General features: G+C 38.8%; 6 protein-coding genes across 9 annotated transcripts; 4 read left to right on the top strand and 2 right to left on the bottom strand.

Annotated features, from left to right (window-relative positions):
- Positions 1 to 23,296: 23,296 nt before the first annotated feature.
- Positions 23,297 to 64,831, top strand: LOC146333012 (chromodomain Y-like protein 2). 2 transcript variants are annotated; one of them, XM_084718257.1, is made up of 7 exons: positions 23,297 to 23,654; positions 41,335 to 41,938; positions 49,619 to 49,836; positions 61,053 to 61,225; positions 61,324 to 61,534; positions 61,681 to 61,824; positions 62,958 to 64,831. In XM_084718257.1, exons 1-7 carry the CDS (start codon positions 23,631 to 23,633, stop codon positions 63,114 to 63,116), a joined length of 1,533 nt encoding a protein of 510 aa, XP_084574383.1. In that variant the 5' UTR covers positions 23,297 to 23,630; the 3' UTR covers positions 63,117 to 64,831. The 2 variants fall into 2 exon arrangements, with proteins under 2 accessions (XP_084574383.1, XP_084574384.1); XM_084718258.1 differs by lacking the exon at positions 23,297 to 23,654 and adding an exon at positions 23,708 to 24,028.
- A 3,727-nt stretch (positions 64,832 to 68,558) lies between these two features.
- On the bottom strand, positions 68,559 to 71,087 carry cmc2 (C-x(9)-C motif containing 2). 3 transcript variants are annotated; one of them, XM_084718259.1, is made up of 5 exons: positions 70,777 to 71,087; positions 70,403 to 70,475; positions 69,505 to 69,575; positions 69,342 to 69,413; positions 68,559 to 69,234 (listed from the first exon to the last, which is right to left on the bottom strand). In XM_084718259.1, the coding sequence occupies exons 2-5, from the start codon at positions 70,437 to 70,439 to the stop codon at positions 69,151 to 69,153; spliced, it is 264 nt and encodes an 87-aa protein (XP_084574385.1). In that variant the 5' UTR covers positions 70,440 to 70,475; positions 70,777 to 71,087; the 3' UTR covers positions 68,559 to 69,150. The 3 variants fall into 3 exon arrangements, with proteins under 3 accessions (XP_084574385.1, XP_084574386.1, XP_084574391.1); XM_084718260.1 differs by lacking the exon at positions 70,403 to 70,475 and having other exon boundaries at positions 69,505 to 69,621; positions 70,777 to 71,086; XM_084718265.1 differs by lacking the exon at positions 70,777 to 71,087 and having other exon boundaries at positions 69,505 to 69,621; positions 70,378 to 70,481.
- A 1,031-nt stretch (positions 71,088 to 72,118) lies between these two features.
- Positions 72,119 to 77,445, top strand: cenpn (centromere protein N). Its single transcript, XM_084718256.1, has 10 exons — positions 72,119 to 72,429; positions 72,814 to 72,859; positions 72,993 to 73,052; positions 73,694 to 73,767; positions 73,878 to 74,051; positions 74,172 to 74,273; positions 75,311 to 75,365; positions 75,509 to 75,618; positions 76,566 to 76,689; positions 77,028 to 77,445. Exons 1-10 carry the CDS (start codon positions 72,259 to 72,261, stop codon positions 77,147 to 77,149), a joined length of 1,038 nt encoding a protein of 345 aa, XP_084574382.1. The 5' UTR covers positions 72,119 to 72,258; the 3' UTR covers positions 77,150 to 77,445.
- Positions 77,446 to 78,907: 1,462 nt separating this feature from the next.
- On the top strand, positions 78,908 to 88,297 carry atmin (ATM interactor). Its single transcript, XM_084718253.1, has 4 exons — positions 78,908 to 79,515; positions 82,817 to 82,942; positions 84,056 to 84,255; positions 84,346 to 88,297. The coding sequence occupies exons 1-4, from the start codon at positions 79,228 to 79,230 to the stop codon at positions 86,129 to 86,131; spliced, it is 2,400 nt and encodes a 799-aa protein (XP_084574379.1). The 5' UTR covers positions 78,908 to 79,227; the 3' UTR covers positions 86,132 to 88,297.
- A 184-nt stretch (positions 88,298 to 88,481) lies between these two features.
- c1h16orf46 (chromosome 1 C16orf46 homolog) lies at positions 88,482 to 92,056 on the bottom strand. The gene is made up of 3 exons (XM_084718254.1): positions 91,758 to 92,056; positions 91,426 to 91,642; positions 88,482 to 90,388 (listed from the first exon to the last, which is right to left on the bottom strand). Exons 2-3 carry the CDS (start codon positions 91,618 to 91,620, stop codon positions 89,507 to 89,509), a joined length of 1,077 nt encoding a protein of 358 aa, XP_084574380.1. The 5' UTR covers positions 91,621 to 91,642; positions 91,758 to 92,056; the 3' UTR covers positions 88,482 to 89,506.
- Positions 92,057 to 92,763: 707 nt separating this feature from the next.
- LOC146333007 (protein phosphatase 1 regulatory subunit 3E) lies at positions 92,764 to 95,345 on the top strand. Its single transcript, XM_084724471.1, has one exon. The coding sequence runs from the start codon at positions 93,586 to 93,588 to the stop codon at positions 94,513 to 94,515; it is 930 nt and encodes a 309-aa protein (XP_084580597.1). The 5' UTR covers positions 92,764 to 93,585; the 3' UTR covers positions 94,516 to 95,345.
- Positions 95,346 to 144,179: the final 48,834 nt, after the last annotated feature.

The following is a 144,179-nucleotide window of genomic DNA, read 5'->3' as shown; positions in this document are numbered from 1 at the left end:
TGATCATTTACTAGGTTATAGTGGAACAAAATGTACTTGTGAAAACTGTCTGACGTCCACAGCGGCAGCAGGAGGTGGTTCATCCGGCTTAACACAGACGTGATATAACCCTGTTAATCTATCATTAAGGTTCTTAATTATCTTCTCATGCTAATCCAACATGGTGCAACCTATTGAGGTTTCACTATTCGTGGAAAGGTGACTCGTCAGGGAATTTCCTTATGACTCACCATTGTACATACAAGGCTAACTTTGTATACAAGTGACAAGCACAAATCTGTTTCCTTTTCCATACTTACAGTAACACTGTGAGAACAACCAGACCATCTTTCAGCTATAACACAACTGGGAGACTCATGGGTTCACTGTAGAGTAAGACAATGTTGCCATCTAGTGAGTAACACAGCTAAAATCCTTCATGACCCATTAGCTCCTACTGTGACAGGACCATTTCCCCTGCTAGAAATAGTTTTGACCACCTAACCTTTAGTTAAACTGATATTCCAACATGTATTTAATGCATTTTATTTTTTAAATAACTGGCTTTAATGCTTTGTTTCAAATTGAATGGCATAAAGTGCCCAACAGGGCTTTCCACAAGGAGTGCAAAAGCCAGCCAGTGAGGGAAAAGTAGCCAGGAAGGTTTGTCCAGGGACATGCCCCCCTGACATATTACAACTATTCAATCATATATACACTGATTTTAATTAACGCATATTTACTGGATTTACATACCCAATTATAAACATGAAGTGAATTACTGTAACAGAGAATTTTGTGTGTTTCAGCCTTCACAGTCCCTAAATAGCTATTATGGGCAGCAAGCAGATATGATTTAAGAATGAACATTCACTTTGAACACCATGAATAAAATATAGGATGTGGAAAAACACACTTGATTTCATATATTACTGCAGGAAGTTCTATTACATCACATTTTACTTTTAAAATATGATCTGTTAGTTTGCACAATCTGTCATTTTAAACTATAAAATTACAGCGTGAGGCTGACGCATAACCTATATTTTACTTGTATGACATATAGGGCTGTTACACTGACAACACTGCCCGTTTTAGTGAGTGTGTGCAATTAGAGCTGGGCAAGATATAGATATTATAAGGATACTGTGGTATGATAGATATTGTTTTAGAGTTTGGACGTTATATTGTGATATCATATAAGTGTTTTCTTTTACTGGTTTTACAGTAAAATGATGTTATTTTCTGAACTTTGCAGAGTGTTGTAGCTATTCTGTTATTTGCCCTTAACCATGTAGTCATTAAAACCACCAAAAATCAGTAATATTTTGTTAAAATAGATGTTTCTAAAATGTTTTTGCAATGTTGATATTTAGGTATTTGATCAGATATATTATTATTTGATTTTGTCCATATCACTCAGCCGTTCTGTCAGCTTTTTACTATTATATACAATGTTGTGGATTAATATCACTGCTACATTAATGTACATGTGTAGCACTTTATTGCTGTAGATGTTTAATGTTGAGCTAATTTAAGCATGGTCTCTCTCTCTCTCTCACACACACACACACACACACACACACACACACACACACACACACACACACACAGACAGAGGATGTCAGGGCAGGACTGACACAGACCAGCACATTTCTACTCACATTGTTTTGAAGTGGAGGTTCACAGCTGTAAAATGTACACACACAGCAAACTGTGTTATGTTAATCAAACCTATATTACTGGAAACAAAAATGAATATAATGGCCTAATAAAGCAGCTGGCTGGACCTACATAAGTAGTAGGTTGTTTGGCCATCAGTCAGCACCTATGGAACGCTCTGATACCAAGTATGTGAAACAAATTTCTGGCAGACAGTAGTCTATTCCTCAGTGAAATGCCAGGTTAATTCAACTGAATTTCTTTTTTATCTTGCTGAGTGATACTGCATTGGGTGAAATGGCCCTGCCAATTGCATCACCTGCGAAACTGCAAGTTAAACGCCGCAAATGTGACAGTTATCACCTATCCATCTGAACTGTGTCAATTACACTGAAAAGGATACTGGATAATGCTGTGGACTAGAATTATGTCTAATGTTAATTAGACCAAATTTAGCATTTAAGAAAATTATTAACAGCTCAGGTAGTGGTAAAATGTTTTGACAAGCATATTAGAGCAATATTAATCAGTTGCCCTACTGCCATGTTGTTCTTTCTTACAGCTTCAGAAAATTCAGATTTCTCTCCCCAGTAACAGCAGCAACAATAAACTTTTTTATGTGCTTACAACTAAAGAAGTCATTGTAATGTTTCCACCATAGCTTAAATTTTATCTGTGCCACTCAACCCATCAATATTTCATGGTAAATTGAGTTTATGATAGCAAATTAGCCCGCACAGTAGTGTTCAGTGATAATATTTAAACCAAGCATTGGTACATTTTTCAAGCTCAATCAAAGGACCAGGCTTATTTCATTCAATTTGAACAGCATAGAGGCTTACCATATGTTTATCCCAGCATATTTTTATATCTATATAAGGGCTCTCCTGCCAGAATATTTTTCACAGTGGTGTCAAGGGCAGACTAGATCAGCTGAATGCATATTATACACTTTACATTTATATATAAAAGTGTCCTTGGTAAGTTCTATACTGTTCAAAAGCAGCATAGTTTGAACACACTTTATCATAGGCAATTATTTTTACAAACACCACTATTAACTAGGGCTGCACGATATTGAAAAAAACTGACATTAAGATTTTTTTTAACCCTGCGATATATATTGCGATATGAAAAAATACAGGAATTTTCACCAGATGACTTGAATAGCACTTTATGTTATGCTGCACTGCTGCCATCTTGTGGACAATTAACCTGCACTGATATTGCGACTCACTCCATATGCAGGGGCGTGGTCTGCTTTGGCAAACTGATTAAGAACGATTGGGATTGGTGGATCGCTGTGCGCAGTGTGTGTCAGGTACCCTTGAAATTAGATGAGAACACGTTTAGTTCATTTGCCTTCTACATTGCAGGACCTGCAATGTGACTATTGCGCACACGTACACTGCGATGATGATGCTCAAATGATATATTGTGCAGCTCTACTATTAAAACTGTTACACTCAGTAGACAGATGCAATACAGGCAGGACCTCAACATTTACAGTGATAGCAACAGGTGTACTGTATACTTTAAAGAAGTCATCCTATATGTACTCTAGAAATACATGTTAATCAGGGTAGCGTCGGACATGCAGACGAATTGATCAAGCCATAATACTGTGTAGCAGGCTTCATTAACATATCTTCAGCAACAATTTACAGGAAAAGGCATTTTATTAGGGAATCATTGGTGCAGCATTTTTTAAATGTTTCTCAAACAGCAAATTATAGTCTGAAATATCTGTGATGTACCCTACAAAAATAACTGTTGCGTTACTATTATAATTGCATAAGTTAATAAAAGCTTATCTAAAAAGATCTTTCATTTTATAGGATGTAAATGGAATATAGATATCATGCATTTTGTGGTCAAATTAAGAGCTGTTTGGGTTTGAGCTTAGCTTTCCACTCCTATACGGATGTGATGCAGTTGTAGCAGCAACAGGAGAACATGGAAGAGAATTATCACCAAAGTTAACACAAGAAAGTTCATGCTCATATTAAGAAATAAGAAACGACTTCAAGACATTCTATACAGAATCATCAAAACAGACATGAACAAGTGCCAATAAATGCAAAATTGGGAAAATTCCTTGTTAATTCAGCCCTGTCCGTGGTGCTGATTTTGTCATTAGATGGTATACAGCGGCAGGTTTAATGCAACAAAAATACTACAGCAGTATCCAAGAAATAAGGTACGATATGTTTAAACTGTCTTCCTAATTTGACCTACAGCAACACACATCTTTTTCAGTAATCCAGCTAACCTTTGCAAGCATCACAAGCTATAAAATTATGAAAGTAACTGACATTTCACATTTACTCATCTTGAAGTTTCAACAGTTTTGAGAGACACAACAGAGAACAGTGACAGTGAACCATACAGTAACTGAGACCATAATAGTGTTGTGTTGTTTGTGAACGTTTTGGTCAAAAGAACCGATCTTCAGAGATCTTCACCAAGCATGTCTCACTCTGCCAAAAGGTCACCAAGTGTATCACACACACTGTGAAGACCTGAGTGGTTCACAGTCACTGTGTCGCTGCAGCCTGTCCGTCTCCCTCTCCCTCCCTGTTGTATCCTGAAGTCTTTAGAGGAAAGTGTTCCCTGAAATTTTATTTAATAATTAAGTGTTGCAAAAATATAGCTGCTGTACATAACAGGGAAGGACAATATAGGAGATTACTCACACATGCAGGCACGCACATACACACACAACATATAATCACGTGAACGGAACGTGTGTATATCGCTTCACATTTGTTCACAACATGTGACAGAATGGGTGGCATGAGTCCGACACCGTCTCAGATCATTTCACACTGTACGTACATTGATTTGTTCACTGCACAGTGAAGTGGAGCTCAGAGCAGCTCCAGCCTGCAAGTAAGTATCCTTAAAATATACATGCTGTATATAACAGGGTAAGAATGAGCTTTCCGTTTGCAAACAATATCTGTAAATTCCCTAAATCGGTGGCTGAGACCGAGACCAGGGGCTAATCCATCACAAATGGCTTTCAGTACCCTCGTCAGCAAGCTGATGAACTGAACAATCGGCCATGTGCCAGTTCAGTGTGTGGGGCTGCACAGCAGCACACTGGTCAGGTAGTGAACAACTCGGTGAACAAATCTTTACAACAAAAATGATTCTAGTGATTCAGGATACTGAAAAGAACTGTTTTTTCTCACCTCTACACCATAAAACAAGGGCAACTGTGTGTTATGGCATTCAAACCAAACATATAGATTTAAATCTGACATGATTTCTAGTACATAATGTTCTTGTTCTTGTACATAAACAATGTAAAGTAAAATAATAAAATATTTAAAACTAGATTTTTGACACAAGTTCATAATGTAGAGCCCAGCCTGTAATCTTTTCAGAGGATATTGTGCATTGAGCATGCTTATTCACAAACAAATTCACAATTACTGACAATCAAATTACAAATGACAAATGACGCAGTGAACCAGAAGCTCCTCTGCCCCCTGATAGTCTGAGGCCCTGTGTGGTCCAGTTTTAATAGTTTGCCATCTCTGTCTGGAGAGGATGTTTTGTGTACTCTGTAGGGATGTGTTGTTGAGGGGTGTTTTTTTCTGCATCAGCAGCAGAGATAAGTGTGACTGGGTCTTGCACCAAGGAATACATGATATGAAATATATTATTCATAAATACCAGTATTTCTTTTAAGTTAATTATACACTTAGTTTTTGCTGAGCTGCAGCTTTACCAGACATCCACAGACACTTGCATATACAAAACACTACCCCTGCCTGTTTTAAGGGGTGATTAAAGTTTTAATGGTAATGTGGCTCTGACAGCCATTTAATTCATTTGTTTCTCTTTCATGAGTTAATCTAATTTTCAGATTCAGATTCAATTATCCTTTACACTCTTTTCCAAAGTATATTAGCATTAACTTAGAAATCAAAGCTCTTTGATGCCTGAATCTGTGGTTTCAGCTAAATAGAGCATCAAGCAAAAGAAAGAGAAAAAGAAATTAGCTAAATGTACAATGCACTACTAAGCAATTACACAGATTCATTCAGTCGCAGTCACTTGAAGATCTCTGTAAATAAATGTGCAATGAAAATATCACTCAAAAGTCAGTATTTCAAAAATCTGCACTCACAACTTAATCAAGGTTGTAAAAATGACAAACCAATCCACACGCTTTCAGACAACACACAATTTTTCAAAGTCAGCAGCTGATTTCATAAGATGTAAGACTATTAACCAGTTGATTAATAGTCTAATTCAAATTAGCCCTCTGGATTTACAGTTCTAATGCTACATACTGTAACTATGGAAAATAAAAACAGTATCCACACAACTGTGATATCTACAATCAACTATAGTTTATCCCTGAAAGACCACTATACAATAAGAGCTTTACCATACAAATCAGCAGCAAGAATAAGGATAATTAAACTTTGCAAAACCGGAAGGCAATGTAAGCATAATCTGTTTTCACAAAAAAAACAGCTGTACAATGGTGAAGAACATGCACACATGAGTAAAACACAAACTGCAGCTGGTAGCCAATGTTAAATTCATCATGCTTTCTAAGCAAAAACCCACATATATCAGATGTCTAGTAGAAATGCAGAAATAAATATGGCAATTTTAGATTCCTGCATTGTAACACGCGGACAAAGCACAATCCAAACACCATTATGTGTCACTACAATATAAATAAAATGTCAATTTTTATCATCAGCAACAGGTGAACATCAGAGGAGACACAGCAACTCCATCTGGCACCAGTGAATCGCACACAATACGCCATATCTGTTGGAGAATAACAAACATGCGACTCTCTCCATCCAACTCCTTCAGTGTGCCACATCTATCTGGCACTTTCAACTGCACATTTAATTATTTCACCGGTTTGCAAAAGCACCGAGAGCCAAAACCGTTGCAATACTCACGTCAAACCAGCAACAAATATTAAAAGCCAGCAGTCTTACCTTACACCAGGTGTGTGGGGGTCTTCTTCCTTGCTCTGTCCGTGCAGCCTCATCCACCACCATGAAAATTCACTTCTTCAAACTTCTTGTCCAAACTTTAAAGGTCCACTCACGTGACTGTACTTGTGCTACTTGTTATCGAGCCGGTTGAACGTGCCAGTTGATTCCTTTGGGCCGCTGTTGCTAGCATGGCTTCCGTTAGCAAGCATCGTTGTTAGCTCCAGAAATGCAGTTTTGAGCCAACTTTAGTCCAACTGCAACGCTGTTTTCATCCTCCAAGTTGTCCTCAACATTTGTGTTTGTTTGTTTTTTTACATCCTTCTCAGAGTTATTGTTGCGTCTTTCTGTTTCTTCATATTGCTGTGTCAACTATGTCCAGAGGGGATGTGTCAACGTTTTCCTCCTGTCTCTAGTTGCTTGCGCCATCCGAACCTCATTCCACAGGAACTGTTTGTCTCCGTTATGACGTCACCCATGGCAGCGAAAAAGAACGTGTCGTGCCCATAATTAAAAATAAATAAATAAACACATTTAGACATATCATAAAAGTTAGGGACATCAGTAATGGCAACCGTCCATGTGCTGCAATTATGTATGGTGCACACATAAATGCTATTACCTGTGCCACTCCAGGGTATGATATGTTAAAATGTCTGCCATGAGGGTCTATTAAAAAGACAATAGAAAAACAAAATTACACCAGACTTTGTGTAATGTGCCGATTTTTTAAACTAAAATATTTAGGTCAATTATAGGTAGAAACAGAGGGGTTTGTCAGAGCTGTTCATAAACACGGCAAAAACATACTAGAACGTCAAATCCTGACGTTTGGGGTTGCTGCCAAGTGTCCCGAATGAGGCAAAATAATGAGAAAATAAAGAAAGGTGGAGGGCAGGGTCTCTGCAGATTCAGCTGCCACCATACACCTCTAATCAGCCATAAGTGAAATGATTGAAAGTGATAATGTTTACATGAGTCTATACAATATTTTTTAGGAAAATATTGCATATGCCATTAAAGAACTTGTATTTTTGAGGCATTTTATGCCTTTATTAGTGCCATGGACATTCAATTTTTCAAAAATCCACCAGCGCCACCATCCACAGAGAGCTGTACATCAGCAGCAGCAGGAGTTGCCAGTTAACCACAGACATATGATATTTCAGGTGAAACTGCAGGTGTAACACTTAATATAACACATAATCAGAGTCAATGCGCCCTATATGCACATTATGCAAGTTGCGCAGGGATCTTTGTTGGCATAGTTATAGGAGCTGTGGGATCTTTTACTGGTTTTCTGCTGGGCTGGTGCCTGAAGTCCCGCTCCTCCAGAGACTCATCTGAATCCAGTGGTGGCCGATATTCAAACATGCCAATGGAACTTTTGAGCAGTAACCGTCATCAACACACCAATGGGGGCCCATGTTCTCAAGACAAGTCTGGAGTGTAAAGATGTCCGTGATGACAAACCTGGGTGGCAAGCTGGAAGACCACTCAACAAGGGAGAAAGCATACAGAATTAGATTGTTTGACTTTTAATCACAGCTTCTATTCATCATCCACTCTGTCACTGAAGTAGTAAGCACCTTTTTATTTATGTCACCATGACGGTAATTCGCACAGCACAAATTATGATATTGATTTTAAATTTGAAGTGATCCCTGGCTGCTTCAAGTGTGTTTCTTTGCTCTCACCTGAGATGCATCTCTTTTAGTGTAGATTTCATATCTGTGATTGTTGTGGTAGCATACTGCCACACAGACCATTTCACATTGTGTTCTTATGGATCTGGCCTGATTTACCATACTTTAATTCTCATTTGATCCACATTTTAAATACATATCTTTTGCATGTTTCTTTAAAGGAGCAGTACGTAGTCATTGCACTGCAAAAATGAGTACAGCAGTCCAAATAGTTGGAGCCATAGAGTGTAAGCCTGTTTAATATAAATACTATAAATTAATAACTGTAGAACTGTACTGTGATGATTACTGTAATAATAATACAGTACTGTGGTACTGTGATTAGATTTACAGTAAGCATACTGTAAAATGTATTACAGCAACTCAAGAGCTAATTGCTGCCAGCAAGTTACGATACAATACGATACGATACGATACGATACGATATGATACTTTATTGTCCCTGTAGGGAAATTTGTTTCTGACTCACATTCCTCAATGCTGCTATATTAACTGAAAAAGCTGAGTTCTCCTGCTCATGGAGCTGTGCAGCAGTGCCTACATGTATCAAGATGCATTGCAAGCAAGCTTCTGACTCCCACACCCATGTTGTCATGTATCACCACCCTAGCCTATAGGCATTACTTTGTTGGAAAAAACACAGTGTTAGGTGACAAAAATACTGGCTACCTAGAGGTGAAGATTAGAAATCCAAGCTGAAACAGCCTGTAGTTCTTCATTAACACCAACTATATCACTGTGACAACACTGGATGCAACAAGAATAACAGATTTTGCAGCATTAGAACACTTTCTCTGTCAGTATAATACACAGTAAGGAAATGATTGCTTTAATTGACTACATTTACCATCAATACTGACTGAATAATCACATGAAAAGTACTGAGGTTGTCCTTCAAATGAAGGAGTAGTTAGTCTTCCTGATCTTTTGATTCAATGTAAAAATAAAATAAAATAAAATAAAATAAAACAGCACATTGTGGAAAACTCTTAACATCAGATATTTTAAAGCATTTTTTACAATCAGAGCTTTAAAATTCATGCATTAATTCCTTGCAATGAGATTGACCAGTTAAAGAAGGGATCTGTAATATGTTTACTGTAATAACTCATAATGTGACCATGATATGTCATCAGAGATCAAGAAAACATATGAAGTTGAAAGTCTTGCTTCTTTGACATCAACACTACAGCCGCGGTGTCCCCCTTTGAAATTTCTGTTCTGGGCTGGAATAACTGTTTGGTTTGCCTGTTTCACATTAATCAGTGTTCAAATTAATGCTGAATGTTCTCTGAATGAGTTAGTGTCTGTTTATGAGGCAACTCCAATAAATATGCACTGTATTTCTCATTTTAAATGCTTGCTGTCAGTGATACATATTTTACCTTTGAACAATATTTAATGAACTTTTAGCCTTCTGAGGATGACTTGTTTGTAATGTATGAACATGTTCAGATGTGGTTTAGTGGTATTTAGGAGATTCCGGGGGTGGTTATAGCTACTCAAAATTCAAAATATGAACTGATCAGTGATATTTTTTTTCTGTATACTATTACAACATAATACTGTAAACTAAAAAGCTGTAATGGGCTCGCTGATCGGTCCTTGTTTTATTCAGTTTGCAAATTCAAAGACTGCTCCTTCAGGTCCTTTGTTGTTGTTGTTGTTGTTGTTGTTGTTGTTGTTGTTGTTGTTGTTGTTGTTGTTGTTGTTGTTCTTGTTGTTGTTGCTGCTGCTGCACTACATTCTCCTCTGCTGCCCTTCATTAGCTCATCAGCAGGTGAGATGTAGAATTGGGTGCAACAAGGACATACATGGCAGGTAAATGATGGTGGGGGTTCGGATGGCTGTGCCTTTGACTGCTGCTCCTCCTATTTATCTGAGAGAGATGTCACCTTCACCCAGGGTAGCTAGCTGCAGCCATACTGCTAGGTCTGACTGAGGTCAATGCAGTTCAACTGATTTTAACTTTGTCCAGGCTGCTCCTGCTGTGGCTCCAGATGATCAGACTGACTAAATGAAGTAGCATGTATTAACCGTTCTTTTTGTTTCTGCGGTTTGCTGGTGTACTTTAGTTACATTTTAACACCGTGTAGTGATTTTTCAGCTAAGATTTAGTGCATAAATCCCCACAACAACCCTATAATCTAGTGCCTTCAAGTGGCTTTGTGTTGTGTCCACAAACAGTGTTTTAACTCAGACTACATTACTGGGCTATACTGCTGTGGCCACAGTCAGGTCATATGATGCACTGGCACCTGGACAGACTTGTTTTCCATAAGCATCCATTACAAAAAAGAACCACAGTAAAACTTGAAAAAAGCCTGAATGAAATATTCACACCATTATTCATACCATGCCATACATTAGCTATACTCGCTCATCCTTTGAAGGGCTGCATTGGGGCTGGAGTGGATCCCAGCTGAAATTTGGCAATAGGTAGGGTATAGCCTGGACAGGTGGCCAGTCAATCACAGGGTTGACACACAGGGAGAGTTCACATCACCCTTGCTAATCCTGTTGAACTGAATCCTTGTTGGGTATGTTTGGGTTCATGTGAACGCAGGACTTGAACTGTGGTCTGGACCAGACAAACGCTCTCTGATCTCTGGTGAACTCTGGAGTGTTAATTTCTGGTGTGAATAGCATTTGAACCAATCCAGAAAAATGTTTTGTCTTCCTATTTGGTGACTGGTAAAGTGATAGCACATTTTCTAACAAAATGTAGACTGACAGGGGACATAGCTGGACTCATGATGAAGTAAGAAATGCCTGCATTATTGAATTATTCAGAACCCAGTGCCTTTGGACCAGTCTTTCAACATTTTTTATCTGGATCAGAATTATCCAGATTTTGACATCCCTTTTTTACTATCTTGAGATCAAACTGACTCCCGATACCACAAGATCAGGATTGCAGAATTTAGATTTTCAGTTGTTGGATCGGCCTCCATCTCTTGGTCAAAGTAACATTTCGTTAACTCAGACGTGAAAATGTCGGGTAGTGCCCTAATGAAATGTCTTGCTTGATAAAAAAACACAACAAAACAAAACTGTAACATAACTATATACTATTGCTTTTTATTGATCAAAAGACCTTCAGTAAAATAATGGTTCACTAGAGTGTCTTTTATTGATTGTTCAGCTGTTCCAGCTGTTTGCAGTGTATGTAATGTATATATACACCAAATCTGTATCTTGTTTTTGTACGATCAGGATCAAATATCCTGGTCTTGAAATACACAGTTTTCAGGATCAGGATCATTCAGCATTAAAAAGTTTTGAGATACTGACCCCTGGAGGCTCACTTGATGCAGCATTCGCCCCATATGCTGGGACTGTGGTGCCTCTGTGGTGGTCGTGGGTTCGACTCCTGCCAACAGCCAATTTGTCATATGTCGTTCCACCACTCACTCTCCCCTTTTCCTGTTGAGTCTTCAGCTGTCCTGTGGATTGAAGAAATAAAGTCCAACACCAACATGAACTGAATCTGACAGTGCTCCATGATGTATGATATCCAGGTAGCAATGGGGCTGTAGAAATTGGGCTGCTGACTGGATGACCAATAACTGACTATTTCACCATATGATTTGTGTTTACAGTTTCTGGACCATTTGAGTTTTGCCTTTGTGAATGCAAACCAACCAGTCGGAAAAGTGAAACAATCATCCTTGCATTGGTTTGATTCAGGAATTGGACAATCATTTCTGCTCACATTCACACGTACAGCAAATTTAGAGCTGCCAATTAAAACTGCATGTCTTTGGACCATGGGGGGAAACCAGAGAACCTGGAGAAAACACACACTGTACTCTCTCTGGTTTGAACCTACAACCTTCTTGCTGCAAGGCAACAAGGCTGACCATTACACCACAGTGCCACCCTCATTTATAAATAATTCTGAATCATTGTAACTATTTGATTATGCAATTAAAGGCCAAACCATAGCTGCAAGAACATGTTTACAGTAGGGAGAATGAAGGTGCTGCACCCTCAAGTGCATGTTGTAAGCATACAGTGTGAGAGCTTGCATACTAAGAGAGTAAATGAAAGAGCTTCCTATCAAACACTTGATCATCATCAATCATTATCATTGTCCTTGGACTTCTTACAGTCATACTTACCACTGTCACTGCAACAGTCAACCTATCAATCTTTGCATTACTGTAGTTTACAATAACAGTAGCCGAGTAGATTTGTCACTCCAGATTCAAAGTGGTTTTTAACTCAAGGGGTCCAAAGCCTTTTAACTTTTACAAGGGAAACTGCATCATCAAGTATAATTTGGTCCTCATTACATTGGATTTATTCAATGTATTAAAATAACACATACAACTACAGACCATACTAAAACATCATTTGCCATTGTGACATGATCAGCAAGGTAATCTGATAATACTGAGCAGGCTTGATGAGGACAGGACTTGCTTAAGTCATGATTACGGCACTTGGGAAGAGCCCAAGAGGATCCACAATACTGTCATGATGCATCTTGAGAAAATGAGAACTGAACTAAGAAGCCCTACATTATGCAACACACAACCATTCAAATAAGAGGTCTGCCCAAACAGATTTTATTCTACTGCTTTTATTCTATTTTGTAACTGTACTATCTTTGTCATTGCAGCGTGTACTTGATATTTGTTTTTTTATGTTTGTAAAGCACTTCGTAAGCTGTCAGGCCTGCTGCCAAACTAGATTGTGATAGGGTTAGACAATTAATTATTAATAAAGGTGTAAAAGCAGTGGGTGGAGTAAAAGGTTGCTTTCTCTAAGTTGTACTGTAACTTTAGGCCTGTATATGAAGAGTGAAACACTTCTTTTTTGTCACTGACTATTTACAACTTTTTAGCATCTATATTTAAATTTGATAAATTTACTCCCATGACCCACAAACCTCATGGTATGTTTCTTGCTAGTATAAAGTAGTTGAGGAGGTTTGGTTTGTTGGTCTAATGCAGCAGCATGCAGCTGGTGACAACATGTTGGTGGCTAATGCTGTTAGACACGTATATGCTTTGTTGGTCGCTAAAGTGAGGTAGTTGAAGAGGATAGTTTAGCTTGGTGGCTAAGGCAGCATGCTGTTAAAGGTCCATTTTATTGTCACATATACAATTATGCATTATAGTACAATATACAGTGAGATTAGTAAGACAGGTCATAATTCAGGGATGGATTCTCACAGGAGATGATGCTACTTCTTGGCCTCGACTAGTGGAGCTAGATAAGCAGGGATGACAGCAGGCCATGACACTCAAATGAAACTGCTTACACAAGCTAGTGTGGCCAGACACAGTAGTTTAACCTAAACAGATGCAAAGTATATACTGAGTCAGGTAAACCTGCTCTCTGCTCGGGTCCATTTAGGATTTAAAGACAGCTTAAAGGTAAGTTAGGTTAGGGCTAGAGAATGCTGTTGCCTGTTAGAGGCTTGTTTGCCTGTGGGCAAAGCCTGATACACACTGCAGGGTGTACTGATAGGTCAAAACATTACTGCTTCCATGAGATTCTCACCCAAGTTTTGGTATATTTTCTTTGTACTGGTAACAATGGTGACAAAATCTGGTTTTGAAAAGGGTGAAACACAGGAATGCAAGTTTCTTGTCAAGTTTTAATTTAGCGTTAATATACTTTGCAGTCAAAGGGTAACCTCAGGAATTTTTCTAATCTGAATTCAAATGTGAAGTTTATATTCACACCTAATTAGACATTGCGTCAAAAATGCCAATCCTCCCATTCATTTTTATGCTGTGTGTTTAGGCTGCAGTGGTAGTGATGGTAGGGAATGCAGGGAGAAAAAAAACACAGCAGCCCTGCAGCGAGAAGTTGAAACAGAATCAACCGTTGTGATGCTGCGGTGGCCAATCATGTAAGTCAGCGATCACACCGATCAAATAGCTCCATAGTCAGAATGAAATGTCCCTGCAACTGGGCGCTATTCAAGCTGAGTTCATTGACCAAATAATGATACTTTCCCAGATATGTCTTTGCTCGTTTTATTTTGTGTATCCAGCTTTGATGCAAGAAGTTTCATTTGGAGGGTATAGAAAAATAGAGAGAGCAGCAGTGGTCTAGCAAACTAGAGAGTGAATGAAGAGGTTGGTTGTGAGAAAGCCAGTGAATCAGAGAAATAAAAGGTTTCATACACGCCCACAGCCCCTGTACACCACTTTACAACCTTATATTAATCACTAGATTTGATATGAATGCAGCCTAATTAACAGAATTGTTGTCATGTTGACAGAAGAAAAGGCATTTAATTGGCTGCTGATCAATGATTCACATAAACTCAGCTTTTGTCATCTAAGTGTTGCTTATGGATTGACTGGAAACTGTGTCTGCTAGGATGATTGATAGATTAAACATTCAGTTTGGTTTTGACTGACACCAGTCTGAAAGCACTGTAACATAGCAAGATATTTTCTCTCCTATATGCATCACTCTTGGGGATAAACCTAATTTTTCAAAAAGCGAATGAAGATGGTTTTAGTAATTACTACATGACTAAGACAGTCATGCCTTAAACAATATTATACGGTAATTGTTCATGAGAAGTGAAGTATGTTTAAGCTTCCAGTGCAGGGTATGCAATTTCATCCAGGAGAGACTTCATTCTGAGTGTACCCCATACATTTAATTGACAAGGTGAGAAATGTGGAAAGTCTTTAGACCCCATTAGACCAAACAGAAATTAATGTCAAGGGGAGACCAACTAAAATAAAACAGAAAAAAATAAAAAGGTCTGGCGACCAAATGAAAATACCATGTCTATGAATCACAAAGTCTAAGAGTGATGCATGATTACGACCAAACTGTCTATCTGTCAGTCTCTTAGACCATGGTATTTGAATGTGCAACATAATAAAAGTATATACAATAAACAAAAGTGACATCAATAAAGGTCAAAGGTCCAGTGACCAAATAGAAGGTTGAAGAAAAAACCAGGAGCAGCTTTTGCATGAGATATAGAAGTCGCAATAAGAAAGATGGAACTGGTTCAGCTCATGTTTCTGGGTGGAAGTGTGCAGTATATATATACCATACCACTGTCACTGTAATTGGTCTCATGTGATTGTGGGGTGGTGATGGTAAAATCAACATTACATGCAAATAGCTAAGTGGACACGCCCAAGAATGAGTTTTAGGTAACTGGACAGTTTGCACAGTAAACATTTCTTGGACTACCTGGAGAGAATGGTCTGCGATCTGGGAGGTAAACCACAGGAGTCCAGATGTTCTCCTCGCCAGCCATGGTGGAAAGACAATTTGAGAAGAGTGAACATGTGAAAGACAAACAGCTCTAGCAGTTTGAAGCACTACAGAGACACAGAGCTTGTGATATGATGCACTGAGGAGGTTTGTTTCTTATGATGTAAGCTCTAAAGAAGTGAGGTATGCAGTGACAAGTAGTGTAATGTACAAGACGCTGGTCACTGCTGAAAAAAATACACTCAGGGCAAGTTGATTCAGTCTCACAGTTATTCAAAATTAAATTAAAGTTTTTAGCTGTTGTGTCATTCCTATTCTACTATCCATACAGTGTACTAACCCTAATCCTATGGTCCATGTGCTCTGTCATAGTGTCAAAGAAATACTCTGCAGCCCTGTGTTTCTGAAAAGAAAAGGAATAATTGATTAAATACAAAATATAATTCATTATTTAAAAAGTTTTATTTTTGAAATTTACAATACTCAAGAGAGATCATAATTTTGAGTGAGTCGAACTTACAAAGATTTAGTCATAGTTACTATGGCTTGGTACTTGACCATAAACAATTAGCAACTGATACTGTCATTTTTCTTGAGAGGACAATCTGCTGCATGAGCAAGCAGCACTGAGACACACATTATTCCACATCTAAAATAACCCCAAAATTGGCTTGTGTTTTATGAGGAGGTAAGTGCATTCAATAGGCCTCAGGGATACAAACTTCATATTTTAGTGAGAAACACTGAATGCGAACAAAACTCTATTTACAAGAAAACCCCACAGGGTGGCCTTGAATTTACCAAAGTAATTTACAGAATTTTGAGAGGCTCATCCAATAATGAACCAAATAACCTCATGATTAAAAATTTCTGAGCCAAAATGTGAAGTGCTTTATGAATAGCCATGGGATAACACCGGTTGCACCAAAAATTAATCACTTATTCCTTTGCCTTTTACTAATTTTTCACCAATTTTAATTGAAATCTGTTGAGGACTTTTGAAATATCCTGCTGAACAGACCAACAAGCAAACAAACGGGCATGGAAATATAACCACCTTGGTGGACATAATAAAAAAGTTGCTCAAGGTGAATTTTCAGCGAGTAAAATTAATTGAATGAACTAGGGAAGGACATTCAGTAAAGAGCAGATCTGTGAATAACATTTCTTATTGTATTGTAAGTTTTCAGTTTTCTTTAAGATGCACATAATAGTATAATGGTATTGTGACCAAACATCCTGGATTTACTTAACTGTAGGGACATAAACAGGATGATAAGTCCAAAGTTCACCATTTAAACATTGTTATTTATTTAGAAAATTACAAACACCCAGTCAGCTTTACAATAATGTTGTATCATTAGAAATCTACATTTTTGGGGAAACTCATAAAAGCTGAAATTTAAATTATTTACTTGATGTTGTTTGATTTGATTTATTTTATTTATTTCAAACATTAAAAAAAATGAAATATCTTGTAGAAAAAAACATACAAAACAGAGACAAAACAATAAATAATGAACAAACTTACAATGAGAAACATAAATTAATATTTTATGTCTGAAAAGGATTAGGAAGAAGCAAAATCTAATCCTACCCCTACTCTCACACTATAATAATCCATCACTAATCAAACTATTTCATACATACACTCTCCTCTCCATCGATCAACCCCACATTTACAATACTGCACTTCTTTATACTTTATAGCCAATATTACCCCATGTATAAAACAAATACGATAATGCAAGATGAAAAAACAAAAAAACAAACAAAAAAAAAACCCCAACAGTATCAACCTCTTTTTAAACTGTCTCATATCTTTCCTTTGTCTTTTTCTATCTGTTTATTTTTCATTTTCAAAACAGCATGAGTTTGGTTTTGTTCAAATTTAATAATTTGTTTGACTCATTTTTGATGTGACCACCTCCAAAAGCTGCTGTAAATTGTCCCCAGAGCAGAAAATATTCATGTCATCCACACATAATACAAATTTCAGTATTTTCAATATTTTGAATATGTCAGTAATGTACAAAACAAACAGTCTGAACCTAAAACTGATCCCTGTGGGACGTGATGTCCAAGCATGAAGATTTATGTTCACCAAACTGCACAAACTGTTGACAGTTACGTATATAGCTATTCAACCAGTTCAACACTATCCCTCTGATGCCATACCTTTCCAGATTAACAAGTCATAATCAATGGTTTCACGTTTCACAAAATGGTCTCATTACAATATAATGGCTACTATAGATACTAACATCATTACAGCCAATACAATTGATCTCATTGAATCCAAAAGAGTCTCAGCTTCTAATACATTTTAGGGACCCTGATATGCAAGAATATACACAAACACCTTGCTTTATAATAGCTGAAAGTGACTTTTATGACACTTATATTGCACGCAAAAATGTCATGGGTGTAGCATAAAGTAGGCAAAGGGTAGGTAAAGGGGAGACTCATGGAAAACACTTTGATTCAGATATCTTGAGGTGAGAGATCATGGGACTCCTTTGAAAATGGCCATGCTGAGTTTTTCCTTCACCAAAAATTTTGCCAAGCTTTGGTGCTATGTGGCTGCTACCAGTGGATCATCTAGTTTTGTATGATACCAGTATCTTAACTCTAGCTTTAAAACTGAGCTCACTACGGCCTATGAAATATGGACAGATTTAACTCTCACACATGCATATGCTCTTGGCTGGTAGAGATAAGGAACGTTGATGATACGTCAAAAGTAAAACTGAAAGCTGGAAGCAACAAATACGCCTCTTTCTTTAACTGTCATGTCATATTACATCTAAGGTTATTAAAAGCTAAATCCTTCTTGTCCCTTTAATACTGTACTATCACTGAAGAGGTCAGTTGTGAATGAAAAATGGCAGACAAGTCACAATCCCACCTGTCACAACAAAAAGTAGCAACAGAGGAAATAACACATCTGTGACTATAGGAAAAGAAAGCATTCATTTCCCCTTTTTCACAGATGTACCTGCACTGCTTGAAATATGATGCAGTGCTGCCGACAACAGACACAGGTGTCAGTCAGACACACATACTGTATAGATTGTGATCCAATATTTTATTTTTCCCAGTGAAGAAAGTCTGTAACGGACTGTCTCCTGTTCTACAGCTAACTGAAATTTATCCAGACAACACTTCCTGTTTTGCCATTTCCTCATCCTTCCCGTATATTGACAGCTTAAGCTGATTTTCATTTACGAAACAGGACAAAGGTGCTGTATACCCGTTCATTAAAGCACAACAGCATGGTTCTAAATTGCCTGAAACTGGATGATCTCAACTTCTGCAACTGGTTAAAAACATTTTTGAGTAACTTGTCAGTGTGGCTCTGCTATGGAAAGTCCTGTGATCTTTTTTCCTCCCATTCAAACACATCCAATCCACACTTTAATGTAATACAAGTCTATGGTCATTTTCAAAGAAAGACTTTATGTAGTGTACTGTAACAGATGCCTCACTGGCCACAATAAGTGATGTCACAGGATCCTTTTTACAGTGACGTTCACGCATGTTAACTTTGGACCTTGATTACCATAATGCATTCCCTATCCTCTTGCCTCTAACCCAAACCTTAACCATCTCAACTAAACACCTAACGCCAACTTTTTCTCTAATGTGACACCCAGCTAAGCTCTAAAATGCATACAGGTGAACTTCAACAATGAAGCCAACAGTCAGTGTGGGTCAAAAGGCCATAACAGGCTATTTTATTACAACAAAGGGTAACTAACTTAACGAAGGTTAAAAAGTAGACTACCTCGCTGCAGAGAGGGTGGCACACAAATATGCTCTAAATGCAGAAACCAATAAATAATTAAATACCAAAACTACAAAACAAAATAAACCCAAAAGAAAAACACTCAAAACAATACCAGTGCCACAGCAAACCTTAAAATGATAACACCACAAATCAACAGGTGAACCCCCGCTGCACCAGCAGCTCCTCTGACCATAGGCCAACACCAACTGCAGCACCAAAGCCAAAAAAATCTAAAACTTTAGATTAGCAATATACTCAAACTATTAAAACTCAAGAAACAAAATCCAAATAAGCAATATAAAATATGTTGTAAATGGCAACAGAGCATGTTAAATCTCAGTCTACACACATGCAAACGGTGCTTGATAGTAAAGAGACATTCAAATACTTTGCCACTGCCACTATTCTTAGCAGACCTACCTTTTTACAAAGATTCCATATTTACATAATACATACAAATAGATTACCTCAGGGTGCATTTGCACCCCTGCATTACCCTGACAAACAAATAATCTTGAACAAAACAGTTTGTTTGGCTTACCAAGCAGGCATGTGCACAGGAGTGATCTGTGCTTCGTGGGCCTCTTTAACAACTCAGGTGCTCTCCTCCTGATTGGCCAATTGTACCTGAATCCTAGTACACCCCTGCTACATTAAGTTGCACCTAAACCTGCCCCAACCTTGCCCTAAACCAGTGAGTGCTTTAATGGATGAGGTGAACTCTGTGATGGGATTGATATGTGAATATCAATATGTAAATAGGATAGGAAAATAGGTAAATGATAGGTAAATGATGAGAAATTATTTCATAATGCACACTCAGAAATGTTTTTGCAAATGTGAGCTTTTGATAATAATTTACATTGTGAGCTCCATCATGATATTCAGAGAAAGTGGGCAATTATTTCCACCATCACAGACAAGGTCACTCAATTCTTGTTGGTAATGTTAATATATTCTAAAGCGTGTTGTGAGGTTCAGCAACTCCAACAACTTACTTAGGCCCATAAAATGAACCTTGAACCTCAAACATTTTTGAAAATGAAAATTGAGCTAACAACGGCTATTATGCTAAAAGCCATTCTGTGCAGTATTTCAAATCCCTCCAACAAGAACAATTCACATTCATATTAAATTAAGGGCAAAATAAGGTGACAATTTACAGCTCTGCTGTTGATATCAGCATGGACTACTTAAAAAATGAGGTACTCAAATCTCCTTCAGCACTTTTTGTTTTTACAGATGATATTTCTTTCTATTAAAGCAGCGTGGTGAGATATTTTTACATCCTATCACTCACACAGGAACAGTTCTGCTCCAAATCAAGTGTGGCCTGGAGAACAGTTGCACATCATCTGCACTCAGCTCCTTTCTCCAGACCTCAGTATCAATAATGTGAAGCAGGCAGAATTTGTTCTCAAATACATGCTGCTAGGCACAGAACTGAATGTCAGAAGAGCTTGCTATGGTGTACAGTTTGTTATAGTGTGACTTTTTAACTACATTTTCAGTTAAAACTGGTAAGTAAGTGGTGGTGACTAAGTGTTCCATAGTATAATATTTTAATAAGAAGAATGAAATAAAGAAAAAAATGAAAATAAAAATAATTATTTATGGTTTTCCACACTTTGTGCATATTTCAGTTGATCTTCATATATTGATCTATACTTTAACTGTCATAATAGAAATAAATGAATATTATAGATAATGATTAAAAAGGCCTCTCTAGGTGAAGGTCAGCTAGGTGATTGCTCTCAGTAGAGTGTAGATCTCTGCCAGGCAACTGAGAAGAATATTTGGATGTAGTGCCTTTGTAATCCCCAACATTTTGATTAGTAACTGTAATTCAATTGCATTTTTTCCCCAGTAACTGTAATGGATCATAATTACATTTATGTTGTAATTTAATTACATGTAACTAGTTAGTCCACTGCTGGTAGGTAAGCCTTGCTTTAGCCTGGCTGTTGTTGATGACTTGCGGTCCCCAACAGCCAGATGAGAGGAACAAGGAGTCAGCAGTCAAAATAGTTTATATGGAGGATTTAAACAGCATTTTTCAATGTCATTAAAAAAATTGTAAGTGACCTAAACCACCAAATATCCTTGAGCATTCGTCATAAATGTGCACAAAAAAATAGGCTGATCAGTCCAGTAGTATGTGAGATTACTTGCAGACAAGCTGCCCATTGGTCAGTAGCAAAATAAACACACCATTTTATTACTTGTTGCAGCTGGCAACGTGAATAAATAGCTGTCAGTCCATTTACTCTTGAAATGCTGATTTTTAAATTTTACTTTACGTTTCTGTAGCTTTGAGAGAAAGATTTTAAAGTTTGTTGTTAGTTTGGCTAACATAAGTTTCTCTGTGGCTTTACTGAGCAAATAGCAGGTGCAGAGCAGTTGTAATCCCGTTGTAGCCAATCACAGCACATACAGGTGCTTTAAAAAGACACATCCAATACCATATTGGTTCAGATCATACAGTCTATGGTTCAGATGTCTCAAAATAGCTCAGGATATGTACCATAGTTTTATTTATCATATCACACACATACCAGCCACACATGCGGGCCATAATTCAAAAGGCCTGCACTGGCTGCTAACAGCATCCACCTGATGTGTACAGGACTTAATCTTCACAGGTGAACAACTTCTCAACATTTCAGTTTGAGCCACACCTTTACGAACTCACACATAATCAATAAATCATGTCAGGTTAACTCATGCTAACTCATGTAGTGCCTAAACATTTGAATCTTTACTATAAAGCTGTCAAGTATAACACTGATTAAGAGCCATTCCACTTAAATGGTGCTATTTGCATGTTACTTTTCAAGATGAAAGTTACTTAAACTTCATTCTTTATCTTTTTACTGTATCTAATAATGCTTAACTATTCAAAATTTATAATGGTCATTCTAAGACCATTTTATTTCTTTTTTATTAGGTTTATAAATGGAAGATTGTGCATTTTTTGCAACAGGACTGACAGGGATAGGAGTGAGTTTTTAGCTTAACAATTAGGAAATAATGAAATGTAGCCACATGGCATCACAACTAACAGCATGAGAAAACTAGGACCTTCAATTCGTTTACCAAAACTGTCTTTAAAAACAATCACAGATTGTTTCACAAGACTGAACATTGATATTAACATTCACAACATGATCAAAAATACATAAATAAAGAGTATTTACTTTATGTCTGCTCGTGACCTTCAGGAGACTCAAATGATGCTACTACTTGTTGCTTGTATGTGACTTGTAGAAGGTCTCAAAATTTTGGAGGGGAGGACATGTCAGGGGTAACAGGACTGAATGAAAATATGATGACTAAAATGTGCGTTTTAACCAACATATTATGAATTTCTGATAAGAAACAGTCTAAATTGTAAATAGACTGTGTAGTATTTATTAAGGTTCTATTTAATGTACCTTCAAAATGCACTTTGCTTGTTAATACAATTTATTTAACAGATATTTTGAATGCATATGTATGTTTTTAATGTCCTGGGAGCAAAATTGCTTTAATGTTGTGGTGATGATCAGAACTCCAGTGTCCTTATTGTCTTGTTGAATCAGATCATTTTATTGGTGCAACAGAGTGACTGTAAAATAAAAATCAGATAAATATTTTGTTTTTAATTGTGTACTTTTGAATGTCAACACATTAATTATTTTAATAATTAATATATTTTAACCATGCCTGTGTAAATATTGTCAGAATTATGTCAATATTGTGTTGAGGGGGTGTATGCATGAACATCACCAAGCATAGTTTTGCAGCTTCCAGTAAGTCATCATTTATTATAAATAGTTCCAATTAATTTGTTCTAGATGTTTCCAAATGACTCTAAACGAAGGTAAAAAAGGGTCTTCGGGTAAAGTGGACAGGTAGAGTGGGTCACAGAGACGGAACTGTCTCAGCTAGTGTCTCTGAACACATCTAGCTGCATATCATCTCCCGTTGAGTAGTTGGATTGCAACAGAGCTGAGCGGAGCAGGGCGCATGCAGACCATCAGGCTGTGCATTCTTAGCCGGGGACTAATTTTCAGTCCTCCACTTGGGTCTGAGTAAACAGCACCGCCCCGATGGTTGTTTGTTTTAAGTGTGGAGCGATCCATCGCACAGCGCCGGGCTCGATTGACACTGTCTGCTGATCTGCTACTGCGGATTGCTCAGAATAACAAGGCTGCTCGCTAATTCCCGTCTATCGGGGCTTTCGGCGAAACACCGAGAGAGTAAGGGTCCAAAAAAAAGCCAACGAGGCAGGCAAGACCGCCGCGCCGCCGGAGTCCGCACCCCAGAATGGCTTCAGGAGACCTTTACGAGGTAGGATAAAAGCCCGTCCGAGGAAAATGCTCTGTAATATTGACGAATAATGGAATTAGGAAGTACAGGGGAGGGCGTCGCGTATGTAAAAAGCGGTGTACTAAGCCCTTTAACAGGCGAAACTAACCCTTCTCAAGCTTTGCGAAGACGAGGCTGGTTAATTTATGCGTGTACTTTACGTCGCTTCTGATATACTTTGACATAATTCTTCGCGGCTGTAGTAAACAGACGAGATGTCATTTACGGGCTCAACTCCTCACTATGTCGCCGAGTTGAAAGTCGTGGTAAAGTGACAGCAGCAGCAGCAGCAGCGCTGAGAGGAGCGGAGCGGACGGACATGGTGAATAGCTACAGACGGAGTGATGGTCCTGAAGGTGCGCATACATGCCAAAAGATATTTGGTCATCACAGCCTTTTTTTTTTTTTTTTTTTTTTTTTTTCTACAGCGGTGGGACTGTTTCACAGGCTGTTTGGCACACAAGATGAGACACCGGTTTATTTTTATCGAGCGCTGTAAACAAGTCTGTGAGAGCTTCTTTCATGGCTCAAGTGTGGATTTGAGAATTCAGGACTCCCGACAGCGTTGGGCGTAAAAAAAAAAAGTTGCCCAAATGGGTCGCGGGAAGGTCACGTCGCCCTCGTGCGCAACATCACTTTGGAGCCGGTGCCAGAATGTGCGTGAAGCCTCGTTTCTGCATCAGCTTTACTGAACCAGGCACTTACTGTCATTAGGCTTTGTTACAGTTCACTATAGTGTCAGTTCATGGTGGTGACAGAGAGAGATGGGGGGGGGGGGGTTCACTGTCTGATGGTTTCCAAAGACAAACAAACAAAGATAGTTAGACATGACAAGTTTTACATCTGTCAAAGTATGGGTTCTCAAAGTCTGAGTATGTGGGCCTCCCCTCAGACAGAGCTTGGAAAGGAGGCCTTCACTTAGATTTCTTGCTTAGTTTCAATCAGTCAATCCCTGGATGTCTGTGGCAAGTAAAATTCCATGTCAGGCTAGTAAATCTAGCAACTCATTTGCCTCAATATAAACATAATTCCTTTCAATGAACACTTATGATCCACTAGAAGTGTGTGGTGGTGGCTGTATCTGTAGAGACCCTGCCCATCTATTAACTTATTTTCTCATTATTTTGCTGTGTTTGGGATATTTTACAAACCCAAAATGTCTGCACTGGACGTCCAGGGAATGAGACTCAACAATAAATTATCTTTCTGGTTCCTTTACAAATATCTTGACACCTAACCCTACTGATTCTACCTTTAAACTATTTGATTATCAATTAATCATTAAAGTAATTTTTATGCAAAAATGATAGAAAATGTTGTTTTCAGCCTTCCAAATATAGAGATTTACTACTTTTCTCTGTGTTATATTGTATTAAACTGGACATCTTTGGTTATGGACTGACAAAACAAGACATTTAAAGACATCACTTTAGAGTTTGAAGAGCTGGGATGGGCATATTTCAGTATTTCATGACATTTTATAGACACTACAGTCCTAGATTAACAATTAACTTTAGGCTTTGTTGTTATTTGATCACCGCTAATAAATAAGCCAATTTGCACAGGGGTAACTATAAATTAATTTTGGGCAAGTATATTTCTGACCCACTCGCCCAACCAGGCAAGTGAAAGATACTGTAAAAATACTGTCCTGTATGTACTGTATCATACTGTACCCAATACTGTATCTCTGAACTAGAACCTGACTGATGTATTGGTCAGCTGATATTACCTGCCTGATATTTGCCAATCACAGCTTTATTGTCTCTATCAGTATCAGCACTTATCTTGTTCAGTAAGTGCCTAAATGAAAACTTTTAAACAGAACATGAATCAGGTTGTTTGTACTCGTTAGCTTTTTAGGCAGCATTCTGTGATTATTTGCTTTTTTTAGCTTAGGGTTAATTGGTTAATCAGGTTATTTTGCTCTAATAATGTTTTTTTTTCTTTTTTCTTTTACATTTATAGTTATTTATAATTATTACAAATACCAGTGAAGGTTCATGGCTTCAGTAACCTAACAGAATTTTGGATAGTAAAGTTTATTGTTAAACTATAAAATATCTTGCTTCCATTACATATCTTTGTCATAAGTGTTAATCACTTTTGAAGGATTGTAAAAAAAAAAAAAAAAAAAGTGTGTTTAGCTAGATATTCTAAATCCTGTATATTCTGTGTAAAGAATAGTGGCTGATATATTAATATCAGCACTTTTTTACTCCTTAGTATCAGTATTTGTCAGGCCCTAATCATGATTATGTAACTTGATCCCATAGAGACTCAATAATTAAACCAAGATAGCCTAATATTGCTCTTTGACATAACTTCAAACTACAAAAATTATCTTAAAAAATCTGTCTGACTCTGGGAAAATGGGAAAAACAGAAAAACTCCCCAGTGATGTATCTCTGAACTATCTCTTTAACTAAATCACACACATTTAGGCTTCTGTATGTTCTCCTTTTGTTAACTCATGTAATAATGTATAATGTAATATGTGTTTCACTTCCACTCACCGAGCCTCCCCTGAAACGGTTTGAGACCCCCTTGGGACGCCTGCCTCCCTCCTTGAAAACCTCTGTGTTAAGTTCACATTTTAAACATGCCACAAAAAATGTGCATCTGAAAAGGAACTTGGGGATCCTCTCATGAGTGTTTGAGTAGATAACATTATCTGCCTGCAGCATTGACAAACAATGTCTGATGAGCCAATGATCAGTTAGAGGACAATAGACTAAGTGAGAAACAGTTGGTAATTGTCACTGTTTTTTACAGTTAATCCCACTGACTAAATTTTTTTTAAATTATTGCTTTTTTCATCCCAGGAACACATTTAATTGGGAATATGATGCCATAAAGAGGATCCTTGGTGTCCAAATTAGCCCCATCCTCATTGTCAGCCCCTCCTTTTAATGCTTTTGGCTTTTCTGTGTTTTATTTACATTATTTTCTGTTTTATAGAATATATTACAACATTGACTTCAAATGTAGAATACATAGGAGTTGTCTGTTGCTATTTGTAAATGCACTAGAAAGATAGTTGATTGTTGAGTCTTATTCCCAGGATGTTTCATGCTGGCATAATAAAAAATATGCCAGTATGAAATAATAAAAAAAATAAGAAGGTACAGGAGGAGGGCAGGGTCTCTGTGGATGCAGGTGCGGCCATGTATGTTGATAGAGAGAGATCATTTTTGTATGAGTCTATGCATGGATTTTGGGGAAATCCTGCATAGTTTGCCTTTAACTGCATATTTCTTCTTAATTAATTAGGTTTCTTTCAATTGGATGAAGCTTCTGTGCAGCAAAACCTGTTTGCTTCATGCCATGTTGAAGTTTGACTAACTTGTCTTTCCTAGATTGAGACTGCTGTTGTTTGTCCAACGCATGCTGTTGGAACAATGTGAAACCCGCCTCATGTTGAAGCCTGCACCAACAGGTTATTGGTTTTTCATGACTTATTACTCACAAAATATGACTTATTTTTGTGAGTAGCCATGTGTTGGCAGGCATGACCCATCAACAGTCAGTCAAGACTGTGTGTTGTTTCCCCACTAACATGACAACAGCTCCATGGGTGACAGTTCTGTTTGGAGTGACCAGAATTGAGAAACTGATCAGAGCTCGCTTGTGCTTTACAGCTTTTATTTAGAAATGATCAAAATAAACTTTTGAAGTATGGACTTGTGTTGTTGGGGATTGTGGCAAGTAATAATTTTGGGGAGTTTGTGCATGTGCCAGCAATAATAAACCAGCTAATAATGTTATGTATAAACAGTTTGTTTGATAGTGCTTTAGGAGATTATTTGAACAGTGGAGGCAGTATTGTTAGTTCAGTATCATTCCGTATTGGTGCAGTTGTGTCCTGTAATTTGATGCAAAGGACTGTTAAAAGAGTTTAGGAGAGAATAAATGAAGAGATGCAGTGGAAGTATCAACAGACTCATGATTTTCTTTGAAAAAAAACAAAAAAGAAGGTGACTCAGCTCGACAGTATTGCAGCTCACATTTATACAGGAGGGATTCACTCATTTCACATGAAGCGGGGCAATCTCATAAGCTGAGAATAAGCCTGGATATTGTTCAATGAAGAAGAACATCTTGACATCACTCTTAGATTTCTGAAAAGATGTTATGAATCCTGGGTTTTGGTCATTAACTGTCTTTAGAGCCCCAGAGATGAAAAAATAAAAAATAAAAGAATAAAAAAATCCATATTTTGGAAAGACGCTATCTGGGAGTGAAGGAGGGCATGGTTGTGTACTGAAAACCCTAAAGAATTGAACAACCTGTAATGATCTGTACTCAGTCTAAAGTTCAGTCTAATATTGAGTCTAAAATAGCAACAGTCTGCATCTTCTACTCCAGTGGGAGTGTTCCTAAAATGCACTGTCACTCTGATCTATTGCTGCTTTACTGACCCATCAGTAAACTAGGCCATTGTTCTCTTTCTCAGTGGAAAATGGAGTAAACTAGCGAGTTGTGTGGAATAAACATGATGTCATCAAACCATCTGAGAAGTAATGTGTGAAAGCAGTTTTTTGCAGAATCATGGATAATGGTCAAGTTTTCTGCCGACTTTGTAAAATGCAGCGGAAGAACAGCAGATAAATGGAGTAATGTCAATTCTGCCATGTTGACAAGACAACAACAGCAACTTGTGGCCCGTTGCTGTTCAGAGATACTGCTTATGTACTGAGCATATAACATTTAAATTTAGCCACACAGAAAACAAGAACAAAGTTATCTATGGATATCCTAACTATCTGTTTAAAAAAGTATAGATATGTTGCAGAGGTTGAGATTTTCCTATTCTCTTCAGTACTTTAAATACTTAATGTATTTATTTATAGCCAACATCTATTAGAGGAACTTTATTTTTAAGTCAGGGGTGGATCAATGTTTTAGTCTAAATCAGAGGCTCCAAAGGGGCCTTGCTTTATACAGCAGGTCTGATATTATGCAGGAGGTTTGGAGTTTTTGTAGGAAACATTTTAGTAACCTGAATTTCCTGCATTTTTGTGACTTTTTAAGCATGTACAGTAAATAACCATAATTAGATTTGACTGTTCGATATGAATATTTGTTCCTTTTTTCTATGAACTATTAAGCGATGCTTTATTGAGTTACCAAATTTTTGAACAGGATTCAATGGAACGTTCAGGGTGACAGGCATGTTCACATAATAAAGTAAGCAAGCCAACTTAAAGCCTGGATTATACACCCAAATGGACACCCTCCATATTGATTTAAGTTGTTGTGAGCTGTAGAATGCAGATGATAAGAGATGAGGCCTCTCTTCCTGCGGGCAGCAGTATTGTTCTCACTCACTGCTACATGTCTGTGGTGTCTACAGCTGTCCATGTATATGTCCATTTAGAAGTATATTCAGGCCTTCAGATTCAGGTCTGGGTCCTCAGCTGCCTGTCATTGCAGCCATCTTCACCGAGCAGACAGGACCACTTGGCGAAGTAGTGGAGTGATTTTACCCCAGAGAAAAGGCAAGGAGCGCTCACTCTGCAGCTTCTTCTGGGGACAAAACTCAGACAACTAAACACAAACAACCAACAACAGGTGCAACAACCAATATTAAAATTTAAAAATTTAAGAATTTAAAAATTTAAAAACTGCCAATTTAATTGCAGAATAAGACATCACCAAGACAGATAACATGGATATGTATAAACAGTAGAAACTCCAATCACAAACACACATATTCACAGTAGTGGTTGTTGTCCTCACCTGACTGAATGTCAGTCTGTGAGCCTGGTGTACCGCAAAGTCCTAAACAACCTCCTGATAGTTCAGTCTTCGCTTGACCATTCTCGTATAATAACCAGTCCTCTCATACCTCGTCCTACTGCATGGGAGTGTCAGACTATCGTGTCACGTTGCCCGCCCTCTGTCCACACTGAATCTGTTTGAATATGCAGTTCTATGACAGAAGAATATCAAATGTGTAATTGACTTTATCAGTAGTTTCATCATATTGAGAATATTACACAGCAGTCAGGCCACATGAGCGCACCTTCTGTGTGTCTGTCTGTCTGTCTGTCTGACTGCTGCGACTCAGAGTCTGCATCACACTCATCAAACTACTGGAAAGGACACCTCTTGCTCTGTCAGTTCGCGGCTGTACGCTTCAGTGATGATTGACTCCTCAGTAGCTAAAAAAAATAGATTATTATTATCAATAGCAATTATTTCATTTTCTCACTGGGAGAAAAATGAGTGATGGAGGATCACACCGGTGTGCTCCAGCAGCACTCCTGTGTTTAATCAAACCACATAGAGGATGGGAAATTATGATCAGCCACCAGCAAAAGTGACTGGTAGACTTCAGACAGGAAATGATGATGATGATGATGAAGGTGAATTTGAACATTTATCTGTCAGTGGCTTTTAGATGTCGACATTTTAACAATTAAATTCCTGCAACACCAATCAGCCATTCACTCCAAATTAAACTGGAGACGTAGCCACTCAAGTAAAAGGTGGGTTAGTACTTGCTCCCACGTTTGTGCTTTTTAAACAGAAAACACATTTTATGTTGTGATACCTAATTTAGATGTTCCCTACTGAAAATGACATACAGTGTAGCCAGCAGCAAGCAGCTTGGTACATCAGTGAGGGGCCTTTGACTTGATAAGCAGCTCCCTTGTGATCTCCCCTCAGCCACTTGACACATTATTTAGGTTTTTCTTGTTAAATGATGAGATGTCATGTAGAAACTCCTCATCTCAACTTTATGACTCACCCGTTATGTAGGGCTTGTAATGTGAGCGACAGGAATAAATCGAAACAGGGTGTGCGACAAAAGTTGTGCTCAAAACGCTGCATCGTGCACAGCCAGTTAGGACATTCTTATTGAGAACAATGCATTTTGTCACTGACATTTGCCCGAGTCGCATGCAGTTAGGGCAAGGTGTCAGTCTCTCTGCCCCAATATAACCAGTCCTCTCAGCCTCTCTGTGCCACATTAATCAGTCCACTCAGCCCTCCGTCAAACATTTTGAGCTGAAAGAGGCTCATCAGTCACAACTGTGACTGAGATTGTTAAAAAAAACAAACAGAAAGGCCTCTCATATCCGAGTGCAGGTAGAAGCTCTGAGGTACATCAAGCAAATGTAAAAATTATCAGAGGATTCACTATGAGCATTTTAGAATTTGCATCTTGCCAAACCCAGCATGCACCTGTTGGTCATACAGTGATTTGGGTCACTTTGTGTGCTCACTGGGTGCTGCATTAAATCAATGATTAAGGCAGATGCAACCTTTTTTTTAAACTATGCTGAGCTACAATAATGCTAACATTAACCCATTATGACATAATCATCATTAATTTAAGTGCATTATTGTGCATTGTTGTGCTGCTGCTAGTGCTGGTCAAGGTGTGACTGTACCCCTATAGCAACCCCTGACACATCACGGCCGGTGAACCTACATGTTGAACGTGTGTTTTCCAGAGTGTCAGCTGAGTGCAGAGCATCACGTCTCTGGACATTGGATGTGTCTGGAGCTCTGCTGCCCTGAAGCTGCAGACACACTGGCAGCTTCTTCTCTGCTGCAGCTCCTGATTTATCACCTGTCTTTTGTTCCATTCACACTCAGTTTATCATAACTTTTTCATGTGACTTTTATTTTTACTAAAATATCTTCTGTAGCTTCTATTTGATGGATTGACACAAATTTTTTTGCACAGATATTCATGATTCCCAGATGAATCCTAGTGAGTTTGGTGATCCCAACTCAAAAAAGTTCTTGCTTGCTCTGTTGAGTTTTAGGACGTCTTTCCCAGAGATGGGGTAACTCAAGTTGTACTTGAGTCACCACACAGAGAGATATGAGACTTAACTCGGACTCAAAAGATTTGCGACGTGGTGTGAGATTTGGGACACTTGAACAATCTTTATTTTATTTTTTGGTGCATTAATATTAAAAAAATGTAATTAATGTCATTCCTTCCTTTATTATGCATAACTGTGCAGATCTTGTGTGTGTGGCCACAGACGACTGTAAGCTGCAGCAACAAAACACGAGGAGCGCACCTGCAGCTGCCGTCTCATTTGTCATAATCTTTGGCTATAATAACTTCACAGAAAGCCGAAAACAAAAGAATCACTAAATGCAGCATCTGTGGGGATAAAGGAAGCTGGATGGACCACATCAAATCGAATGTCAAAGTTAACGTTAGCTAAAATAATTTCCCTGGCTTTGCTCAGAGGAACAGCGGTAGCGTCTTGGTCTTTTTGCTGCTCTTTCTTTAGCTTTTAACTGCGTGATGTCTCTGTTTTGACTCATTCTGTACTGAGTGTTTTGTGATTGATATTGAGTGATTTGGTTGTGCTGCCCCTCCTGCCTGTTGGCACACGGAGAGCTGGATTTTTTTCTCTACTCTGCTCTTTGCCAAACTGTTACGATGCGTAACCTTAAGCTACACTTTCACACAGCAGTAGGCTTTATTTGTTCCCAGCCTTCATTCCCTCATAAAAAATGTTAGATATTCTACTGTGCTGTGCAGCTATGGTGCATATGAGGCTCTGTGAAGCGTTGTTACGCATGACACTGGGCAAAAAATTCAAACTGCATTACAATAGCCTGTTTAAAGCACTCATATACCAAACAACTAATCAGTGCTGACACTGTATGCTGATAGATAAAGCAGCGATGATAATACAGTACATGCTTTGAATTCTTCAGATAGATGTGCTGTGTTCTACGCAGACTGGTAGAATGCTCATTACAACCATAGCAAAGCTTGACTTGAAGACTTGACTTGGACACAAGCTCAAAGACTTGAGACTTGACTTGGACTTGAAAAAAATGACTTTGGAGCATCTCTGTCCTTTACCAATACCTATACCTTAACTCTTATATTAAACAGAGTCACTAACATTTTTCAGTCAGTGTGTACTGGACTATGTTCAGTGAGAGGGGCAGAACTGAGCTGCAAAATTAGTCAACCAATCATTAGCTAGACAGAAATGTGAATGAGCTATAAATTTGTGTTCCTAAGGACTGATGATTGTTTCTCAGGGGAACTCCTCCTTTCTTTATTTTCATATTCTCTAATGATTTAACTTTAGTATATGTTTATTATTTTGGAAAGAGTGACTTTCCAATACTTCAATTCCAAAGTCAATATAACATACTTGGGAAAAAGGTTTTTGAATTAGAGGAAGATTTAGATGAGTTGATAGCAGCTTGAAAAATAATAATAGCTAATGAGAAACCCAGTTGGTGTTACATAACTGTGAATGGATATGCAAATTAAAGGTTGATGTCGTCCATTGACATAGTGAGTTTTCGAGTATGCTTATCGGTTCTCTCCTGACCATCGGCAGGCTGGCATTTGTCGTTCAGAGTGAAATGCCTGCACAGCTATCAGATGGATTGCTATGGGATTTAGTTCAGACATTCATGTCACCAGCAGGATGAATTGTAATAACTTTGGTGGTATTTCCATTCTCTCATGCACCATCATCAAGTCAAAATCATAGGTCTTATTTTGTCTCGTACTTGGTTTATGACTATAACGCCGCAAAACTATGACTTTTCTGTCAGCCTCAGCTTTGCTCTGTGCATTAAACTACATGGGTGCTGTTTATGTTGGTTCAGGGGGTTCACTAAGCCTCCTAGTGGCCGTAGCAAAAATTGCATGTAGGGATTTAAATATTAGATACATATTTTTTATAGTATATAGTATGTATATAAGACTGCAGTGATTCTCAGGTGTAGGCAGGACCAGTGGATTGTGGCTCGACTAACTAGAAAATACCATGGTTTTGGTCAGGCGGGTCAAGTGTCAAAGCAGCAGCCTGAATAAGTTATTATAACTTACAGAAACATTATATGCCATGGCCCACCTTCTACCCTCTCCTCCCCCCTCTCTGTCACTCTCTGTGTCTCAAACACACACACATGCTGGGTGGAGTAGTGTGCACAGCAATCAACGCATCCAGTGCGCACTTTGAGCTCAGCTGGTTGTTGCTCAGATCACGTCTAATTAGGGTAAATCTTGGAATTGTGGACACAATAAATTCACTGTCAAGATGTGAAGAATGACTCATTTGTGTGTGTGTATGTGAGAGAAAGAGAGAGAGAGAGAAAAAGACAAGTTGTCTTTAATGAAGGGTTACTTATTTTACAGCTATTCAGCAGCTCCTATCAATGAGTCTGCATAGCTCATCTCTGGAGGAACACTAATAGCTGGGATCTGTATCTGGTTTACTCAATTCAAGTTTTGTGGTTTGTGTGAGTTCAGGTTCTGTAGTAATTTTCACAATATTTCATTACTTCTCTGGCATATTGTTTGGAATATGAAAAAGCACTATTTTTTGTGAATCCCCCAACCTTAAGATGATGAGGGCGCTAAATATCAGTATGTTAGCATTTTCTTTGTGAGCCTGTGAGCCTGCTAATGTTAACATTTAGCTCACAGCAACTAAATGGCATCAGCCAAAGGCGCACCGTGATTTTCTTTGACTTTGTGGTTCCAGTCTGCATCTATTCAGCACCTGATTAACAAAGCAGGTCATTACGCAGTCGCACTGCTGTGCCTGGTTCTGCCCTCTAAGATGCGCTCTGTGAGTGCTCATAGGTGCAGATCAGCAGTGGGATTCCTATGAGATCACTAAGCCTTGAAAAGACATGATAATATAGTGGGGGTGTGAACTGCGGTCTGTCAGGGACTTCAAGACCAGGTGTGTAATGTACACCCTTACATCACTTTTGGGAGTGGCTACAGGTGCAACACAGCACACATCTGACCACACCTAAAAATGATGTCAGGGTGTAAATTACACATCTGTTTTGACATCACTCACTCACGTATGTTTTACTCACAATGTTTTGGGTCGGAGGATGCTGAAAAATCATTTTGCAGCTGAGGGAGGACAGGGCCACCTCCACTCTTCCAGCTCATATTTAAGTGTTACTAAACCTTTCTGGTCTGTGTGTGTGCAGCTTGGCTACACTATCTGCCTCCTCCACCTTCGTTCTCCTTTTCTTTGCGTGTGTCTCTGCTGGGCCGTTATATATGGTTAAGTGTGACATTGTCTGGGACTTTAAGCATTTGAATCTTCCCTGCAGCTCACCCATCAAAGGCTGTTTACTTCTGCTAACGTGCTCAAAATATCTGAGGAAATGATGAGCAGTTGTTAACCCAACTACATTAAACCTTCCTCTAACTTCATTCCAACCATCCTCCGTTTCCGACTTTACAAACAAAAGGTGATGTCAGGCCCCCACACAGTGCTTGATCTTGTGAAATTTCTAGCTTGTCTACCTGCGTATAAACAGGCAGGTTTTAATGGAATCTCACACAGGAGAAAATATTGAAAATTTTATCAGTTTCACCTACAGCTGGATCTAATGGACGCAAGGGGTTAATGGGCGTCACACCTTAGACACCTGTGGTGTGTTTCCATTTATAGTGCAGTGATAGCGTACTGATGAGTCACTGGCAATGATTTCCCAGTAGTAATAGACAAACAAACAAAAAAAAGCTGTGGGTTCAGCACTATTCATGTTCTAGCTAACCAAACAGATTCGCTAGAAGTTCCCAGTAAAACCCAGGTATTTTTAATATTTATTTGGAAGTGAAACCAAAAATAAACTCAACCAAAATATCTGTCCTTTGAATTGTAAAACTTTGTGTATACACAATTATGGTAGCCACATACTCTTGCTAAAAGTTTAAACAAGATGTAGCAATGAAGCTTATAATACAAGTTTACACTGGTAAGTTTGGGTAATCATGTTTTTGTTTTACTTACTAAACTGGAGTTGTGTTTGAATTCTGTCTCACCATGAGATTTCCCTGTTCAGAATAATGTCAAGGCTACTGAAACTAAATGGTCTTGGACCTGCTGTAAAGAAAATAAAAAAAAAAAAATTAACTGATAATAATGACTGATACTAATTTTGCAGCGTATTGATGCAAGATGAATCCAGTACACAGAACACAGCTGGTGGCCCACACTGCCAGCTGATGTGCTTATCATGGGGTCACACAAGCAGTCCTCCTGCATAGCCAGACCCATCTTTACACAAGCAGTTGAGCACGGTGCATCCCTCATGTAATCTTATTCGTACTCATAAAACTACTCTGATACCCCACACCCGATACCACATCATGAAAAATAGCCACTCGACACAAGCAACCATCTAAAAATCCGACAAAACGTAGAGTTCAAGAAGTTTGCACCCTCTTTGTTGATCGCACTCATTATCAACCAGAGACTCGCTGTCCTCAACATCATCCACTAATGACTGCAACGATTTTGACAACTGTCTGTAAAATTTAATGTAAGTCCAGCTGAAATAAATGCACAGAGTGCACCCAGGTTCCAGTTGGCATTAAGTAGCTGAATGCCTCAACTTATTAATGCAAAGATGAAGAAAAAACACAGCTGCCACCAGTCTGTAACCCTCTTTTCTTGGTTATAAGCTGCTGCAATTTCTCTTTGTTTACTCTTTTTTATTCTTCTGTTAAACTTAACCAAAACAGCCTGACAGCACAGTTCACCCAACAAAGCATCATAGCTACATGTTAGCAAATGCCTTGAAGGGTGTAGCTAATCAGAGGCAGAGGGGGTGGATTTTCTCACAGGGCGTATTGGGTATGCATGTCCAACAAGTCAGGTTAATCTCTCCCTTGTTGCTGTTCTGGCTTGTTGTGGTTGGTGACAGATGAGTATGTCCATCAAAAGCCAGCTGAATTTGTAAATGCCTCTTTTTCTCTCCGTTACAGCACCCATCTACTCTAAAACAGACTATTTCTCACCTCAAAGCTGTGATTTTCAGTGTGTATAAATAGTAAACACCAGCTTGGTATTTCAGTGAGTGTTGGAAAATCTGTCCAGTGAGGGTCAGGTCTGTGTAGCAGTAATGGTAAGAAGACCAGCTTTAGTCACCTCGAACCCTCTCCGTGACCATTCATTTTAAATGTCAATATAGCTGAACACACAGCACACCTGTTGTCATAACCTGTATTTATACTGGTTTTGTCAGGTCAAAGTGTGTTCCCCCTTTGAAAAGTGTTCCCTCCAGTTAGAATTGTGTTTTCTGTCCCACTTACCAGATGTTGGCTGATTCACAGTTTTGTTATTTGCCAACTGAAAACATGAAGAAGAAGAAGAAGAAGAAGAAGAGATTTTGCCATCTTTCACTGTGGGCAGAGTTCTCCATGAAAATGCCCCAAAAATGTTTTAAAAATTAGATGGCTTAATGTAAACGCCATCTTACTTTTTGTTCCTCATGTCAACATTTCTGCTGATGGTTTGTCTGGATTTATACACAGCATGTGATGAACACAGTGCCACTGCTGGCTGGTGTTGCAGGATACTAATGCCCTCGCTCTGTGGCAGCTCATACTTAAGCATCAAGTGTTTCTAAACCTCTCCGCTCTGTGTACACAAGTTTACCCCACGCCCTCTCTTCCCTTTTCTTCTTCTCTCTGCCTGCGTCTCTCTTTGCAATGCTGTTAAGTGTGACATTGTTTGGGACTGTAAGCAACCTAATCGTCTGTTCATTTCTGTGACACCCCTGCGGCTCACCCATCAAAGGCTGTTTACTCCTGTTAATGTGTGCAGCGCATCTGAGAACATGATGAGCAGTTATTACCACAGCTGCACCAAAGCCTTTGATGAAACCTTACAACCATTTTCCATCAGTCCTAAAACCTCTAAACTTCTAAAAGTACTGTGAGTGCTGTTTAACATATACCTATGAAAAGTTTTTTTTTTTTCCTGTATGCTTTATCCAGCATTTGTCTTCAGAGTAACCGCAAGGAAGTCATATGAAATCAGAAGACCTTTACATGACGCCTGAGGATTTGTTTTATCATATGTTTTGCACCATAAATATGTCCCCATGTCAGATAGTGAGACGGAAACTTCGGTATAATAAAACCTGCATTTTACGTCTTGGATGTGTCACCATGGTGCAGGTGTTGATTTGTACATTTTGAGAATGGCATTAGCAATGCCACAGTCACAGATTACACCGGACGTTTATTTAAGTTATTTTTCAGTGGTGGTCAGTATCCGTAGAATGATCTTTAAAGGATTATGGATGGATTATTTAATGTTTATTTAATTTAAACATAAAAACAAACTAACAGATTGAGGCAGCAGTGGACCAGCAGCTTCCATGTTCTGAGAAGTAAAATTACTGATCTTACCCATGGCTCTGGCTTTTTATAACAACAATTCCACATTAGAAATAGCTAAGGTAAAGCATTGAAAATATTCAAAATGTGGCTTACACCTACACTGATATTTGTCTGTAGGTAGTTCTGTTTTTTAAGTTGCTAAAATACCATTTGTGACTGACTGTTTCCACACCAGTACATTGCTTAAATTCTCCAAATTAAGGGCATGCCGACTACCATCTACTGTAGGTAAAACACTGACTATTAATAGGTGCCTCATACAACCCAACTCCAATTCATCCGAACTATCACTTTAATGTTCTGGCCTCTCCAGTCGAGCTTTCGCTGCAGGTCTTATTTCAGCAGCCTCACTGTTGTTGTGTGCTAGAAGGTGTTTGCATAGATTAGAAGTGTTGCCTCCAGATGCTGCCAACGTCATCAGACAAAGTTTACAGATTGCCTCATCAACGTTATTAGGTTCCTGATTAGCATTGGGTTAAATGCCAAATAGGTACTTTTGGTTTCGCTTTGACAAATCCTCTGCCATCATCCTGTTGGTCAACTCTCCTTACTCCCATCATGTGATAAGTAAAATTTTACCACTGCTACTCAGGGGCGTTTCTAGGGGGAGGGCTTGGGATGGCATGGGCCAACCGTGAAATCTGATTGGCAAGTCCCAAGTGCAACCCCGTTTTCCTCAAGTATGATTGGCTATCTCTCCAGTGAGAGGTGGGATCTTAGTTTAAACCATCTGTTTGATGAGTGTTTTTTAATGTGTATTGTTTTCTTTTATATGTAGCCTGCTTTTAATTATTTACAAGGTTCATTTACTTTGTGGATCATTTTCATTACAGGGTTGTTTAATAATCTGGGAAATTGAAAATGAGCAGACATTCGATTAACTGAATTAATAAGCCAGTCACAGCCTAGTGTTATGAAAGATTTTTGGTCTGCCAAAGGATTTGTCTCCTTTAAAAGAGGGGTGTCTGTTCTTCAACAGTTTACTGTCCAGAAATCTCACCTTGACTCTCATCAGCACCTTCTGAATTGCAAATCAAGTTGAATGCAATCAAATTGAATTGCAAAGTAATGATTCACACTCTTATTATTTGAGTGATGATTAGTCACATACACACTGTGTGAAGTTTGTAGACAACACTGTCATAGTCCTCTTGCAAATGATGGAATGTGTCACTATCCTGTTGTTTATGCAACAACAACAACTCAGTTTTTTTTTTTTATTTCAAACATATTTTGTGTTATATATCTCCAATTCTTTATGGAAGTTATTTTACTAAATATACTGACAGAGGAAGACACAAAAAGGTGCACATTTCTTACTCACTGTTTTCTTTCACTGGACTGGATATCTTAGGTTTATTTTCTTCTCTGTTCTTTTTTCATGCTTTAAATTTAGCTTGGACTTTGTTTAGTTTCTGTATTGTCACTGTTTATTCATTTACTTTACATAATTAATTGCCTCTGTCAAATAGTAATTGCTGATGTTTTGTGGTCTCTGTTGGTCTGATATAATGGTAAAATACACAGGCTTCGCTAGTTTTGGTTTGACCTCGAAAAGCTGGTGTTTAAGGTTTCTTCATGATAGCAGCCTGCAGCTCATCTGAGCTTCACTCTGGTCTCTTATCTCTGTGCTGCAGGGAATTAGCCCTTATCTTAAATTTGACATATGTCACAAAATGTACCTTTTTATAGATTTTGACACTCCCTGGCAATGCCTCAAAATATAATTCAACATTAAAACATACAATACACAGAAGATTAAATCTGGTTAGTCACTTTCATGCAAGTCTGACTATGGGTATTAATACAGTATATTCTATGTATAATGTGCAAATATGGGCTTGACAGTGCCATTAAGGTCATAAAGTACACCCAGAAGGGGGTCATGCACACAGGGCCCTCCTTTTCAGCAATGTAAACTTGTATGAAAGGACTCCTTTAAGTCATATTAGAATTAAATCAGGCACATATATTGTGTACTGTAACGCATTTTGGTGGGAATATAGCTGATATTTTCCCTGAGGTATGTTCCTACCTTTTTGCAGATAATTTATTTCATCATCTGTTAGCTCCTAGCTTTGGGCTTTTTTGTAAAACCAAAAGTAGCCTAGTATGTGTAGAATTTGAAAATGTTGACCCCTGCACTCCCAGGTTGTAATTTCAAAAAACATTGACATTGGCTATATAGATAAAGAGTGGGAATGCATTCAGTATTTTTTCATTTTGGGAAATTGTTTAACACGTAAATCTCTTCTAATGCATTGTGCAGCAGGAATTTTACCACTGATGAATAAACTTGTGACAACATTGTTGTTACCAATTACACCAGAAAAGAAAAGATGTGAGTGATGATGCTCATTAGAGTGCCCACTTTGATCTGTAGTTTAATGTTGGCTCTTTAGATCTTCTTCTTACTTTGAACAAAACGAATGCTTAGAAGGTTGGTTGGACAAACTTATTAGGTTTTCAGTTGTTGGGTCTATCAACCCCCCACCCCCACCTTGACTGCAACAACTGTAGCTGTCATACACAGACGAGTTGTAAAGTAATGGTAATTTAACACATAAATGCTGTTGCGTGACCAGTCGCTTGCAGACCTGGCCTGACCAGATACTAAGGCTGTCTGTACTATGAGAGGTCCTCTGTTTAATTTTGAATCTCCACAAACCCTTAAGACTCTTGGCTCTTTGGGCTGGGCTCTAACCAAGCTTGGATGTTACATTGGTGGCAGCAGTGGGGTGTCTTCAGTGTCATCTCTGTGGTCGTGGAAGTCCCCCAGTTGAGCCTTGTCTTCTAGCCTTCTAGCAAGACAGGATGGTGTAGCTGTCGAATATTCAACTTAAAAGCAACTTCAATGTAGTCTACAGTGTTATGTTTGAAACTGGATTCCTGCTGCTGTACAGAACAAACACAGAATGTAGTCTGTATAAATCCAAACACCATGTACAACCTGTAACACCTACTACCCCAGCAAGCCCACTGTGCAGTTCATCAGTAAGGTACATACTGTATATTTTTCTTCCAGCGTGTAAGATTTACAGGGATCTACTGGCAGAATGTGGCAGAAATGGAAAATAATATTTTTGTATGTTTTCATTTGCATGTAATCATCTGAAAACAAGAATTGTGTTTTTGTTACCTTTGAATGAACCGTTTATAGCTACAGAGGTCACAGGTCTGGATACTCCACAGTGGCTGCCATGTTTCTACAGTAGCTCATAATGGACAAACCAAACAGTGGCTCTGGATACAGGCTTTCCGTTGCCACCGGAGTGTCTCCTACATGCTTGGAAGTGGAGGGTGAAGTGACTAGTATTCACTTGGTTGAAACCTACAACCTTACTGCTAGATGCCACTAAATCCTACAAATTCACCCTTTAAACACAGCTGTGTTTTGAGAGCAGACAAACTAGGAAATCTTTATATTATTATTTTTTTTTAAATCATTAAAATCTAATTTCCTGTCCCTCTGTGTGCCGCCTTCAGGTAGAGCGGATCGTGGACAAGAGGCGGAACAAGAAGGGTAAGTGGGAGTACCTGATAAGATGGAAAGGTTATGGAAGTAAGGAGGACACATGGGAGCCAGAGCACCACCTACTGCACTGCGAGGAATTCATTGATCAGTTCAACAGCTTGAGACTGCACTCGCACAAACGGCCCAAAGTACCAAAAAGTCGCCAAGATCCTCTTATCCACACCCATCCATCTGCTACTGAAAACTCCAGAGCTCGGTCTGAGGCCCGAAAGAAGAAAAGGACTTATGGCCCAGCTGTTGGGGTCAGAGTAGGAACTGTTCTAGGTATTGGAGGTGGAGGGTCAGGACCCACTCAGAAGCAGAGGAAGGTGGGTGCAGGAGGACCTGGGAAACATGCTTTAGGAATTAACAAAGCCATGACATACAAGACTCCTCCACCCGGGGGACCTCACTTTGCTCCTCCAGTGAGGGTTCCCCATAACGGACTCCAAAATGGAGAGATGGAGCCTCTGGTGTACAGGACAGCAGCAAGGTCACATAGACCGCCTTTGAACAGAGTGGATGGAGAACTGGGGGAGATGGACTCCACTGGACAGCAGTTCACCACTGAGCTAGGTAAGATGTTAACAAATTGAATGAAATGAAAAATAAAGCTCATTTCTTACTGGAGTGTTTTTTTTTAGGCAGATAGTGATATTGTGAACTGTTCTGGAAGTAATAAAAGCTCATGCAAAATTTGATAAACATTTGTAATAATGAATATAAGAACTAATCCAACCTTGGAACAATATTCTTACGTAAGGACTAATGCCTCTCAAGATGTCCTTAATCATTAATTCACAATTATAAACACATCAAAGGGCATTATCCCCTTTCTACTGTGGTCACTTTTCACCACTTTGGCATCCCGAAGAAAAAAAATCAAGCTTGTTCATTTACATTTTCATATGTTTTGCAACCAAAATACAAAGTTTTTCATGAACCACAACTCCCTGGTTTCCCTGGTAACATCTGAGGGTTTGACTAATGCCATCCCAATAAGTTCTTAGGCAATGGAAATGTTGTTCACTACTCCAGTAAATAAGACAATCCTTAGATAGGTTCTGAGTGCCACAAAGCACTGCAATATGTCAAATCTCAAGCAAGGAGTAGCACATTTCTCCACATGGGTCAACAAGCCTGTTTAATGGGCTAGTGAGTTACAGAGGCTTGTTCAATAGAGGCTGGTCTGGATGTGACATCAGGATGTCTGCTCTATATATCAGTCAACATGATTTTATTAGACATAAATCAGTGACATTAACAAACATTTTTGACAAGATGTCTTAAATTTGATTATCAAAGAACAGTGAATTGTGAATATGTGAATGTGGCATTTTACAGTTAAGATATGAAGTCGTCAGTGTTGTCTTAGCCTGGTTTCATTGAAACAAAGTGGCAATTGACCCTTAACTAAGGCCTTCCTCCAACAGCAAATGTCCGCTTAGGTCAACTATAACTGAGGTGATGCAGGCCTGTCAAGCTTTGCATTTCTCTACAAGAGGTGTGCATCGGGCTTGAGGAGCGATATTCAGTGTTTCATGAGTTTTAAGGATGGCATAGTCTTTCTTATGCATATAACACGAGCACACAGGTGTGGAATAAATCAGACTTCGTCTGCTCTAACATAAGATGCAAATGTAGGCATGTCTGGTTAACTACACTAGCTTACTAGCTGCAGTAACATTACCTCCAGCCAAACCAGGATTAGATACCATTGCATTTGCCAAACTCATGGCTTATTCCTACCATGTACATTGGGAGTTGTTATTTGGGGGTCTAAGGAGGAGGATATGAGCTGGAGCAGAAGTAAAGTAGGCCGACAACAACATGCATCTCTCTGGCTTGCTCTCTTAGGTCTACGCCAGGTTACGTCTTACTCCGGCTTACTTCCTGGGGCGATCATGGTCTAGTGAGTTTGGCTGGGTGACCATCTCACTGTCCACTGCATTTAATCTAATCCTTGCACTTGCTTTTCTCACTAGTTACAAGTGTATCTCTGTCATCAATCACATCGGCATATGCCACTGAGCGAGTGGCTCAAGTGGTGAACCACTAGTGGCGTCACTTTTCCATCTCATCTCATTTCACTGTCTGACCGATGTTTGTTGGGATGTAGCTTTAGCCTCTGTCCTTTAGCATTGACCTTATATCACGTAAGCAGCCATTAACTAACTTTACATATGTAAGTCACTTTCACAGGGTTCTTGTTTTAAAATGTGTTAGATGGAAACATTAAAATGAAAGCTGGAGACAGACTTCTCAGCTGACCCAAGGAGTTCAACAATTACTCCTAATTTTGAAATTCAATCTACACCATTGTCATCATAACCAGCATATGTATAGTGCGAGAATGAAAGGCTTGACAGGTATAGCAACAGTAACTAAGGAGCGAAGGGTCAGTTCAGTTGGATCAACAGGCTAGCACTCTGATGAATAAAGTATTGGTCACCTGGTTTCTACATTACCTAAAATACACTGCATATTTGGCCTGTATTGCAATTTCTTGTTACTTATTGGCTGTCATATAAACCTATATGGATATATAAGTGACAGCCTTGTGACTAATATCAGCTGTGTAGATGTCATGGTTAGTTTTTAATGGAAAATGTACTAGAGTGTGGACTTTTCTACATAATACAGGTACTGAAAAGTTCTCAACACAACAGTCAACTATATATAGACGTGATTCATGTTAGATTGCCCACCATTATCCTTAGTAATGTTTTTTTCATTATATTACCATGATGATTATTTCCTGTTAGGTGATAGATTGAATTGCTTATAGCGACTTCTGCTGACACACAGCTCTTAAAGCTCCCACTATGGTTCTTTACTGCAGGAGCAGCTGATAACACCTTTGAATTTCACTCCTGGGTCACAGTCCAGGGCTGCACCGCTGAAGTTAATCATTACATATGTTTTATAAAAAGTCATCCTGGCTTGTTAAACAGAATATTCAGATCACATTGGTGGGTTTTATTTACCATATTTGAATAACAGCACGTACATATCAGCGGTCGTATTAATATGGAGTGTGTCCGTCCTCGCTGTCCATAACGCCTGTTAAAGGAATATTTTGTCCTCTGTTGTTTTGCTATTACTGTACTGCCCAACAGCCTCAGTCATGTTATTAGATGTATTTCACTGATAAGTGCAGTGTACTAATGGATTCTTGGGGCACCATCACCAATATTAGGTCAGCACTAAGTGGCGTCACCCATTGGTTTGTGGATTACCATTTTTAAGCCTCAAGTTTGGCATTGTGTAGGGGCAGCATCTTGTCTCTTTGCAAAGAGAACATGCGCAATACCAACGAAAGTGCAGAGCTGGTTGGTGACATATTGCGATTTATGCCATACTTGGTTCTGGCCCATCAGTTCAGCAGGAAATAATGGCAGCCTGCCTGGCACCACAGTTTCTCATATTACAACTAAACAGTACACTGTTTCTGACAACATTTTATATGAGAAATAGGCAGTGCGGTAACATAATCTTGGTCTATATTTGATCAACACTGCCTAGTTTGAGAGGTTGATCAGAGCTTTGTGAGCCCTGTGTGTTGCACTGCACAGAAACACAGAGAATAAGTTGTCAGTCACATGATAGCCCCACCCTAAATCATATCCTGCTTTATGATCTATTTTACTCTAAATAAAGGTGACCAGATTTCTGAATGGGGTCTCCAGTTTGGTGGTTAATATATCATTAAATATATATATATTGTTATAATCTATGAAGTTAAAAAGGAGGACAGTTTTGGTTTCATGTATTAATTAGAGGAAGAGCGATATCTGTTGGCCAAAACAAGCATAACATGCCTCAGACATCAGTAAGGTCTGCTGCCAGGACTGTCTTTCCACATAAAATATTATTTCACATTGTGGTCTGTTTTTCCACACACAGTAAAAAACAGAGACATTTCCGGGGACAGTTCTGGCAGGGGACAAACCACCAAAAAAGGAGGCTGTCCCCAGGAAAGGGTTACTATCTACTATCTACTACTCTACTTTAAATGGGACAATAATTTTCAAAGTGAACATCATCATGTTGTATAGAAACTAGGGATGGACATTTCAATTTCTGTTCTCTAGTAATAATTTCTAATTTCTAATTTCTATTCATTTCTATTCTCATTATATAGTTGCTTCAAACGAGGCTTAACATCCACACAGTGTCTATTAGCTGTTGCTCAGTATTACAATATTTAACCTGACAGTGCTCAAACCTCGGGGAATAGCCATATTAGCAACATCGCAGCACCAAATTCAACAGAATACGCTCCGGAGTAAATACAAAAACAACAAAAACACAGCAAAACTGTCCAGTTTGAAGTCAGGTCACAACAGCTAGTATTTAACCATCGCTGAGCTTGAAGTGATTCTTGCAGGCACTCGTTAAGAAAGCAGTAAGATGGAGTAAAATCCTCACACAACATCAAAAATAAACTTTTTGTCCACTCATCTCTTTGTCCTCTGAGGCTGGGGGCTGGTGTAATGATTTGTGCTGCTTCTCTGACATTGTGTCAGTTAGTTTTGAGAAAGCAAATGTTCAGTAAACAGCCTCATTCTGAAATAAAATATATCACCGCCTGCAGAGGTTCCGCTGGCGATACTATCTGGGCCTGTCATAACGCGAGATCTAGTAGTAGCATGTTATTTGTAGGCGCCAGTAAAATAAGGTAAATAAACAAGGGAAAATAAATTTTAAAAGACAACATACATACAAAAGTACATACAATTGGACTTGTATTAGAAACCAGTAGAGCTCAATAGAAAGAATGCATGTTCAAGGCTCTGATGGATTGGTTTCACTTTTCAGACCCGGAAACTCAGTCCACTAGTTACTGTACAGACTATGGCCGACTCAACGTAATGTGAACTTCAAAGCACCGCAACCTTATTAGCAATTTTGAGGCTTCATCAGAGAGCTATTCTATGTGAGAACATTAGGGCTACCAACCTAACCTACCAGTCTGGGAGCTATTATTGATCCTAATCTCATAATCCTCGAAAGACTACCCCGCTCACCTCATTCAGCACCCTCAGCTCCTCTACATTGGCAGAGGGTGACTGTCTGGTTGTAGACTGGCAGCAAAATGCGCAAATGAGGTCATTTAATTTGAAATAAATAAATAAAACAGATCTTTAGATTTAGCAGAGTATTGTAATACCTTGCAGCAACAAGATATCTATGGAATTCAAGATGCTTCAATTAACATTCCCATCAAGTTTCTCTTTTGTTCTGTCATTATAACACTGCTTATGATTAAGGCTGCTATTGATATTATATCGGTATTTGGATATGAGACTATATAGTGTGAAGGCAGACTGCAAATGTCATCAAGTGATTGAGATGTTGGCATCTCCATGACAATCAGCTAGCTAATGGTAGCAGCGTTGCAGACAGCACCTAGTAATTGTGCAAAAGTTGAAAGCATAGTGTTTTCATGTGTTTGGAGCACTCTCAGTGAGACCGAAACCTCAGCCTCTCGTCCCACAACCACCATAAAGCACTGCTTCCATTAGAAATGCCATCTATCCAGGCCGATCTCTGTTTATGGTCGTCTCTGTAGAACTGAATTGAAACAGACTGATAATTTGAAAATCTATGTTAATTAAATTTTGCATAGCAGAGTCAAACTGCGGATCATTCTGTTTGTTTGGAGAACTAACCCCAATTTACTAAGTTTAAGTGTAATTTGAATCTTTCTGTGTTGGGTCTGAGTTTGAGAAGCCTGGAGGGATGATATAAATCATATTAATGATTTAAATATTTAGCACCACTTTCTCATATCTTCAGCCTAAATTACCAGTACCTAAATTTAGTGTTTTAATACCTATCATTTTTCTCATTTAGTTTGCTATTACTGTTTCTGTTTGTGACCATTTCAAAGGTGGAGCGATGCCTATTTCTACTGCCTCGCTGCATTATTCATCTTGAAATCACTCCTGGTTAAAAGCACAGATGGAGGCTCTCATTGAGGGCTTTTAGGTAGTTACAGTCTCTACTGAAAGCAAAAGTTGAAAAGCTTTTTTTCTTTGGCGGTATCAGACCCAGCTTTTGTATTAGTGTTTTCATAATTTGACATTGTTAGCTGAAATGTTTCAAAAAGGCATCACACTGTTTTCTGTGGCGAGAAAACCTGTGTTTGTGTTCGTGAGTGATGTATGACTTTTTTGTGAATTACTGTTTACTGAATCACTAGATCTTAGATAAAGGACTGTTGCATTGTTTAACTCAGTTGTTTCATCTTTCATCCATTCAGCTGAGGAAAGTGCACAACCAAGACGGTGTTACTCAGCTTTCACATAAACATTCCCATCAATTTAGGTGAATCATAACAGTTTTTCGATTAGTAAGTCAAGGTTTCTTTGTGTGAAAAGGCATGAAAATGATAGGAGAATATTGTCAACTACTTTCCAAATGTTTAAATTCAGCTCTGTGTTTGGCTTTCTAGCTAGAAATATTAATGCAATCAAGAAAAGTTCAAATTCAGTGGATCCCGCAGTGACAGCTCAGATGTCCTGCAGAGAAGCTACTGTCAAATGACATGAAAATACGTGGATGTGCTATCTTTGGACATGCCTACCAGCTGTGAGTGTCCAGACAAAAGCAAATGTTATATGGAAAATAACCAACAAATTGAAAATAATTAGTAACAGAGTTCCTTCAAACAACAGTCTACACTGTGCATGAACAGATATCATACTGCATTCAAAGATCCTTTTAATTGTAAAGAATGTTGACTGTAAATGAAAAGTCAAAACTTAATGTTTTCCTAATAAGTTTAGAAGTTCCGGTTATGTTTTATTATGTAACTTGCTAAAATGCTATTAGGAAATGTCTTTAATCACAAACCTGTAGTATTTCAGCTTTTCAGCCTATTTTTTTTATTATATATAGAGAAACTTCTATAAGAGAGTAAAACATGAAAACGTAAAAGAAAGTCATACCAAAGAGTTGAAATAAATCTAAGACTTCTGTGCATACAGAAGGTTTAAATTATGTTCACGAATTTGTTAAAATCCATGTTAGTGAGGACTTCTCCTTTGCCAAGGTTAGTCATCCATCTGGCAGGTATGACATATAAAGATGGTGATTAAGTGTCATGATTATTACACAGGTGTTCCTTGGACTGGTCACAATAAAAGGACACTCTGCAATGCGCATTTTTGTCCGCATTTATTAAGACTTGAATTATGGCTATTTGACTTAAGACTACAGATACCATTTTCCCCCAGGAGGGCAAAATCATGACCCATGCTCCTCTGCCTCAGGTTGGCCTGTACTCGTTACCTTTGTTGGCTGGGGTGGTTAGGTTTAGGCATGAGGAGTGATTGGTTAGGGTTAGGGTAAGAATATTAAGGTAAGTCAATCAGAGACAGAGTAGGGCGAATTATGACTTTGCTCTTCTGGGAAAACCATTTGGTATCTGTAGTACTGTGTGAAATAGTCCTAGTTCAGTGCCTTATAAATGTTTTTTTTTCTAAGGCACACCTGTGCAATAATAATACTTTTTAATCAGCATCTCTATATCACTCCCGTCAGGTGGATGGATTATCTTGGCAGGGGAGAAGTGCTCAATATCAGATTTTTAACAAATTTGTGATCAAAATTTGAGAGAAAAAAGCCTGTTGTCTGCATAGATAAAGTCTTAAATCTTTTACTTCAACTCAAACAAAAGTGTTGCGTTTATATAAAGTAAACTTGGACCACCTGCTCATTTGCTCACAGTGCCGCGGAGCCAATGTGAGGAGAGGAAATTTCCTGAGCTGACAGTCAATGACACATTCCACTTTTCCACAAAAGATATGCAAATATACTGTATACTAAGTCAAATCAAGCTCTGTGCAGTCTCAAAGAAAAACAAGTCACTCAGTCACAGACCTTTTAGTGAGTCTCCAGTTTAACCACATTATCTAAACCACTGGTTTGGATAATAATTTCACTGTTTGGAGTGAAAATGAAGGTCAGTGTTGTTTCTCAAATAATCAGTGTAAACTTCTGAATGCACTCTTTCATAGCCACATGCTTCTTAATGGCCACAATTATTTGGACTGTGGAAACTTTTTCTAGCAGTGTTTCAGCTATGAACATCAATTAAATCAATAAAAAAAAAGAAAAAGAAAAAGAAAAAAATAATAATTAAATTGATGTTTTGTACTTTTATGTCTGTCATGGAGGTCTCCAGGAGATGTCTAATACCATCAGACTGACAGATTGAACTGTTTTGTCGTTCCTTCTGTGTGTCAGGTTCCCCTCTGGCCAATGGCAAGATGCATCTCCACAGCTCAGTAAAGCGGAAGTTGGCTGAGGAGAAAGGCTACGTGTTCGACAAGCGGCTCAGGTACAACGTGCGACAGAACGAGAGCAACTGTCGATTCCGGGACATCGTGGTCAGGAAGGAGGAAGGCTTCACGCACGTCCTGCTCTCCAGCCAAACAACAGACAACAACGCTCTGACACCAGAGGTGAGGACGAGGATGTATAAACGCCTACACACACTGTTTTATTGCTCATATGTATGAGTTCATTCATGCGGGTCCCTTATGCTTTTGTGTTTCCGTGGTATGTATCAGTTTAATTCTGTAACTTTTTGATTGTTTGCCGGTTGACATGGAGCGCTGTTTTGGGGAAAAATAAATGAGAAAAGTTTCCTCATTAACTGCTGCGTAGATGCCCTAGAGCTGTGCGCTGACTCCACTGCTCTAGGGGATCTTTTCAAGAGACAACTTTAGAAAATTGTGGTTTTATTTGACAGCTGCCAGGTGTGTGAATATGTTTAGCCGCATGAATCTTACACAGGGCATTTCTGAAAAAGGGTGTGTATACTCAGCAAAAAAAGGTTAGGAAATAGCTCTTGGGCTCTGTCCTTTGTACTATCACAGAGTTTCCTACAACTGCCTCCTTCCAAACAAGGTTTCTACAAGTAGAGCAATTAGGGGTACATATAATCCAGCGTTCTGCCATCTGTTGTTATTGCAGTGAAAATGTCAGTTGAACCAGTGAGGAAATTATGCAGTGAGTTCATAGAGGAGAGAATTATGTAATTATTCTTCAAGAGAACTGGAGACCCCAGAGCTTTCCAGTGATTTCTACTGCTTGCTATGTAGAAATAACACACAACTGCTGAAGCTTTCCTGTTTGGTCCAGTCAGTGTCGGATTATTTTGTTCAAACAGGGTGCTAACTTGGACTGTCACAGTGAGTTTCCCCTGCGGTTATTTAGATTGACTGAACAGCACAGTATGCAGATTTAGCACCATTCTTTTGTTTGTTTTTGCACATAATTTATGATCAGTAAAGTAATTGGTTTCGGTAGACCTACGTGTAATGTTATCTGTGGATTTCATCTCACTGGCCTGCAGGCAACTTTATGGTCTGATAAAGCTAGTTGCTAGTTGCTGGAAGCTAGTCATAGTTACATAATGTTGCAATAATCTTCCAGGGGTTTGACAATTTCTTTTTCACACATAGCTGTGTCATTACCAGGGTTGGAAGGGTTGCTTAAAAAAGTATTCCGATACAATTAGTTCTTTAGTTTCTTCAGTTTATTGACCTTTCAGAGTTGTCACAGGTTCATAAAGACACTTGCCATTAAAAATATTGAATTATTTTGCTGTTACAATCAAGCATTACTGAATAAACCATAAAATTTAAAATGCACTAAACATTTAAAATAGACCAAAATATATGTTTTTTCTGAGTTAAGATCTTTATCTCACGTCATAAATCTCATATGTCATTTAGGAGTCTGCACACATCGGCGATTGATCATTTCCTTTATCTCTCAGTTCAACGTATTGGGATGGTCAGTTTTTCTGAGTTTCCACCTGTCAGGTGGGAGAGACGGCCATTTAGGCTGGACTTGAGCAGCTTTCTTGCAAAGTCAAGACACAGTTGAGTGCATCTCGCAGTACACAATACACAGTACAGAGAGCCTCCAACTACCCTGAGTACCTCTGGACAAGTATGATTTTACAAGCCCTTTTCTGCATGCTGTCCAGCCTCTTAGCCTGATCTTCAGTTACTGATTACCTGTTAAAGATTGTAATCAGTTCTAATCCATATATCACAGTATTAAAGTAATGTAGCTTGATTACTGTTGTAAAAATTCTTCGTCTAAATAGTGAGAGTTCTCTGAAGAATTACCAAGACGGTGTGATGAATCACATCTCTTTACTTCATGCAGCATGGAGAGAAGACTCAAGCACAGTGTTCTCTGAAGGTCTTTCACAGTGTCTTGTCTTATATACAAAAACAACAGTTGCTGATTCAATGATTCAATCATTCCTTCTTCAGATGTTAACAATGTGTAAGCACAGGAGCATTTATGAGTACAATGTCCCATTGATTTTACACTCAAGTCATCTTCCTTCCTCACAACTTAGAGACAAAGAATCCCATAATCAATACATTGAATATTCATCAAAATCATTTATCTTCCTCATTTCTTTCATGCTATCCTTGGAATACCTCAATATCAAATTGTGATATTATTTAGCCTAATATGTTTTGTGATTGTTGTTATTTATTAAATGTTCGACTTATTAATTGTTTGAGGAGATATTTCTCAGATTAGCTTGATAGTGGTGTTTGCACATGTAAACATGTTTTGCTAAATAGCCTATGCTATTCACACTTCACACTAAAACTTAGAGTAAAATTACATTAACTAATTCAGGTCTATGGCTTCTGTTTTTATCCACACACCATCCTGGGCACCAACATCACCACAAACAATCCAAAACTATTTTTCAGTCGTAGAAGTATTGACAGTATTGACATGTTAGCTAGCTAACTGGATTTCTTTGTAGCTAACATTAGTGTAGTGTATTAATTTGTCCCAGTAACGCAACCTCATAACATGCTATCTGTTAGTTCCCAAGCCAGATCATTAAAATTTCAAGTAAAGCAAGTAAATTTATATACAGTAGCAACATTAACATAAACATAAATAAATAAATACTTAAACAACATGAAACATGGCAAAACTCAAAAAAGTTTAAGTCTGTTTGGGTCACAGACAGCCAGTATTGATCCATTTTTTAACTTGAACCACTACTGGCCCCTTTATTGCTTATCGAAGGTTTTGAAGCACTGCTTCATTCGTTTTAGGCTAACATACATTGTGAAAGTATAAAACAAGAAGGGCTTAGCCTCATGGAAAAAGAAAAAAAACATGAATACAGTGTTATAAATGTTTGAAATATTTTTTAGTCTGTGTTTGCATTTATTGATATTTAAGACATCACCAAAATGTAATGTTTAGCATACCAGTGAAGAAGCCCAGACACTTTGACAAGTCTTACAATCTTATCCAGGTATTTCAATGCAAATGCAGCTGTTAAAATAAAATGATTAATTCTGCTGTTGCAATTTCCTGATGACTGAAGTCCCAGATTATCATACCTGATGACATTTAGATCTAAAACAACTAAAGTCTTTTTTTTCTATTATGCTAAACTCATATGAACAGGATCTTGCTATTTTTAGGAGCACTTCTGATTGGGTGTGATGATATACCAGCTGAGTCTTCTCTTCAGGCATTTTGGGTGCATAATCTATGTCAAGCTGTGTTCGCTGGCTTTTGACAGGTTTTCTCATAGTCTCCTCAGCAATTTGTTGATCACCTGCTAACTCCATGTCAATCAGATTCCCCTCATAAAATCAGCCTGTAGTGGCAGAACACTGCATCCTGAATCAGGAGTTGTGCTGTGATTAGTCTGCCACAGTCTTATTTTAGCATTGCATTTAGCATGATACCAGACTTATACACTGCTTTATGAGATATTTTAAACAAATATGTCAAAAACAGCCAGTTTAATAAAGACATTTCTTTCTGCAATACTGAATGCAGTTTAGTGGCTCTGCTCTGATGCTGGAGCTCCTTGGATTGCACTGTGATGATCCACCACTCCAGAATTGGCTGCCTGTAGGAAAGTACCAGCCTGTGATTGGTTGCTCATTTCCACACTCCAATCAACAACAAGCTGCTCCATTCAAAGGTCCCTTGGATATATTCAGTTGCTTCCACAGCTCATTAGATGCTTTCCCCATCCGCACTTCCGAATGTTAGTCAGTCTGATCGCTTTTAGACTCTTTGACTATTATGACCTCCAGTTTGAGGACGTACTATGTGAATTGCCCTAAAAAAAAACAATTTATAGACTCATCTAGAAATAATCCCTTTTAAAATCCTCACTTATGACCCAGTAGGAGTGTGTTGTAGTGTTTGTATCTGCAGAGACTCTGCCCTTTGCCTGTATTTTTTTTATTTTCTCATATTTTATTTTACTTGTTGTGACTTAATAAAAACATAGTGAACGACGGCTACATCACTGTCGCTCTGCTCTCTGTCTGTGAGAGCTGCAGAGAGTTACACACACAGGCAGAGCAGACTGAGGATCACTTTGGCTGTGTTCACACAAAGTCCTGCATTGTACGGAGGTGTGGGCATATTTAATTATGCTTTTAAATGGAACCACTTTGAAACAATCCGAGAATAACATTTTATTTCTCTGATTCACTGCTTCACTGCTGATGCCGTCCCCTCTATTAATTCACTGTCTAGATCTCTCAGCCTTTCTCTGGTTCGTTAAGCTGGGGAGGAGGGGCCAGTTTTGAATGCCTTTACAAAACAATCCTGCATATTCTACCTTTAATAGTTGTGGGTATAGTTTATGAATTACAGTGTCATTGCCCCTGCATTTAGTTTTTAATCTGTCAAAATGACAAATGTTCTGTTTTGTTTTTTTTTTGTTGTTGTTGAAATTATCAAGAACTAAATGCTTTTAAAATTTTGATAAATGGTGAAAACTTCACGAAAACTTCATGATTAGAGTGATGAGGTAAGTTGGTGAATTTGACTAACATAACATGAATAAAACTTACTTATATGACTTGATCCATGATCCATCCACTTGACTTCTGCCGGAGTCATGTCAGGTACATTTTCATCAGCCTTGATGGCTGTTTAAAAGTGAAGACAACAACTCCCATGATCCCACACAACTTCACGACACCATCAAACTGTGCCTTTGTTAGTCTTTTATTGTGAAGGAGTGAAAGAGACCCTGAGTGACAGAATTTACATATTGTGTGTTTAACGTATTAAGCCTGTCAATTTGATCTATTGTGAGTTGACACTTCGAAAACATTTTAAATAAGTGAAAATAGAGTTTTTAATGTATTCATTTTGGAGATCCCTCAAATGTCCTTTATTATAATAGTGAGTTTAGTGACAGATAATGGCATGTGTCACAATAATCCACCTCTGGCTCATAAATCTAAGCAAACAGGATTCTCCTCCCCCCAGACTGTGGGATGTGTCTCAGATCTTCCACAGAGGGTGGTTCTGGCTTTGATACAGCCTCGTGTGCATGGCAGCCTGTACTTCACAGGCAACTGAAGTGGCCTAAACTGTGTGTGCACATGTGTGTGTGTGTGTGTGTACTTTCATGTGTGACAGTAAGCCCGTAAGCTGTGGGCTTATCAAACAGCTCTGATAGCTCCTTCTCTGTCTCTCAGTCTTTGAAGCTACAGGAACAACAGAGTATGTGGATATGCCTACTGAATGGATTTTGCTGAGAAAATCATCCAAAATATCCCGGTGCATTTTTCATCCAAACACTCGGTGCTTGCTTTAAGTCCCCCCCCCAGCTGAACTGGTTCTCTTTCTGTCACTTTCTGTATCTGTGCTCTTGTCTGTGTTCTACTATTCAAATGTTTTTGAACATCCTGTGTTTTTATCGCGTCTCCAAGCAGCACGCCGACAACAAGAATCCTGAAATTACATTATGACATGTGAGAAGTATTTGAATTTAATTTGGAAACTGCCCAGATCACTCTCATCGGGCATCTGTAGCACATTTGTATGTAAATACTGCATATGTAGGCTTAATTACAGCACACCTGCCTGTAATAAAGCACTAATTAAGAGAGAAAACAGAGTCTCAACAGGCCTTTTTCACAGCAGACATTTTGACCATAAAGGAAAAACACAGGTGCTGCTAATAACGTTAATGAAAGCTCTGTTCTATTCAGGTGCCCCAGTTTGCGATGACAGTGTGAAGATAACTACGTATACATGCACAAACTATTTGATTTTTACCTTTATACTAACAAAGACAATATTCCTTGTGAACATGGCTAATGAAAGTGAATATTCCACTGGGGCTGAACGATTTTGGAAAAAAAAAAGGATTAGTGTGACTGACATTGCAATTGCAATATGATTTGTGATATTAGATGTTATGATGATGTTTACATAATTTTCAAATTTTCACCGAAATCATATTAAAATGACAATTTTTGTGAGGGTCTGTACAAAACAAAAAGATTTCCTTAAAGGAAGAATATGCAGGATTTGTCAGCTGTTGTTTGTAAAGGTGCAGAAAGATAGTTGGTTGCTGAGCATATCAGTCGACACTCCCATTTTTCCCATGTTTCTCCTGTATTTCATTCTCATCTCCTGGCGCCCTCCATTTTGTCGTTTTTCCCCAGAAACTCCTATAATTTTCATGGCCCTCAAACTTTATTCTAAAAAACAATTATAAAGGGATCCATAAGTTTTGTATGTTTGCCTGACACAGACCTGGTCCCTGCTTGCATTGGACCATCAGTTTAATATTTTCCAGCACCTGATTAAATTTGAATAATAATTGCCAAACACATAGTGACAGGTCTGGTGCACAGACCGGGCATCTCCATGCACACCTCTGGAACAGCTGTATCAGTCACAGTTAAATCTGATAACGACAGCTCAGCAAAATGGAAAGCTTTACTTCAGGAAATATGAATGATGAATGATGGTTCAGACATTCACAACATGAGCACACATCACCTAAAATCTGCACTCTTCCATCAGGTAACAATGACTGAAATAAAAAATAAAGAAATCTATTTGGTGAAGATCACATTGGGTAATAATTCAAATATATCTGACCTGGTACATGGTCACATAGTTTAGTAATTAATGGTACACAACAGTGTTTGTACAGCGATGTGTTTCATGGATAAAAAGAATGGTAACCAGATGTCTCCTTTTTAAAAAAGCTGAATATCAAGTGACTGACTAGTCTGATGTGTGTAGAGGTCTGTATAGTTACTGTAGCAGCCAGGTGTTGTTTTCAGTTCATTTAATGAAGGTAAACATAATGCCCAGTAAAGTGTCCTGAGCACAGCAAAATAATAAGGGAAAAAAGGTATGGGCAGAGGGCGGGATCTCTGCAGATGCAGGCGCCACCACACAGTTCTGGTGGGTCGTGGATGATTGATTGTGAGAGATTATTTTTGTAGTGTTTTAGGAAGATTCTGCATAGTTTGCCTTTATGTCTGTAGAATATGAAGTGTAGGACATTTCTGCAGTACAACACTTAATTTAAAATGGTATTTTGACACATATTTCACCTTTAACAAATATTGTGTCTCTCTTGCAGTGGGCCATATTGCAATTTTAATAAAAATTTAATTGTTAGGCCATATATTCCACTGATTTCCCATTATGCAGCCAGGCATACTGCAGAATATGCTGTTTAGAATATTATATCATCCACAGCACTCCTCCATGTAAAATAGTTCGTTTTTGTCTCTTCAACCAATCTACAGTATATAATTATAAATACTTTTTCTATGAGTTGCAAGAGGGAACTACGTGTAAATTTCACTATATAGCCCTGTTGTATGATGATACATAAATTAATCTATTAATATATGTTAAATAAATTAATCTTATATCTTGAAGTATGAATAATGATAGAAAATTACTGTTCACTATGCATGTGAAAAAAGTGAGTCAGCACTAAAGCAGCTTAATGGAATTCAAACAAACTTTTTTCATTATTTACATCTGTGCTTTTTGCACTGCGACATGAGAAAATGACATTCTTGAAAAGGGCCTGTTATTATCTTAGAAATTGACATTTTAGCTCTCTGAGACTCCTGGAATGTGTCTCCAATCATTCTCTGTTCACTATATAGTGCACTATATTCAATATTCTCAATTTTATTAGATTTTAAGTGTCATCATGGTATGTATGCTACTTTTTTTTATTACATATGTCACAGTGCAGTGTATTGCATTTTATAGATGCAAACATTACAGTTGTGTGACTCTTTGCCTGTCAGTGATGATGGAAAAACTCTCTATTTACCCCTCTCTAGAGTAGACTACTGAGTGTCTGTGCTATAGTGAATGAGTGAAGGAGGGAACTATTTCAGATACAGCCCCATAAAAAGGCAAGCTATTTCTGTTTCGAGAAATCAGAAACTGTCCTACAGATAAAAAATGCAAACAAATACCGGAAAACATAAAAACATATGATTGATTGACTTATCACCACCCCTGGAGGTGGTGATTTCGTGTCTAAGGAGCTGATGCATGCTGTTGCAAGCGTCTTTGCCTTTGTCTACAAAATATCTGCAAGGCCTCTGCACACGAATGTCACTTTGACTTTCCTCTGTTTCATAGACTGGAACCAGCATCTGTCCATCTTTGCTTCATATATCTGAGCAGGATTTTAATTCACCTTGTTAGAATAATGTCACTCGTAGTCACACACAGACACAGACACACAGGCCATATCCACTTAAAACAGGGGGGGCAGATTATGTGCTTGATGAGACACAGAGAATTAAGTTCAGTTTGAGGTTGAATGGTTAATATGGGTCAGGGGGTGATAATCTGATTAAAATGCAGCAATAGTTGTGCAGATTGACTGCAGACAGTGATGTGGAAGTGGGGTGTTGGGGTTTCCAGACAACTTCTTATCAGGTCAGCTGTCTGACAAAAGGCGAAACGCTGTCTGTTGATGCTGAATGATATTAAGATATAAAGTTATATCACTCCCATTTGTTGACGTATCATACAGCAGTTGAACTCAACTGAAGGCTGACCATTGATTGTTTTTTTTATTATTCCTTTAATGCCATTATATCAATGAATTAAGAGAAAAATGTATTTGAGTCATTATATTTCATTTCGAAGTTTGCACACACAACTTTTCTTCCGACTCCTGTTGGTCCCACACTACAACCAACAGGAGAAGCTTCTATTAGCATCCACTACAGTCAGTTTGCTGCTGCCAGGCAGGTTGTCAAGGAAACAAGCTGCCCAACAAGTTATCGTATAAACATGTCACCTGCTTTCTGCTGCTGCTCAGAAAAGTAATGTTATGTACATTTAAACAAAACATTTGCTTCAACACTTTCTATATATTTCATATACTTTAATATTGAAAACTAACATTGTTTGAATTGTGATGAATGTCCCTGAAAGTCCCTGGTGTTCTTGCAATGGCTATGGAGCAGCTGTTTCCATCATTGCGTGAAATAATGTTCTTACAACTTGAGCTAACAGTGAATCAACAGATGACTTCAAACAGTTCTGGACCTAAGAAATGAGCCACTGCAGACCATTTTTAAAAATGCCATTACAACCAGTATTTCTTTACCATCAGAGACTATCTATGCATTAAGCTGACAACATGATCCTTTGATACTTTTGTTGGTGAATTCAAATTTTTAGGCATAAACATTTTTCTGGCACTAGTTTTAATGGAATTTGTCTTCCATTGAAGTTTAAGATTCAAGAGATTTACACCATTTGCACAGGTATAGGACAGTACAGGTATGTGAATTTCTTGTGCTTCTGTTCAATGTACAACCTGAATTCCAAAAAAGCTGGGACATTGTGTAAATTGTAAATGAAAACAGAATGAAAAAACTTTTTGACCTATACTTAATTGAATACAGTACAAAGACCGAAGAAGATATTTAATGTTCAAACTGATTAACTTTATTGTTTTTTGTAAATATACACTAATTCTGATGCTGGCAATACATTCCTAAAAAATGTTTGGACAGGGTCATGTTTACCACTGTGCTACATCAGCTTTTCTTTTAACAACAGTCAGTCAGCATTTGGGAACTGAGGACACTAATTGCTGAAGTTTTGAAAATGATTTTTTTTCTTATTCTTGCTTGATATGTGACTTCAGGTGCTCAGCAGTCCGGGGTCTCTGTGTTTGTGTTTTGCATTTCATAATGCACCACACATTTGCAGTTGGAGACACGTCTGGACTGCAGGCAGGACAGTCGAGTACCTGAACTTTTTTTTTTACTCTGAAGCCACTTATATGGCTGCATATGTTGCTCCAAAACCTGTATGTACATTTTAACATTAATGGGGTCTCAAAGATGTGACAGTTAGGCATGATGTGATGACTAATAACACAACCGCATACCATCACAGATCCTGGCTTTTGAACTTTGTACAACAATCTACATGGTCCCTCTCCTCTTTAGCCTGGAGAACATGACGTCCATGGTTAAAGAAAACCAAACAAACAAACAAAAAACAAAAAAACAAAAACTGAAATGTGGTCTCATCAGACCACTGCACAGAGAAGTTGGCAGCGTTTCTGCATGTTGTTGACATACGGCTTTTGCTTTGCATGGTAGAGTCAAAGGTCACAGTGAATCTTTTAATATTATGGATTATAGATGGTGAAATCCCTAACGTCCTTGCAGTTTTGCGTTGAGAAATATTGCTTTTAAACTGCTGGACTATTTGCCCACACAGGTTTTCACAAACTGGTGAACCTCGCCCCAATCTTGCTTGTGATTGATTCCCAGTCTTTTGTTTCCTCTGTCCCAAATGTTTTGAAGAGTGTTGTATCCATCAAATTCAGATTAAGTTTGTATTTCCCCAAAAAACAATAATGCTAATCAGTTTAAACATGAAATATTTTGTCTTTGTACTGTATCTACTCCACTTTGTCGAAGGAATGTCTAATGTGAAGTCACGTCAAGAAAGGTTAAGAAAGAATTTCATTTTCAAAACTCCTTAGTTTCCCAACGCTGACTGACTGTTGTTAAAAGAAAAGCTGATGTAACACAGGGGTAAACATGACCCTGTCCAAGCTTTTTTGGAATGTAATGCCAGCATCAAATTCAGAATGAGTTTATATTTACAAAAAACAGTAAAGTTAATCAGTTTGAACATTACATATCTTCTTCAGTCTTTGTACTGCATTCAATTAAATATAGGTTGGAAAGTTTTTGCAAATCATTGCATTCTGTTTTATTTACATTTTATGCAGCGTCCCAACTTTTTTGGAACTGGGGTTGAATTTTTTTGATACAACTGTTATTCTCTCGACTTTGTCAAAGGAATGTGTTGTCATGGTAAAATAGGATATACAATTAAACAGAAAGCACTTGCAAATTGACTGAAAGAATGTAATAGTTATTCGTGACAAAAGACTTAACAGTGGCTGACAAAAACACTGGTTTTCCCTTTAGTGTTATTTTATTATTTAGTACTTTTATAAGCAAGATAAATAAAAATGCTGGACTGACTTTAACACCAGCACTTATGAAACTGGATCTTAAAAATCTGTGGCCTGTAAATTGAAAGTATGTTGATCACATGGTGCCTAGTTACACAAGATGAATAGCGCTATTGTAAATGCACTTTTCCATAAGCTGTCAGCATTGTCGGGATGGAAATAAGCATTCTTGCAGTCTCAGTGTCATTATTTCTTAGGCCTGTCTGTCTGCCAAAACGTTTTTCAGCCTTACTCTAAGGATTGAATATCTATATTTTATCTTTTTTTTCTCAGCCTTTCTCCATGTGTCAGGTGAGTTAAAAAAAGTAATGCACTTCTCTTGTTTTTCCTCTTCAGATCATGAAAGAAGTGTGTCGAGCTCTGGGTAATGCAGCTGCTGATGACAGCAAATTATTATTGCTCAGCTCTGTGGGGACTGTTTTCTGCAGTGGCCTGGAGCCATCGTACCTGATAGGGCGTCTGTCCACTGACCGCAGAAAAGAGAGCAGCCGCATCGCAGATGCCGTGCGGTAATGAGAAATGTGTCCATTATAAACCCTGATTCTCTTATCACATGTCATTAGACTTGATAGAGTTGGTGTTGATTGTTTTTCTGTGGCCCCTTTAGGGACTTTGTGTTGGCATTCATCCACTTCAAGAAACCAATCGTGGTCGCAATAAACGGGCCTGCTCTGGGCTTAGGGGCCTCCATCCTGCCCCTGTGTGATGTGGTGTGGGCCAGTGAGAGGGCCTGGTTCCAAACTCCATGTGCAGCTCTCCATCTCACCCCCTCTGGATGCTCCTCTTACACCTTCCCCCAGATCCTTGGCGTAGCCCTGGTGGGTCGCAACAATATCAAGCTAATTTCACTTGATCTAATTTGATTCTTCTTATAACCACCTGATTACCCTGTTTTTACCTAAAGTGGATTGCATAACATGTTGAAAACGTGTAATTTCTCTCCTGTTTTTGTCCCCATTGGCAGGCCAATGAGATGCTGTTCTGTGGAAGAAAGCTCACAGCACAAGAAGCCTGCAGTCGAGGTCTGGTGTCACAGGTCTTTTGGCCAACAACATTTAACCAAGAAGTGATGTTGCGTGTGAAGGAAATGGCATCATGCAATGCAGTGGTAGGTTCTGATCTAGACAACCCAGAGGGCAAAGCATTCTCTTGAATATAACCAAATAAACACGCTCAAGCGTATCCATTGCAACTAATGAACGTGAGCATGCTATCAACTGATTTTAAAAAAAACATGAAAGTGTGATGCAGACTCACAGCAAAGAGAGAACAGAAGTGTCAACGTGATATAGCCTAAAAACCTTCTCTCTCATGCAGCATGAAGTGTATGACCTGGGCTACACTGCAGACTGGAGTCTCTGTTACAATGAGAAACAGACAATAGATTTGCACTATGCAGGTCTATGCTTGACTCCTCTGTCTCATCTCCCTCTTCATCTCCTTGCAGTTCTCATGCATTATGGGGCGTTCACTTTGAACTGGGAAATCAGAATTTCCAAGTTTTACAGTTGGAATTTTCAAGAGTATGTTGGTGTTGAAGTCTGCTTTAGTGTAAAATGTTCTCGAAACTATAGATTTAAGTTATTCTGATCATTCATGGTCATGCACCATTTAGTCAGTGGTGGAAAGAGTACTTAAAATCTGTACCCAGGTACAAGTACTGTTACATTGCTAAAATATTAATCAATTACAAGTTAAAGTACTAGAGTTAGAAATATACTTCAGTAAAAGTACAAAATAATTTTCTCAAAAACTACTCAGAGTATTGGATATGTTTAACCGTTGATGTCACAGTCACCTCTACAAACTAGAGTTGTAAATTTTGTGTGCTTTTCTGAACCAGTAGTTGAAAACACTAACAACTGATTAATCATTAATAATTTATGATACATAGCACATTTTATATTTTCATAATTTTCTTTTTTTGTCTTTTTTTTTATTTCAAGTCAAAGTTTAAATTTCCTTATTCAAAAAATGGCTCCATTGAGTGTTTGTAATTAGTTACATCCACCCCTGCATTTAGTATAACATCATTATATGGACTCCAGCATCCCTGGTAGGAAGTAGTTCTATTTAAAATTACATTTTAGAAATGAGCATGAACCTATTTTTGGGACTGTGAACTTCTAAATTGTGAACTAGTTCATTTTAATCTCTGTAAATTGAACTAGCTCTTGTGAAGTGTGAACTTGCTGAACATTGCTAATGACCCTCTTCCCTCTCTGTGTGTGATTAAAAAAGGTTTTAGAAGAATCCAAATGTCTGGTGAGGAGTATCATCATGTCAGTCCTGGAGGAAGTAAATGAGAAAGAGTGTCAGATGCTGAGGCAGCTGTGGTGTTCAACCAAAGGACTCGAGGCTCTCTTCAGTTACCTGCACAACAAGTCGTACGAGAAGTGATCACAGGTTCAAAGGTTATCTACAGAGGGACGTCCACACTGAAGGAAAAGCTTCATCATGGCTCTTTGTTTCCATCCGTTAGCAGAAAGGATTCTCTGGAGTTCTGCTTGCTCACATGTCAACTATCAGTTCCTTCTTGATCATCTTTTGGAAAGCAGCTTTTTCATTGGATCCACAGCTCTCCAGATGTTTATTCTGTAGGACAGAGCAAAGGGCCACATGTGTATCGCTTAAATCAACACTGAAGGAGGTTCTTCAGGGAGGTACAGAGTGTTTCTGTGCATATGTAAGACTTGTGTGTTAATGAAATCATCAGGATGTATGAAATCAATGCATGTGTGATAGCACATGATGAATTGACAATAATATATATTAATATATATTTATTTCAAGCGTGTAAAAGAGTTGCTTTCTGTATATGAGATGCATTTTTCAGGATTTTCTTTGGTCGTTCTGAGTTGAAGTGTGAACCAAAGTTTGCATGAGGACACTGTTTCATGCACATTCCATCCTTTCTCTATACAGACAGAAGAAAACTGGCCACAAATGCTCATACATGTCATGTCATGTAGTCTTATGTTACTATAAAATATCATAAAACACTCTGGATAATTCAAAGCAAATTCTTGTTTTGTTTTTTTCATCAAGATTCATTTTTCATACTGTAAAAATCCTTATTTCACAAGACAGACATCTTGTTTTCCAGGAACTTTGTCATTATTGTTAAAATCACCAAAAATTTCCTTCCATCACATTAAATTAAAATGAACGCATTAATGCTCACATGCTAATGAGACCGTCTGGTCTAGTAGATGAAAAAGTATCCTCTTACCGTCAACATCCATCTGTCTTAAGGTTATTTTCACTTGTTTTGTGGTGGCTTAATTTAACTTTTATTTATACAAATAAAATCTCATTGAGGTCAGGATTTTTCTTCCAAGGGAGATGTAGGATTTTTTTTTTTTTTTTTGTAAATCAGACAGCTAAGTGTAAATGGAGAACACTGGAAGTGTCGTGTGAATGCTAGCACTAAATGTACAAATTTGTCCGTTCTTAATCAGCTGGCATTTTGGCTTGAGTACAAAATGACTTTAGATGATTAAATGAATTGGTGGCACATATCACATGGAAGGATTAGCAATGGATTTCATCACATTTTCGTTTGAGCTACACGTCGTAAGTAGCCTTACATGCAGTACTGTGGTGATTCATATGTGTAACATGGCTTCCAGTTATCAGTGCAGATAGTTATTGTGTGAAATACGTGGTTGTTGTTTTTAAAAAAAACAAAAACAAAAACATCAGATGATCATGTTGATATTACCTGACAGTTATTTCTTAGCTGTGTATTTTTAGAGCACACAAAAGAAACAATAATTGCTCAGTCTTCACCTACACTAATTGTCAGTGATCAATATTGTGGAAATGCGACAGTCCATTGTGTAGCTGGATTTGACTCTGTCCTTATCTGCATGTGATGATTTATTATTTTCAAAGATTTTCTATTGCAATGTGTATTATATTATACTTAGGGATCTATTTTGTTTTACCAAAAATGTAGGTCTGTGAAAATTGTTTTGTAAAACTCAGAAGATATTTGTCCATTTTTGCAGTTGTACACATGCAGTACAGAATAATATATAGATGAGATAAACTGTTTTGTGTAATCAATTGCATGTAATATACTGTACATATAAATGTGTTGCCTGTCTGAATACCTTGTATTCCAGGGTATGTTTTGTACCAACATTGTAATTATTGTTAGAAATGGTGCAGTTTATTTTTGTATTTATTTGAGATATTTACTATTTGGATGTGCAGTGCCATGTGGTCTCCTTTGCTCCAGAAGCACCCCGACTCTCTTAATCACCCTTTCTAGAGTATCCCATAAAATCTCTCATGAATAAAATGTGTCAGAAAAGCAGATAATTGATACATATATAATTTCAAAACCAAAATATCTAAACACTATTGTCACTTGAATGTTCACCTTTTCAGTTCACATGACCAGATTAAGTGTAAATGATGATGGAGGAATTTCAGATAATTCAAAGGGACAGTTTAGATTATTTGGAGAGGGATTGTATGAGGTACTTATCCATGGTCAGTGTGTTACTTACAGAAGATGGGGTTTAGCACACCCCTAGTTTGAGGAAGCAGTAAGTCTTGCTGTGGACAGGGTCAGCAGCAAAGAAAAGGAGGTCTGGTGGCTTTGGAGAAAGTGATATTTGTCTTATAGAACTGCAATTTCCCACCGGAAAAGGCTGCCTGATGGCAAGGTAAAGCAATGAAAATATTCTAAATATAACAAACTTAAACTAATAGTGGTTTTTTCAGTGGACCTTTTTTTAAGTGACTAAAATACAGTTTGCTACTGACCCTGACCACACAAGTTCATGGCCTAGCTTCTGTGCTGGTGGTCTTCTCACATTCTTCAAACTGGGTGTGTGTCGACCAGCATCTACTGTCGCTAACACACCTGACAATCAATAAGTACCTCATACAATCCCACACCAAATAATCTGAACTAATCCTTTAATATATAATATTGAGCTTGACAAGTATGAACAGATGACCAATAAAATGACCCTTATTGTATTTTAGATTTGTCCACTTCAAGCATATAAGACTGTTTGAGGTTGTTTAATGATTTTCAGTCATCAGTTTTATTTGTGGCCATTGCGGTTTGATCGCAGGGAATAATTAATGGTTTGATGAAGCATTTTTCAACTAAAATGAACAAAATCAACATCATACTTCCACCTAAGCCAAGTTGCATTGAAGCGCATCTAAATTTATAATCCACTATAGTTCACAAAATCAAACTTGTTTCATTTTCACAGTCAGTTTGAGAGGTTTGTGACCAAAAACACCATTAGGCTTAAATAATCAGTCAGACGTTGTTGTTTTTGTTTTTAATGAAAGGGGTCCCCATTTACTTCTTCGACTATGTTCCTTCTCTGTTGGGAAATAACAGTTAATGTCCTCAGTTCTTGCTTGGCTTCAGGGTCCCAAGAGGAGCTGAGAGGAACCTGTGTGACACTGAACAGCATCACTGAAAGCAAATCACTCAACTGAGTGTTAATCACACTGATCCTTCAAGACAGAAATCTTGATGTATTTATTCATTTATTTATTTAAATTTGTTAAATATTACCTGTTCTTTTCAGTGTGTCACCCTTTCTTTACTTTAAACTTTGAGTTTCTCTTTTAGGCGTCTGATCCAAATTCCCTCCTCAGCATGTGTTTTAAAGTGTGCTCGATAATAAAATTAGAAGTAAATTTAGAAGTGAAACACAAAACCCTTCTCATATTTGGTCTGTTATTTATTACAAATAACTAGGTTTTTTTAAACAGGTTTTTGTGTTTATTTTGTCTTTTGTAACCACAATATCATGTATGGTTCCATGTACATGTATTCATGATTTTCCAACATTGTCTCAAAGCACACCTTGGGGTGCCTTACAATTTAAATATCTGTCAAAGATTCATCCATACGTTGTGAAGGATAGGATGAGCCACTTCCAATAAAGAAACAGTACTTTCACACTGTTTTTTTTTTTTTTTTTTTTAACAGTTTTCAAACCACTGACTAGACTTTTCTACTCATTTACAGTCAGCAAACCCACCTTACCAAACAGCGACCCTTGACACAGAGTATTCAAAATTCAAATATTCACTAAAATCATTTTATCAACAGGTAAAAACTGCAGTAGTGTGAAAATGCATGTTCATTCAATCATAGTTAATGTCACTTTTACTAATGGCTGTGATTCTGTAACATTTAACAAATAATTACTGAGACCTGAGCTTCAGTCTTATATTCTTAAGCGTTTGCTGGTCACATCTTTTAGTGGTATTGTTTTTTAACTCAGACTCAGGTTCTTGGCATTTCCTGTATCGGATGTGAGGAAGTAAGAGTCCATCTCATTGATGAAACAGGCCTATTACAATCAATGTTAAGTGCTGTATATGGTAAAGAGAATCCAAACCTAAAAGTCGACTTCACACTGATTGTCAGCCCTCGGCCACATCCCATGGTATTCACTCGGTGAATAGAGGTGGCTCAGGTGTCGTCTTGTGACCTAAATGTGAACTCCCAGTCGCGTGACCCCAAGGTCACTGACGAAGGGCTAGTAGATGGCCAAATAAAGAACAAGGAAGCAAAACACATCTAATACCATACCCCATCCTTAGACAAAGAGAGAGGTTATATGACTACTAGCTAACAGGCAACTTAAGGTTCCCATTAAAATCACATGATGACACCTTTACCAGCTCCAGTTGCTGAATGATGACCATAGGATGCAGTTGACACCTCTAATGTATTACATTCAAGCTCACTAAACCTACCTTTTCAATTATTTATGAATGGTTTATAATGAGGTTATTATTTAGGTCGGAAACACTTAATAAATCAGTAATAAACAATTATAGACAATACCTTAGTTATCACTGGCCCACTATTTGGCAAGATCTAGTTACTGCTTACTATTAATTAATATTACTAATGAGTTACTACCATCTATAACTGGCAAAAGGGAGCCTTATTGTAAAATGTAATATACGTCACCACTTACTGATGACTAAGACTGGGCGATTAGTACAACAAGTAAAGCAGGATTACACATCGTGCCACACCTGGAATACTGTCCTGCAGAGGAAACCAACCATGTGGTCATTCAAAATGAAACTTTTTGATAATTAAACGCTGCTGACGGAGGAGACAAAGTAAGCTCAGTAAGCCAGAAGATCTGAGGCTTGACAGTACAGATAAATGTGGGCTCACAGATCACTGTTGCTGTTTTTATCCAATATGTTCTGTCAGCTTATTAATGATTTTGAAAGTGTTTACAACCTATTTAATAACTTAATCTTAAACCATTTATAAGTGTAGCCTTATCATAACGTTGTACCAGATCCTCTTTACAAGCTTTCTGCAGGGTTCACCAACGTGAATTTGAGACTGTTTTTTTTTTAATGCCACACAGAATTCAGTTTAATACCTGTTTAAAGGTCATACCAGCCCAAGTATAAAACTATGATGGAAAACCAATACGGACAATATGGCTGACAATTATTTTTCAGTGTTTGCCAATGTCTGCTGAAACAGACACATGCCAGACGTGAGCTTCCTGGCTGTAAGAACTAACAGCAGTGACAGTCTTTTCTTTAGCTGCCTCTTATGAGCTAAATCCACCTTTGCAACAATACCACTTGTTTATAGGTATAAAACATCTCTCAACAGCCCACAACAGCATACAAAAACATTTCATCACATAAAAAGAACAATTCACGTTATTCTTCATTGTTATTTTATAACTGCTGTTGACCCACTTATCTTACTGGCCAAGTGAAAAAAAAAATCATTGAACACTACTTAAGATCACTGACAACAGCAAGGAAGAAAAAAATGCTTAAGAAAGTAAACAGATTCATAAATAAGCAGATAATTTCACTTTATTTGAAAGAAAATAAACTTGCAACGAATCAATATGATTCCCCATTCAAACAAACTTTCAAACAACAATGACATTGTTCAATATGTATGTTCATGGGTGTATGTTCACACAGAGTAACACAGCCAGTGTTAATCCTGTTTGGGTCATACATCGCTGATGCGCTGAAATGGACTCTCCTTGTTTTCATGAATAAATCAGGCACCAGAATATTCCTGAGGTGTCCTGCCAACTAATATAATAGTTTTATGAATTGGTTCTGTCACCAGCTACACTAATCTCTTTGATGGAGCTGTAGCTGTACTAACAGAGGGAAAATAAATGATGATCCCCCGACAGAAATCTTTAATCCAAAGTACTAGAATGATGTTGTTTTTATGTTGACCTAAAATCTCCTGATACCACTGCAGATGATAAAAATCAAAAGTGTGTCCCAAAAAAAGTCAAGAATGTGTCCTCTGCCTTGTTATAAAACAGCAGTAGAGGCCTGTGACACAGTGTCATGCTTAATTCAGTGTCCTAATATCTTAATACTTTTAACTCGCAGTGCCAGTAGAAATGCTGCAACATGTCCTTCAGAGCTGCTGCTTGGGTCCTTCTTTCAGCTTTTTTTTCATCTCTTGTGCATGCTGCTTACTGCGCTCCCGCCTTTCCAGTCTCTGTTGAATGGTAAGGAAACAAGGAAAATTATTAAAAATACTAAAGGTCAGTAGTCAGAGGTCTTGCGGTGCCTTATTCAGAAAGTGTGAAGAAATAGCCAACAGACCTCTTTCTTCAGGCACTGACGCATAGCGCGGTCCACATCATTACACGTGCCAAAGAACTTCAGGACGTTGTGCTGAGAGGAGAAATGGAATAAGATTTACATTGTTTAATTTTATGTGTATGTGAAAAAATGGAGCAAAACAAGAATTTAGAGATATACTTACCTCAGTGTGGCACTGCCTCAGACGAGTTATCAGTTCATTACACTCATCCGTGTGCAGGTGAGGTGACAGGTCAGGGTGCATGCTGAGTTAAGGTGTTACTGTACTACTGCAGCAATACTGAAAAACCACAAACAAGAGGAGCACTGATTGACAATTACTGTTGAAAATTACTTTAAGAGATTTCCATTTATCATTTACTTGATAAAATGTATGAAAACAGAGTCAAAATGCTCATCAGTTTCACAAAGCCCAAGTTGACATCTTCAAATTGTTTGTTTTGTAACAGTCCAAACCTAAAGATAATAATGGGTAATGGGAAATTTATATTATTATTTAATATTCTGTTTAGGAAATTATAGAAGATTAATAACACAGCATTTAATTTGAATTATTAGGCAAAATGTCTTATAAAAGCCAAAGTATTTGTGAGTTGTTTTCATGAACTTTACTAGAAAAAATAAAGGAACACTGAAGAGTCAGAGCTGTTATTTGTTTTATTGTAATTGTGATGTCAGTTAGATTTGGTTTGGTCAGAGCTATGGAATATTAAATCATCTTTCTCACCCTCAGGTGGGCATTAACTAAAAGTTATATGAAATATCTTCATTTCAAAATATAAAAATATAACATTATGAGCTACCTTACTGCTATCAGCCCTGAGAAACAGACATATCATCAGAATTGGCTGAAAAATATCCATATTACTCATCGCTATTTACAACAACAGGAAACCGAGAGGAATAGGATATCTTCGCATTTGATAATCTGAATATGGTGGATGTTTGGCATTTTAACTCGATAAATGGTAAACAATTAATCAATTTCAACGACAGTGTTGTTGATTAAAGCGCATTTTCAAGTGTCAACTTATACCAAGGCAATGTCTTCTAAAGGATACTAATGCCTCCCCATCCCTCTCCCTCCTGAGCTGTCATAGTGATGATGGGTGTTTTTTCCAGGGGGACACTTACCTGCAGACACAGAGAGAGGGACAGTTTACAACATAGAAACAAGTGTCACACCATGGCCTTGTAAACTAGCTGCATTCAACCTGAATCCTATGAAACCATGTTAACAGTACCGTCCTGACTAGAAGACTCTGGATCAGGACATAGGGTCGTTTTAACACACTATGAGGCGTTGGGGACATTTGGGACTGGTTTAACTTTTGACATACAGAATAGCTAGGTTTGCTCAAAGTAAATACATACAAAATGGTTTGTTGTAAGCTATTTGATAAGACTTGCACCTCGGTAACTGTGATATTCTTACCAGTGGAGAGACAGTGTCATCTGAGAAGTTTTCCAGCAAACCTCGGTAAAATGTCACGTTAGCTAGCTAACTGCTAGGCCTGAGCTAACGTAAGATAACTGTCTATAACACAGCATAAATCCATGCAACCTCAGAAGAAGGACAAAAGATTTGGTCTTTCTCCCTGTAAAATAACGACGAAGGTTACTAAAATTTCTGCTGAATCTATTCTTCTTGTACTGACATCACTGTAACCTACAAAGACAGCACGGACCTGTAGGACATGCTACCTGCTACAACAGTTTCGTAACTATTTTTTAACAGCGAACTGAGTGACAGTAGTCAACAGCCAATCGATGTCCGCTTTTTTCTCAATCCCACCAATGTGATACGTTTCTATCACAAAAAGGCGGGACTTATGATGACGGAAGTTTACAGAAGATACAAGCGTTGACCCGTAACGTACTTCCGCTGTTGCTTGTGATGGAGTTTATTTAAGCAAAAATACTAATACCACACTGTAAAAATACTCTTTTTTTTAAGGTAAAAAGCCCTGCATTGAAAATATTACTTAAGTAATCAGGAAAATATACATAAAGTATCAAAAGTAAAAGAAGTCAATGGAGAAAAATGTCCCCTGTCACTGCCATGTTATATTAAATCACTAGATTAGTTTTATTACTTAAACATAAATGTAAAAGCAGGATTTTACCATTGTAGTTGGTTGAAGTAGAGCTTAGTTAGAACTATTTTGTATAGCACCGCAAGCTAACAATTTAACACTTAACAATTAGTTTTATTATGGAAGAATCTTCTAATTATTTTCTCTAGGAATCGGCTGATTGTTTGGTTTGTACAACATTTGTAAAAATAGGGAGAAATGCCTTTACATTTATCCAGAGCCCAAGAGCCATTTCACAATGCTCGCTTTGTCCAACCAGCACTCCAATCCTCAGATTTATTAAAAATAAAATAATATTAAAATAATTCAAAGAACAGTTAACCTAATTGCCAATTAATTTTTGTCTTATTTTTTCTGATTAATCGACCAATCCGCTCAGCTGTACTTATAATATTATCATACTTTATATACTCTTCAAATATTTTGTATATGAACGTCTTATTAAAGTCTTAACGAAAGCTGACAGATAATGTTGTGAAGTGAAAAAAGTACAATAAGAAGTGTGTTAATTAAATGTATTTAGTTACATTTCACCACCGCTGTGTAGTTATTAATAGTCGGTATTATCTATGTGGGTCGAAGTATCAGCAGAGGCAGCAGTTGTAGTACTACAACTCCACCACACTAGAGGGCGCTAAAGGCGGCGCGTAAGATTTTCTGTCAGCACCTGATTGGTTGATTCGTGCGCTCTGTTGTCGGCGGTTTGTTTGGAACACTAATGTAGCTGTGCAAATTGAGCGGAGCCAGCAGTTAAAAATAAAGCTAAAAACTATCTGCAGTGTAACAGCTAAGTTAGATATCGAATAAGTATCTGAGGAGAAATGGATGAATCTACGAAGCGCTTGCTGCAGCGACTCATAAGACGAATACCGGCCCAACTGCTCAGAACAACGCTGGAGAAGTGGGGCCGTTTGACCGGCGCTCAGCAGCGCTCCATGGATTTCACACTACCGAAGTGGGCGTTAACGGAAAAACTCTTAGCAATATGCGAGGTATGTGGCACTTCTTCTGAAATATAAGCTGCTGTGTTGTACATTTATAGGGTAAAAACTTTGGTTTACTCACAGTCCTAACGACACGTTTTTTGTCAGGATGTCTGGTAAAGTAGGCATTAAAATGTACGTGCACAACCGTACCACGTTAGCTAAGTGTTACTTATCAGCACTTTTATTCTCAAAAGTGAAATTTAATTTTGGCAGTCATGTATATACAGTTTGTCAAAAAAGTTAAAGAATATCTTTTCTTAACCTGTTGATTTCTGTTTTCAGTTTGTTATTTGAATATGAATAAAGGTTTGGAGGTAAAATAAGGACTCAGTTTGGTTTTGGTTACTGTTGGTGTGATCTATCTTTTAACCTCACTTGTTTTCTTTACAGGAAAATGGGTTGACAGTAAAACACATCACAGAACTTGAGATGACATGTAAGTCAAGTGGCGTTATGTGTGAAATCATTTGGACCTGAATATCCCCAAGGCAACCTAGCTCACATTAATTCATACCATGTCACCAATCTAATAATGCTTCTTGTGTCGCTTTGGTTTCGCTGTCTTTCAGATATCATTGACAATCCAAACCAGGGGATGTGGTATGCCTTCCAGCTCATGGACCCTGAAGGTATGTTAAAACTTGTGCCACAAAGGGCAGATAGTCTGCAGCCTTTTGTTGAGTACATTTACATGCACACTGGTATTTTATACTGGTTTTGATCTTATTCAGGATAAGACGTTTACATGGAATATGTGAAACCTGATTGTTCATATCCCTTATACATGCTTCTAACCTGGGCTGCGCAGTTGCAGTTATTGTGAAAGACACTGCAGTGTGATTGAGGCAAATTACTTGTACACCTGTACTTGGTGATTAAAGTAATTCTGATTATAGTTTGAATCATTTTTACATCACACTTTTTATTTTCACTGAAAAAAACAACTATTAATTATGTTGCATTTTTGGATTCTACACCAAATAAACATGTTTTCTTACATCTGGAGAGTTGTAGTCAAGGGAGTACTTCGTTCTGATTTTTTTTTGTACACATTGTCAACATATCAGAGTTTTATTTGTGGTTGATGTGTAAAGTCTGGGTCATCATATGTGTCACAGTTGTAGAGGAAGGTAAACATTTTTTGCATATGGTATGGTAGTGTCACACACATTCTTTATCTGCTTGTTCCAGTGAATTCCGGATTTAGATGAAATGGATATCAGTCGTGTCCCTTTTTAATGTATGTTTATCATTTTCTCTGTTTCCCCAGATGATGCTCACTCCGTTGAGCTGACACAGTTCAAGGAACAGTTTAAATCTCATCTCAGCGAGCTTGTGAGACCTGTAAGCCAGATATTCCTCCTCACATAATTTACAAAATCTTACTTATTATATAGCTTCATCATTTAAAGACATTTCATTTCATTTCATCATTTAATGATATTTCCTTCAAGGTGTCTATCAAAATAAAGAAGCACACAGATGAAGCTGTGTGGATTCGGATCGCATGGGGAGACAGCTTCTCTCGGCCAAACCACCTGAAACCAACATATGTTGTTCACTATCTTCAGACCCCATATGTCTTTATTACCAACATGACTTCACAGCAAAAGCCACTGTTGTCACAAGTGAGGAATGATTTCTTTTTTAAATTTTATTCCTTGGTGATGTTTGCACAGTTTCCTGGCAGCTGTAAGTTTTTTTTCTGTCCTTTCATTCCCCTCTAAGTGAGTGATGTACTTTTTCAGGCCCTGATTCTGTCCACCAGATATCAAGTTATCAAGGATGCTAACCTCAGTGGACGGAAACTTGCTGCCCTTCGGGACCTGCTGATGAGACAATATCAACAGGTAAGCCACCTGTTGTGATTACAACATAACAAGACTGTATCTTCACATGTCACATTTCCAGGTAACCTTAGTGTTTTACTACACAAAATATATCAAATTTTGTATGCCCTGTCTCCCCCCAATTAAATATTACTGACTAGCAATGCAGCATTTATAGTTGTCTCTCTTTAAACTTATCCGTCCTGTACCGCAAAGTTTCTGATTTCTAAATAAAATTATTTTATTGACCTTGATGACCACCTGTTGAAGAAAGAAGTAAATTTCCATGGTTACCCTGTATGCACTTCAAATACACTTAACCTTTCTGTAGGGGAGTGGAAACTTGATTTATTCAGTAGACAGTATAAATAGTGGACAGAGCTTCTGGGTCTGAAAAGTGAACCCAATACAGAAGTTCAGTTAAACCTGCATTTTTCTAATGCATATCCTCACCAGCTCCACATGCTCATCCAAATATGATCACTTCTCCAAAAAAAAAAACAACAAAAAAAACCCAAGATGGCAACATCCATAATGCCAAACTCATGGCTTCACAACAGTACAACAGACAAATGGTTGAGGTCATGGTGGGTTTCCACATGATTTGTCCCTATGATTAATATTGATAACACAAAATACAATCCTAACAATGAACTGAAAAGCCTCACACACTTTTTTGGTGATCTTTTTTTTGGTTTGTAATTGAAGGTTAATTCAGCCATAGGTTTTGTAGCATATCTCTTGTAAACATTAAATGTGTTGCAGAACGTTATGATTGATTTGGATAATAAAGTGGATATTTTCTCTAACCTTACTCATTGTCTGTCTGTCTGGTGGATATTGCCAGAATTGTCATGTCATTACAGAACCATCACTTGGTATGTCCTAATAACATAAAGAAAATAGCTTTGACTGCACCAAGTCACAGTTTGTGTCACTTTTAGTTAGATGTTAACTTATTGTTTATGGTGAGCATAACTGTGGAAGATAGTTATTTATATTTACAAAAGATTGAACTGATTTATGTTCTGGATTTTAATTTTGTTTTTTGTTTCTAGGTTTTTCCCAATAAGTTTCCCAGCCCTCTTTCAGAAAAGAACCAACCTGTCTCAAGTATGTTTATCAGATCTTTTGATTCTTCAGTATCTTGTATTGGTTGTGATGATTGGTTGTTTAGCTTCGTGTATTTGGCCTCATTGTGTATGTGTGGTACAACATTGTGTTGGAATTTTATTAATTTGGTTTTGTGTTTGCAGACCCACACGTAGAAAGAGAACAAGCGGAGTGTGGCGCAAACAGACTTCAGATGGCCTGTGAGGCCTTTGGTGATGGGATGTTACCTCAACTACAGTCTGCAGTTTATAAGGTACCCGGATACATGCTGGTGTTCAGTGATGGAAGAAATATTCAGATCCTTTACTTCAGTAAAAGTACCAATACAGCAATGTAGAATATTATATTACAAGTAAAAGTCCTGTTTGAAAAATCCAACTTAAGTAAAAGATATACTTATAGTATTGAAGTGAAAGCACTGGTTTGGTCCCTCTGACACTATTAGAGTATACTTCTGTATCGGTGTGTAAGCAGTGTCTTACTCTTGTAGTTGCTGGAGGTGGAGCTTGTTTGAACCACTTTATACACAGATACAGATATACTTTATACACATTAGCCAGTTAAGTCCAGTGGTTCCCAGTCTAGGGGTTGGGCCCTACCAAAGGGTCATCATGTAAATCTGATGGGTCATGACATGATTAATGGAAGAAAAACAAGAAAACAAATCTGTTTTCAGTTGTTGGACTTTCTCAACTCTTTGAATTTTGGTGAAATATCAGATCATTTGAGCATTAATTGAAATTAAATCATGCAAGAAGCTCAGAGAGAAAAATCTATTTGGTGGAGCTTTTAACAACCCATAGACATCTGAAATGAAGCACTACACACTGCTTTTTGTCAGGCATCAAAAGCCAAAGGGTTGGAAACCACTCATTTATTTTTTAAATATGTGTTGTATTGTTAAAGCTTGTTGTATGTATCAAATCTTCATCTGAAAGTAACTAAAACTTTCTAATTAATTTAATAGGTTGGAAGTATTAAGTAGCATAACATTCAATGGTCAGGTTAAGTACCTGTCCCTTAAAATTGTCCTTAAGTACAATATTTGAGTTAATGTACAGTACATTGTTGTTTTTCACCACTCTGTTTTAAATACTAGTAGCTGAATATCATTGTCAATTCATTGGTTCAAAGATAGACAAGTTAAGTATCACTGTGCTGTGTTCATCTGAAATATATGTTGTGTTCACTTCTCCTCAGCTGGAGACAAAATTCAGAGACCACACCAACAAGACCATGACAGAGAGGCAGGAGCCCTTCAGATGTGTTGTCAAATTTGCAAGCAGCAACCTCCTGGAGTCATTCAGACACTGTGCATCTTCAGGTACCAAGAATCTGTTAGCCACGGCCATTAAAGAAATCACTGTGCTTAAAGAAGGAAATAATATTAACATTATAACTCAGTAAAACAGTAAACAATGTTGAATGTTGTACACTACTGACACTTTTATAAATGACCACAAGAGGGCACATGTACACACTCTAAAGGAAATATCCCCCCTGTTATTCTTTGACTATCTATCATGAACATGCCATGGTCAGTGCATTGAGATATTTTTTACACCTCTCTTCCAGACTTGTTTATGAAATTGTGGTTTCAACAGTTTTGTAAAAAATTGTGATTACAGTTCACTAATTTAATGTATTTTTTACATCTTATAGGAATTGCCTCCACCCCTGTCACACCTCTGCTCTCATCTATTCCCCTAAAAGGAAGGAATTATTTTGTCATCACAGACAATGGCCCTGGTCCCTCCTCGCAGATGCGCCAAACATTGAACTGAAATGTGTTAGACCCTTGATTTAAAGGACTACCCATGATTTGCTTTTGCTTTGATTGATCACCTTGTTAACGTGGCTCTTGAGGAGTCATGGCTCCCCGGATTTCACACACAGTTATTGTACTATTATTTTTCATCTCATATATTCATTTTTATGTGTTTCAAGTTGTAAATATGTCAGTAGTTTGCAATAGATAATTGTCATTTTATTATGTTTTACTGGTGTTTGAGTGGCTGAATGTTACTGCTGTCAAATAGTTGTATATTTCCAATTTGATATAAAAGCAGGATTTCTAATATTCCTGAAGTTTGTAACTCATGTCTTCTAAAGCTAGTTGTCCTTCCATTTTTTCAGTATTCTTCATCAGTTATAATCTCACAAAAAGGTGTGGGAAAATGGCTTGTGAAAAGTTTGCCATAAGTGAACTTCATAAGCTCCTCACAAGTTGGTATTTACAGTTATAGTTTCTCCTGTCTGTGCACAAACTATGGATATGTTCTGTTTTTTTCTTCAAACCATACTAACTCCATAGTTATTGGCTTCTCCTGTCCATAGTGGCAGTGAAAAGACCACTTCCGAACACAACTATACTGTAAGAGACATGGTACAAAATCCACAGTCGTTGTTCTCTGTTAAAATGAACTATTCCAGCCGAAGCTGATATGAGGTTTCAGCAGTCCGAGTTAGACAAATCTTGTGGGTGTCTTCCAAATAACAGTCTGTGTAGTCCGAAAGTCCAACCCTCCCACCCACTATTGCATCTTTACAGCTTATCCTGTAGACCTGTGATGCCAATCACATTGAAAACAAAGCAGGTTTTTAATTCATACCTAAACATTTATATAAGGAGCCTTTGAGTTTAGCTATGTAATAATCGAGAAGAAGAAATGTATTGGGTGAGACAGTTCATGGTGGACAAGCTATGTAAAGTCATCACTGCTTCAAAATCACATCCAGTATTTCTAAACTGCAATTTCTTCTTACTTAAAAGAAGACACATAAAGCCATAACAACATATCTGTGATAAGCTTATTATCATGAATAATATCATTGAGGCCAATGTTTTGCTGAAGGTCTACTAAGAACACTCCTGTAAGAGCTAGAACCCAGCTGTAACCCACAATATCCTTTGTATAGTTTGCACAATAAATTCGTCAGTGTGAGTTGAAACACTATTGTTTTTGACAAAAAACTGAGAGGAAGAAATGTCAAGCTTCTAAATCAGGGATGTCAAACTCATGAGTTCATAGGCTTCATATAGCCCATTGTAATCTCAAGTGGGCTGCACCAGTAAAACCATTGCATAATAACCTATAAACATTTGCATTTTTTCCTTTTTTTCTGAAAATATTCACAATTAATTAACAATTAATTATTAAGTTTTTCCACATTCAGCGTACTGTCATTATATGTGCATTACAGATCCCAGCGGATCTATAAATGCACAACGTTTTTACATATTTTGGAACTCAACAACAGTATAGTACTTGACATACATTTCCACCCCTGTGTAGCAAATCACCACACAACAACTAAAGTGGAAACTAATGAGAAAGAAAGTTAAGATATCCTCTGCCTTACAACCCATTTACAAATAAAAAGTTTTGTCAGTGGCTTAGCAACAGAGTGCCACCAATATTGTTTTAAAATACAAATACTATGGATAGTTTTGTATTGATTTTACCAACAATATATGTATATTTTCTTTATTATTTTGCTCTGTAATTAATGACCGCTCTGCAATTTTTTTTTGTTACTTTTTGCAAAGTCATCTCGTGGGCTGGATTGAACCTGTTGGTAGACTGGTACATTTGACAACCCTTTTGCACTTTTCCAGCCAAATAAAAGACTAATGGTATGGTACAGATATTTAAAAACAAACTACCCCCTATCCAGACACAGGGATACAAGAAAATAAGCCACGTGAAATATCATGTTAAACCTTATTTTGTGAAACGGAAGTAGTATATGATATACCGGATGTGATGTAGCGTAAAGCGTCCCAAACGTCCTCTTGGGTGGAAGGTGTCGAGGCAGCCTTTCAGGCAAAGCTGAGGGACGTTATGCCACATTTCATTCTATGCTGCTGGTGGGGCTGCCTGCTGCCAAACACAGGATGGACTGTCAACACAGAAACATGGCTGCCTCTGCAACGGGCAGAGTGAATAACAGAGACAACGCTACTACAGACAGTCCGAAATGTCACGGAGAGTCTCTGTCGCAGTCACGGGAAATAATAAAACCCACCATCACGGAGCTGACCAAAGAAGTCAGGACGAACATCCTCTGCACCGTGGAGGGATGTGGCAAGATCCTCCCCAACACACCTGCATTAAACATGCATCTCGTAAAGTCACACAGGATAAAGGTAAACGCCTTCACACTACGGTCAATGCTCACACAGTGCGGGGATGTACGTAACTGCAATGCTAACTTGGCTAACTCGGGCTCCCGAAAACACTGTCATAAAACTGGAAAACGCAAGTCATCCACAACAACTTCGTTTTAGCCAACACATAGTGATAGTAGTGATGCTTCGACGACGTTAGCGCCACATTAATGAGCTAAAAGTTCACTTGGCTAGCTGTTATGTGAGTGAAGCTTCGTACGATTTGTTTAGCTAGTAACGGTTAAGTTTGGCGTTAGCGAGCTAGCAACACTAACATTTACACATATGTCATCAATTAGTGATCTGGACTGCACGTGACGACTGCTGCTTACTGTATGTTTCGATACACATGTAGCTACACCCTTAGATTTCGCATAGTGGATTGTTTGTAGATGCTGGCAAGAATTTTGAGACGATTTCATTTTGGCTGTTAGCATGTAAAGAGAGAAATCTTATTATCTTTGTGTCGTTATGGTAAAGGTCTTGACCACAATACCTCTATTGATTGTCTTAGTCTAATATACAATGTACTTCCAATACTTAACAGTCAGCAAAGTGCAGATAGTGAACGCATCTGGACCAAGGTCTAGTTCTGAGTTACTTTTGACCCTGGTTCTTATGTCCTCACTGGACTGGGCTGTTTTGTGGGAGGCAGTAATTCACTGTTTCCCCTCCATGAATGAAGTTCTTTGCTGGGAAAGGCTGCCTTTTGTCCTGCAATAGACTAAGCTCTTTGTTTGACATAGGTGAATGTGAGAATTTGAATTAGCTCTTAGAAGTAGTCTATGTGGCTCAGCTAGAAGAGAGTTTTTAAAGGCCCAGTCAGTGGTTCTGCCATTTACATTTGAGATAAAAAGCTTTAGTCTGTTATTCAGTCAATCATAATTTAATGTAGGTCTGCCTAAACATTGCTGGTGTAAAGAAACCTTTACAAGCTAAGAAAACGTGTAGCACGTTTACGCATAAGGCAGATCACTTCATCTGGCTCCTGAGCCTGAGATCTAGTCAAGCAAGAGTTGAAACCTACTTATTCCTCAACCATTTTCTGTGGTGGCTTTGCCATCTCACTTCCACATTAAAGGCAGAATCGGTCAGATTTGTCCGAGTTGTATGAAAATGCACGAGGAAAGTAGTTGATTGCTGAGTCTCATTGCCAAAACATAAAATACTGACATTTGGGGAACTTTAGCTAACAGCACTAGAACTGATGACAGAACATAATTCCTGTGACACATGCAAGGTAACACTAGTTGCCTTATGAATAACCTTACAGAAGCATGTTAGGGGGATGCAGTTAGATGCTGAAGTAGAGAAATACATTAAATGTAGTGAAATGAATTGCTGTTGACCTCAGATGATTAAAATATAGGGTAATGCATGCATTTCATCTCAGGTCCAGGGTCTGCACAAAATGCTTCCATAGGCTGCCAGTGGCCTGAGGGCTACATGTGGAGAATCCCGCCCTGGTTTTTATATTTAGTAGTTGTTCATTGTTAATCCTCATATTAAAACAGCTGTCAGTGACTTTGAGAGTAACAGCAGATTCAGATCTTGTTTTGATTTTTCATTGTGCAGACACACTTGCATTGTGCCTTTAAACTGATAGTTTGGATTATTTGAACACAAAGCCACAGAAATAAATATCCAATAAAAAAAATTGATCAGTTTAAGTGTAAGCTTATATTTAAATATTTTTGCTGTGTTACCTTGATGTCAGACAGCTTTTTTCATGGGAAATATGACTCCTTTGGCAAAATCAGTAATTTTACCCTCACAGAACACAGGAATTGCTGGTCTACCACTGCCTTGATCAGTTAGTTAGTTTGTGTTATTGTGTGACTTTGGTGAATACAAACTAACCTTTAAAAAACACAGAAATCACACGATGTCACAAACTATCTTCTGTGAGCAATGGTAGTGATATATTCTGTTTGTCATGACACATCTCCGAAATGCTGGAATAGCTCTCTATCCTTTATCTGCATTATTCATGAAGCCCGACTGCAAAAATCAGGCATAATATTTGTCTTTATATTTAAATTATGTCCATTTTAACATTGCTGTAAATCTACTGTGTCATTGCACAGCAGTAATGTATTTGCTGGTCAATCTCTCTGCCTGTTTCTTACTGGTCATGATGACTGCTGCATTTCATTTGAACTCATTCACACAGCCCACTTTAGACTCCTTGCATAAGTTTAATGTGAATATTTTGGCTTGGTTTTTTATCTGTCTTCTTATCCATATCACGTACCTCAGCACAAAGAAGAGCAGGATTAGACTTTACTCTGACTTATCGCCATATAGTCTTGCAGAGAAATTGCTATGGTCTGACACTGGTGTGGCAAAGACAGTGAATATGGACTTGCTCCATATTTTGGGCTACTGACTGATAAATGATGTCTTGACATGACTCAGACTTAAGCCTACAACCAGATGATGTAACTGAAGCCAAGTGCCAGAACATTCATTGTTAGCAAAATGTCTCTTTATGCTAAATCCTTATGATAAGCCACAGGGTGTTTGTCAGCTTTAGCGGCTCTGCTCCCACCAGTGTTTAAGCAAATGGAGGTGACCTTGACCACTGGAAGGCTGCAGTATTAATGACTGTTATGGAGTGTGATGGTTTTGTCTGTTTTTCACCAAGCAGGGTACATCCAGTGTAGTAGCTGTTTTCTGTGATAAGTATGCTATTCATTGATTTTAAATATACAACATGCTGACAGCTGCTTTAGCAAGTCTGCCTCGGGACTAAAAGAGGAGCAGTGGTACAGCAAACTGTCAAATCCTGTGTAGTGCCGGGCTCATTAATTCCTTCTTCAGTTATGTAAAGCAGAGCTTACTGTACACAGAGAAATGTGGTTTCTTGCACAAGGCAATTTACCTATACTGACCTAAGGAAAGAAAGACAATCTATTTTCTGTTTTGTCACAATGAGGCCTTTGTAATTTACGTAAAAAGAGTTGATATTTAGAGCCTTTTACAGATGTTACTGTGAAAAGTGTCATAGGTCAAGTAAAACCTCTTTATCAGCTAAAATCGTGACAGTTACAAGATAAACCTGTTAGACTGCTAACTTAAAAATTTGCTTAAGTGACTTGAAAACACTACAGGTCTTTCTTGGTTGCTTGTATTTGTGATGATATAGTTCATGATTACAGTGTCCTTCATCACTCACTATAAGGTATGCTGAGTAAAGCTATGATATAAATATCTAAAATGAAAACATCTTTCTGCTTTGTCTTCTCTCTTTGTCTGTTGCTGGCATTGTCACCCTCAGGATGGTATGGTGAATCCCACGGTCAGAAAGGACATGAAGGGCTCTCAGAAGCTTTACTGCTGTCCCATTGAGGGGTGTCCCAGGGGACCAAATAGACCCTTCTCCCAGTTCTCCCTGGTTAAACAAGTAAGCCCTCTCTCCAGTGAGCTGTAATACTATCCATGCAATCAATGGAGTAAAATTATGAGGTCTCAGTTCTGTCGAATAGCTCCTAATGTATTATTCAGCACTAAATATGTTATAAAAAAATCAGTTTTACAGGACTGATGTAATACTGATTTTATCTGTACCCCAGTAGCACTTAAATACTGCTACTTGTTGGTCACAACTACATATGCATGATTTATTAGCTTATGTGTACTTAATAAAATCCTCTTAGATCTTCAATCCCCCCTGCAAAGCTTCAGAGCTTTTGACTGAACTTCAGTGGCTTTGAATGAAAACCAACATTAAACACAAAGCTTGGTAATGTACGAAGTGGCTTTAAAGCTTTTGCAGACCATTCTGCATTTTCTGTATGACTCATCATGACTGATCCATGAATTTACTTGTCTGGGAAAAAAAACCCCCAAGAAATTCAAGAAATGCTCCCCCACAACTCATTATAATTTCTCCACTGACCCTTGTAGCATCAGGAACTGCAAAACTGCCCCCATTTCCCAGTTTCGACCAAATGATGCAGTCGATTGTATCTCTGTGCTCTGCATATGTATGACCATATATAAAAAACGGGAGTAATAAAGGTGCATTTTAATGAAATGTTTTAAAGGTTTAAAAAGTGCTTGGATTTTTGGATAAAGTGCTTGAAACTGACATTGTAATTGCATTACTTTCATTATAAATTGCTACCTGACTGAATAGTTCACTTTTTAGATAAAGAAATAAAATAAGTAAGATATTAGCTCAGTCAGGTCATGTAGGATGCAAAGTGTACTTACAGAGTGGTGACACATTTCGAAACATGAAACTTGATGTTTTCCTCACAAACCATAATTTTGGTGGTTAATAACACAATAACATCTGATTTAATTTCAAAAGTGAATGAAATAATCATTTGAATGTATGTAGAAACATGTGATTTACCATAGCTTTAAGCTGCTTGAAAAGCTTGAAAATGCACCTTGGAAATTCTTGAACAGTGCTTGAATTTTACCTTGGAAAAGTTTAGGAACCCTGCAAACAGCTTAAGTTCAAAGCAGTTGTATGCAGTGTTTTCTTTCTTTCTCTGTTTCATTGTAGCACTTCATGAAGATGCATGCAGAGAAGAAACACAAGTGCTTCAAATGCAACAATGGCTACAGCACAGAGTGGGACCTAAAGAGGCACATAGAAGACTGTGGGAAGACCTACAGTTGTACATGTGGCTGCCCCTATGCTAGTAGGGCTGCACTACTCTCACATATCTACAGGACCGGTCACGAAATTCCTACAGAACACAGGCATGTATATGCATAGCTCAGAGTGACTTTTACTGAAATGATGCTTAAGTTTGGCTAAAAATTAATGTTGACTGTTTTCTTTCTTTATAGAATTCCTCCAGTAAAAAAGCGAAAGATGGAGAAACTGTTAGGTGGATCTGAAAAGGTTAAGACCAATGAGTCAACCTGTCAGATCTTGTCTGCTAGTAAAGAGCTGACAGAAACTGCTCTCCCTTCTGATGCTCCTGTTCACATCCCAGACTCAGTGAATCAGAACTCAAACCCCCGTAAGGGCCTCCAGAAGTTGCTCCTACCAAAGCCCAAGATGGCTTTGGTCAGTGTTCCTGTGATGCAGCTGGCCCACCTGCCTGTCCTGCTGCCGTCTACAGAAAGCGGCGCTCTGAGATCTGTGGTGCTGGCAGTGGACAGCCAGGGCTCTGTCAGCACGCTTCACCTCCTGCCGCAAGCCACGGGAGCTGTGGTGCCCCAACTTGATGCTAAGAGTTTGGGTTTCAAGGATAGCATGCCTACTTCCCGCTCTAGCCTGGGGCCCATTAGCACAGGGGTGCAGGTCAGTCTGGATCCTACAAGCACAGAAGACTCATCCACCAACCTGGCAGGACAACGGGGAAGAAGCACCTCCACTACCATTCAGACGGACAAATCATACTTGTCAAAAATGCCCACAGGAGTCGGGGTTGGGGATGGAATAGGCTTGTGCACGGTGGGCGAGTCCTCTGTGTCATCCTGCTCCCAGACCGACATCAGCGTGAGTGCACAAGTCCTCCTACCAGTCAGCGTTGAAACTCAGACATTCTCCTCCCGGGTCAAAGCTACATCCTCTATCGGCGCTCAAACAGACAGCCAGTGCATGAGCCAAATTCTGTGTTCCTCCTCATCTGTGCCTCCATACAAAACCAGACAGACACAGACGTACTTTGCCATGCCACAATCAGAGGAGAAGGCTCAGGACCAGGCTGTCGTGTGCTCTGACCTGTTTGGTAGTGACTCCCTTAGTGTCTCCACCCAGACAGCTCTGGACATAGATGACACCCTCACTGTGGCAGGAAGCAGTATATATGAGGACTCAAAGTCAGCAGGTGGTATGTGTTTTGGGGTGCAGACAGATGAGCTCAACTCTAACAACATGGCAGACAACCAGACCCAAACAATGACCTTGTTAAGTGACCTAGAAAACATTTTGTCTGACAGCATGTCAGGCCACCAGGTGCTCAGCGAGGCCTCTGCAGGCTGTGGGTCAGGTCTGGGCTCTGTGCAGGAGCAACACAGCGGCATTGACTTTGACTTTGAAGAGTTTCTCAACGCTGTGCACATCCAGACCCAGACCGAGGAGAGTGAGCTGGGAGGACTAGGTGGCGACACGCCTCTCGAGTCTCTGGACATCCAAACCCAGACAGACTTCCTCCTGATGGATGAACTGGACCAAAGCGAGGGACCAAGTCGAACCCAAGCCAGTGACCTGGAGCTATTTGATACTCAAACTCAGACTGACCTCAATTTCTTGCTGAGCGCCGGAAGCCACATGCCCCTGAGCAGCATCCTGCGACACTCAAGCTTTTCCATGAGCACTGAATCCTCTGATACAGAGACACAGACAGATCTCCCTTCATTTGCCACAGCTCTATCTGCTCAGACACCTGTCAGTCAGGGCGAGCAGGCAAGGCTGCTGAACAGCACAGAGACGCAGACTGTGACCAGCCAGGCAGAAGGCCTTGGACACCTCTTCCTTACAAGCAACGAAACACAAACTGTCATGGATGACTTCTTGTCAGCAGACCTGGCGTGGAATATGGAGTCCCATTTCAGCTCCGTGGAAACCCAGACATGTGAGGAGCTCTGTGCTCTCTTTCAGCAGCCTGAGAAACCCAACAGCTGAAGTCCTACGCCTTTGCAGTACAGGTTTCTCAAGTCTGCCTCCTCCCGTGAGAGGAATCAGTCTACGCTGTCGTCCAGCGGACCACAGTCTTAGCAGTAAGAAGTCTGTGAAAGTGTCTATGAACATTCCACTGGAGACATCATGTCCAGAGCCTTTCCAGGTATATATCCTGACAGCTCCGCAGCACTTTATTAGCTCAACGGGCATGAATTATCAGCTCCTGTGACAGTTTACATATTTATTTGCACATAAAGTAACATATTGTATGTGTCTTGTCTGAAATGCCAGTTTACTTCTATATGTCAGTGTATAACCACTGTGATTGGTTTTCACTGTTTGGTCTTAACTAGCAGTTTAAAAATGACTCAACTCATTGTTAGATCCGCACTTAAAAGGGATGACATGTTTAGCTGTGTGAGGCTGTCTTGAAAAGGCTTTGTTACCCTATATGGCAGCTTTCAGATATGCATATACTGCATGGAAACAGTTTAATCTCAGCTGTATAGCACACAACACTACGTTTAGTTTACGTATGTTTGAAAATGCGCATGAAGCCTTTACTTGGTCAGCAGCACACAAGCATAAAATATCTATTCCCATCTGATGGCTGCCTCCATTGATGTTGACTAGACTATAAACTCTAAATTACATCCTGTATGCTTAGCAGCCAGTGGAAAACTTGACCAGTGAGAACATAGTGGCTTTTATGTTTTCCAAAATAAACTCCCATAAAGCCTTTGATAGTGGACAAGGCATTTCTCAATGCTGTTAAGACGCATCTCTGAAACATACCATTACTCATACAGATGTGGCACAAGTGAAGATGAAATGTTGATGTCTTGTCAGTTGTTGCACACCTTTCATTGAAACGTGATTGTGAAGTATGATGTTGTTGTAAACACTTATGTGTCTGGGCCTCTATAGCTAAGCAGTCAGTTCAAGTCAGTAAGCAGACTAGGGCCTGTCAGTGTCTTTGACTTATTCATTAGCTGGGTGTAAGTGTATACAGTAGCATAAGTACTCAGTGCTGATGTGATCCAGTAATGTTACTGTACAGAAACACATAGTGGATTAGAGCAAGGATTAGCATAGAGTTAATGTATGTATTCACCACCTGGTTTTGACTGAAAGGAGTTCTGTTAAATATCTTCCGTTAAAATCATCAGATATTCCACCCTTAACAATCAGACACAGTATTTTTTTTTCTCTTCTCCAAGGGACTGAACTTATGTTTTGATTATGTTTTTCATTATACTGCAATGAGTTACCTCATTAAGCACAGGCACCACATGCAGACTACGTTCTATTAAGGAACTTGGAGCTATAGGCCTTTGTTATTATTTAATTTTGTTACGTTGGTGCCTTAACCCAAGTATTAGCTTTAGTTCTGTTACAAACAATTTGCTGCTTTGTAAACATTAAGAGAATTACACTAGAATATGTTTTGAAAAATGAACAAACACTGAAAAAATGTTAGAATCCTTTCTGTCTTTGCTTTGCATGTGAAATCATCCTGTAATTTGTATTTTCATCGTGTTTGCATGAACTATTGTAATGTCCCTAATTGTTCTTCATGGTATCTATGGAAAGATTTATGTTCTGTCACATGAAAATAATGCTATGCAGCATTTTATTGAAGATAATTTGTTTGGTTGCCATCTCACTGTTTTTATGGATGGATGGTTAAAGCTGTTACAGTTTAGTTGTTTGTAAAAACTGAAGAATGTACAGAACATAACACTGTGCCCAAGTATAACATGCTCTATTTTTTGCACCACATCCAAACAGTTTAAACATAATTTCCCTCTGTTGATAAGAATTTTGACACTCATATTAAATTACAGCATTTCTTGTATTGAGATTAGTACTTGTTTGTGGTTCTTGAATTCAGATTCAGCACAGCTGCTCCCTGCTGGTTTAGTGGCACAGGGAAATGTTTTACTTTTAAATTGAATTATGTGTAGAAGAAGCCTTGTCAGTCTCAAGTGTCAGTTACAGTGCTTTATTTTCTCTCTGCTGGGAGTGCATGCAGATATTTTCCCCAGCAGAAAATATTTGTTTTAGCAGAATATGAGTTTCTGTTGCCTCTATGTGTAGAGTTAATGGCTGCCTTGATTAATTGTTGAAGCTACACTACAGATGTTCTTAATAAACTGCTGGAAAGTGTATGGTGTGTTTGTTGTCACTAATTATAGATCAAAGGTAGAAAAGCTAAAAATAAAAAGTGCATGTACCCACAATCATACAGTACAAAAAAACATTCATTTCACTTTGATGCAGTTACATCTCACTGGATATATACATGCTGATTTCTAGCTTGTGTTGGAAATGGCAAAACTTTACAAATCAGTTATAAGTAACCAGTTTATTTTATATGCACATTCAGGTTAGACAAAAGCTTTGTCTAATCAGGTTAACACTGCAGCTCTTTTGACTTTAGAACAATCCCACCAAGCATATCATGTTTTATTTTACAAAGCAACTAAAGAACAAAGAAGCAGTATAATAAAGCCAAGTAACAAGATCATCCCAGTTGTTCCCAGTTGCGGTAATTGGCTGGCCTTTGGAGATCAACATGACGTGGGATCTCAGCATAATGCTGCACTGATAGCCTTGAACATTACATAACCCAGAACCCAAAGTTATAGATGATAAGATTTGACAGAACAGATACAGTTGTTTGGCAACTGTTAATATATGTCATATAGTTGCACGCTACAGTGCAACACTTGAGATCTGACAGAACTGTAGCTTGTGGCTGAAGTTTAAATACTCGAAAGTGCGAGGCAGACACACTGCTGTGCTTCATATGAGGTAGTTGCACTGTTGCTAGGTAACTAGAACAGCTGAAAAAGCACTTGTGGGAACTGGTCAGAATGAAATAAAGGCCCAAATGACATACAGAGTTTATGTTTCAAATTCTCTGTATACTTGACTGCTCTTGTAATGGTTAGTATGATCTGAAATGTTATGCTAGACTGAACACTAAACCAAATGAATAACCTCTGCAATTAGTGACTTTTTTGAACGCGTATCATTGTACATTAAAGCTACTGCAAAGGTTTTTAACTGGTTATGAAACAGTCAGTTTGTTACTAATGCCTCTATATGACCTGCATAAGTTAATAACAAAACCATCCATGGGAAGACTGGCTATTTCTGTATAGTTGTTCTGAGTGCCTTCCACTGAGTCGAATTCTCAGAGAATTGAAGAGAAAATGAGCCTGAGTTTACATTTTTCAAGCCAAAGTTACAGTGAGTAGTACATTAGCTTGTTCAACAGAAGCAGGGGGAAAATTTTTATTCAGCTAATTTTAGGTTGTTTATACTTGGTTGAACCTGAGAGTTTAACTGCATACATCATCCTCAGTCATCTTAAACATTTACTTTACAGCCCTCATACAGATTGAGAGACACGGTCTTGTTTGGGCGAATACGGGTCTGTGTACCTGCTACAGTGCTGGAGGAGTGGAGGGCCTGCGTCAGGCTCTTGCCCAAGTACCTGGTGCGGTGCACTGTGTCAGGTTTGGAAGACATGGGCACTTGATACCCCTTGGGGATAGAGACACTTACAGCAGAGAACAAGTGGGGGTTGTGCTGACATGTCCGGTATTTGGAGGTCAGGGCTGCAGAGTAAGTGGGAAGCTCTGGGTCACTGACAGGGTCCACTCTTGTTCCTCTTGTCCCACTCTTCTTATTAAACATGAAACCGTTTTCCTCCATGGTTTCTCCTTCTGGAACTTTATTACCACTGCCAAGCTGACCGCTGACTCTCTGAGGATTCAGGTGTGGTGATTTAATTGGTGGTAAAAATGTGAAGTTTTTAATTGGAACCACTGTATTATTGGGCCTCTGGCTGTGCTTCTGAGGCTTAGTGGGCCTGTTCTGCACAGGAGTCTCTCTGAGTGTCCTTTCCTCCTCTGTCTTTTCTTTCACTGAGAGATCTGATGTGGTTTTATGCATTGCACTGTAGACAGGCCATTCTGAAAAGTTAATCTGCAGAGCTGCCACAGCAGTGTTACTGCAGGATCCTGTGTGCTGCTGATTTAACCGTGTGGATTTCTTCAAGCTGTTATGTGGGTCCACATGAGACTCACACTGGTGCTCAGCACTGCTAGCTGAGATGTCTGCAGTAGGGATTGTCGGGTCAACAGATGAGGGGGCCTGGCTGTCAGCCTCCTTATTCTTTGGTTTCCTGTATTTCTTCTGGTTCAAAAGTATGCAGCTCAGTGGAGCAACTCTGGCCCAACCATGAACCTGTTTTAAAATGAAACATGGTGTTAAATATGAAAACAACTTTCAAAAAAGAACTATTGTGCCAAGAAATTATGGTCTTAATATAATCAAACTCTCCAAAATTTCCATAAAATGTCACCAAAGAAGCTTAAAGAAGCATTTAACTGCTGTTTTGTACACTGATAATAAAGTTTTGAAATAAGCTAAATAAAGTTTTGCTGACCTATAATCTTTTGTTGAGATAATTCCTTGTTCTATAGAGAAATCTTTGAGTTTAACAAACCCCCAATTTTTTTTTTCTCCCAAAAACTGTTGACAGTGAGCTGTGAACCTGATTGGTCATAATTTTTTGGAAATTAAATGGTTGCAACTGAGAATATTAAATTACTAACCATCATTCACGTTCATTTCAGTTCAGAGTTTAGCAGACAATTTTTGAAATATGATTTTTTTTTTGACAGGTTTCTAAAACTCAGAGATTCAAGTTTATCTAGAAGGACAAGTAAATTATCCAAACAACACATTATTAGTTGGTAAAACTTTTTCAAATGTTGGTCTCAAAACCCCAAAATCTATTGAAATAAGTTTCTTTGAAGTTTTGAGTTTTGACAGAATAACTGCTTTTGCCATGTATTGTTATTCATGTATTGTTCGTTTTATTTGTTTTTCAGTGACATGTATTTTCATCATTGCTCAGAGATCAATATAAGATAAACTAACATGGGTGGAGGCTTCAAATAAGCCATTTGGGGTTTTTGCCTCTCTCTGCACTGTATATTATTTATTTTTGGCATTTTACAACATTTCTTTTATTATGTAAAATAAAACTAAACAAAAACGTATAAAAGTTATAGCAACAGGTTGGAATATAATTAATGAGAAGTATAGATATTTTATATATAAAATAATTTTGCCATCAACTTCAAACTGTGACAGAGGACACTTGGAGATAATCAACATGTGGAATTGGTACAACCTAATTAAGGGTAACATTAACCAGACCAGAATAAAGGCAGGCAATAAAAATGTTTGCAATAAAAAGATATCCATTCACTTACAGCCTCTTCCCAACCAGACTGACAATGATACTCATATGGCTCCAGTTCATTCATGAAGTCCTCCTCACTCATATGTAGAAGGGCATCAACATGTCTCCTGTCCGGTGGCTGCTCCTCAGCTGGGTCCTCCTGTGCTGGACGCTCCTGGTCTGATCCATTCACAGCTGTGTCATCCACTTCTTCTAAAGTCGCCATTATCTAGTTAGCTCAAGTAATTCTAGAAGAAAATCATATCCAAAATAAAACAGAGCACAGAAAAAATGAACCGTGTTTCGGTCAAGTCACACAAATACTTTGTTTTAAACGTTAGAAACTTTTCCTGTTTCACTCACCGAACAGAAGCGGTCTGAAGTCCTGCAGCATTTTAAATGGATCTGTGTCATTATCCCCACAGCAGAGAGCAGCATTCACAAAGAGCTGCTGCTTCTTGTCGTGTATAGTTTTTCTCTTGGCTCGACACAGTTTGGTCCAAACACAAGCTCAGGAGTGGTGAATGCCTGAGCTGCAACGCCGTCGTCATAGCAACACAGAGGCTGCACCGGGAAGCTGTGACGTGGAGGAAATGGGCGTGTCTGAATGCTTTACCTCCAGATGAATTATCACATCTCTGTTATGCAACACGCCCCCCCCCGACAGCAACAGAATATACAGTACAGTGACATGGAAAATGATCTGTGCGTATGAAAAGGCCTGACTGTTTTATCACAGAAAATGACCCAAAATTCATTTAAAATGTTTTCTTAGTGTGTTTATTTATGGGCGGTCGAGGTCATTATAATGATGCCACAATGTGAAAAAGGGGAAGTTAACCAGGTTATCACTTGTGAAGGAGGAAACCACTTTGATTTGCAAACGTTCAGTTCTGCACGTACAAACTCTGCTCCACACAGCTGTGAAGGAACACCACACACTCAGAAAGAAAAGTGCTAACTAGAACCATATCGGGTTCTTTGGCTCGTCCCCATAGGAGAACCCTTTTTGTTTCATGGTAGAGCCTTAAAAAGAAGGTCCCACTTGGAAACTTTTCAGTGTTCCACCTAGAACCCAACATAAAGGTTTATACCTAGAACCATATATGAATTGTTACAGATAAACCTTCTATGGTGTAATGGTTCAACCCAGAACCCTCTCTGGGGGTTCTGTCTATCTTCTAAGGGTACTAACAAGAACTGACCCACAGGGTTCTACCAAGAACCCTTTCATATTTCAAGGGCTTCATCTAGAATCCACTCAAGGAGTTTTACCCCTATCCCTGTTATATTCCAAGGGTTTCATCCAGAACCCATCAGGGGTGTTCTCTTGAGAAACCTTTTATATTCCAAGGGTTTCAACTGGACCCACCCATGGTGTTCTGCCAAGAACACTTTTATATTCCTAGAATAGATTTATATTTCTAGAATCCACCCTGGGCTTCTACAGAGAACCTCTTTATACTCTGAGTGTTTCATCTAGAATTCAACAAGGTGTTCTACTGACAACACTTTTATTTTCCCCAAGTTTTTATGTAGAGCCTATCCAGGGATATCTAAAAATATGTAAAAGGATTTCACCTGTGTCCCTCTTGTCTTGTGATGGTTCTATTAAGAACCATATATAAGACAGATTTTGAACTATTTTACACTTGTGGTTGTTTAATTACAGAAAACACTTTTGAAAACCCATAAGGGCTGTTTGGATGAGAAGGGTTCTTAATGGAACCCTTCATCTTACAAAAAAAAAACCCTCCAGGAACCCTTTCTTCAAAAGTGTTTTTCAAAAACAAATGTTTCCGGGATACAACCTTAGCCTTTCTAGAAGAACCCTTTTGGAACCTTTATTTCTAAGAGTGTATGTTAACCACATGAAGACGCTGCGAAGAGAAAAGTGCTCTCTTTTTATTCTTCTTGCCATGAGCAGACAGAGTGCGCTGTATTCTTCACACGCCGACATTTAAAGTGACCGATCTCCAGGAGCAAACTAGCACTTTGCTGGCGCACATCCACAGTTAGTTTCATTGGTCTGGAGCTGCAGAGAGTCAGCTTGTGACGCAGCCGGAGCACCTAGCCTATCAGCGAGGGGGGACACTGACACCTGACGGCTCCATCTCTCCACACGCCGGTCTTTCTTTGCCATCACGACCACTTCCTCGGCTCTGCAGTGCAGGATCTGCTGCTGCGTTTTATGGAAGCGGAGTCTTCTTCGCACACAGTCGTGGTCATGCTGCCTCCAAAGAACTGCCTGCCGAGGAACTACAGCTGCATAGCCGGGCTGTTCGGGAGTCTGGCAGCGGCCAACCCGCGGCTGGAAGATGGGGAGGATTACGACAGGATGAACGGCACCTGTGAGCCCATCGAGAGCCCCGCGGTGGTGGACGAGAGACCGCGGGGCAGAGAGGTCTTCCTGAAGCCTCCACAGAGCCCAAGCCTGCGGCGGAGGTGCAAGTCACTGCCCACACCCACAGAGAGAGCAAAGTTAGAGATCTCCCGCAGCAGGAGCCCAACAAGTCAGAAAAAGGTCCGGTTCGCCGACTCACTGGGCCTGGAGCTCATCTCAGTGAAGCACTTCGATGATACAGACGAGCCAGAGGTGCCAGAGCGCATTCTGGCAAAACTCCCCAAAGGACCGCTCCACCTTAACCATTTGGACACAAAGTTCCCCCGAGCCCCTGCGCAGTCTATCTTCATGGAGCTACAGTTCACCAACCCGGGCACACTCCCCGGGTTCGAGCAGAAAGTGAGAGAAGTGAAAGTCATGCTGGAGACCGTGGAGGCGGATGAGTTCAGCCTCTCCGGCTTTGTGCGCGTCTTGAATCTGGCTTTCGAGAAGAGCGTCTCTTTGCGCTACTCTCTAAACAACTGGATAACGTTTATGGACAGTTTGGCGTCATATGTCCCCAGCTCCAGCGACGGTGTCACCGATAAGTTCCGTTTTAAGATCGTCATGCCCACCTACCTCGACAACGGAGGCACGTTGCAGTTTGCGATTAAATACTGTGTCGGCGGGCAGGAGTACTGGGACAATAATAACGGTAACAACTACAAAGTGAGACGCCACCGTTTTAAGATGTCTCCACCGCGGGAGTGGGAGAATGGATGGATTCACTTCATCTGAGCTTTGTCTCCTGTAGCAGTAGCACACTGTGTGCGTAAAATGCGCGTAACTGATTCCCGGGTACCTTAATACTGACTGTAGTCTGTTAATGATGATTTTTGTTCTGCCATTGTCAGCTACACACCTGCTGAAAAAAATCCCCTCAATAATTCAAATATTTGGTAACAGATTGAGTGTTGAAGACTGCTGTATAGGTGCCCGGTGTGGGATGCTGTTAGATAATTTGCCTTGATGTCAGGGCTCTCTCTGTACAGCTTGGTGCCCTTTGGGAGGGCATGTACACGTTATGTAATGTAGAAACACGTGCCACGGAAAACGTGCCGGGCAATGCCGACTTTAGGCATCACTGTTCCTTTCAGGAGATGCTTTGAATTTATGTAGTGGCATGAGGATGTTTAAATTATTACTTTGTTTTGCACGTTCGTTTGCAAAAAAAACATTGGCTGAATGGGAAGCAGAGAGCATCTTGGCTGATATGGATACCAAGCGAACCTATAGCCCAGTAGCATACTCTCTCTGATGGGGGGGTGGGAGGGGAACACAAAGTCCTACACGTGTTACTAAGATGACAGACAGAAATATGCAGGTTGTTTCATTCAGAAAACTTCAATGTATAATTTCCCACTGTCATGCCATTGATAAATGCCTTATTTAAAGCCATGATGTGGGAAATTCTGATGTGAATGCTGTACAGTATTTCTTTATTAGGCTTGAATAGACTAAATGCATTATCATCATTACATTTACATTTTAATATAAGGCCTACAGGCACTGAGAAGTAGTTAGTGTCCATACCCCTGTGGGCTTCCAGTCTAGGGACACCATAGTTAGTCATAAGGTCATAGGGTCTGACTGATACTGATAAATTGATTTATCATCCGATTCCTTTATATGGAATATAATGTACAGAATATAGAAAGTAGACATGAACACACATTGTTTGTAATGATCCCTCAAAAGTGTGACAAAGATATGTAATTGAGGCAGGATATTTTACAGTTGAATAATAATATGTATTATCAATTATTTAATTATCAGAATTATTTCAGAGTACTGAAACAGTCAACTTTGACTGGTATTTTTAATAATTATGAATAGCTATAAATACAGATCACACAAATAGAGCAAATTATATGCATTTATTAAACCACAATTAAGAAAAAAATGAAACACGCCTATGAAGCCTATGAAGCAGTACTATGTTCTGTAAAAAAAATGTTTTCATATATGGACAACATATATGCCGATGCTGATCTAGACCTCTACGGCTATGATAGGCCAGTATCGAGAAGATAATATCAGTCAACCAATATATCGATCAGGCTCTACTATTCAACATTAATTGTATATTTTTTCTGCATTAATGTAAAAATGATTCAGCATTTTTCCAAATTCAAAAATTAAGGATGCCTAACCAAAGTCCAAAGTTGAAAAAGTTTTCTCTAGAAAACAAATGTCCCCAAATGATGTTGTATAACTGCATCATGCCTATTCCATCCAATTATAAAGGTTGTATATATGGAGAATGGGCTTCAACATTCTCCAACTGCACTATGACAGGAATATTCTGAATTAACCTCTTGAACATGGTTGTTGATCCCCCAAAGGAACACAATTCTCGTAGCTGTTTGCAAAGTCAAATTTACCTCAGATTACTTGTGGACTCCTCACTTCTTCAGGTTGATCGTTATAAGACAGACGTTATTTTCACAGTAATTTTTTTCTAACAGATAAATTAAAACAGAAACGTGTTATTGTACATTTACAGATTCCAAACACAATGTTAATTCATTTCTAATGTAACCCTGTTTTTCATGCAATAGACAAAGTAGCTCTTACCCGGACAACTGTGCTTAACCGGCTTTTCTCCTCAGTCACCACTGTGCAAGAATAGTGCCACTCCTCCTCACACTTCACATGACCAAAGTGGTTTCAACCACCTGACTAGGTGACATTTTCAAACTGTAGTCAGTACTTCATTTCTGTACCACAAGCCTTTTTGATGTTATACAACCAGCCTGCCTTTTCCAGACAACAGCTAATCATACATCTGTAAGTTTTTCTTATCAGTTCACTGGTGGGTAGTCTTCCAAACCCGCTCCACATCATCTGTGATCATGTATTCAGTCTTTTTGGCAAACAAACTTGCATGTCATAGGCAAACCAGTTTACTGCAACACAAATATCTGTCATGCTTTTTTTTTTTTCACTCGTTTGATATTATCAGTGTTTGTAGAAAGTTGAGACTCCAGTTCAGTGTGTAGAAAAACAAGAGACAGGCTGCTTTTAATTCCAGTGCTCTGACTGTAATCTGAACACCACTCTGTCCTTTGTTTACATCATCATGGACTCAAAGGGAAGCTCTCCATTTAATGAGGCCATCAGGTTGTGATGTGGATAAAAACTATTCCTGTAACCACTTAGGTTTTGGAGCAGCTCCACTGTGAATCCATCAGTACTGTTTGTCTCTAAATCTGACATGGTTTTTTTGTTGGGAGAAAGCTCAGTACTGAGTTGATATTTGCTTTCACTGTTTTGTCATGTACAGAGATGCATTTCTCTCACCTGTTTATTTAAATACACTGTGGATATAAAAAGGCCTGGCCATGGCAGAGCTTACTGTGTGTTATATTGTAAAATCAGTGGCATATTGTCCGCTTTGGTCTTTGTAAATCCATGCCACTGTAATACCAGAAAGCATTAATTATCCAGGCTGAGACTACTGACGTGGGTACAGAGAGATGCATCAATAGCAACCAGTCATTGCCAATACACACTGTGTTTTTTAAGTTTTAACATTCCGCAGGATTTGCTCTGTTTAATTAACATTGTACAGTTTTGGATTGGCCGTATGAATATGATATTTCTTCATGTTCTATCACATGTCACTCTTTGGTTTAAGTTTCCAACCATTGCTCACTTTTAGCCTAGTACCTCTCACACTGCTGTTGTTATTGGTGCATCCCTACCATAGAGAAAATGAAGGGCTTCTGGTCTGTTTTTCACCTCAATGTATACATAACATTTTGCATCAGAACTCATTGATATACTGTATAGACGTGTATGTAAATGTGTTAATGTTTCATATTGAATGTCTTCCTATTAATGTTCTACGTTGTGTGTATTTTGAAGCATTTTAAAAGCAGAATTGAGAGAAGTTTGAGAGAAGTGGATGGTAAAAGTGTATTATCTGATGATCCTGTGAAGTTGGAAGCTAAAATGAGCCCCCCAAAAATCAGAAAGCACACTTATTATTCAATTTAATAATCAAACTTTTCTTCAAAGATTTTTCCCTGAAATATGAAATAGGTACCAACATGTGAGCAGTGTTTCTGAATGAAATGGATATATTGGAACCTGCCTTTGCACAACTATAGGTATGCACTGCCTTACTAAAATATGAGTTTACTTAAAGATATGAGGCAAGAACAATGCAAGTGCTTGTTTGTAAAGAAATAATGTGATTAGATGGATTAAAACGTGGACTCTAGACTATGATAGAGGCACATATTGTATCTGGGCAGGATGCACTTTGGTGCACTTTGATAACTTTTGTCATGAACGACTTATGATTGTAGGAGACTTAGTCAAAGCAGGCCTAATGCACTTTGAATGAGAACAAGGAAAGCGGCAGGGTTGCACGTTACTATGTATATGAAAGCTTCTCCTGTGAATAGCTACTAACCAAGATGTTTTCCATTCTTTGTCCTCTTTTACTTCTCTTTTCTCTTCTCACTGTGGAAAGCCTAATTCACTTCTGTCTTATTTATAACCATGATATGGCACTGAATTTCTTTCACTGAGCTTTTTTATTTTGTAAATCCTATGCAACCCTTTTTGTGTTGTAACACCTGCAGTCATCTGACTGTATTGATCTGTACTGTTTTTCTCTTTTTGCAGTGAATGTTAACCATGTTTGCATGTTCAACATTAACATAACTTTATTTTTATTTTTATGTTTTGTTTATAATGTAACCTCTATTTTGTTAAAACAATAGTTAATAAAGGCTTTTGTGGTGGAAACCAAATACTCTGTCTGTACTTTAAGATCAAAATCAATATAATCTCTATACCATAGCCTTTCTTTAATTTATCTATACTTATTATGTGAACATGGAATTCAGTTGCATAATAGTGTAATCAGAAAATGATGTGTAAAATCATATATATTAGAGTTTCCAAAACTCCACAGTTTCTGTTATTAAAATATAAAATAAGATATTACTGTGATATATGTGCAGTGTGTGACTGCAGAGCTGTTCGTGTGTGTGCGTGTCCCCAAGGTGTCAGACTATTATGTCAGCTGAGCATCTCATTATCAAAGGGCTGCAGCTGGTGGCCATTCATAAAGCAGCACACTGCAGTTGGCTGTAGCCATCGCCATTGTAGACATGGCTGCAGACATGTCCTTGAATCGATTACAGCCTGACACCACGCCCCCTTCTGTTTATAAAAGGGAGGGGTGGGAGGTTGAAGCAGGAAGAAGTGCAGGGGAACTGAGCAAAGGAGCATTAAAGAGCATTTATAAAGCCAGTGATAACATAGTGTGTTTGACCTTTTTCACCTTTGGTTACAACACAGATGTAAACAAAAATGAATGCAGCTATTTAACTGTAGACAGTTATTGCAGCTGTTTCCTCTGATCAGCTGTTTCTAACAGTAGAGACATAATGTGAAGAGCCAATCTGTCACACTTTATAACAATTACAAATGAATTATCATAAATTCATACATGACTTCATGTATGAAGTCTCATGCTTTACTTATTGCAAGAACAATCTGTTAAATAATGCAACAACTAAGGTATTTTAATTATCATTATTTCTTAGTCATTAATGATGTTCATGTCTTCTTCATAGATAAGTCTGCAGTTAAAGGGACAGGTCAGAAAACTGATCTGCCACAGCAGTGTATAGGTATTTGTTATATTAAGTCATGTATTTGGGAAAAATACAAATGCAAATTAGACCAGAATTTTAGACTATCAATTATTGAGTTAGGAAAATAAACTCATGTATGTATGTATGTATCATGAATGACTAAGCAACAGATGATTAATAATGCATGTGACCTCATATATGCCATGAATAATCATATATCATTTATCAGTGTTAAAGATGGACAGGTCACTACTTTATTTGAAGGGACATGCTTAGTAATGCTTAGTTAATCATGATTACAACAGTTGGAACAGAAAAGAGGTGCACTGCTATGACCAAACAGTTTCTTGTCCTCTCCCTTTACCTGAAGACATGAACATAACTCAAAAATCATGATGACTGAAATACCTTAGTTGTTGTGGTAATTAACATATTGTTTTTGCATTAAGTAATGCATGAAATATTGTTAAAATTTTTGTACATTTCTGATAGTTCGTGTAGTATGAATGCATGCCCTTTCATGACTGAAATGATGTATGAATATATGATAATTCATTTACACTTACAATAAAGTGTTACAAGCAAATGTTTCTCCACACGCTACCAACATATTTAATGATTGACTGGGGTCCCAAAGAATATACTACTGTAGGAAACAACCAGCAAAATTTTAGCCAATTTTCTTCTCAAAACATATTAGTTATGTAATTAATGTCATCTGAAGAAAACAAAGAACAAATAAGGAACATCATAAGGTGATTGATAGAGCACACTTTCACCCAATCAACACATAGTTCCATCTATTAAAACTGCATAGGTGAAACTGGATGCTTTTGACTGAGGCTCCCATAAGCAATGCAGTGCAGTGACGTCGTTAGGAACAAACTGATTGACAAAGTCCCCACAAAATCACATTGTCATCATACCAAACATTCATAGCTTATTAGCAATATGCTTCTATTTCAGTTAGACAATTTGCACACTGTCAGGATGCTTTCAACACTATCATAAGTAAGCAAAGTTGAACTCATGAGCAACTGTGCTGTTTATGTTGACAAGTATTTAGGTTAACAAATACTAAAATGGAATCAATATACAACCACTTAAGTTCTAACAATCAGGCCAGCGGTCTCTCTAAATACCACAAGTAATCGTTACAGAAGAAATAATAAGCCAACTGGCATGCAGATAAATAAAGCCACAGTCTCTAGAGTCCACTAACAGGCCTCACTGGCTGATGGCTGATAATTGGACTGTAATATAATATGTTAAATAATACATTCTTGACTGATGGAAAGTAAAGCCTGATGCTAGATATTTTTACTGGAAAGAGGGCACATTGAACTAAATGTGCTGTATTTAAAGTTTTGTCTGTGCATGTGCAGCAGGTATATCTTGTACATGTTGTCTGTGTGTTAGGGGGCTTCTGTGTCAGATTAGGAACACGATCCTGTTTAATCTCTATGTAAACCTAAGGCAGTGATGACTGAGCGGTGTTGGCCCACAGTCAGAGGAAACTGATTTTAACTTTGCTTACTTATGGTCGTGTTGAAGGCATCCTGACAGTCTGTCGCTGCTCTGCGTGCAGCACTTCGGCAACCAGTCAGTGTGAATCCATATGGCCAGTCAATAAAAACCCGCTGTGAGATTCCAATTTAATTCTATGATTAGAGCTACTCAGCTGCTTGCCTGAAGAGGAAAATCACGCAATTCCCCCAAATTAAGATAAAGCAAAATTAAAAACATTGTAAGTGGTGAAGCAGGAAATTAAGACATGCACAGTTTGATTTTACTGCAGGAGGGCACATTTGTCTTGTCTAGATTTTATTATACTACTTGTAAGCACTGTTAAAAGAAGCTGTTTGTTTTAACTCAGAAAGTCTAAAAAATTTAAGTTGACTTTGAAAAGACAAACTGAGACAATTTTGGAATGATTCAAAAAGTGAAACACTCAAATAAACTTGATATTAATTCAGTTGTACTCACTGGTGACAGTAGTAAAGTACGTTTACTTGAGTACTGTACTTAAGTAAATTTTTTGAGTATCTGTACTTTACTTGAGTATTTGTTTTTTTTCTTTTGGAAACTTCTGACTTTCACTCCACTACATTTCAAAGACAAATATTGTACTTTGACTCCACTACATTTCTAGGAAGGTTGTTGTTACTTTTTGACTGAGCACATCGTTGAAGTCAGCTGTTGCTGCTTTTTCTTTTCTAAAATGTAATTGGTCACATGCTGTGTTCCTCACAGAAAGCAACCAATCACAGTAGCTCCTCTCAAATGGGACTGATGTAGAAGCAGAAATACGTCCAGGTGCACTAACAAGCACAAGCAAGCTCTCCCTCTTTCATTCAAACAAAAAGCGGTAATGGTGACAGCAGGAGAAAGACAAAATTAAATCTCAAGATGTTATTATAATTATTAATTATTCCAGGTAGCTTTTAAAGTTGGATTGTTTTTATTGGGGTGAAGAATACCACATAATCCATGTATATATACTGCCTCTGAAGCCAGAAAGAAATCTCAGTTATTTAACAGACTTGGAGAACTCCTTACAGTTAGCTTTAATCTGCTTTTATGATGTGATTTTAATACAGTTACATCAGAAAATGACAATAACTGTCCTTTTTGTTTTTGATTGTATTTCTATGCTGAAGTTTTTATAGTTGTTTCTATAGGCTTTGTGTATCAGAGTGGTTCTACAAGCAAGTCAGTGCATCATTAGATGTTTCAGAGAGTTACAAGCTTCTGTAAATACATCATGAAAACAATACAGCATGTATTGATATTAGAAAATGTACTTTGTAATTTGTACTTTTGAATACTTAAGTATTTTTTAAAAACATGTACTTTTGATACTTAAGTAGTTTTAAAAGCAAGTACTCTAGTACTTTAACTCAAGTAAAATGTTGACTGAGCAGCTTTCACTTGTAGTTGAGTAATATTTGGCCAGGAGTATCTATACTTTGACTCAAGTACTGGGGTTGAGTACTTTGTCCACCACTGGTTGTACTTGAGAAAACATGTACAGTAAGTAAAAAAGGGTCAAAGAGTTTTAATTCTCAAATAATGCATGCTGGGAAGTCTGCTAATATGCTTAACATGTTTCTCTAGAAACTTAATTTAATGAGCTCATTGAAGTCGGTACAGTACAGTCATTCAACTCATCGTTATAAGGTTAGAAGTGTATTGAAAATAAATTCTAGAAATTTTAAAGATTATAGAAATAGAAAAGATTATTTGACTCCACTAAATTCATGTATACTTTTTCACAATGAGATTTGATTGGAGTCAGTCAGTTAGAGTTTTATCATGACTGTGTGTATCTCAGTCACACCATATATCAGCAAACTGCATGCTTGTATGTGCGATTACCATGTGGTGCTAATTAGGGAACATTGTCCTGCTGTCTAACAACAGCTGCTTATATAACCGCTGTGTTCATGTGATGATGACGTTGTGATTGTTCTCTCCCTCAGGCGTCTGGTGTTATGAGACTGCAACCACAGAGCCGTTCTCATCCCACCTGCATAGCTTCTCCCACCTCATCCAAAGTGTCCTTCGGCGCCAATGCCTTGAGTCAGTGCACACAAATATGTTTCGTGATTTCGGTTTAAATCATTCATGTGGGGCATTCGGGGAAACGCTGTGCCATAACATTAATCCTGACTCAGCAGCAGCCGGGGCTGCATTGTAGGTGCAGCCATAACCTCGACCCAGAGAGCACCGGGCATGAATAATTAAATGGCTAAATAATCTTTTATAACTTCTGAAAATTCATTCTGTTGCTTTGAAGTGTCTCTATTCCATTGAACACAGCCATTTCTTTTGAATTCTCTTCCTCTTTGTAGTGACGAAATCATCCATCACCAAGGGCAGATTTAGTCATTACTGGGCCTGAAGCAAACCCAGCCATTGGGACCCTCCACATCCTCTGTTCTCCCTCTTTTCCAATCCTTAAAATTATTCCTAAATATAAAGTCTTATTTATGGTGCAGTATAGCAGATGAACTGAAGAGACAGGAAGCTGTTCTGAAGTCTGGTGGTACAGCAGTGGCTACTTCTGTATCTCTTGGCAGATGGCAGCAGGCTAAACATGCTTGGACTGGGGTGGGTATTGTCTTTTGATATCATCCTGCTTCCTCCTTTTTTCAGCACTGCTGGGGTAACTTTCCTTCATTTTTAAACAGTCTTTACGTCATGCTGAGCCAATTGTTGTTGTTGAAGTTAGTGGGGAGGCCCTGAGAGATTCATGAATGAAGTATTCTAATGCCATCTCAGCATATGGAGTTTTAGAAAAATATAATTAAATAGCATTAAACTGGTAAAAAGTAAGAAAATAAACTTAAAATGTAGGTTTTTGAGGCATTTTATAGGGCCTTTGGTAGCTTGGGGCTACCAATTAGGCAACTAATTAGCAATTGCCAACCTTTTGATGAAAGGTAAGTCCATCATTTTGCATTCCCAAAAACACCTTTTTAACGCTGAGCTTCCCCCCATGTCTCTTCACACCTTCTCACATGTACTTTCATGAAGGGAAAAATCAAGTGTGGCAGGAGACAGACTGAATCTTTGTCAAACAGCCTGCTTGCCTTCTTTTCTCATCCTCTTTCCCTTTTCCTACTAACTCTACCCTTTTTACTCTTTTTTCACTTTTTGTTATGTGTGGTATGTTATGTTTTGTTTTGAGAACTGATACATGATTTTGTTGCTGCAATGTTCATGCATTTTCTCATATTTTTCTGGAATTGTGTAATATGTTTAGGAAAGCACTTATGAAAGGTCCAAAAAAACATGCACGTGTATATCAGTGTTTTTTTCTGTCAAATGTCCAAAAACCACACATACATGTAAATTTATAACATGTGAAGTACAGTTTCACATGTAAGTCACATATGTGTTTTTATAGTTTTACAACAGTTCACAAAAACATAGACATGATGAAATATTGATGGAATTGAAAGCCCAGGATGTAGCAAGAAGTGCAGTAGACTGAAGAAATGCAGTGGTTATTTTTTGTCCCATTCATGTAAACCCCTATTAGCAGGTCAGCTGTACATGCCTGAACAGACACAGCTGCACATCACCGCTTTATGTGAAGTTAGACAAATACATTAACATATGTCAACACAAACACAGGGAGCCCAGAAAAATCATACTACACTAGAGTTCATCTGTACCAGTGGGAAGCTTTCCTGACTTTTCCGTAGAGCTTTCAGTGGTAATTTCCACTATCTTGAAAATGTTGTTTATCAGAAAGACAGATGACTTGTTTCCCGAAATACCATATTTAGACATTGTAGAGGAACTAAGTTAGAGAGGTTTCGTAGGAAATACTTTCTCAACAAAACAGTGGCAATGTGCCAAAACCACATACCACGCTGTGGGCAGATAAGCTTATAAGTGAGTTCTGACAAATACTTCTAGGGAAAAATAGAGCTAACTCATCTGTAGAACTTAGTGCTGTGTTTTTATAACAGGGAACTGGTGTAACTAGTATGGACATTTTTGTAATGCTTCATTTGAGTTCTTGCAAACTCAAATGAATATTGCAATACTTCTACATCAATATTTTTACAACAAAATCAAATGACAATATAAAAACAATATGATAGTCTGAAAGCTGGTGTTAGTAGTGATGAATCTGCAGAGTAATAACTAGGGGTGGGTATCTCACTGACTGAGACCGATATGTATCTTGATACATGTTCAACGATACAATATATCTTAAAAACTTTAAATGGCCAATGATTCGATTCAATACGATTTAGCCCTGTCATGATACAATACTGTCTGATGCAATACAAGACAATGCAATGTGTGAATCTTTATATTTTCATTCAATTAATGCTACATTACACTATTAGTTGCAAAAAAAGACATCCTGATAGTTTTACTAAATATAGTAACAGGAGAGACAGAGAGAAAGAGACGTTACAGTGGTGTTTACATCTTATTATGAGTCTTGTGTAAATGAGATACTCTAACCTAAATGAGAAACTGTGAACACACTTTAAAGCTGTTTAAAATATGAATATTTTTGCAGTAAGATGATCTGCTGCTCAGTTTCATATGAAGAGTGCTGTGGTTTTTATTAGTGTGGAGGAACAGTAATGCTCCATGTCACCTGCTGTCACACTGACATGACGTTTCTGTGGGTCAGACTCGTGGCTCTGAACTCTGCTGTCTGACATGTTTTGCATAAATGATTTGCAGCTGTGTTTCTTATCTTTCTGATAAACCCCAAACTTATTCCACACTTGCACATTATGAAGGTTTGGTGGTGCGACACAGTACAATGTCACTTTTGTTGTTGTTTTCAGCACGGTCTGTTTTGAGCAAATGAAGAGGAGACACAGGAGAGGGAGGGGGGAGCGCTTGCTTTGTGTGAGCGAGGCAGCAGGCGTCCAGCGAGAGCGGTGCAGCCTGAGGCAGGAGGAAAGAGAAAACGGAAGAAACTTACAGTGGCAGCTAACTGATACTAAAAAAATGAAACACATGTCCTTATGAGATGTATTGATATGCTAGGGTGCATCAATTTGTTTCAGATTCATGTGTAAATAAACAACTGTTTGTCTGCGCACACACCCCCCAAACAAGACATTCAGGCAAATAAACACTCAATAAATCATGAAATTTCATGTAGAGATTGGAAAAATCCACTTTTTAACATGCAGATCATTGACACTGTTAAGACTCATTTTCAATAAACCGAGGCATATTAGATGTATTACAATGTCTGTGATGCCCTCTTTGTTTATAGGTTACAGCGTGACCTGATGTCAGCTAAGAGAGATCAGCTCATCCCCTGAGGAGATTTCTCAGAAAATTTTGTCCCACATCTCCCTCCCAGGAGATACAGTTCAGGTGTGAGGAGTGTGTTGTATACACACTAATGACTGAGCATTGTTTTATCTTACTGAACGGCTGCGTGGAGACCTCATGGGTGGAACGGCATTGATGCAGGAAGCAAGAACACAATGTGTTATTGAATTCTGTTACAGAGCATTGTTAAAAAGGAATTTGAAATTCTTGTCATGAGTCATCTGCACTGTAAAATCTAATAAGTTGGTTGTACTCAAAAAATTATGCAAACTCATTGCCTCACAAAAAGTAAAGTAGAGTTGAGATTTTAAAGTAAAAAACAACTTGTTTATTTTTGTCCACAATACTTGTTTAGTTGAGTGTGCAAAACTCATATCAACACCTTGTGTATCTATAAAGACACTGTACTCTTTGTTGACAGTACTGGCCAGATAACTAGCTACATAAGATAAAACTATGAACTGAAAACCCTTCATCCCCAACCCCCCACCCACTTTCTCATCAGATCCACACCAACGTAGTCACTGACTGTTTTTTCTTGTTTTGAACTTAGAATGGCAAGTTTGCTAAAAGGTGAGGAATTTACATAAAGTGTTCAAAGTCCTGGGTCCTGGGTACACTGTATGTTGTTAATAAATCCAAATTACAAAATTTACATTGCTTGTATTTCAATACAGTAAGTTTTGTTGGTTTCTCTCAATGGTTTGTTTGCTTACCTGACTCACTGGACACAAAAAACTGGACTAACAAAAATGGCAGAACTGTTGGGAGCAGCTAAAACCAAATATATATCTATATTATTCTTCAATAAAAGTACAATTACTATTATGAGGACAATGACATGTGACAGCAAAGAGTTAGAACCAAACATGAAATTAATGGTGGTTAAGAATAGAAAATAAAATTATATAAGGGAAGCTTAAATTTATAACTATTCAAGTAAAATTCAAAAGTCAAGCAACATACATAAATTCAAGCCGATAGTGCAGTACAGTCTAAAAGTTCAATGATAGTGAGTGAAGTTGCAGCAAATATGTTTACAGTACTGTGCAAAAGTTTTAGGCAGGTGTGAAGAAATGCTGTAAAATAAGAATGCTTTCAGAAATTTAATTGTTAACTTTTAATCGAGTCACAAATTGCAAAGTGAGTGAACAGAAGAAAAATCTTTTGACCACCCTTTTCCTTAAAAACAGCATCAGTTCTTCTTGGTACACTTGCACACACTCAGGGATTTTGTAGGATCACAGTCAGGTGTATGATTAGCCAATTATACCAAACAGGTGTTAATGATCATCTATTTCATGTGTAGGCTGAAACAGTCATTAACTGAAACAGGAACAGCTGTGTAGGAGGCTTAAAACTGTGTGAGGAACAGACTAACTCTGCTGTCAAGGTGAAGTTGTGGAAGACAGTTTCATGTCACAGGTCAGACACCATGACAAGACTGAGCACAGCAACAAGACACAAGGTAGTTCTACTGCATCAGAAAGGTCTCTCCCAGACAAAGATTTCAAAGCAGACTGGGGTTTTAAGATGTGCTGTTCAAGCTCTTTTGAAGAAGCACAAAGAAACGAGCAACAATGAGGACCATAGACACAGTGGTCAGCCAAGGAAACTTAGTGCAGCAGATGAGAGACACATTATGCTTACTTCCCTTCCAAATCAGAAGTCCAGCAGTGCAATCAGCTCAGAACTAGCAGAAACCAGTAGGACCCAGGTACAGAAGTCTGGCCAGAAGTGGTCTTCATGGAAGAACTGCAGCCAAAAAGCCATACCGCCAACATGGAAGCAAGGCCAAGTGATTCTACTATGCATGAAAACAGAGGAACTGGGGTGCAGAAAAATGGCAGCAGGTGCTCTGGGCTGAATTTGAAATATTTGACGCCCATCAGTGAGGCGTCTGATTGGCCCCTAAATTTATTCTGCAGAAAGACAACGACCCCAAACATACAGCCAATGTCATCAACATCATCAAGTCTGTCTGGGATTAAATGAAGAGACAGAAGGATCTGAGGCAGCCTACAGCCACAGAAGATCTGTGCTTAGTTCTCCAAGATGTTTGCAACAACCTACCTTCTGAGGTCCTTTAAAAACTGTGTGTGAGTGTACCTGGAAAAATTAACGCTGTTTTGAAGGAAAAAGGGTGGTCAAACCAAATATTGATTTGATTTAGATTTTTCTTCTGCTGGCTCACTTTGCATTTTGTAAATTGCTAAACAATAATAAACCATTATATTTATATTTCAGTAAACATTCTTACTTGGAGCAAAAATAACAATTTATATATTCATTCTTAATTAAAGCTATAAACATCTGGTGGGCTGAATCAAACATTATGGTTAGCCAGCTTTGGTCTGAGCGCCCCAGTTTGGGCAGCTCTGATCTAAATAAAGACTCTAGAGAAGCCAGATAAGTCTGTTTTTTTACTTTCAATAACTAGATGGTTTGAGACAATTTGTTTTAGAGGCATTTTTCATTCTCACTTATGTAAAGTGCCTTTAATTTGTGGGATACTTAAGTACAAGAGTAATGTACTTAGTTACATTTTGCTATTGAAAAAAGCAAAACATCTAAGTACTTGGTTTGTTTAAGTGAACCCAACTTTAAGTGAACCCAACCCAAGGTCTTTTTTTACCTCAAAGTACAAGTCATTTATTTAAAATGAGTGTTAATAACATCACCATCATGCTTTACATCATGCTTTACAATGGGAAAGCTACATTTGAACAGTTGCAGTGTTGCTTCATATGCATCAAATAGGATATGTCCGATGCTTAAAAACTAAAATAATTATTTAAAGCATCCTGAAAAGTAATTGTCTGGTCCATTGTGCATGAGACATGAATCTAAAGAGCTGTATGGAGCGTCCGCTCCACCTTCAATTACTGATTAGTATGCTGCTGATCTCCTTCCAGGCCTCCCAGGTCTACCAGACCTTATATAATAAAACACAAAATTTGTGTTTCATATGAGCACAGCTTGAGTTATTGCACGAGGGAAGCATTGCTCTGAATAAAACAAGAAGTAAAACATTACATTTTCTTCCTCTTTTTAAAATGATCACCCCATTCTTTTTTCTGTAATTTGCCAGTTTTCATTTTCTATTATTGATACAGACGAGTGATTTCCCATCTGCATCTCATCATGTGCACTTGCTGATGCTCTCCAATAAATTAAATGTTTCTTGGTCCACATTGTTCATTACTCTCCTCTCTTTCTCCCTCCATCCACACTTTTTTTTCACTGTCCTTCCTCACCATCTCTGCCTCACTGTCCTTCTAGGCTGAATCTGGTATTCTAATAATGCAATGAGCATCCAGACCACTGCAGACAGTAAATTTCTTACACTGGCACCAGGGAAGAAGTCTGGGCCAGAAGCACAGTCATAAATAATCTACTGATTCAGACTCTTTCCATCCTTTCATCAGCTCTGCATCATGTCAGTCTGACCCAAGATGGATAAACAGAAAGCATCCTGCCGACCAACTTGGTAGGCACTTATATAAAAGCACACCTCAGAGTGCATGCACACAGACACACACACTGAAGGACCACGTGGTGAAAGGAGATAATCAGTGGAACATTAAGCACCATCAGTTCCCAGCTGACAGGTCTGACAGTCTAAAAATGGCCCGTGTGTCACACCAAGCTGGGTAACTTTTGAGGACATTAGAAGGATTTACTTTTAAATGCATTTACTTAAGCAGTGTAATGGTGGTTAAAGTATATAAAGCAGAGGTGGACCAAGTCATTGTTTTGAGAATCACAAGTAACTCTCAAGTCTTTCCACTCAAAGTCCCAAGTCAAGACTGACAAGTCCTAAGTCTTGTTCCAAGTCCAAAGCTTTGAGTTTCAAATCCTAAACAAGACATAATATACTCTTCATCAAATATAATGTCATTGTGACACCCTGAACATCTTATTAGATCAGATTATGTCCAGAGTTATTACTTTATTATTTCTTGTGATTAATTTGGTCTCCTCTACCATTATTTTCATTATTTTTTTGTATTAATACAATTTAAATGCTTTGTGTCACTATTAAAAGCACTCACTTGCCTCACCTGAAGGGATTGTAGGCCAATACCTGTATATTTTTGTTGTTGTCATGTGAATAAATGTTGTGTTCAGAGGTTTGTAAAGAACATCATGGGAAGGCCTTCCACCAGATTTTGGAATTGCTCTGAAGCTGCAGCTGCAGGAATTTGCTTCCATTAACACAGGAGTGTTTATGATGTTGGGCACTGATACTGAGCGATAAGACCTGTCATTCACTTCATTTATTCATCGAGTTATGTGCAGGTATTCCACCCTAAACTCAGAAAAATACTTCTTTATAGACCAGGCTTTTTTCACAACTGTATACTAATGTTGAATGTTAATATTGCATGTTGTAGCATTGACATTTACCTCAGTGGAATATAAGGAGCAAAAGCCATCAAAAAACAGCCCCAGACCATAAATACACAGAAGTATATTGAAAGGGGTGGAAAGTGGTGGTTGGATGTTGGATATTGGCAGTAGACAATTTAATTTTTAAGTGGGGATGGACCTAGTTTGTTTTGTTCACCCTTGATGAGTGAACTGACTCATAAACAACACTCTTGGTTCTTAAAAGTTAGAATATTAGAGATCCAAGTGTAAAATGGTCATAGATTCTAACTGTCACAAGTCTCAGTCAGATAAAAGATCAATGAGTCAGGCAGATTAGACTAACATATTCAGACAAACCCTCTGCCTACAGACTCTCTCTGCTACTAGGGGATGGAGAGGGGCAGGTTAACATGAGGGATTGCATTTTGGTCATTTTGACCAAAGTGTATGGCATCCCTCCTCAATTCCCCCCTAAAATCATCTCCTGAATGTAAGTGAGAGGTGTGGTAGCATCGTGCTTATGTGAACCAGGAATGAGGAAAATATAAATTGGATACAAGCCAAGAGGTGTGGCTGAGATGCTGTTATGACTTAAGAAAGAGGGGAGAGTGAATGAAACAGGCTTGACTGAAATGTCCAAGTTTAGTTGTGTACTTGTTAGTTGGGCATGATGTTTTTTTTAAGGTAGTGGTAGCTGAACCCAGTGCATGCTGAGACAGACTATATTCCCCTGGGAAAACCATTCAATTAGATTAGTGATCTGGTTCACATGCAGTGAAAGCATACACAGTGAGTGTGTGTTTGTAAGTGAAAAAGACGGTGCCAGAGAGAGAGAAAGGGAAAACACACTCAGCAAATGAAGGTCAGTGTTAATGACACTCAACAGTGCTAAGAAAGGATGTATCAGCTTTAGTGTGTCTCTCCAGAAACAGGAGCCAAAAGATGCCAGCCTGTCTGTCACTGTGTGTCCCTGTATATATGCCCAGTGGGGTGACTTTAGCGCCCATCTCTCCATCCTCATCATTGTCACCCCTGCAGGGGTGTCACGGGCATTTTGTCAACAGGAAATGATGTCATCGACTCCCACCCCCACCCTCATTTCCAAATAAAAACCGTGTCTGCTGTTTAGGAGCAGGACCCGGTGCGTGAGTGATTCAGCAAAACGTGACTGCTGTCAGAACACATATTTGTTAGCTTGTTAGGGGACGTCTCTTGCTGCAGATGGGTGCTGGAGAGTTTATGTATCAGGCATGAAGCAGCAGTGATGCATGAACACGAAAACACTGCGAGTTAGTATGTGCATACACATCTGTTTGTGTGTGGGAGCACTGTGTGTATATTTAGGTTGTCGTCTCTCTGTACGTCTGCCTGTGGTAATCTGAATCGGATCATTTTCACCCCGGTGGCTACATCTCTATAGGTCCTGTTGCCTTGAGGTGCAGAGCACTCACAACAGGTCTCATGAAATAATGATGTTACTGCACTCTCACACACCTCTTTGTGTGTCTGGCTTCTACCCCAAAGCACTCTCTCATGTCTCTCAGACTCTGTCCTACAGACAGTGGCAGGTCACATGGAGCGAATGTGTGACTGGACGTGCTGTGCTGTAGTCTTCCTTTGCCTGTGACCCTTAGCTCAGCTGCTGGCACGCACTCCACACTCATGAGCACCCACCTATCCACCCACGTAGGTGTAGGAGTGGGAATTGTGTGTGGGTGCATGTGTCTAACATCAGTGCAGTTCTGTCTGGTCCATTAGCTTAGACTGGCTCAGTCAATGACATCCAATGAAATCACTTCTAAATCTGTATTTCTATTAAAAACACTGTGATAACCTCACAAATTTGTATATTTTATAATAAATGTGATAATGAATGAATCAGTTAAAACAAGTTAAAACATTTTAATTCATTTTTTATTTTTACTCATTTACTTAATTTTTAATTTTTATGTACTTATTGAAGAAAAAGGAACAATAGACATTTTTTCATGGCAGCCACATTGATGTGAAATAGTGGTGTAAACACAGGCATTATCAATTATGTTAATCAAGGTCCTGTTCAATTTAGTGTATCAGAGCTTTTCTAATGAGCCAACATGCACAAGAGCAACATCTTGACCGAGGCTGGGTAAAATTACTTTGACGTGTATCAAGTTACTGAATACAAATTACAAGCATTATCCACTGGATTATAAAAAATGTAATCTAATTTGAATACTTATGGATTACTTTGAGAAGAAATTTGAAGAAATACAAGAAACTTGTATTTCTACCAGGATGGTGCAGTGCTGTCAGGTCTGTCTGTCTATGGCATCCATCATGCAACATTACGCACAAGTGTCACTGCATTATTTATGTTTATAGCAATAAAATGCTTCACACCTCGCCAAAATGACTGTGAGTTTCCTACTCTGCGATATGATTTCAAGATGAAAGTTTGATATGTGTCTGGGATTTATGTATTTAAATTTTGTTAAAGTGAACTTGGCCTGCATCATGATTAGGACTGAAAACAGAGACGTGCAGAGTAATGACTGTGTGAGAGCTGTCTTTGACTTTATTTCCAGAGTTTGCAATTTTACACAGTTCATGTGTTAATAGAGCATTAATAGTTATCAGAAAAAACAATGTTGACAATGTAACTATAAACAAATTACACTTTTCTCAAATGTAATCTAGGCTGATTATAGTTGATTATTTTCTTGTAATATGATTATGTAATCCCAGTTACATGTTATCTGTCTATCCATCCCTGACCCTGGCTCTGTTTGACCTCATGTAGGTAGGTACAGAAACTTCACTAGTATCATTAGAAACACCTGTGCTTTCCCTACTATTTCATGTGAGATGGTATATATACTTTCCTGAGTGCCAGTGTTTCTTTGATAGCTGAACTAGAAGTTACACTGCCGTTCTGCATATGCTCCTCTGTCTTGATGTGTGCTAAATATGGGTGGTTTTTAAGCACATGCACCACGTGCAAGAGAAACTCTTTCTGTGTGATGAACCACACTGATGCACTTCATGCATGTGTGCACTGATACTCTGCATATGGTGACTTCTATCCCTGAGGTTCAGAGCTCACTCTCTGCTGCCCTCTTTTGTACAAACATGTTAAAAGAATAATGCCTTTGTGTTGCAGAGGGACATGTAGGCTTAGAGTTCATGAGCGAGACAATTCATAATCTGCATGTAAATCCTTGAGTATTGACAACTGACAGCCTTATTGTTAACAACTGTCTTTAATCCTGCATTGCCGTTAATATTACGAAAGCCACATTTGCTGCTGCACACACGCACGCACACACACACACACACGCACGCACGCACGCACGCACGCATGCACGCACGCACGCACACAGAGCCAAATCCTTTTAAAATGGTGTAAATCCTCAATCCAAGTCAGGTTAATGAAAGAGGCTTTGTTGGTACCCCATCTGAAAGCTTGTGTTCTTGCTCACAGCCCTCTAAATGTGTCTCATCTGTCCGGATGCTCCACAGGTTGGCAGATTACAGAGAACAAAGCCCAGAATATGAGCTTACTGGCAGCAGAGAGTCTGCCCTGGTCTCTGGGGCCCAGTCATCAGAAACAGCATCACTGCCTCCATCTGCCTGGAGGAGAGGACTCTGTCTCCCCTGTCTGCCTCCCATACTGCATCGTTTCTCTCCTGTGTGTGTGTGTGTGTGTGTGTGTGTGTGTGTGTGTGTGTGTGTGTGTGTGTGTGTGTGTGTGTGTGACACATTGGGCCTCAACATTCTCTTGAATTCTCTCTTTTATAATCTCTTAATTTTTAGGTAAGAGAGAAAATAGGAGAAGTCAACTCCAGATGCACCAAACTTCTTAAACAACCAAATCTGCTCTAAGAGGAAGAACTTCAGAAGTAGTGAAATTGCTATTTATTGACATGCTGTTAAATAAATGTAAATGCATATGATTTTACAGACCGTCAATACTGGCATCGCAATGAAATCAAAAGGCAGCAATGGCAAAAACATTTATGATGCTGTAAATGCCATGTCAGCAGAGGGAAGGATTTAAAAATAAGACTTAGAGTAAAGAAAATGTAAAATTTCATAATCTGTTAGACCAAATGATTTTTGGTAAAAGAATAGAAATTGAAAGCTTTTTGCAATTTTTCCCAACTGATTGGAGTTTAAGGAAAACGCTTTATATATATTTAGATGCTTTCATTTCTATAAATTGAACAGTACATAATGTCTTATTTCTGTACTTTTATTAAATTATATTTTTTACTTGTTGGATAACCTCTTATTACATTATGTCAGTTTGGCTGCATAAGTTTTCAAAATCTGTTAGTAATTAATTGTTTTGTCTGATCAACAGTCTGAAATACCTGAACAAAAATACATAAAAGCAGAAAATGCTCACATTTGTGCAGAGAATCAATGTGGCAAGACTTGTAAAATATGACTCCTCCTTGTTCAACTTCAAATATTCTGTAGTTTTGTAATTAATTACAAGCAGTCAGCATTTTATATCATATCTAAACAATATAAAAAAACCCACGGCCAGAGTCACAGATATGAGTAGGTACTAACAAAACGAGAACAAATCGTGCAAAAGAAAAAAAGAATAAATTTGTTCATATATTATTTCCTGCATGGGGCCAAAGGACTGTTATCACCATCAAGTTCAGGATAGTCACACTGTCAGAACCCTTCACATGTTTCTGTATATTAAACTACATGCACGTAAACACACAAACATCAATTTTGCTAATCTCCCTCTTTCATGTGCTTCCACGTTGACTGTTGCCATGGTGACCTACAACTTCATAGAAGGTGAGACCTCAATCTTCTCAGTCTTGTGTCAGCTGAGTATATATGGTTGCACCAGACCGCATTGATGGGCTGCTCTTTTTCCAATGTCAGAGAGCAGTACAGAGGTTAATACAAACAATGAAGTTGGAAAATCACGGCTAATTCATCACAGCAGCTGTCAAACACAACTGACACTTCCGTGCCATGAGGAAGAGGTTTTGGCAGGAGATGAGAGTGGAGGGCTTATGATTTTGGCGGGGCTGTGTGAGTGTGTGAGAGAGAGGCTAGAGCAGGGCTCTTAAGTGTCCTCCACTATGTGTTGTTTCAGCTGGGCAGCCTCAGGGACGAAGCAGGGAGAGATCCAGAGGGCAGGATTTCAACAGACAGACAGACAGACGGACAGACAAACAAACAGACAGACAAAATCCCAAAGTGTACATGTTAAATCCCTAATTTCTTTAGGTTTTAAATGATAAGATACATCCTTCGTTCATTACAGTCATCACCACAATCATCCCATGAGGGACCCTTTTTCTATTATTGAATACACTGAGGATCCCTGAGTAAGCAACATATTTTATTGATAATTCATATTATACTCAAGGCATATAACAGTACAGAACAACCGATGAACGAAGCACTTTGGCTGATTATAACCTGTGAATATGCATCAGAGATTAGTATTCATGATATTTTGACCCTTTCTATGTAATACAGTGTCTATACAATTATCTATGTCCCTGTGTCTGTATTGCATACTTTTTTAATAAAATTTTTACCAGTCATACATACATATTAGTATGTATATATTTTTTTGGACAAATTCAGTGTTTTCTTCTCCATCCCTCCTAATATCTCTTTGGTTGTTTCAACTGCATACTTTTCTAACATTAGTTTAGCGGAGAGAGAAAGCTCTGTGAATACAGCTTCTGTTCAGGTCTTCACTGTGTCCTTATCTGTTTTCTAAAACTTTACATCATAAATTATGTTCTAAACTTTAAATATTACAATTTCATGTATATAGTTTTCTTCATAGAAATAAATGAAATGCTGAGACACAGTATAGGTCTACTGAATAGTTAAAAAAAAAAAAAAAATCTAGAAGAGTTCATGACACTCTGTGAAGCTTTGGCAACCTGTAGTTGGGATCCAGTGGTCCATGTGATATGGCAGCAAGTGGAAAAGCACTGCTGCTCTGATGTCAGTGAGCTTTGTCTGTGTATTGATGCCCTTCAGACACAGCTCAATGCATGTTATATGTGTGCTTGTGTGTTCTTGCGTGGATAACAGTCCCAAAAGGCCTGCATGTGAGTTATAGGCCTATTGTACTTGGGGCCTCAGCATGTGATATGTACTTTATATTCATTCATTCATTCATTCGTACATGCATTTTCTATTATAACACATAAACAAGAAAGAAACATCGGCTGTGACTTTGGATTAGGTAATGCAGTTTCGGATACAGTAGCAGCATGCTTATAGCAGTTCTTGTTGTTTATATTCAATGGCCACAACTGAGCTGCTTATTATTGATGTATTCATTCAATGGAAGCAAAATGATGATGAGAGTTTGTAGCATTCGTGTAATTTTACATTTGTAGGCTGTCTAGCTGAAATGATGTTTCCCGTTTCCATTGCAGTAGAGCTCATTTAGTCTTTTCAACAGGACAAAATATTATCAGTGTTTCACTGTACTATATAATAAACTATTAAAAGGTTGCGATTTCTTGTCGTGACACTTCAATTGAGTAAGTTGATACTGTGTCATTTGTGTTTGCTGAGTGCAAAAGAGCCTCTCAACCATAAAAGATTGATTACAACACAGTGGAAATTATGTAATACATATTTATCTACAGTGGGTGACTGCATACCATTAACCTTTAGATTAGACCAGCTGTAGTGTGTGTGTGTGTGTGTGTGTGTGTCTGTGTGTGTGTGTGTGTGTGTGTGTGTGTGTGTGTGTGTGTGTGTGTGTGTGTGTGTGTGTGTGTGTGTAGGGTAGATTGGGGTTGGTTGCATTGGGGGTCAGTTGCAACAGGTTTTGTTTTTCAGCAATACTGGAGTGATGATACTCATACTACACATGCTCAGTTAGACCGTCCCCCAACCTGGAAGATACATGGAGGTAAGTTATTACTTGTGAACTATATTTGTTGTCTTACTGTCTTGACCTTTTGTGTGATTTAATTGAATAACACAGTTAGGATTGAGGTCATATTACACAATAAATGAATAATACTCTGCTATTATTCTAAAACAATACATATTATCAGAGTGCTATGCTTGTTGAGACAAACAGAAAAAGTAATTAGTGAAATTTGATGTATGTAATGTGTATCATGCAACTAGGGTTGGGGTAAGTTACAATGTCTGACCTCTGCCATTCAAATAAATATTGTGAACTATATGTTCGATGTAATAATTTGTGCAATTAGCAGACAGATGCAAGTTTAATATATAAAGATTTTGTTTGTTTAGTCCAAATAGTCTCTGAGAAACAAGACAAATGCAAAAAGTGTTGCAACAATCCTCAGTCTCCTGTTCTTTTATTAGCAGGTAAAACGTCTGACAGCCTGATTCCTCTCCTGAACTTCTATTGGAAAAGAAACATGCATGGGTATGTTTGTTTAGGCACACGTCATCAGAAATGAGTGGTGTTATGACCCTAAAATCAATTTGTGAAAATCACAGCAGTATATCAGAGTTGCTTGTTTGGTTCTGTAGCTGCTCAGAGGCTAAACAGAGGACTGAGGGTGAACTGCTCCACCAGGTATGAATGTTTGTAAAAGAGTTAAACTGAAGCAGGCTGTTGATAACAGTGCAAACAAGCTCAACAAAGTGTTCTTGTGTAAACAGAGCAGACAAACAAGCAACACTGATGCTGACGCTATGTCTTTTTCACAGAGGACATTTTGACATATCAAAGCAGGGAAAGCACAGGTGTAAATAATAAAATCAATTGAATAGATCAGAGAAATAATTGATGTTTTTTTTCTGTGACACCTTTTTTGTACTAAAGCAAGTCAAAACGTCGACTGTGTAAAGGTATGATGTCACCTCCTGCCCTCTGACTGCAGTCTGCAGCACGGCCATGTCCTGCTAACTGATGTGGACGCTAATGTAAGGAGCCATGAACAAAAACATAAATCTCAAGCAACAAGATTGTCAGCTGTCTTTCTGTTCTCCAGATGTTGGAAACCAACATGGAGCAAAACAGCCCAAGATAATAGTTCTTCTCAGCCTTATTCACTGTCTACTCCATGCTTTATTAGATTCTATACACATGAAGAGAAAGAAAAAAACAGAACATAAAGAATATAATGCTTTTTGGCATGAGTTTGGTCTGAGTGTTTTGTGCATGTCTAGTTTTGTGCAGCTGTGGAGATATAACATATCTGACATAAGTGTTGGCAATATGTTACTTAACTTGAGTATTCTAATGCAATATGCTACAAAAACATTACATTTTAAAAGTAACCCTATATATGCACATATATATGTAAGTGATAGAAAAAAAAATAAAAATCTGTATATTCAAAACTGCAGGGTACTGGTTCACTGTTGCATATATCAAGCTTTCTTTCTCTTTGTACTAGTTATATTAGCCACAATAATTACAGTAAATTACAGTTTGTAGTTTAGGTGTAGCAGTAGTCTGTTTTTGGAGAAATCCAGTGGTAAATCTCACTGTTTAGCTGATATTCAAACTGAATTTAGATATTTCTGAAGGGGGAAGTTTCCTAAAGTACAGACCGTAACTGTGATATCTACAGTGGGATAGTTGTAGCTGATTTTTTTGGCCTCATGATGGCAGCAGAGTGACATGATTGGGGTCTCGCTCACAGAGCGTGGTGAGACTTAACAAGGAAATAAATCGTAACCTCATCCTCTGAGCCTTTGAGGAGTCTGGTAAAATTGCTGTATAAAAACACTCACACTGGTTTCCCCTACCCTCCCTCGCCCTCCCCCTGTCTTGAGGGGAGGGAATGTAAGGACTGCTCCCTATTAACAAGAGTCTGTGAGAGAGATGTGTTGAAGCGAGGCCAGCTCAGCTCTCAATCTGAAGAATGTGTTGGCATATACAAGGGGCGCCACTCAAATGGAACTTTAATTCATTTACACAAAAACCAGAACAATCGTAAAAACAGACCTCACTGCCGAAAGCTAACAGCTTAGGTAATAAAGGCTGGAACATAACTTCCTTTAACCTGAGAATTAGCCTTTTTATAGGGTTTTCTTACAATGTCTTGTGCACATTGAATGGCAGGATAGCATGCCCTTCCGTGAGTGTGTGTGTGTGTGTGTGTGTGTGTTTGTCAGATGGTAGAGGTGGGCTGTGAATGAGCCTTTGATGTAGCCTGCCAAGTTTCCCCTGTGGACAGCAGCTGTTATGATAAACATGCTGTCTAGTAGCAACAGATCCTCCCAAGATGGTTCCCCACCCCTCCTCTCCACTCTCCTACTTTCCCTCTCTTTTCTCCCAAGGCTGTGTTTAATGGAAGGGAAATGAAAACAATAGCCCTGCCAGTCTGCAGGCCAGCAACAGCTCTGCCAACCTGAGACAGAGACTGTGAGAGAAAGACTGCGATGTACCAAACACAGTCCAGACAGTGGTTTCAGAGAGGTGTTTCCACAGGGGAGATTGATTGTGCATGTCCGTCTACATTATCTATCCAGAGAACAGAAAGATAAAGCCTTGTAGGTGTCTAACATGCTAACATACTGGACGCGCTGCTGATGGAAAAAAAACATTTATCTTTTACGTGAGCGCCCTTTTATGTGAGCCAACTTGAGGTCATCAAACTCAGTGGAAACAATTAAATTTCCATTAGCTGGTCTATTTCTGTGCTGTTTTCCAGTCTAAAATACATATTTCATTCTGGCTCCCTCTGACCGGTGACCACTCCGACACAAAGAGAAACACTATATACTGATCTCCAAAAGAGATTTGAGAACTGGTGCTGGAATTTCACTCAAACACGAGGGTTTTTCCAAAAAAGTCTTGGATCCTGTTATTTAGTTCGTAAATGGTAAATGCATTATGGCTTAGAGTAACTGGGCTGTACTCGATGTATGCTTCATTTGCAAATTAAATATTGTAAGTCTATTATTTTATAGACTTTCGCTCAGATTGCCCAATAGTTTATTGATTAAAGCCAGACCAATATTGGCCACTCATAACTACTATTAAAACAGTTCAAATCAGAGCTGCTGCTGGCTTTTTGGTTGCCTTAGGCATAATTGCTATGTTGGTACCTCCCTAGTCATAAATCTGTAATAAACATTGTGTTTTGGGTTAGGCACTTGTTCAGATTTTGAAAGTTTAGACTTAAGGGCTCGGAATATTATGATGAAAGTATACGATGGCCTCTCACATGCTCTATTATGTCTCATAAGCTCTGGCAGCAGTTTTTGGATTACTGACATTTATTACACAGATTTGTGATGATAAAGAGCTATTCCCAATGTATCTGAATAGAAACTTAAAGCTACCACAAGGAGTTTTTATCTGGTTATGAAACAGTCTCAATTTATTACTGATGCCTCTACATGACCTACATAAACAAACGTTTTATCCACAAGAGGAGTGGTTATTTATGTATAATTATTCTTAATGGCTGACACCAGGCCATATTCACCTTGAAATCAGATGAAACAAGCCTGTATTTACATTTTCCCAGCTAAAGTTTCAGTGAATCATACATTAGCCAGTTAAAAAAGAAGCAGGGGATTTTTTTTTCTTAGATAATTTTATCTTTGAAGTTACATTTTGTGTGGTTATTTTGGTGAAAACACTACCACTTTTGTCCACTGGGGCCCTTCAAAATCAACAAAATGTGAAATTTTCTTGTAGTAGCTTTAACCCAGAAGATTCTCATATGTTTAGCGAACCTGTGCCCATTGGACTGAAATCAGTATTGTATTCTCTGAGACATTGTCCCAGCAGATGATGTAAGCCTTTTTTTTTTAAAAACAAATTTTATTTTGTCAGTATTTTTCTTAAATTAAGAGCACTAATCTGTCTTTTGTTATTCAAAACTATGTAAGAATGATTCAAAACTCAACTGTTCTATTAAGAAATTTTTGCACATCAAAGTATTTTGCATTTCTCATTTTGATTACCTTCCACACAACACAAGCACAGTGGAAAAAAGTTATTGCATTTTCTTATTACTTTAAATAATAGTTTGGCCAATGGCGGCATCCAGGAAAATTTTCTGCTGCCAAACTTGACATGAAATGCATGCATTGTGTTTTGATAATCTGTAATTGGCAACAATACTTTCATTTCCAATAGCCTACATGTAATTCACTACTTGACTACTTCATCAGACTGTGCCCCTCTAACAAGCCTCTGTCAGATTCAGAATGACATCTTGTAGAAAACCTTAGTGAGGGTTGCAGGAATGAAAATTTTCAGTGATTTTGGTGAACACCACAACAATTTAATGTGGCAGTGAGATGGAAAAGCTATCACAGACTAAATGCTGTATGGTTGAGGAGAAAAAAAAGATTTCAGGAAAAATGGATCAGCTTTTATTTCGTCAGACCTCAGGGGACAGAGACAGGGATCTTCCGTAATCCTACGACAAGTTCATGTATTTTCCCGCGTAGCCCTCAGTCATACGCTGTCTCCCTAAATTGGCACTCAGTCATCATAATTTTGATTGAAATGAAAATCTAAAACAGTATCTCTGCCAAAAAGAACAATATAAACCATAAATCAGAAGATTATCACGATCACTGTACAAAAATTAAGCACTACTGAAGAATTTCAAGTGTTTATTTTCTCCTCCAAAGTTCACGGTTGATGACATGTTCAGGTGATCACGCTACACCCACACAAGGAACCCAAAGAAATTAGTCAACGCTGTCTTGTACTAATTCTAAGCCGCCCAGGTTTACTCATCAAAGTGCTGTCAGGTCTTGTAAAATGATGTCATTCAGCTTTTGGTTTCCATGATCTTTGGCTCTCCACAGTCATGCCCACGTTGTTGAGTGATGGTGGAGGAAGGGTTAGTGGACACACACACACACACACACACACACACACAACACACACACACACACACACACACACACACACACACACACACACACACACACACACACACACTCACTGTGGTCAGGACTGGCCCAAACCACAGGCACCCATGAGGAACGAGTCAGTGAACAGACCTTTATTCCTGTACTGAGCTGCTCTATGAGTAAACTCACTCAAACTTCGTGTGTCAATTCTCTTTACTTAATCATTTTGTTACATGTGTGTTGCCAGTTGTGTGACTATCAAAATCCAGTCGATACACTGTCTCGTGTCTCAGTAAATTGCTTTTGTCCTGTTTGCTTGCTCTCCCTCTTACTGTACCTGGAGAGTTTTGTTTGTCTGCTCCGTGACCTCCGTGTGAACCCTCTCAAGTTGGCCTGTTGCCCGGTAAAGGACCTGCAGCCCATTTGGCCCCTCAGTACCTGTCCGACACACTGATTGGGTTACTGAGTGTGTGTCGGAGTAAACAGGTACTTCCCCATCTATCCTGGAGCCCTGGCACAGCAGGCGTGTGTAGAGGTACACAAAGATCCCTTTACATTTTCCACTCTCCTGGAAGCACAAGCCTCAGGCACCCTGTGTGTGTGTACTTATGCATGCAAGCATACATGTGTGCGTGCACTTTTGTGTATGTACAAAAAAACTCAGGAAATCATGGGTGTTGGAGTGGAAGTCAGTCTTGATTTTTTCCAGGACAAACACCTCTCAGCCTAAAACCCAGTCACTGTGTTTGTTCATATGTGTCCTTATTAACAAAAAGTCTTTGCAAGAACATAGTTGCAGTTGGATTGTTGTGATGTTATATGTTGCTGGAATGTCAATTGTAGTGTTGTAGGAACATACCAAGTGAAATTAGGTTGTCACCAGCACATTCATTTCAATGTTGCTGGTATGTTGTCCAAGTGTTTCCACCACTTTTTGGAGATGTTGTGAGATCATTAATTTATTTCCCAGGATGTCACATGCAAAGTCCTTACTAACACAGGATCATGTCAGTATTGCATTAACATCACTGCAACATAATGTCTTAAGTATAAAATTTCAGTAATGTCACTGCACTGTAAAGTTTTACGTGTGATTTTGCAGTAATGTTACTACACCATGCATTCATTCATTTTCTGTAACCGCTTATTCCTGAAGGGTCGCGGGGAGCTGGAGCCTATCCCAGCTGACATTGGGTGAGAGGCAGGGTTCACCCTGGACAAGTCGCCAGTTCATCGCAGGGCTGACACATAGAGACAGACAACCACTCACACTCACATTCACACCTACGGGCAATTTAGTGTCACCAATTAACTTAGCATGCATGTCTTTGGACTGTGGGAGGAAGCCGGAGAACCCCGAGAGAACCCACGCAGACACGGGGAGAACATGCAAACTCCACACAGAAAGGTCCTGCCCCAGCAAACCAGGGATCGAACTCAGGACCTTCTTGCTGTGAGGCTGTCACTTCACCATAATGTCTTAAATCTAATGCTGCATCAATGTAACATTTTAAGTGTAATATTGCAGTAGTGTCACTGCAGCATAGTGTCTAAAGTGTAAAGTTGCAGTAATGTCACCGCACAATACTGTTTTATGTGTAAAGTTGCAGTGATGTTGCAGGACAATAATGTTTTAAGTGTAATTTTTTAGTAACATTGCTGCATGTAAAGTGTAATGTTACAGTAACATCAACAGGTTTCAAGTTTATAGTTGCATTAATGTCACTGCACCATCACCTTTTAAGTGTAATGTTGCAGTAAAGTCACTGCAGCATAAAATGTTTGATGTAATATTCCACTAAAGTCAAAGTAACATTCTTAGTGTAATAATTCAGCAACATTGCCAAAACATAATGCTTTAAGTGTAATATTGCTACCATGCTGCTGCACTGTAATGTTTTAAGTGTAATGTTGCAATAAGATTGCTACATTTTAAAATGAACAGACACCGCAATCAATGTTGCAGCAGCGTACTGTGTTTGTAGGGGTTTGGGTCTAAGAATGTACAGTATGAGGTGTGATTGGAGTGGTTAACTCAATAAAGACTTGTCTTTCCCCTGCAAAGCTATCCTACGCAAGTTAAATGTATGTTAGTGGGATATCATGTTCTCTGTTCACCCTGTGTCTCTCCTCTGTCCAATGCACACCCCAATGCACACAAAACATTAAATTCCCCCCCTGCGGCATCAGTCAGTGAGCCAATCCATCATTGGAAGTTTGTGCTGATGAGGAGTAGAGGGAAAAAAGAGCAGTAGGTTGGAGAAAAAGAGGGACAGGCTTGGGGTTAGAGAGGGAGAAGAAGGGAAGGGGAGAAGATGTAGAGCCCTGATCATGGTGATGGATGAGGGAGAGGATGCTGGCTGATGGCTAGTCTCCCCTTTGAATCCCACGTGAATGTGAACTCAAGCAGTAAAAACGTACACATGGGATGGCTGGTGTGAAGGGACATCGGAAAGCTGGAGGGAGAAGTAGAGGGTTATGGAAGAGGTATGCATGTGTGTTTGAACATGAGGGATGTGTGGTAGCTATGGAAGCCCAGAAAGGCAAGTGCAGGAAAAAAAAAAAATTTGGTGATCCAAGCCTGATCTAAATAGTTGCAATCTCTCCAGTGTTTTTGACTTAAGAGCAGGCAAAAAGAACATTCTGCCAAGCTAATCTTTCTAGGTTACTTATTTTATTGTTTGCAGGCTATCTTTATACCTCATTCATCCATAACTCTCTCTCTTACTCTCTGTCCTGCTTATTTTCAATCAGCTGACTATGGGTGTTCACTTTGCAGTTAACCAACCAGATGTAGCTGCTATCTTAATCAGCCAATCATGTCACTGCTGTCAACTTAAAAATCTGTTCTCCTCTCCGCTGTAGTCAGCTGTCATTTCAATGTGGAATCGTTACGACCCTCCTTCACCCCATTCATCTCCAGTTTCTCATATCCGGTGCCCAGACTGATCTCATCAGACGTCCACTCCTCATCACATCTGATCTTCAGCCATCTCTTCACCACCACCAGTGTCTAAACTCCATCGGGGGGGTCTTCCTCCATTAATGGCAGCTTCACTGCCCCCTTATACATGATGTCACAATGGGGTCTAATCGCCATAGACTTTCCACACTTCTAATCCAGACTGTGTGCATGTCAATTAAATATATTTCATAAAGTAGTGTTTGTTGTTATAATGCTTCAGCCACAAGAGGCTGTACTAAATAAGACTAATGGTGTTCAGGTTTTCTGATACTAGCTCATCTTGAGTCGAATGGCTGTAAAATGCTTATTAACCATATTTAATTTCCTATAAATTCTTCCAAATAAAAGTCTCCCAATATTACGTCAGCCAAAAGCTTTTATTTTGAAGCATCAAAATCAGGAAATGTTTGGTTTCTATCAGCGCGACTCCTATTCAGCAGCATTCAACAGTAAAATAAAGCTATACCTGAAAGTACAGACAGTGATACTGGAGAGAAATGACTTCAAATCAAAGAGATTCACTTAGGAGCTACAAAAGTACTGAGAGCTGAACACACTTTTAAAAAACGCTTTTCTCTCTGACCTCCTGCAGGGACAAGAGTTGAGTCTTTCTGGTGCAGATCAGAAAAAAAAAATGCAGAAAGGCAAACTTGCCTCCATTTTTTGGTTACCAGGGTGACAAATATATGATTGAAACAGTGACAACTCTAGCGCCTTTCCAACCAAAGTTAGAGCAGTTTATTGGCCAGTTTAAATGAAGAAGTAAGAGATTTTTCTAAGGATAATTTGATTTAGATAATTCTGTTATATTTTGTGGTTATGGCAAAGTGAACACCGCTGTGTCTGTCTACCAGGGCCTCCAAAATCAACAAAATATGAAAGTTCCTTGTAGTATAAGTCATAAACACAGGAGAGAAAATTATTTCGATCAGACTTAGAAAATGAATCACCAGATTTCTTTTTTTCTCACTTGCCCCTCAGGACTTCTGTAGTAATCTGTTGCCTGTTTGATTTTTTGCCCCTATAAATAACTCCTGTCTTTCTTAGCACCCATATGCGTGACAACCCCTCTACAGCGATAACTCATCGTGTCGGTTTTGTGCAGTGAAAACATCAAACAAAAGGCTGGAGGATTTATACTGGTCAGAAATCAGTAAAAGTCAGACAGAGAGAAACCACAGTACTGTCATGATCAGAGTCCAACAATGGAAGATTGGATAAATGCAGACGCTGGACTGCTTGGAAATGCAACAATGTATGACAGGCCTTACCACAACTAGACTATTATGTTACCAGAAGATGAATATCAGAGAGCTGGAGAGAGAATATAATGTATTATCCAGTCTATGTGTGCATATATGTGTGTGTGTGTGTGTGTGTGTGTGTGTGTGTGTGTGTGTGTGTGTGTGTGTGTGTGTGTGTGTGTGTGTGTGTGTATTTCAAGGGGCTGATTATGGGCACTAATGCTCGTCGCAGCAGTTGCATCCCTAAACAAACAAAGAAACCACGGAGTAAACAAACCAAAGACTCTCTAACTTATTGATTACTATTATCAGCTTAGGAACTGGGGAACATCCTGGAAAGGTTGTATCTGACTGGAGGGTAATAAAAGTTGGAGAAAGAGGGCAAAGGGTGGAGAGAAGCAAGAGAGTCGATGGAGCCAAAGGAGTTTAAAGGAGTGGAAAAAGAGGGAGAAAGAGGGAGAGAGGAGAGGTTTCCAGTGCAGGGCTGTGTGGCTGGCTGTGTGCTCCTGTTCTGCTCGGCGGCCGTGGCTGGCTAAATAAACAATCCTAATTGGCTGTGGAGCCCCACTAGTCTGGGGTTTCACTCGCTTTCATCCTCGGGAAGCTGCCGGGAAGCTGTGGGAGAGCTGAGGTGAGGCATCATGATAAACACACATGTGCTCAATCACACACACACACACACTGAAGTAGACATGAGAACTAGCAGACATATATGCACATACAGGGTGAAGCTTGATTAAAGGGACCGTTCAGATTATTTGATATGGGATGTATGAGGTACTTATTGACAGTCACTGTATTAGCTAGATGGTGGTTTGGCCCAGTTAGGAGAAACGGATTGTAAGTTAAGCAATTGTGGATGGGATCAGCAGCAAAAGGTATTTTAGGCACTTAAAAAGGTCCACCTAAAAAAAAAATCTATATCGGTCTAAATGTATACTATATTTATAATATTTTCACTACGTTACCTTGCCGTCAGACGGCCTCTTCTAATGGGAAACCAGCGTCATGCAAATCAAATAGAGTTCACTTCAAACAAACCAAACTCCATGGGTGAAATCCTTAATTATACCTCACAGAACATGGGAGCTGCTGGTCTATTGCTGCATTGATCTGAGTTTCAAAAGGATAAAGAGTATGCTATATTTAAAGTAACACTTCTCTATTGTTTTAGCACATGAAGTTTAGTTGGTTTAAGGAGAAGGATATCTGGCTTATAAAACAGAGGTTTCCCATCAGAAAATGCTGTCTAACAGCAAAGTAAAGCAGTGAAAATATTCTACACTAGTGTACACTAAGATTGATGATGATTTTTTTAAGGTGGGCCTTTTTAAAGTGACTAAAATACCTTTTGTTGCCAACCCCATCCACAGCAGTATATTGCTTAACTTCCTACACCAGTATTCCTGCTGACTGACATCTAATACACTGACTATGGATAAGTTCCTCATTACAACCCCACTTTAAATAATCCAATATTTTCCTTTAAATGCATAGAGGCTGTGTTTTGATTCTGTTCTCTTTCTGTTGTCAGGTAAATGGTGATACATGAGAGTTTGAATATGAGCTGCTGTGAATGGCCTCCCCTGCCTGCAGTTTAGCTCAGAGGAGAGTAATGTGGCCACCTGTTTGGCACATCTGGGGATGAGCAATGTACAACACACAAATGCATTCACACTCACTTCCTTGTGCATCCAGAAATAGATGCAGACTCAGACACATGCACAATCACACATATGATTCATACCGCAGAAACACACACTCACAGAGACAAACACAACAGAAAAATTCCTGGATGTGATGGACACAGCCAGAGCCAAATGACTAAGTTACACTAACAGAACTATGACACCAGCTCTGGAACAAATACAAAACAGCAGACTTTATCCATCATGGACCATTTAGATTTATCTGCTTGAGGTTTGGTGAAGAAAGTAATGATTTCTTCTTTTAACAACACAAGCACAGTCCAGCACACAGTGCAGTACTTTTCACAGTGCAGTACTTTTCACTGTGCAGTACTTTTCATACCTGTTTCAATTTGCTGATGTACGTGTATCACAAGAAAGAAAAGCACCGTTGTATGAGGAAGTGGGTATGATCAGGAAAGAGCAATTAGTGAATTAAGTGTATTTGGTAGAGCTTAAACCCAAAATGATGCTTTGATTTGCTCCCATCTCTCTGAAAATGTTTTTTAACCAACAAAAAGTGAAGAATGGCAAGCTTTTATTTGTATGGTGCTCTGCTGCCACAACTAGCCTTTGCCACACTGTCTAATGCATACAGTGTGATCTTGTTTGCAAAGAGTGTCTTAAGAAAAGTACTGAAGGCCGTGGTTTCAATGTGATGGAATTGTGTTGTCTGAGAGAAAGAATGGAGAAGAAAGAGGGGCTCTTTTGCTCTGAAGCACAACTCTGGCCCTTAGCCCGGCATGGCCCGGGAAGGGGAATTGTGAAAGCCGTTGTCATGGAGGAGCGCAGGAGAATAGAGAGAAGGAGACGAGAGGAAAAGACTTGCTGTCTGGAGATGCATACTACTGGTCACTTGATTTCTCCACTTTGAGTTTTCTGTCTTATGGGCTTGGCTTCAAATAAAAAGAACTTGAGGGAATGGGAGAAGTGACTGATTAGAAATTCTAAAGCAGTAACATTTCAAACAAATAAATGTCATGTTTTGCAGCCCTGTATTTAGGTGATGAAAATCACAGCAGCAGCAAAAAATGATTGTCTGATTAGATACATATAGTTCAGACGAGCAGCAGTAACTATGATGTGTTGATGTAGAACAACATTAATAAGGAAAAAAGAGTAAGGGTCTGCGAGGCTGTAATTAGGCAGCATGGAACTTTGATGTATACTAACATGCTCACAATGACAATGCCAACATGCATGATGTTTAGTGGGTGTAATGCTTACCATGTCCACCACTTTGGTTTTGCATGTTAGCATTTTAATATTAGCTAATTAGCTCTAAACGCAATGTACAGATGACACTGCTTCCTGACAGGAAGTGATGTGAATGAGCAAGTGAACGAAGGAACATCACATTGTGTCATTTCTTCCCAATATGGATGTCCTCAGCTTTGTGTGTCAGTGAACAAACTAAAATAAAATCATTTTGCACTCTTGCTTCACCTCCAACCTATTTTCCTTGGGAAAAATTGACACTGAAATCCTTGAAGTGTCTTTTTCCTGTCATCATGGCAGTCAACAGGGATACAAGATATTAATTAACTAGGTTGGCAAGTGGGATCTTTCATATGATCACAGTAGCCTTTTTATGGGCATATTCTCAAAAATGAGGAGTTACATGTAAGTCAACCATCCCCTAGTTTGATAGAATCTGTGCTGATTTGAGAAAATTAAGTAATTTATGAAGAAACAACTTAGACACTTAACTTATTCATTTCGCAGAGGGAGAAATCACGAGTGGTGCTGCTGTGACATCACTCGTATTAACACCATATCTGGACAATTGTCGCGCTCCATCTGCTCAAGTTCTCTCGTTTGTTGTATGTAAGGAAGTGGTGGGAGGCTGATAAGAATGTTAGTAGTTTCGCAAGTATTGCACGTGGGAGACATTAGCCTTTAGGACTTTCTGCCAGAAAGCCCTATGTCTCATGACATAGTATGACGAGCAACAAAGACTTCAGCAGGAGCAGACTGTAGTGGATGAATAGGTTAAGCATAGTACGTCCACCCTAGAGACTAGAGACTGACCCTCCTGTGAAGCTTATTTTTGACTTATTGTTTTTAAACTTAGCTGACTTATTACCTTTTAGTTTTTTTTATTATTATTATCATTTTCAGTTTTCTATTGCAATTTTGTTAGCTTTAAGCAACAAAACTACTAGTCTACTAAACCAGGTTTAAGAAAACAGCATGGTTTGGGTTAAAATATTCCAGCAACCACATGTTAGAAAGGCTTTCAGAAAGTCCTGAAGGCTAACTTCTTCCATGTGCACAGGTAATGCAAGTCTGCACCCAATGCCATTGCAATCAATCCAATAGCTGTTGAGACATGTCACTCAAAAGTCAACGCACAAATGTTAACCTCATTGTCACACGAGATGCAAGGTGAAAAGGCAGGGGATCGCCAGCGTCAGTAGGATTCATCCTCAGGGCACAATGAATGTCCGTCTGCACAAATTCACAGGAATTCATTCTGTAGCAGTTGGGATATTTCAGTCAGCTGATCAACCAGCTGACAATGTCATTCCTAGAGCCACCGCACTAGAAATACAAAGTGAAACACCAGATCTATGAAGTGATCTCCAGGAATTACACACTCAAAGAAAAAGTACTGTGACATTTACTGCATCAGAGAGAAATACCATTAAATATGGAATCAGCACATCATCAATGTCTGTTATATTGTTACCACAATTATGAACAGTTTCACAATATTCAGCAAATATGACACACAAGTGTTTCCTTGCTGTCTTCCAAGACATCCCCTGGAAATTCAGAGTTCATGGTGATTTAATAGTTCTGGCAACAGGGACCAAGCTGTGAGTCAAAGGACTGAATGTAAAGATGGCTCTGACCCAAACGCAGCAGCCCAGCTTGCCTCCATCCTTCCTCCTCTCATCAGAACTTCTCCTCCTCTTCTGACTACTGGCTCACACTCAGCTCTCACACTGCTCCTCGCGTGACCAACACACCCCAGGAATCCAGAAAAGCCATGAGAGGAGATTCTGTGTGTGTGTGTGAGAGAGAGTGTGTGTGTGCAGGGAATTAAAGACTCCTTATGCAAGTTGTGTGTATGTCAGGCACCTCATGTATCAGACAGCACCTCTGTTCACTGGAGCAAAATGAACAGGAGACAAGGGGCTTTCCTACCTCGCTTGAATTCTCACACACACACATGCACACACACATACATGATTACATGGGTTAAAGGGCACAACCTGAGTAGAAAATGCTGCCTCTTGACAGCTGCGACTGCATGTGTGTAAATGTATTTGCCAGGGAAAAGAAGAGAAAACAGGCATTTTACTCCTCTCAGGGGCAAAGGACAAGTGATCTAGATGCTAATATCAAGACAAATCTGCACACACGCGAAGACACACAGCACCACACAAGCACAAAGACAGAAAGGTGATAGAGAGGAGATGGAGAGGAGGTGGGATGTGGATACTGAGTGCTGAATAGACTGGGAGGCGGGGTTGCAGACAAGGAATAGGATTATTTGATAGGGACGAGGGTGGGCAGTAATCACTTTTTCCAGGGACCTCTCCGAAGATGTCATGTCATCAGCATTTCCCTGGCAGCTCGCTCACAGTGAGAGAAAGAGAGGGAAGGAGGGAGTGAAGAGAGGGGAAGGAGGGAGAGGCCGAGGGCGCACTTCTTCCGAAGGTGGCCGGCAGCCAACAACAACAGCCGACTCCAGTAGGTCGGCACAGGAAGGGGGGGTGGGGGTGAGTGTATGAGTGCGTTTGTGTGTGTGTGTGTATGTGTGTGTATGTGGGGGGTGCTGTTAAAGCCCTTATGTGTGCACCCTGCGCTCCTCAAGCGTTCCCGTTTGTTGTTCCCGAGCCAGAGGGCCTTCGGCTGGGCCGGTCCCAGGGGAGTCGTTACACCACATTCCTTTCCCATTATTCCAGGCGTCTCTTTGCGAGGCAGCACCATCCCCGGATTTCGGCAGGCCTTTCCTCTCACCCCTGATGTCCTGTGTTTTCATTCTCGTCATTATTTTTTGGTTATTAACTGAGGCGAAAGATGTGTCGGAGAGATGGAGGGAGGGAGGGGCAGCAGATTGAAGAGCTTCTGCTACTGCAAAGGCTGCCTGTGTGTGTGTGTGTGTGTGTGTGTGTGTGTGTGTGTGTGTGTGTGTGTGTGCATTTGCGTGTGTCCTTACGTTTGAATGTTCACCATTTCATCTTTAAACTAGATCTCAACAAAACACAAACCACTAGAGCTTGTAGGTTATACAAGGTCATGTAAAACAGTTATCCAAATTTGTATTTCTAAAGTTACTACATCCTAGAGAAGAATGACAGAGTGAGAAATAGTTTGCTAACATCAGTGACAGTGAACAGGTGTCCCACCAGGGGTGGGTAGATTACATGTAATTGGGATAATATAATCAGATCACAAAAAATAAATGACTATTATCAGCCCAGATTACGTTTAAAGAAATATGTAATTAGATTGTAGCTCCATTGTCAAGGAAACTTATTTTTCGTAATCACCAATGCTCTGTTAATTATAACATATGTAAATTCCCCAGCTAGGGTCTCTCTCACATTAAAACAATAACAAAAGACATGGTCTGATGACATTGTGAGGTGGCATGGGATCATGGGAGTCATTTTCTTCACTGTTAAACAGCCACCTTTGTCAATATAAATTCACGACTCAGGCAGAAATCACGTCCATCGATGAGGTAACATTAAAGTTTTATTCACGTTACATTTAGTCATGTTCACCAACTTTCCCATCCTTTTCCAGGAATTTACAGCAACTAGCAACTAGCTAGCAGTGGTTAGCAGAAAATACAGCATTACCTTGAACAAATTAGGGATTTCTCTGTGTTTGAACATTGTTGAAAAAATTTGGGATGCCCTAAGTACACAGCTCACCAAAATATGTAACATACATTTTGCATTTTTAGACATTTTGATGTCTATGTTGCATATTATAGCTTTAACAATTGAACAGCGAATGTGACCTACATGTTTCTAAGAACTCCACTTTGTGGTGGAACTGCAGGGGGAAAAAATTAAATGTATTGAATCAAACATCCCAGCAAATCCCCGTCACTTTGACCCCCAAAATGTGCAACACACTTTTTTGCTTTGGGTGAACAGAACATTAACCTAAAAATAAAGTTGTGGAGATGTTTTTTTTTTTTTATGTAATCCAAAAATATTCAGATGAAATTACATTTTTTTCCAAATTAATTAATTATTAATAATTTAAATCAAATGGATTATGTACAGAAATTGCTGTGTAATTTGTATTCTGTAAACAAATACATTTCAAAGTAATCTGAGCCAACTTTGTGGACCACATTGTGGAAACACCATCAGGGCCTCTTATCACTTGTTCTGTTTTTCTGCACATTCACTCTTTTTGTCTCTTTCTTCTGGCCCCCTCTTCTGTCCTCGTCACTTCCTCTCCCCTCCTAAATGTTCTCTTCTTCTTCTTCTTCTTTCCCTGGTGGAGCCGTCTTCCGTTGGGTCTCAGTGACCTGTGAAGGGAGGAATGTTCATCAGAAGTATGTCAAGAGTTTTCAAGGTCTGATGGGAGGGGCCCCCAGAGCCTCAGGCCCGGGAGGGGCTTCGTGACTGACTGACTGACTGACTGACTGACTGACTGACAAGTACAGGTGAAAGTGGATAAGGTCAACCTTGTGTCACTGTGGACACACACACACAGGCTCCAGCCAGGCTATGCCACTCTGGGAAAGAGGGGATAGGTTAACTACAGCTGTGTGGGGTTAGCTACAAGGGAAAGTAGAGGTTCTGTGATACAGTCTACATTTTGCACTTCTTTTTAACCTCACTGTCAGGGCATTACAGTGTGTCTCCAGATGCATCTCAAGTGACGACTTGTGATCGGATCTCACTTCCTCACTCTATATACAAATAAACATTTGGGCTAGAATGTCCATCACACTTTTATTTTTTCTGTCTGCGTGGAAATCAGATGTTTTCAGATCACAGATGATGAAGAAATGCGTTACTGACAGAGTCAGATAAAGTCAAAGTGTGTGTTCCAGTGCACCATGTAGTGCTTCTCCTGTCTCCTCTTCACAGCTGCATGATATTTTTACAAGGAAAGAAAAACGTTAACGTTTGCATTTAATGCCAAATATACAAGATGGCATGAATGATTAAGAATTTGATGTGGCTGTTTCACATCCTCTCTCTGTCTGTAAATAAACAAATTTGCAAATTGCATTGTTTTTAACCAGTCAGCTCTGGGAAATGGACGATTTAGCCAAAAATAAAGAAATAACTTACTGTATAACAATTACCAAATTTAAAAGAGGACCTAAATAATTAAAAAGTTCTCAGTGTGTTTCACAAAGTTTATTTCCCCATTAAAAACTCAAAACAGCATGATTTTTTTTTTCAAGGAGTTACTAGTGTATTATCAAACATTTGCTGCAGGTAGGAAAGCCTAAACACATATTTTCCGTTACAATTAAACAAGTGATGTACTTATGACATCAGTTGAGTAGACCCCTTTATCCTTCAACGCTGCTCAGACCTCCAGATGTGGTCTGAGCAGCATCGAACGCATCCTGGGTGCGGTCACACCTGTACTTAGAGCTGTCTGCATGTGTTCAGATCACACAGGATACATGTCAATACTAGGTCTGACCAGGGCCTGAGACTTACAGTGGTGAGTACAATTATTGAAACTCTTGATTTGACTGTAGATAGGGTTAAATAAGGAGCAACGCATAAATGGTTTTCTGAAGAAAATGTAAGAACATCTGTGTTTATGCTTTCAAATTGGACCAAGTGGAGGTCACACCACACCATAAAGAAAAAAGGCACCTATTTTTGTTAAATGTCTTTTTAAGCAGGGGAATACAGTCCAGAAACCAAATGAACTGTGGCCCAGTCAACACTGTATGAGCTGGATGTGTTAGTTTTTCCTTGTTCGGAGGAAACACATTCCTTAGTTGCACCTCTGACCTTGGAGAGAGGGAAGAGATCCTGCAGAAATAAATGAATAAATAAACAACAAGGAGAAAGGCCAGGCTTCTCTCCAGAGGTTGTATTTTCTCTCTCTCTCTCTCCTCTGTGTGTGACATGGTTCACTGCTTCTGATAATACAACTCTTTTTTTAACCATTCTTTTCTTTAAGATTTTACAATGCATCTAAGTGTCAAAATTTTGAGAGGTCAGCCTTGAAAAGCTGCAAAATTATTTTGTATTTCTTTATTGGTGTACACTTTGTAACCTGTTTCACAGCTACTGATGATAATGACCCTACGTCAGAACTGACACTTTGGCTTGGTGTACTTCCTGTGTCACCTCCCTGTAATGGCATGCACACCCTCACTTCCTGCCTGGCAGGATGCAGAACTGTGGTTGGCAGCTAAGCATGGCTGTTATTTCTGGCATCAAAAGGTATCAGCTGCTTTTAAACCGCAATAAACACAATAGACTGAAAACTTTAACAGACACAAAGAGACCTCGTCAGTGTTCCTGGTCTTACACCTTTCACATCCTGCCTGTTGAAGAATTTCTGTCTTGTGTCCCAACATTAATTCACTAATGGAATATTTCCTATTAGCTTATTTGACTCCTGCTTTCTTAGTCATATTTAAACAGTAATGACTTATCTGCTTAAAAGTCCAGTGTGTAAGTTTTATGGGAACTTACTGGCCAAGTTTACATTAGTTTATAATCACAAGAAAATAAGAATTGTTGTGTTTTCTTTTCCCTAGAGTGAGTGGTTTATATCTAGAGATGACACTGCACAGTCCATCATTTCGCACTACCATGTTTCCACAGAAGGCCAGAATGGACAAACCAAATACTGACTCTAGATATGGGATTTTGTGTTTTCTGCAATTGAGGCAAGGCGTTTGCCATTTGCAGTCTCACTGCTAGATGTCACTCATTAATTCTACACACTGGTTATTTAAATGTAACCCATGCTTGACACTGGCACATAGACCTTTTTCATGGCAGGTATTTTGAAATAATCTAGTGCTTTGTAAAAAAAAAAAAAAAAAAAAAAAAGAAAAAAGAAAGAAAGAAAGAGAGAGAGAGTTGAAAAACTCATAACTTTAAGGCAACTGTCTCCACTAAACTTTTTAGTTTTAAGTCAAACTTAAACTCTTAAATTTGAAATAAGCTTTATAATCATGTTGAGATAATTTATATTTCTTCTGACATAACCATGAATCTTTGAGCTTTAGAAACAAAGAAAGAAGATTTAAGTCCATCTAAGGAAGAAGTAAAGTAAATCATTTCAACAAAAGACTGTGGATCAGCAAAACTTTTTAAATACTTTATTACACAACTTAAGAGTTTGAGTTTGACTAAAAACTTTTTTTTTTTTTTACAGTGTATAGGAAAACAAAGAAGCTGAGAAAGAAAACATTGCTGAGTTCCCAAAAAATCTCATTAGTCTAAATATATATGTATATATATATCAGTAGCTTTCCTAGCGCATAAATTAAACAGTTTATAAATTATATGTTTGCATATGGTGTTGAGCTGAGCTCTAACCACTGACTCTGTGTTCAACTCAGCAGCGACTGCAGCGCTCAGTCATGTGTAGACCATGTGTTAAAGGACTGTGAAAAACTTTCAGGGGTCTTTTTTTAATCCTTACTATTGTCAATAACAATTTCCTGAACACCATGACCTCCTGCTCCCAGTTCACATCCATCAGAGTTAACGGGAGCACAACAAACTGATATATAAAATATATGTCAAGCAGTTGCCATTGAGATTTGAGACGTATACAAGCATACAGAATACCACCGATACAAAAACTACATCAGCTTTATCGAAAAGTATTAAGTACATATTCTTGGAACATTAATCAACTAAACATGAGATGTTCTATTACAATCACTACATCAAATATCTAAAATAATAAAGAAATATTTTTAAAATGATGTTGAAGTAGTCTACATCATCAACAGGACCCAAAAAGACAAGCAGAGCAGATGTTAAGAGAAGGAGAGGAAGGGGAAAAAAAGAAAGAGGGGCAAAAAGGATGACAGAAAAAGAAGGAAGGCACTGAGTGATTAAAGTAACAAAAGAGCTGTCATTCAAGCCTTGCTAGTACAAGTCTGCCCAGTCTCAGGGGAGAGGTCTAATCAGGCAAAATGAGAGAAAACATCTGTGTTAGGTGTTCTTGAACATTTTAAGAAGAATAAACTGTGACAGAAACAACAGGCCAAGCAGTATGAAGAGTGGGAGATCTGTTGGGAGTAGTATAGGGAGCGCTGTTGGTTACCAGAGAGGCCAGCAAAGCTCTTAATGAAGCAGTGGTCAGAGAGCCACCAGAAAGACCCACTGTTGTTCAGTTAGGACAACAGCCTATGAAAATCCTTATGGTAGTTTTCCACAACTCATTTTTTCCCAAGTTATCCTTAGATGAAAATTTAAGGGAAACTTTTGCCTGAATGGTTTTATGCAACTGGGCACAGGTTCATCTTAGTTGTGCAGGTTTTAGCACTGATACAATATTACACTGGTATGGCTAACTGAGTCACTTTTCCTGCTTTAAAATGGCCTACAAGCACCTTGTAATCTGAGCCTTGTCTAAATGATTTTCACGTTTTGTAAATGATTTTCCACCAATTATTATTTTCATTACCAATTAAACTACAGATTATTTTCACAATTAGAGGGGTAGTCTATGAAATGGTAAAAAAAAAAAAATCTGAAAAATGCTCATCAGAATTTCCTAAAGCCCAAAGTGACATCGTCACACTTCTTCTTTTGTCCAACCAACAGTCTCAAACCCAAGACTCATTTACTATAAAAAATGATAAAGAACAGTTTACATTTAAGAAGCTAGAATAAATGTAATCCAGCAAATGTTTAACCTTTAAAAAAATGACTGAAGTAAAAAAATAATAGTTGGCAACTATTTTTTTTTCAACTGAAGGATTGATTTGATTAATTTGATTAATTTGATTGATTTAATCAATTAATCAACTAATTGTTGCAGCTCTAATGCTATGCATTAAACTATTTTATTTGAAGTGCAGTCACTGTACTTGAAAAAAGTAGTTCTTCTTATAAATATACCTATATTCACTCCTACTGACATGTGCAGTTCCCAGGAGGTCTCTCTGGTGAAGTATGAAGTCCTGCGGTGCAACTGTAAAATAATGCCTCCCAGATGTGCCTCCAAAGCCCCCTTACACATCCAGGCCACGTAAGTAATGCATACAAATGCACTACACATGCACATAGAGTGACTTTTCACTGCAGAGGTGTATTTATGGCCTTCTGTATCTGTCGCAGCCCTCAAATATCAAGAACAAACAAGGAGCACAGGTTAAACCTTTGAGAACATTTATGTGCACATACAGTACATGGGTTTGTGTTTCTGTGTGAATTGTGTGTGTACTCAAGCATGCAGGTTTTATGTTTTTGAAAGTTTTAAATGAGTCTTGCATATATTTTAAACATTAAAAATCATAAATCCCCATGACAATTGTCACATGACCTGTATCAGCAGGTGCTAGTACACGCCCACTCCCCACACACACACACACATACACTCATGCTCACACACTCACAGCACAGTGTAGCGTCTATGCCCTCCTCCTGCCCCTGTCATCACCTCCTTCCAACAAATCTCCTGGAGGCCCTACAGTACTCAACAAGAGGATTTTATTCAAATCACTCTCCCACTGCATTCCCTCTCTCCCTTCGCTACCCCCACCTCAGCACACACACACACACACACACGCACGTGCTGTACACATACACACACACACTTCGTCCCCCCTCATCCCGTCTTCCTTTCCACTCTCCACAGCCTGGAGGGGTCTGTCGGAGCAACTCTCAACTCTTTATACAGAACCATTCCAGTCACACACAGATCACACACACACACACTGGACATTAAAGGAATCTGGGAGAGTCTGAACACAGTTATAGAGGTGACATCAAAGTCTTCACTTGCACATCGTCATCTACAGGTTCTACAGGCAGGGATTCAAATATACTGATACTTACTAATATTCTCATAGAAACACAGAGACCTACTCTACTTGTGGCCATTTGTTAGTGATTCTCTACAGACTCTATTATGTATCACCTCTGATTGCTGTGGAATTGTTTTTATGCTATTCAATATTACCACCTTTTAAACTTGCAGAGGTGAGTGTAACACAGGCTGCATTTTCCTTTTGCCTCTTGATTATTATAATTACATTATGATGGTTCAAACCTGATGCTCAGGTCATATGATTGTCAAGTTGTTCTGACTAAGCGCTTGATACTGTACAAGGTTTTTGACCTGACAGATAATGTATCTTAAGTAGTATACTATGGAGCTTTTTAGATCATTGTGTGTATATATGTGCATATAACATACAAATAGACTTCATTGTGTATTTTAACTATTAATATAGTTATGTTAATAATGTGCTGAGTAGGTTTTTCTCCTCTTAATATACCATAATAGTATGAGGTTCTTTACCTGATGACTTTTACTTTGAATAAATGACTGAATGAATGAATAAATGAATGAATGAATGAACATAAACATCATTTTGTGAAAAAAAATGCATGTATGTTTTTCATTTGTATCAAGTTAATCATCCTATGAACCCTCCTAAAGGTCCAGACCCCCAGTTTGTGAACCAGAACACTAATAAAATGAGACCAAAAAAAAAAAAAAAAGGAAGAAAACAACGATGATGGGAGTTTTTTTTTCAAGCTCTTCTGCTCAGCTCAATTGTATGCATGATCCTCAGTCTGACTGGCTGCAGAGGGGGGATTTCCCACACGATGCAGTACCAAGACTTGACACTGCAGGGCAGTGTTGTAAATCTAAGCTGACAACATATCATTAGTGTTTCACTATGTGTTTAAGTTTAAGTGAGGACACAGTAATTGGGGTATGCATTGAAAATACATTCATTTGTTAATTTCAGCACCTCTGCTGACTTTAATGTTGCTCTGCTGTGTCGTTACTCTGTTCTGGTATTCCCTCTCACCCCTCCCATTTTCTCCGTCTTTCTGTGGGAACTGTCAGTAGAAACAGGTCAGTATCACTCAGGAATGCCCTTTTTGTCTGTGATCTTTCTCAGTTGCCATGCTGGGGAGAGAAAAAAACAAATCTTGGGTGGGCAGGGAGTTATAGAGAGACTCAGCAGTATCATTAATACCCTTCCTGGACCTCCAGGTTAGAAGGCTGAGCTTCATTTTTCCTCAGGGGACACAGTGACGATGAGGAGGATAATGGATGAAGGGTAGGGGGAAATGAGCAAGTGCAGAGGTTGAAGGAGGTAGAAGTCCCTGACTGACTGACACCAGTGAGTCAGCAGACAGTAGACGAGGCCAGGGGCAGCAGTGGAACGGTGGAACGGACAGACATAACTGTTTATGTGTGTTATTCTTACATGACGTGAGTGTTTGAGGTTTGATTAGTCAACTTGCTGTCTTGTCTTTGTCTACAATACTGGAGGTCAGCAATGGCAGTGGTAGGGGGTGTAAATATTGTGTATGTGTATACATGTCCATGGAGTGCAGAGGATGTCTAGTGCATTGTCAGGTCTTCAGTATTAATTATTTTTTCTTTACACCTCCCTCACCTCTCTTTTTTCTCTCTGTCGACAGACCGGCAGACAGACAGACAGACAGACAGATAGATAGACAGATAGACAGATAGATAGATAGATAGATAGATAGATAGATAGATAGATAGATAGATAGATAGATTTTTGTTTGGAGTCATTGTCTTGCTAGAAAATAAATCTCCCAAGTTACAGTTGTCATGTACCCTGCAGGAAGATTTCTGCCAAGATTTCTCTGAATCTGCAGCATTCGTTGTACTCCGGGCCTTCCCCCGGTCTGCTGCCGCAGAGAAGCGTCCTCAGAAAATGATACTGCCAGCACCATGCCTGATGGTGGGGAATGTTTGTTTCTGCAGATACGCAGCATTTGGCAAAAATGTATTGGTCTTATATAGTCTGATTGGAGAAAGGTCTCGGTTCACACATGATCATTCTGCTGCAGGGGGAAAAATGCTATGAGGGGGTGGGGGTGGAACTTCTTGTGGTGGAACATTTGCATGTCGGGAGGCAAGTCCTGGCATTAAAATAACTACATCACTCCAAAAGAAAAGGTAAGAGTTCTGAGCTTGTTTACATTCATACCATTAGCGTCCCAGACACTAATATGCCATTTTCAGTATATAGATTGCTACCTCAGGAGTTGTTGTTGTTTCCCTGGGACTTTGAAAATGGAGATAGTGGATGCCATAATGAATGACATAAGTTATCCAATGGCAGACTGCACAGAGTCTAACGTCCAGTGGGTCAGGCAAGGTGGTATAAAACCAGAGAACATGGTATGGTTTAGTTGGAGTTGTTTCAGAGTTTCCCATAATGATAGTGTGAAGTAATCACTGCACCCTATCATCTCAGTCGGGAAACACAGCTCATTCAGAGTGGTCAGCCTCTTGGTGGCCTTCATTTGTCCCCTTTTCACTCAGATGCTCAGTTCAGTCTACTCAGATGTACAGCAGGGTCATATTTTTACCTTAGAGCACTTAGTTGGATATACTGTATTGTATCTTTTATCTGACTGGGTCTTTTCAGTAAACCTTTCACAGGTTTGTTTGAACGATCCTTTACCTTTGTGACACTTCTTTAGAGAAATTATCATATAAATGTAATAGAGGTCACAAGGTAATCACTAATAAGTTTAACCATACACTTCTTCATAGACCAATTGGGAAACTTGGGAAAATTAAAGATAAAATGGTCAGGAGAAATCCTATTTAGTTTGTTAACATTGCACATATACACAACCAAAGTCATCTGTAAACATGAGCCCAATTACATGGAAACTGCACCAGTCAAATGCCCCCCCCCCCCATTCACTTGCATTGTGGAGAGTTTGTAGGACAGTTTTCTTGCCAGGAAATTTATCAACCTTCCACATACAGTTGTAGTTAAATTAAAATCATCTGTCACCAATTACTCAAGTCAAAATATAGTTGATGAATACTTTTAACTCTCAAAGGCATAATATACAACATTTTTCTAAAAACCATTGTATAGATTCAAACATAATCCCTCTCAATCATCACTTAAGAGCCAGCAGAAGTGTGTATTGGAGTCAGAGAACTCTGTCTGTATTTAGTTTTTATCTCATTATTTTTCTTTATCAGCCCAAAACTTTTCTTTTACAAACAGCTTGGACAAATCCTACTGTTTCCACCTTTTACATTTTTGAACAAACTTATTAATATTATTAATTATAACAAACTTGTTCTCTTTAGAAAAACTTGAGTCAGTAAGTTTCAGAGACAAAAAAAATGTATTTCAAGAAAACAATCAAGAAAACTTATTAAAGTGAACGTGATTAATGGTAAATAATTTGATGTTTTTAATTGCAAGGATTTCATTTTCTGAGTAAAAATGAAACAAAAAGCCAGAAATCAGCTGAAAGATGTTTTTTTTTTAGATAGATAGATAGATAGATAGATAGATAGATAGATAGATAGATATCCTACACATAACAAGATGTATATCCATTGAATATTCAATAATGCACAACCTAACACTAAAATGGAATACAAGCGAGCAAATTTGTTGGTTTCTATAAATTTAAATGCATTGAGGTAGCACAGTAATATGAATAATGTATGTTTAAACCTACTCAGTCACATGCAATCGCCCCGACAGGGTCTAACACTGATCGATATGACGGAGTTTGGAAGTCTTGCTCTCAGATGCTGGGAGTCTGTCAGTCCATGAAATACACGCCCCCGTGCATGTTAGACCGTGGATAGCCTGTGCACGGCGAGTGCTTTGACGCATGGGTAGCTACTGCAGGAGTGTGTGTGCTGTTTATAATCTCTGCAAAATTATGAGTGGGGGCTGGCAGGGGGTGGAGGAGGTTGCCTTCGGGATGTCGGAGCGGGTCCCATGAATCGGGGATGGCGCTGTGTACAGTGTGAGCGAGTTAGCAGCCAAAGTTTGCAGAGCGCAGGCAGGAAAGTTCGCTGGAGAGGCGACCCGGGATTCTTCTGTCACATTACCTACGGATTTCAGAGCAAACATGCGGACTACACACTTACGCGCTGTTTCGTGGCTGTTTTGAGTGATTTGCTCCCTGTCCTTGAGAGATAACAGTTAACGGTTTGCTGCCTTCGCTGCAAGCTGGCGTTTCAATGGACTCTATCGTCTCTCTTATCATTCAGTGAGTAACTCAGACTCAAATTGATTGCATGATTTCCTGAGCTGCAGATAAGTGAGCATGACTTCACTGCTGACATGGTGCCATGTAGCCTAGTGCTGGGCGTTTAAAAACAATGAACTCCCCCCGTGACAAGGAACTGGCACCCTTATCTCGGAAACACCGACTCATGGCTGCAGCTATGCCCGGTGAGGACAGCCCATTGCCCGCTAACACTTCCAGGAGTGATCGGAATGGATTAGGAGGTCTGGTTCACTGTTTCATATGTGGGAGCGGAGTGACACCGGGGAAGGAATTAAGGTTACAAGTGACATATCAGAAGGACAGGGTGCCATTTTTCCCGTTCCTACAGAACCAGGAGCCAGCCCCGGGCGCGTGTGAAGTGAGCCCGGACGGACACACGCTGGTGTGCGCCGTGTGCCACTGCTTTCTGACGGAGCAGTGGAACTCCTTCGAGCGGAGCAGGACGCCCATCGAGAAGCGCATGTACTGGCTGAAACGACCCTACCAGTGTGACTCCAGGCGGGTCCCACAGGAGTGGAACATCTCCTATGATCTGGAGAGGAGGATCAGTGTCAGCAGCCAGAACTACGACGGGGGCGCGGAGTCTGATTTCTCCTCTTTTTCTGAGAACGAGAACATGTCAGACCAGGAGATGGATTTAGTCGACAGAACCGCCGGTGTGA

This window comes from Lutjanus erythropterus, chromosome 1 (assembly GCF_056507025.1).
Source record: "Lutjanus erythropterus isolate fLutEry1 chromosome 1, fLutEry1.hap2, whole genome shotgun sequence".
NCBI classification, from domain to species: domain Eukaryota; kingdom Metazoa; phylum Chordata; class Actinopteri; order Lutjaniformes; family Lutjanidae; genus Lutjanus; species Lutjanus erythropterus.
The sequence above is the reverse complement of the archived record's forward strand: the minus strand, read 5'-3'. Positions and strand labels throughout refer to the sequence as shown.

Excerpts from the sequence above, each read along its gene's own strand:
- LOC146333012 (XM_084718257.1), top strand. The coding sequence starts at position 23,631 with ATGGCTTCAGGAGACCTTTACGAG. Across the intron at positions 41,939-49,618 it reads GCAGTTCACCACTGAGCTAG|GTTCCCCTCTGGCCAATGGC; the intron begins GTAAGATGTTAA and ends TCTGTGTGTCAG. Across the intron at positions 61,535-61,680 it reads AGATCCTTGGCGTAGCCCTG|GCCAATGAGATGCTGTTCTG; the intron begins GTGGGTCGCAAC and ends CCCCATTGGCAG.
- cmc2 (XM_084718259.1), bottom strand. The coding sequence starts at position 70,439 with ATGACAGCTCAGGAGGGAGAGGGATGGGGAGGCATTA. Across the intron at positions 69,576-70,402 it reads AGAGGGATGGGGAGGCATTA|ACCTGTCACCTCACCTGCAC; the intron begins GTATCCTTTAGA and ends GCATGCACCCTG. Across the intron at positions 69,235-69,341 it reads GTCAGTGCCTGAAGAAAGAG|AGACTGGAAAGGCGGGAGCG; the intron begins GTCTGTTGGCTA and ends ACCATTCAACAG.
- cenpn (XM_084718256.1), top strand. The coding sequence starts at position 72,259 with ATGGATGAATCTACGAAGCGCTTGCTGCAGCGACTCATAAGACGAATA. Across the intron at positions 74,052-74,171 it reads AAAAGCCACTGTTGTCACAA|GCCCTGATTCTGTCCACCAG; the intron begins GTGAGGAATGAT and ends GTACTTTTTCAG. Across the intron at positions 75,619-76,565 it reads TACAGTCTGCAGTTTATAAG|CTGGAGACAAAATTCAGAGA; the intron begins GTACCCGGATAC and ends ACTTCTCCTCAG.
- atmin (XM_084718253.1), top strand. The coding sequence starts at position 79,228 with ATGCTGCTGGTGGGGCTGCCTGCTGCCAAACACAGGATGGACTGTCAA. Across the intron at positions 82,943-84,055 it reads AGTTCTCCCTGGTTAAACAA|CACTTCATGAAGATGCATGC; the intron begins GTAAGCCCTCTC and ends GTTTCATTGTAG. Across the intron at positions 84,256-84,345 it reads GAAATTCCTACAGAACACAG|AATTCCTCCAGTAAAAAAGC; the intron begins GCATGTATATGC and ends CTTTCTTTATAG.
- c1h16orf46 (XM_084718254.1), bottom strand. The coding sequence starts at position 91,620 with ATGGCGACTTTAGAAGAAGTGGATGACACAGCTGTGAATGGATCAGAC. Across the intron at positions 90,389-91,425 it reads AGTCTGGTTGGGAAGAGGCT|GTTCATGGTTGGGCCAGAGT; the intron begins GTAAGTGAATGG and ends ATTTTAAAACAG.
- LOC146333007 (XM_084724471.1), top strand. The coding sequence starts at position 93,586 with ATGGAAGCGGAGTCTTCTTCGCACACAGTCGTGGTCATGCTGCCTCCA.